The sequence below is a fragment of the Dasypus novemcinctus genome, chromosome 21 (genome assembly GCF_030445035.2).
Source record: "Dasypus novemcinctus isolate mDasNov1 chromosome 21, mDasNov1.1.hap2, whole genome shotgun sequence".
Classification (NCBI taxonomy): Eukaryota; Metazoa; Chordata; class Mammalia; order Cingulata; family Dasypodidae; genus Dasypus; species Dasypus novemcinctus.
Window position 1 is genome coordinate 59,793,285 of NC_080693.1, and position 132,630 is coordinate 59,925,914.

At 38.5% G+C, this 132,630-nt stretch overlaps 4 protein-coding genes, 1 long non-coding RNA gene and 1 pseudogene across 9 annotated transcripts; 1 reads left to right on the forward strand and 5 right to left on the reverse strand.

Moving 5' to 3' along the window:
- Window positions 1-3,439: 3,439 nt before the first annotated feature.
- SMARCE1 (SWI/SNF related BAF chromatin remodeling complex subunit E1) lies at window positions 3,440-23,749 on the reverse strand. Of its 5 annotated transcripts, XM_071210654.1 has the most exons (12): window positions 23,671-23,749; window positions 21,771-21,822; window positions 21,551-21,594; window positions 20,436-20,485; window positions 18,454-18,558; window positions 13,173-13,253; window positions 12,030-12,161; window positions 11,562-11,733; window positions 6,957-7,129; window positions 6,292-6,393; window positions 5,389-5,599; window positions 3,440-3,708 (listed from the first exon to the last, which is right to left on the reverse strand). In XM_071210654.1, coding segments are annotated over exons 3-12 (1,233 nt in total). In that variant the 5' UTR covers window positions 21,552-21,594; window positions 21,771-21,822; window positions 23,671-23,749; the 3' UTR covers window positions 3,440-3,502. The 5 variants fall into 5 exon arrangements, with proteins under 5 accessions (XP_071066755.1, XP_004450162.1, XP_058140213.1 ...); XM_004450105.4 differs by lacking the exon at window positions 20,436-20,485; XM_058284230.1 differs by lacking the exon at window positions 20,436-20,485 and having other exon boundaries at window positions 18,391-18,558.
- Window positions 23,750-23,838: 89 nt separating this feature from the next.
- Window positions 23,839-86,183, forward strand: LOC131275046 (uncharacterized). Its single transcript, XR_009182465.1, has 6 exons — window positions 23,839-24,018; window positions 66,557-66,606; window positions 75,367-75,586; window positions 77,555-77,673; window positions 78,557-78,678; window positions 79,994-86,183. It is a non-coding gene; the product is annotated as an uncharacterized lncRNA (long non-coding RNA).
- On the reverse strand, window positions 29,308-40,012 carry KRT222 (keratin 222). Its single transcript, XM_004450106.3, has 6 exons — window positions 39,845-40,012; window positions 34,661-34,789; window positions 33,690-33,910; window positions 32,068-32,144; window positions 31,758-31,893; window positions 29,308-31,357 (listed from the first exon to the last, which is right to left on the reverse strand). The coding sequence occupies exons 1-6, from the start codon at window positions 39,938-39,940 to the stop codon at window positions 31,129-31,131; spliced, it is 888 nt and encodes a 295-aa protein (XP_004450163.1). The 5' UTR covers window positions 39,941-40,012; the 3' UTR covers window positions 29,308-31,128.
- On the reverse strand, window positions 44,589-44,746 carry LOC139437272 (U4 spliceosomal RNA; annotated as a pseudogene).
- KRT24 (keratin 24) lies at window positions 76,212-80,509 on the reverse strand. The gene is made up of 8 exons (XM_012521576.4): window positions 79,880-80,509; window positions 79,021-79,103; window positions 78,494-78,650; window positions 77,845-78,006; window positions 77,631-77,756; window positions 77,089-77,306; window positions 76,743-76,864; window positions 76,212-76,543 (listed from the first exon to the last, which is right to left on the reverse strand). The coding sequence occupies exons 1-8, from the start codon at window positions 80,489-80,491 to the stop codon at window positions 76,440-76,442; spliced, it is 1,584 nt and encodes a 527-aa protein (XP_012377030.1). The 5' UTR covers window positions 80,492-80,509; the 3' UTR covers window positions 76,212-76,439.
- Window positions 86,184-119,146: 32,963 nt separating the features above from the next.
- Window positions 119,147-124,838, reverse strand: LOC101446143 (keratin, type I cytoskeletal 25). Its single transcript, XM_004450109.1, has 8 exons — window positions 124,410-124,838; window positions 124,030-124,112; window positions 123,492-123,648; window positions 120,706-120,867; window positions 120,496-120,621; window positions 119,939-120,156; window positions 119,508-119,575; window positions 119,147-119,256 (listed from the first exon to the last, which is right to left on the reverse strand). The coding sequence occupies exons 1-8, from the start codon at window positions 124,836-124,838 to the stop codon at window positions 119,147-119,149; spliced, it is 1,353 nt and encodes a 450-aa protein (XP_004450166.1).
- Between the last annotated feature and the right edge of the window lie 7,792 nt (window positions 124,839-132,630).

Consider the following 132,630-nt stretch of genomic DNA (forward strand, 5'->3'; position numbering starts at 1 on the left):
TGAACAAAGTGAAATGGCCATGTTGTCAATAAAAACCTATACTGGCAATTTCATATGCTTCAACCTACATCTACGACATAAACAGTTTTGTAACTACTAATATATTCATTTTCTCTACTAAAGCCAGCATTTTCCTTACCATACTGATCAAAGAAACATTATCAGAGTAAGCCAAATTATAATTCAGCATATTCTTCTAAAAAGTTGAGCTGTTTTTTGTTATTATACAGTGGGTTTTTTTAATTTGCAAAGATTTTAAGCCCTCTAATGTGCAAGTCATTAAGCCAACTGTTGTTGTTCCAGCAAGATTTGCCCAGCGGTAAAAAAAAAAACAAGATAAAACTCATACACTCGCTGAAACTAGTTGGGGAGACTGTGTGCGGTAGTGCTTAGGGGTGAAAGGGAACAATTCTGAAATGAGGATTTAACAAAGTATAATCCTAGCTTCATTGCCTGTTCACATGGGAAACCAAAGCTTCAATTTAACTGCAGGCAATAGGAGTTTCACACTGTCAGCACCAACTGTCTAAATCCAAAGAAGTTATCTAAATGTGAAGGATCAACACAAAAAATTTGGAGAGATTTAGTTAAAGTTCAATAGAGTAGATAGAAATGATCTCAGATTCTCTTTTCAAATATAGTAAATCAAAGTATGTATCTTTTCCATAGGACATTCAAAATAGTATGCTAATATGAGATAGCTCCTACTCTCTCTCCCAAAAGCTCTGCTTTCCAGATAATTATCATGCACTATAGGAGAGCCATTTCAAAGGATATGTTGGTTGAGACTGGGAAAGAATATTCAAAATTTTAAATTCCTGTGAGAAAACTGGGGGACTATGGAGAAGTCCCCTCTTTCCCCTTTGTTGTTTCAAATTAAAATTTAAGCCCTCAAACTTTGTGCACTCATATTCAAAATAATGTATAAATGCATAAATTCATAGCTAATTCTGGAGCAGGAAGGGCACTGAGATATTGAGTAGTTTGATCTATTTTATTGTTGAAATAGGCTCAGAGTTTATGACTTGCCCAAAACCTACCAGGATACGAAAAAAATAAGACCTCTACACTATTTCACAACCTCAAAGAAACCGAGGAAATAGCCTAAACATTGGTGGTGTCTACATACATCATCCTGACAAAGAGAAATTTTAACTCAACCCCCACCACCCCCCTGCCCCAGGGTTAAAAGCTCTCAGATCCCACCTGACCTAAGCTTTTACTCTTGGGCTAACTGTCCTAGCGCCTTAGGGGCAGGCTTGATCTAGGTATCTAGCTGTACTTGCTTTCCCACTGCCATCTCCCGCTCAGCAACTGGAACTATTTCCATCCTCTTAGAGATTTCCATTAAGTTGTAAATAACCTGACACCTTGCTGTTTTCCACCCATATTATACAACTTCTCTGCTCCATTCTGACTATGAGAGAGTACATCAAAGAGGCTGTCCAATTTGTCAGGGATGAGGTGGCTGATATCCCTAGCCCTACAATTTCTGACATCTAGAAACCTATTTGGTAAATTAATTCTTTGGTTCACAAGGAAAGAGGAGAAAGATTCCATAAATTATTTAGGAAAATAGTCAAGGTGGTTTCACCCCACTTCAATCTTCCTTTCTCTTCTCTCAGGAAGCTCAGCCCAGTGGAATCATGTATAGCCACTAACGTGCTGTGAGCTGAAGGAACGCTACTTAAATAGCAGGGAATTCACTAAAAATGAAGTCATACTGGCACAGAGATGTTATCTCCATGTAAGCACAAGGCTTACATTTATTTTTCAGTAATTTAAATTTGTTGCTTTCTTCCTATTTCTCATATGTAAATATAGAAACTTTTGAAGTCAAAGACCAACCTCTAGGAAGAGGATGTGGCTCAAGTTGTTGGGTGCCTGCCTACCACATGGGAGGCTCTAGGTCCGGTTGCCGGTGCCTATTAAAGATGAGGAAAACAGCCAGCTGACATGATGATCTGGCGTGGTGAATTGATGCAACAAGATGATGCAATGAGGAGGCACAAGCAGGGAGTGGAGGTGGCTCAAGCAAAAGGGAGTCTCCCTCCCACATGGGAGGTCCCAGGTTTGATTCCCAGTGCCTCCTAAAAAGAAGACAAGCAGACACAGGGAGTACACAATGAACAGACAGAGAGCAGACAACAAGTGCAAATGAGGGAGGGGGAGAAATGAATAAAATCATAAAAAAAAAAAAAAAGGACCAACCTCCATATGCACCATACCTATAATGCAAGGAAGCTGATATTCACAAGTGGCTTATACAACGATCTTACTACGAAGCAGTTTATAAAGATGTAGTTGGGTGGCCCTATCTGAGTTTGCAAATTTATAACAGCTGTGAGTGGCCACTCTCCACATTAATGTTATTGTTCTACAGTAACAAAATTGTTTTGCATATAATTATTTAGTGCATTAAAAACACAGAGACTTTTTTCCCCATTTTTTTTTATTACATTTGGATCTTTAAAAACATATACCATTAGATATACCACTTTTCAGTAAAAATCTATTCTAGTTTTTGTGAAGCTTACGTGTCACAAACTATCTTGCCTCTAGTTTCCAAGACTTTACTGAGTTTATCAAAAAGGTTGGCTCTGACCTGTGGGATCCTGAGCCTTGAGGTTTTGAATGTTTTGATTATTATAAAACAATTTTAAGTGGATAAACTTAATTCTCAGCTGTTTTTCTTCTGGAATGGACTAATCATTTCAAAGTTATTTATTCCATTACAAGAATATTCAATTCCTTAAGTTTTGTGGTTTATTCTGTCATTGGAAAACCTGGTAAAAAAGGAGTTTTCTTCAGTAAAATAAAGATGAATTTGCCAGAACATACCCTATATTAATTATAACAAAAAGCAGTATAGATAATGTACATGTGCAGTGTTCACTTTAATGACTATTTCATTAACTAGTAACTACTCTAACTATGGAGACAGCCACTATTTCTAGACCAGTCCAATCCAAGTGTAGCCAAGGGTTACGCTCAATTCCTTAACACAGCCCTTGATATCTGACATTGTGATTAAAAATAGAAAAGGGGAAGTGAACAAATACTCGTATATGATTACATTTTCAAGAAGCTACTCTTTGCAGAAATAAACAGGAGAGGGGACTTTCAGATGCTGTTGACGGGCACTGGAAAGGATTAAAGCTATGGCTTTGGTAAGCACCCAAGTGAGCTGTAGGAAGGCAATGTAAGTAGATTCTGCAGCATCAAAGGATAATTCTCTGAAAGAGGTGGGCATTTTCTCAATTAATCTAAATTTTAGCAGTTGAGGGCTAAAAATAAGATCCAAAGAAAAGAGCCCTTGTCACAACTGCTAAGGAAAGGTGATTGTGCCGTTAGGCCCATGATGCTGTATGGTCCGAAAGCCTTTGGTAGTGTGATATGGATAAGAAAAAAGTTAATACACAAACCACATAACACCATCAAAACTCCAAAAAACATTATTTCATTTAAAAAAGTATTTAGAACACATAAAACAAGGCAACATCTATTCTTTTTTCTCATCTTCTGGTATGGGATCTGTTGGTGGCTCCTCCACTGTTGCACTGTTGCTCTCTGAACCAGTGTTGCTATCACTGGTCCCTTCCTCGGCCATACTGTCAACCCCCTCCTGCCCACTCTCTTTATCCTCAGTAGATGTGCCTTCTTCACCATTCTGCTGGCTTTCTGTGGTTTCTTCAAGGTGTGTCTCCTCTGTAATGATATATTTGTCACTGTCAGTTCCAAGACAAAAATTTACTCTTCTAATTATGCAGATCCAGAGCTGTGCTGTTCAATATTACAGTTGCTATCTGCACACAGCTACTGAGCACCTGAATTGTGGCTAGTGTGACTGAGGAACTTTTAAGTATGTGCGGAACAATTTGGGGTATGCAAATCTACTTGTTAACTATAAATTTTATGAAGTCTAAATACAGACCAAGTATGCCTTCCAAATTGAGATGTGCTGTAAGTATAAAATATACACCAGATTTTGAAGATTTAGTATGAAAAAAGGAATGTAAAATATCTCATTAATAATTTTAAAAATGTTAATTACATGCGAAGACAGTATTTTGGATATAATGAGTTAAATAAAATATATTATTAAAATTAACTTCACTATTTCATTTTCCTTTTTCAAAATGTGGCTACTTGAAAATTTAAATTACACTTCTTACACTTTATTTGTACTAGATAGAGCTGTTCTAGAGTTCTTTGGATTAAACGAGTATAAAAGCAGGTGTGGAAGTAACATAAGGTTGATACTTTTAGATAGTTAAAAGCCAAACTGGGCTGTTTATTCTAAGAAATTAAGAGCATGAGGTTCTTTCTCAAACAATTTTCCAGTATGACCACTGTTCTTTCCATGTCTAGCAATTATGGTCCTGGGAGGCTTTGTGTTTTCCATGACTGCTTTTACCTTCGTTGTGTTTTCACAGTCATAATAGTGCCTGAAGTGAAGGTGACTTCAAAATTTCAAGAATATCAATTTAATCAGTACTTGATGTATGTTTTATATGTTTGTTTTTTTTTTCCCTGCCCTTTAAGGATGCTTTGGATCAGGAAAATTAGTACACCTGGAATTAAAAATTTTTCTAGCACAGGGATTGGCAAAGGTTTTCCTCTAAAGGGCTAAATTGTAAATATTTTAGGCTTTATGGATCATATGGTCTCTTTTGCAACCATTCAATATATTGTTGTAGTCCCAAAGCAGCCAGAGATAATGTGTAAACAAATGGCTGTGTTCTAATAAACTTTATTTACAAAAACAAGAGGCAGGAAGGATTTGATCTGTAGATTTTACTGCACTGAACCCTGTCCTCGGACACCAAAGATGATCTATCGTGAGCCCAATGACCACATTTTGTTTAAATAATAGCAATATATAAATTAAAATACTGAGTCAATACCATCAAACCCAGTACTAAATGCTTTATGTACATTTCTCACTTACCCTTTGGAATTGACTCTTGGCAGATACTAAATACTTACAAATGAAGAAACGGAGACTAAATAACACCCAAAATAGTACTAGCAAGGGGTGAAGCAGATTAGACCCGATCCTGTCTGACTCTAGAGGCAGGGCCCTTAACCATTACACCATAATTAAATTCTCAAGCCAGAAAATGACATGAATCACACTGAGTAACAAGACACAAAATAGGAAGACTAAAAACAACACGCCACTGCTGTTTTGTACTGATAACTAACATTTTAAGGCAATCTACTATACAGAGATTAAGATTTGGAAAGAATTTATAGTCATATAGAGAATTACCCAAGAGGCAAGATTAATAGTGATCTCCAAAAAACACTTAGAAAGAAAAAAAAAATTAAAGACATCTGTAAAAAACCTAGACATTCTCTTTGGTGTCAACTGAGATAGCTTACCTGTCTCCATTGGAATACTCTCATCTTCCTTCTTTTCTTCGAGTTTATTAGCTGCTTGCTCTTCCTCAGGAATAATACTGCTCTGACTGCGTTCAGCTTGTTCTACTGCCTCTTTCTCCCTTTCCTCCTGCCTTTTTCGTGCCTGTTCCTCTGCCTGTGCAATTTCAGCTGCAATTTTCTCCATATCCACTTCTACCTTTAAACCGCACAACTAGAAGTCAGAAAAATAAAACCCTCTTAATAATGTTCTGTTCTTATAATCTATGAACCAGAAAATTGTGTCAAAAACTGAGTTTTCTTGCATACAAATTATATACATAGATACAGGAGAAAAAAACAAACTTGGGGAAAAAAAAAAAAGAAAACAAACTTGGTTCTAGGTCTTCTCTGAATCTCCTGTGCCTATATAAATCTCAGTGTGAAAGAAAAGGAAAGTTCTTAATGGCCCCAGCAGCCATATGACATCAAATATTACAGAGAAGTTTGGTGATGCAATATTGAAAATACTGGATAATACACAAGGTTTGAATTTTATATGTCAGGCTACTAAACACTAGGTTTAATTGTTTTTATACAAAATGCAAACTAAAACTACTTCATGAAGACATCTGATGACTAAATCCCAATAAAATAAAAACAATTCATGATTTTGTAGGAGTTTAAATTAAAACAGGAGAGGGCCCTAGAGTTTTTAGGCCTAGTATATTATATGCTAGTTCAGATCTATTGCAATTTTGCCAGAAAAAAAATGGGAATACTTCTACAAAGCAAAGATCTGAACAGGCTGTAGCAAATGTTACTCTGTTTTAAAGTAACATTCAATCACAATGCTATTTTTTAAAAAAGAACAAGAATAATAAAGTAACATAGTAAAAAAAGCACACAACACATTAAAGTTGATACCCTTTTAAGTTCATTGTTAAATGAATCTGTGCTTTCCAGGAATTTCCTCTTCTTTTCCTGGTGTCGCTCCTCTATTTGAAGAAGTTCAGCTTCTAGTTTTCGCTGTAAAACATAAAATATATGAACAGGATTTATAATCATGGAATTACTTTCTCTAAAGCAAATGCCAAAGACAGAAAAGTATGTCATTTTTTGATAGTCCATACTTTCATTTGTGGCAAATACATGTTTAAGTTTTTAATTTAAATAATTTATTACACAATGTGTTCAGCTAAGATTTTAAAAATAGAAAATGGAGGATAAAGAAATGAGTATATAATGATTAATAAGTATATGTTATAGAGTACTGTTTCAAGCGTGAGCAATTTATGGGAAGAAAACATTAGTAAAGCAGTAAAGACTGATAAGATGCCTCAGCTCTTAGGTTAAGATATGCTTCTTAACTGATATAATTTCCATCATAAGCCTCTACATTACAATGTTAATGACAAACTTATTAAGTCCTTGGGAAAGGCCCACTCCCTTAAAACTCTTCCCTGAATCAGAACAGAGTAGACCGAACACAGAAATATTTAACATGCACATGCATGTATGGTACAGAATCAGGTCACCTGGGATCTGTGGCACAGTCCCTTTTTATTTTTACAGATGTTTTGTAACTTTACCTGATGAACCATTAAGGACTGGACCTGTCTTTTGAGGACCTGCATTCTAGCTGTTGTGACAACTGACCGAACGTCTGGCACCACACTCTCACTAAGGATTTCACTGATGAGGCGGTGGTTTCTCTGGAAACGGGCGGTGGCTGTATGCTTCATTGAAAAGCCATCATCATAATCTGCAATAAACAAAATGATTTGGAAATTAGGTCATCAGTAACCATAAACAAGAGAAGGTAATAATGTTAACAATTAATTACCAAGGTGCTGGCCTAAAAAGTGGGCCTGACAGGTACCATAGGAGCACTGGAGCAGTTGGTTGATAAAAAACATAGAAAGGCCACCTGATAAAACCATACACAGGACATAATGTGTTCACTGGTCAAAGTGCAGGTTTTTCTCATGATATCTTTAAGTGATGATGTGTGCCTGAGAAAGATTTGGGTGAAACACAAATGAGTTATAACTATGGGTCTTCTGGCCTGGGAATCAAAGTGAAGCCTGCATGTGATAGCAGTAAGTGAAATTCTGTTGAATGTTTCAGCCTCTTGGTAGTAATTTAAAGCATTTAACAACCTATGAATAAATATGAACTGAGTGGTGCCTTGTCACTGAGCACTTCAATATTAAAATAATGAAAATGAACATTTGTAAAACTGACTTATCACTGCAGAGGGATATTATCTCTAGCAATATTCAGTCTCCCAAACCATTTTCTGAGATTAAAAAAATTATTAAGGGCTAAAGTAGTATTATAGGGAAAAAATATTTGAGTCCAAATTTCCTTTCAATTTTTGTCGACTCATAGTACACAGTTGTCAGGGTGTAATGGTATTATGTTGTTTTCCTCCACGAAAGTTCATACACCTATCATATGGATCTGTATGAAGAACTATACAACTATCCTTAAGCTCAGCCTTTGCTTTATCATCTTCACAATTTATGACATACCTGCTAACGGCCTGTATTATCATTGACTTAATATTTTCCTTTAAATTGACTCATTTAAAAAAAAAAAAAGCTTCTTCTTAAGCAATACACATTAAAACAGAAGTTCCTCTAAGTACCACCTAATTATCTTAGTGTCCCCCAGAGGTGGGGGGCCCCACTTTAGGAAACCTTGATACAGTAGCCTGCACTGTGCTGCTATGTCATAGTTTAGTACCTCATGTACTATTTGGTATTTAAGCAGTTCCTAAATCTCTCATTATCATAAACACCAGAGCCTGTTGAAAAAATTACTTTTTGTTTCCTTTTGGGTAATTTCTTTAGGATATAATATTTCTAAAATGAAAATTACTGAGAAAGAGATAAAGGTTTTTTCTAAAAAAAGGAGACCTTTTTACTTTTTAAGGGTTTTTCACATTCATATTTGAGGTTATATATGGTACATTTGTGCTACCTCCATTGCTCTAAAGTATTTTTTTGTTGTTATTCTCTTTTATGACAAAGAATATTGATTTGTTATTTCTTCTTTCATTTCTGTGGCTCTAATGTTAACCATGGGTAGGGAAAGTCCTTTGCACTCCAGTTGTTTCAATATTTTTTCCTCTCTTCTTTAGTTATTATTTACTAATAACTTTAAGTATTATTCACCAGCTGTTCACTTTATCTTAATGAATATTCCAAAGTATCATTAAAAGAAAGCATTCACATCCCAGGATCCTCAGGATGAAGAAACAAAATATGGATTAGAGTGGACTTACTGGTATTCTACTGTAAGATTATTGTTGACTCTAGCAATGGAGATTATATCATTGATGTGGAAATAGTGGCCAAGGGAGCTGCTGAATGCAGGGAGAAAAGGTGTGATATGGGCGCATTTTTGGGACTTGGAGTTGTCCTGAACGATATTGTTGGGACAGATGCAGGACATTATATATCCTGCCATAACCCACTGAATGGACTGGGAAAGAAAGTAAACTACAATGTAAACTATAATCCATACTGTGTAGCAGTGCTCCAAAATGTATTCCTCAAATGCAATGAATGTACCACACTAAGAAGTTGTTGATGTGGGAAAAGTGTGGGGTGTGGGGAGTGGGGTATATGTGAACCTCCTATAATTTTTAATGTAACATTTTGTGTGATCTGTCTTTTAAAAATAAATAAAAAATATATTAAAAAAAAGAAAGCCTTTACTGTCTTGTGTGTGGATAACTGATATGCCTTGTAGATCTTCTAACAGTCTTTTTCTGTTAAAGAGGTTAGCAGCTATTGTATACTGGTAGAGATGCCACCTTTTCTTGGTTTTATGTATATTTCCACCTGCCAAATCTTCCTCTTTCCAATCAATTCTGAGGGATGAAGTCCAAGGTCTAAAGTCATTTCACCCTGGCATCTTAATTATTACCTGTTCTTTAGTACTAGTAGCTTTAAAAATCTACTTTAAACACATAATAGCAAGAAGTTTGAGAGACAGAGAAAAAGGATATTCTTTTGAAGACTTCCTGAGTGAATTTCTTCACCCCTTCTCAATGTTCAAACTGTTATCTTTCACTTAATATAAATTTTTAACTATTTTTCACTGTCGCCTCTATGTTGCTGGCTTTGTGACCTCTTGTACTGACCTCCATCCTCCCAACTGTTTAAAGACCATATCTTGGGAAGCGGATTTGGCTCAACTGATAAGAGCGTTTGCCTACCACATGGAGGTCCAGGGTTCAAACCCAGGGCCTCCTGACCCGTGTGGTGAGCTGGCCCACACCCAGTGCTGATGTGCACGAGTAGTGCTGTGCCATGCAGGGGTGTCCCCCATGTAGGGAAGCCCAAAGCACAAGGAGTGTGCCCCGTAAGGAAAGCTGCCCCGCATGAAAAAAGTGCAGCCTGCCCAGGAGTGGTGCCACACACACGGAGAGCTGGTGCAGCAAGATGACGCAACAAAAAGATAGATTCCTGATGCTGCTGACAAGAATACAAGTGGACACAGAAGAACACACAGGAAATGGACAGAGAGGAGACAACTGAGAGGGGTGAGGAAGGGGAGAGAAATAAATAAAAAATGTTAAAAAAAAAAAAAAGACCATATCTTCTTCTATGTTTTAGTTCTGTGTGTATATGTATATATATATATATATATATTTTAAAGATTTATTTATTGATTTCTCTCCCCTTTCCCCCCACCCTGGTCGTCTGTTCTCTGTATCTATTTGCTGCATCTTTGTCTGCTTCTGTTGTTGTCAGTAGCATGGGAATCTGTATTTCTTTTTGTTGCGTCATCTTGTGGTGTCAGCTCTCCGTGTGTGCGGCGCCATTCCTGGGCAGGCTGCACTTTCTTTTGCGCTGGGTGGCTCTCCTTATGGGGTGCACTCCTTGCGTGTGGGGCTCCCCTACGCGGGGACACCCCTGCAAGGCACGGCACTCCTTGCGCACATCAGCACTGTGCATGGGCCAGCTCCACATGGGTCAAGGAGGCCCGGGGTTTGAACCTCGGACCTCCCATGTGGTAGACAGATGCCCTAACCACTGGGCCAATTCCACCGCCTGTATATATTTTTGCATTCATCATCCCATTTGGGTAATTAGCGGTAATTTAGATTTGCTTTTGCTTTAGCACTGTTGATTTTAATATTGTTTTTGTCCCATATTCTATTCTCTATACTTACTATATTTTATTTTCTGTATTTATGAGAATATATGTCAATATCCCAGCCCATTCTTCCTAAATCAATTTCGTTATTCCCACCTTTTAAAAGTATATCAGTTTATTCATGTTTTTAGGTGATATTACTACTTCCTCTCCTCTCTCAACCCTACTATCTTTTAAGTTCTTACAAGCTGCTTTGTTACTGCTACTTTAATAAGGGATCTTAAATTATTTTCTTAATGTTTTTGCTGCTTTTCTACATCACAGAAGCACACAGAGGAAATATTAATGTTTGTACAGCATGCTAGATTTATGGATGAATGTCCTCATAGCTGGAGACAGCTGGTCCTGGGGCTCCTTGCAGTTCCATACCCTGCCAGCCTCTGGAGGACCAAGGGAGCAATCTGCACACCTGCAAACTATGTACAGAATATCCATTAAGAAGCTCTGCTGTTTATAGGGGTATTTTCTTTGTTTAAGAAATATGTATATATGTTTGTTGTGTGCATAAAATTTGTATGTGTGTGCCCTTACGAGGGATTATCATGAGCTATATTTATAAATTCTAGTTGGATTTCTGAATTAACTGGAATGGAAATTTCATAATGCTTCTACCCACTCATTAACTTTCTCCCTTAAGAGATTTTAATTCAGCAAATTTAGTGAACCAACAAGAAAATATGATATAACCTGAAGGCATTTAACTTTTTATAAGCAGTTAAGGCAAAATCCCAACTATGACTCAAAAATCTTTCAGGTGTTCTGAATACAAAGATCTTGAAAAACAATAAATGCGATTTGGTGTTTCCTGCACTAAAAAGTTATCTTTTTTTCTTGTGGGGAATCTATGTACAAATATCATTGAAAATACTTAATCATGATTTGAAATGGCATTTACATTATGTTTTTTCTGATTTGGAAGTTAAGACAGGAAATGAAAATTTATATTTAACCTAAGAGGTTTCTCATGTTTTAACCTTCAGAGAATGTACAAACAAACTGCTCCCCTCCCCTTTTCTTTTTACCATCTGGATCTTCAGCAGGCTGAATGCTCATGTAAGGTTCTCCTTTCTCCATGCGAGACTGTCTCTGTCGACTTTCTTCCTCTAAAGCAGCTTCTGCACGACTTTTTGCATTTATATAAGCAAGGTATGCAGGGGAATTATGATAGGCCTTCATAGATTCATTGTATTCTATCTGAAATTAAAATGTTTTTGGTTTTATAATTAATATTTTGCAAGTTGTACTGTATATACCCGTATTATTTCATTTGAATTCTAACAGATATTAAAATAAGTAGGGTACTGTGATAATTACCTCCTTTTTACAGATAAGAAATCTGAGGTCTAGAGATATTAAGTGACTTGACCAAGGCATACAGTGCCTCAATCCAGTGTTGGCTTTCTGATCAAATCTTACATTTCTTTTATAAAAATATGCAAATGTTTATGTACTTTACATTGTATCCATCTCACTGTAGTCCCTCATCCTACCTTTTCTGCTTCGTATTCGTTTAAATATTCTTGTTTCTCTTCATCAGTGAGATCTCGCCACATGCCACCAATAATCTTGCCAATCTCCCACAACTTTAGGTCAGGGTTAGAAGCCTTTACTTGATCCCAGACCTTAAAAAGGAAACAGGTGAAATTTCAATATCACTGATGGCTCAAAACACAGACCATTTATTTATTTATTGATTGACTGATTGTCTTAAAAAAAAAAAAGATAAATAGATCACACAAAAAAACACAGACCTTTAAAAATATTTTTTATTACGGAAATTTTCAAATAGAATAGTATAATGAATCTGCATTTACCTATCACCCTGCTTCAACAATTTCAACACTTGGATAATTTTGTTTCATCTATATCCCTGGTAGATTATTTTAAAGCAGATCTCAGATACCATGTCATTTCATTCATAAGTACTTCAACTTAATAGGCCAAGAATATTACCAATCACTGTAGACACTGAAGGTGAGTTTACTCAAAAAAATATAGTCTATGTCTTTCTAAAAGTTCATATGAATTTAGAAGTGATTAATCTGAATTATACAATACATTGTATCATCAAATATATACTATGATAAAAAAATTTAAAATTTTCTAAATAATGGTTAAATAATTGAAAAGCTGTTGTCTTTAATACAAATATTAGCTATACCTTTTAAGAGTAATCAACATTTAAAAAAGGAAAATTCAAGAAAATAGAAAGAAAATAAAAAATTACCATAATATCATTACTCAGAGACAATCATTGTCTTCCAGACTCCCCCCCCCCCGCAAACTAACATGTGATTGCTATTATTTTTATAAAAATAAGATATCAATGTATGTAGCCTTGTATCCCTTTTTTACACAGCATTTTCCCCATGTCACTAAATATTCTTCAAAAGACTACTCTAATGGCTACGTAGCCTGTCTTAAGGATTTTGACAGTTTATTTGATCATTTTCCTCTTGCTGGAATTTTGTTCTGAAAATTTGAAATCAGAACTAATCTCTTTAAAAATTGCAACTCTTTATCCTTTACCCCCTAAATATGCACTGAAATGCTGGCTAAGCCAATCTAAAATTTGATGTAAAAAAGAAGCAAAGACAACATTTCTAACTCCTTGCCAGCTCCTGGGTGCCTACCTTTCTGCTGTACCTCATGTAGGGCATCAGCGGCTTATCTGGTGGCTTTGGGGGTTTTGGAATCGTAATACCAGAGGATGCCTACAAAAGAGTTAAACACATTCATTATTCAATTGCAAGGAGTTCACCAGCAAACTGAAAAGAGAGTCCCTTAAAAAATTTTAATGCGTCTTTCTTCTACTCGTCCATGGGTACAAGATTCTTTTATTATCTCCACTGAAAATGGCTATCACTGAAAATTCAGAAATGTTCACATCAAAAGAAAAAAAAGACTGTAAGCACATAATTCAAAGAATGTTTTACATAGCAGTTTACTGCCACTGCTTTGACAACCTGGCTGTAGGACAATAAAACATTATATAATAATCCATACATTAAATATATATGGTTATATATCAAACAGCTCACATTTAGGACATTTCCTGGCACACTTTAATTTTATTTAATATACCACTAAACATACAGTCAACACTTGATTATCCGCACCAGAATCTGAGCCTCTTCAGCACTTACCACACTCACTGTCTACAGAGGACTTTGTATGTTTTTACTATTCTAGGAATGCACCCCCACATAAACAACCACAACACAAAAAATAACTCCCTGGTTCAAAAATGAAAACAACAAAAACAAAACTTTCTAATCCCCTTTATTATGACTAAATAACTACAGATTTTATTTCTCTTAGGTTCTATATCATATCTTGTGGTTTTCTTATAAGGGGATTAAGAAGTGCGATCTAAAGGTCATGGCCTTTCTTTGTCCTTAGTTCTAAGCACAGTGTAGGAGTGAACAAGTTTCCCAGGAATAGAGAAGTGGCATATATGTGGCCTGATGAAGTTAATTTTGAAGGATTGTATGGAGGATTAAGATGCTCCATCCCATAAAATTTTTCTTTTTATTTTCTGAAGAAAACATAAGAGAAAGTAAAGATGAGATGTACAAGAAAAGGAAGACAGAAGAAAAGGCAGGGGAGGTGAAACAAAAATATTTTTAAAAATCATAAAGAAAAAAGTGGGTGAGAACAAAAAAAAAGTAGGAAAAGAGAAAGATAAGAAATTGGTTCTTTCTATGAGCTAATATCTAGGCAAGAGATATCAGATATATTCTGGTAGATACCCCAGATAACACCAATCCAGAGGGTCTATTTCTGAACCTCTTAGTCTCATTTGAACATACACGACTGCATTTGATCAAGGACCCAGAACAAGAAATATCATAGCTGAATCATACTTATTTTCCCCAAATTTCCAGAGGGCTCCTGATAGTGACTGTCTCTGCCGGGCTGGCAGAGGGGCTGGCTTTATTTATCTAAAGACAGGGATTGGTCAAATTCTCATGAGAAAACTGAAGTGGTACTTTGTTCCCTTGCCCTTCTGTTGCAGCTGTGGCAAAATCCTAAGGACACTCCTCCATTCTGGGCTGAGACCCTAATCATAACTTTATTTTCCAACCAAGGGCTCAAGGATTAATCTGTGTGCACCCCTTTCTACTGTGGTACAGCAATGCATCTTTCCCTGCTAGGGTCTCCCATCTTCCCTATATACAGTACAAAACTCTGCTGCTTCATACAAGAAGTTATTAGAAAGCATTTAACCTCTGAAGCAATATTTTATCTTTCTATTCCTTCTATGCATCTTTACATCTCATCCTGGTGCCACTGCAGACAAATCCTGCTTTTTAGCTGCATGGGAGATGGAAACGGTGGTGTTATAACCAGCCAATAAAGGGAACTCTCTATTAGCATTCATAGGAATTCTTTTAAGGGAATGGGGAATTCGTACAAGGCAAACCTTATGTAATGAACCAGAGAAAAGAAAGAAGACAAAAGTCAACGATTCATGGGAAGCGGGTTTGCTCAACTGACAGAACGTCTGCCTACCATATGGGAGGTCCAGGGTTCAAACCCAGGGCCTCCTGACCCGTGTGGTGAGCTGCCTCATGTGCAGTGCTGATGTGCGCAAGGAGTACCGTGCCACGTAGGGGAGCTCCATGTGCAAGGAATGCACTCTGCAAGGAGATCCGCCCTGTATGAAAAAAGCGCAGCCTGCCCAGGAGTGGGGCCGCACACATGGAGAGCTGACAGATGCAGCAAGATGATGCAACAAAAAGAGATTCCTAGTGCCACTGACAAGAATACAAGTGGACAGAGAACACACAGTGAATGGACACAGAGAGCAGACAACGAGGGTGGGGGTGGGGTGGGGTGAGGGAATGGGGGGGGGGAGGGAAGGGAAGAGAAATAAATAAAAAATAAATCTTTAAAAAAAAAAAGTCAGTGATTCATATCCAACACGAACCTTCAGCATCCATGAAGTAGGTTACAAATAAATTTGTAATTGTGTCAATACTTGATGGTGGTAAACCATTCTTAAAAAGTAAAGAGAATTCTAAAATGCCTATGCTTTCAAGCTTTAAGTGATAACTAAAATATTTTAAAAACAAAATACAGTAATATTTGTTCTATTTTTCAAAGAACTGCATTTTGTAACTAATAGCTTTGCTTATTCCTTCTCCTTGCTCCCAGAGTAAGGTATACAAATCATCTGCATTTTGAAGCCATGTTTTCTTTAATTTACAAACAATACAAACAATCCAAAACACCCAGAACAATAACAAGTTAAATTCCAGCGGTTTTCAGTAAACTAAAGTCTTATACATTACTTTAAAAACAAAAACAAAAACAAAAACCCACAACAAACTGAATACACTTTAACCTTTTCTTGATAAGCAAGAGTCAATTAGAAACATCCAATATTTTAGGTGCTGTATGTAATCTTCTGGAATGAGTTATGAAAACTTTTGTCCTCTTTACAAGAGCATAACCACTTTTAGTCCAGTGATTATGCTTTCCTGTCCTAGTAGGTTCTTTCCTTGTTGGTGTTAATGATTCTTATTGTTATTAGGAAACCTGCCCCTAACAGCAATTCTCCCTTTTATCAATTTTCTGCTTCCCATTCGTAGTAAGTTAGAGGAAAAAAGTAATTATGCTTCTCAAAACTGTGCTTACATAAAAGTAAGGTCCTAGGGGTATAAAGTCCATGATTTTGCGAAATCTATCTTGGCTAGTCAGAGTTTTTTGTTGTTTTCTCAATTCTTGGTTGTTTGTCTGGTAGGGTCTTTATTTAAGGGTTTTATTTTGAGATGAAATTTTCACTAAAATAAAGTGTTTTTTAACATCTTGTCTCAATCTCTTTTCACACCTTGTACTTAAGAAAATGTTAATTACCTTGATAAAGAATTAATTAAGCATGAATTTCATCTCACAGCTACCATAACAACTCTAAAAGGTTTCAAAATGCTATATATAGAGTGTTTATTGTATGAAAACCATCCAAGTGTACTGGAGTCACCAAGGAAATTCCATATTTTGTGAAGCCTACAGAAAACTACTCGATAGGGCCTCGCAGAATCATCCTTTCAAATCACTGACTAAGACAATACTAAATAAGAGAAAAAAATAAAAATAATACTAACACATATTTGGGGTCATCTTAAAGTAAAACACTTTTATACAGGTCAAAATCTGATATAAAAACTGAATCCTAACATGACTAAAATTAGATTGCTAAAACTTTCCACATTTTTTTGGTCCTTGATGTTTTAAGTCTAAACAACAGTTTGATCGTACTTCAGTCTGAGAAGGAAATAATATAAAGAACAAGACTGTAAGGAATCAGAACAACAATTTTCCATGCCCAACAGCCTTCCTATATTAGTCTATTCTGAAGCTAGAGCCCATTCCAAGTGCTCTCACTTTCTGGGAATTCACTTTCTGAATGATCTCCATTTATTAACAAAATTCCCACAGATATGTCCAAGTTAAGAACATGATACTTACACAAAGCCAAAACCAAAACCAAATTATTCTCATTTTAACAGATACTACCATTTCTATTCCATTGACATAGATAATCAAGAGCTGACTGTATACAGCTATTAAATTTGATCATTCTCTTCTTTACTGTCCATGAATAATTTTCTGCATTAACATGAATGATCCAAAATAGATTCTGCTCCTTGTTTAAATTAAAATGTTCTTTTTTATTTAATAACTTGGCCACCCATTACACTTGAGAAATAATATATTTAGGCCAGGAAAAAACATGTACCAATGCACACAAAAAAGTATTCATTATGAAATGCATACATATACACATTGTCATAATTCTTTAGATACACCATGAAATATGCATGGCACATATGAAGTACAAATTATGCAGAAACAATGAAAAATTTACACAAACAAAACCTCTCAAGTTAAGCAATATGCTTACTAAGACGGACACACAGTTTGATAGTTACAAGTTTTCTGCTCTAGCCTGACTACAGGGTGAGAGGGCTTTTTTAAATTAATTGAAGGCACTTATTATCAAGAATTCAGCAAATAGAAACCTGGTACTAAGAAGTTACAGGCATTCTATAATAGGTTGCATAAATTCCCACCAATACCATACACGTATGTATGTAGGTATTTGGCTTCTGGATTTATTATTTAGTTTTGATAAATCATTTTTAGTTATAATCAAGGCTCTCTTGGGGTCTTTTGTTTCTTTAGTACTTAAACTTCCCTGAATGGAGATGAAAATGATTCTAAAAAAAATGTTTGATAGTGCATCATTCAATTTTGTTATGTTAGGATAATTATTTAAATGAAACACCTTAAGTATCAAGACATCGTGTCCCTTTATCCTACATATCAGAAATACACTTCTACTTGACTTGTATGTACTTAGTTGGTACTTCATTTTGCAATTCTTTGAAGTGACATAAAAGTCTTTTTAACAGGAGAGAAATGAATCTCAGTTACAAGGTCAACTATTAAATCCAAAAGACAAATAATTATGTACAGTAGTTCAAACAGAAGCTTCTGGTAGGCCAGTCAAAAACTCTCCAGCCCTGAAAAAGCCAGGTCTGTAAGCCAGCCTTTATTAAGGAACTGAGTTCTTTAGCCTAATGTTAGTTACTTTGGATAAATGAAAATGCTCTTCATCTCAAAAGAAATTCTAGCTTTATCTATATATAGTATAAGCAGTAAGTGCACAAGGCTTTATCTCTACTGACCACCAAACAGAATGGATTTTTCTTTATTTCAATGTACACATCCAAATCTTTTTTTTTTTTCAGTGTAAGATATACACAACCAATGTTTAAAATAGTAAAACAGCTGTTTAAATTTGTTTTTAATGGCTGTGCTTATGATTCAAAAGGACCTAACTCTGAAGCCATTTCTGATCAATTCCAGTTGTTTGCCGGATGCTGTAATAGTTGATTCTCCTACCGTGACCCGGCTGTTGGTGCCCGGGTTCCCTCCCAGCCTGTAGTTGTTGTAGGCGAGATGACTGTATGGATTGTATCCCACAAACCCTGGTGTGCTGGGCATTTGCTGATGGAAACAAATGAGACAAAAACACGAATGAGAAATGAGCTCAAACGAGGAAAACACAGAAATGAAAAATGATCTGCATATGGCATGCAAAAGCAACCCAAACTTAAACAAGCAATGATGTGTTGTAATTGTACTTTTTCTTTCATTGAGAAAATTATACTTTTTTACACTGAGAAACCTGTCTGCAAGTGTTTTTTTTTCTTTTTGCAGGGGTGAAGGACATTTGCATGAGTGTGAATGTGTGTGCTTGTTTTTTGAGATAAGCAATATACTAAAATGACTCAAACATTCAGGATTACTTTATGGTCAACAATATGAAAAAACAACTCAACAATATATGATACTTGAGATGGGAAGGCTTGAAGTATGATAACCTAGAAGTCTGTATACGCTACATGGAAAACAAAACAATTTATTTGACAGTTATATGGATGTCATCAATGTATTCATCTATTTAAAACAAATGAAAATAAGAAATGGATCTGTTTTCAAGACAATTATAAATTATTTTACATAATGTGAGAAGTGAGAAGAGATTTAAATCAAGAAGCCAGGAGTTGTCAATAGAAAAGAATATATGTCAGATTCAATGGATGTCACATACATAATTTCAAAACAACGACTTGTAAGAAGAAATGCATGGATTTCATTCTGGGATACTGTCTGATCTTTTTAACCCATTCTTTTATAGGCTTTTGACTTCCACTTCTTCCTTGATCCATCTTCCACACGTCAATCATGAACATTTTCTGCATTTTGTCATAATGTGAACTACTTTTCTAAATGACAGGCTTAAATTTTCTTTATCTATCTTGTTTCCTGATAGTGCTAGCAAAACACAAAACTGCTCATTGCAGGAAGAGCATTCTTGTTTTTTTTTGAGTAATGTGTTGATGCGAGCACAAATGGGCTCTTATACTGCAGTATCCTCATGGTTAATACAATGACATCTATGTTCATGAGAATCAAGACATAATGCTTAAAAAGAATGTAGCAGAGAGCCAAAAGTAGGATATTTCACCTAACTAAACGCAATCAAAATAAGGAACAGTAATTTCATTTTAACATGCAATTAACAATATCAGTCCTGAATTATATAATGTGAGATATACGTAACAATACATCCCAACTAAGCTGTAGCTTTACAAAATAAACACAATTTTCTAAAACATGCTATTACACATAAGCTTGGTGTCCAAAAGAAAGGCATTCAAGTAGATATTATAACAATTGATACTCTTTAGGAGAAAAGGGAACTGAACAAATTCTAGTCTATATAGTTACAGAAGACGCAAATTAAGTATTTAAGTAGGCAAAATACAGATGAAGTATCAAAGGCACAAACAAAGTGTATATTACTTGAAGTGGTACGTCTGGGTGGTGGTGGTGAAGGTGGTATTGGCGGAGGTGGTGGAGGTGGTAGTGATGGTGATGGAAATAATGGAAAAAAGGGAAAGAGAATAATTCATTTAATATCCATTCTGTTGGATGTCCTAATCCCTAGTCTTCTGTATTTTGTGTGTCAATGTAAAATTATAATGGTTGAGAAATGTGACTTAAGACAGGCCAAAAATACCTTTCTATATTTGATAAGTCATAAAGGGACAGTTTTTGAGCTATTCTAATCTCAAAAAATCAAGTTTGTCCTCAAGATATCATACACTGTCAAGAGGCAAAATTTACATTAAAATGACACTTTCAAAGGTAGCATAAACAATTAGAATAACTGTTCAACATTATTAGGCAATAATGTAAGAAAAATAAGTAAGGGAACTAAAAAAAATTGAAACTAAACCATTACAATTATACCATTTCCAAAACTGAAGTACATGGTTAGCACTTTGAGGTCGGGAATCTCAACTGTTCAACTCTACCTGTATAGCCACTAGCAGAGTGCCATGGAGGTGGTCATGAGAAATGGTCACTGATTTAAGAAAGAAAACAAACCAAATACCAGATTTTAAGATCAGAAGTAACTTTAGAGACTGTATATTATATAAACTGAACTGAAAACGTGATACAGTATCTCTTTTTAAAAGCATCTTACTGAGGGAAAACAAATTGTTGATAAACGTAACTAAAACATCTGAGGGCTAGTAAATAAAAGTAGTTATTTAGTGGAAAAACAAAATTACACAAGAGCCTACATAGTAATGAAAAGTAAACTAGCCTGAAATTTAGGTAATAAGGGGTATGGAAGGAGGGCTAACAGCTGTTAAAGAACTGGTTTTGTAGGATATGGTCAATGTAACAGTGCTTTGTTTTTGTTTATTTAAAAAAACAAAAAACAAAAAAAATTAAGGAATTCATTTCAGCAAGGCTTGAACAGTTACTATTATATCTGTATTGTGGATTGGACAATTATTTTACATGCTGACCAAGCTGGGCCAGAGCTTGCTGGGAGAAAAACTAGTTCACAACTATTATTTAGATACTTTGAAACCTATCAGTACCCAAACCAATAAAATATTATTTATAAAGTAGAATAAAATTCAATAGCAGGATCTGACCCACAGATAATAAAATCCTTACTTGAACAGCTTGAAAATAAAGATTTACTAAAGGCTTTATTGATTTAATATGAAAATTATATATAGATAAAAAAGGAGAAAAATGTAACCAGTTGAAGGTTAGGTTTAGAAAAACAAAAAGCCAGAATGAGCATTCACTCAATATCAACTTTAAAAACTCTTAATAATGAAGATTAATAAGAAAGAAGTGTTAAACTTGTCACTTATTTCCCATTAAAAAAAAACAACAAAAACAAACTGAGTATAGGAGATCAGAATTTCAGCAGTATGTTTCTTTAAATGTTTGGATTGGTTCAAGGTAAGATGCAGAGTTATTTTATTTAGTAGGAAGTGCTGTTTTTTAGTTGAATTTTTCATACTGTTGCTGTGATGATTGAGTGACTGTCACTGGAAGACATCTGGGTTTTTGTATCAAGGCCAGACTTGGCTATTACATTAACAAGAAAATTAAAACTTACTGTTGCAGGAGCTGGGGTGGGAGGTGGGGCATAAGATGGTCTTTCTGTTTGAAAGAAAATAAATAACTTCTTGTAAACAACTGAGATATAATACTATGCAACAAAACTACCAATGGTCCTGTTTTGAAGGGAAAAAAAATGAGAGTATTTTGGAATTCCCACTTGCTAGGGCATTAGTCTCTTATTAACATAGATTGATAAATATAAAAATGAAACTTACTTGACATTTTGGAAGATTAAGTTCTCAGTTCCTTAAGAATGAATATGAGACACTAAAATAAAAAAAAAGAAAAAAAGAAAAAAAAACAATCAAAACTCAGCAAGCATAAAGGAATGTTTTCCTAAAGAATAGGGTTGTTTAATTGGTATTTCTGAGTAAAAATTACTTTAAATTTATCGTCTAGTAATCAAGCCTTTTGCACATTTGACTAGTTCTTGTACACCATTTGGTTGATCAGAATTGTGACTAAAATAAATTATTGGGGACATTAAGAGTAATAGTAGACATATACTTTCAAGTTCTTATGCTACAGAGCCAGCTTTTATATGGAAAACATTTGCTGCTGCCATGTAAACATTTAAGCAGACTGATAAAAAGATAATGACAATAGAATGCGATGTATTATCAGGGCCTACTAGATACTGACAGTTCCCTGATCAGCCGGCTATACATGTGCTTTTAAAATAACTTCTATTAAAATAGTGCAGCATTTTATTCCTGGAGGCAGTGCAGAAGGTAACTGGTACAAAAATGAGGCTTAACATTCTCTTATAGTGGTAAATAGCTTCAGAACTGGGAGTTAATTTTGAGTCTACCTGAAAAACTCTTCACAACCTTCACAACCCATTTCAAAATTTATGTACTCATTGAGGTTTTCTTGATGAAAGACCTGGGCTGAATTAATTGCTCCCTTATCTGTATTCAACTTACAAAGATCTATCGATTGTTTGTTTATTATATCATATTTTTACCTGTCAATATGGATAGATTGTGTGCTGCTTGGGAACAGGGACCATCTAATTCATGTTACATGCCTAGTACTTGGCTTGATTCTTAAAAAATTTGGTCCTAGTATTACCAGCTCACATGACCATGCTCACATGAGCTTGTTCCTTACATCAACATACATCACAAATTGTGTAGTACAGAGACAAAAATTCATTTTTAGAAAAAAAAGGCATAGCAAATTCTATGACCACTTGGTATTTTCATCCAACATGTGAAACAAACATGATGATTGGTCTTATTTTTCATTTTAGGGGAATTTCCTGGAGTATAAGAAATAAGAGGCCTGGTGTAGACAGAAACACACATTGAATGGCCCAACCTGGTTCCCTTCCTTCTCCTCTTAAAAAAAGGCTGAACTTGCTGACTCGGGTGCAAACTTCCTTCCTGCTCTCATTCAGGGAGCTGTCAACACCCAGGAGGCCTTGTGAGAAGCCCTGAGAATAACTGCCACAAGCTCCCTGTATACAGTGTTTTTGGAATGGACGTCTTATATGGGGGCAGGCTTATTACCTATACTACCTCCTTCAACAGTCACAGCTATTCTGCAAGCTATGTACTGCTATGTCTATTTTACAGATGAAAAAAGGCTCGGCGAGTTTAGGTAACTTCTCTAAAGCTACCAAGCCAGGAAGGGTGAGTTGGTTTCAAACCAGGCCAAACTGTTTCCCAGCTTTCGCACTTCACTCCAAGTCACACCACGGTGAGTCCTGTCGCGCCCGAACCAAGCGGGGCCGCCTTCCTGGGGCTGAGGAACAAGGGCTTGACTTGCCCCCGAGGTCGTTCCCTTTCCGTCTGCCGGGAAGGATGCACTTTACCAGCTACTTAATTAAAGGCGGGGAAACAGCGGGGTGGGGCGGGTACGCATAGATGCTTGGATCAAGTTTGGGGAGTCAGTGGAAGGGGCAAATTTTATCGCCGAGGAGAAGCCCCGAACGGAACTCGCATCCTTGCTCCGGTAGGCCTTAAGGAGCCGACAATTGGCCCAGAGCGCCGGCCCCGCAGCCAAGCCTGAAAACCCAGCAACTCTCGAGAACTCAGAGTGGCAGCCAGGCGGAGAGACCGCGACTAAGTCACCCTCCCGACCCGGTCAGGCCCAGTTGGAAACACTCACCCGCAGGCAGAAAAAGCGCCCGCAGCTCCGGCGACGCTTCCCTTTGTCCCACGCATGCCCCGCCCCTCGCGTCCCGCGCTTCCGCACTAGCACTTTCGACATTATTCTTAATTTCTTTCCAGGCTTCCCCCGACTCTCCTTAGAAAAATAATCTGTCTGGTGAGGGCGCGGTGATGCTTAATACCATCAAAAATTTTTTCAGGCCCCGTGAAGTTCCTTAAAATTCCCGGATTTGGATATTTTCTCAGTCGGACACCGATTCGTCACGACGAAGAGGGAAGAGGCGGCACCACCGCGTGAGAGGGCCGGGTTTCACGGCCTGAGGAACAGAAGCGGCTACGGCGACAGGTGACGCGGTGGGACGTGCTAAGCTGTGCCGTGGGGAGGTGGGGAATGTGGCCCTGGTTTCCACGCTTCGAAGACGGCGGGAATCGCGCCAGAGCGTGAGGCCCAGGAAACACCTTGTAGGGAGTTTTTCAGTTATCCAAGAGCTTTCATGGTGTTACTGCCCCGGTTTCCTGAGGCAAGGCCCGGATGTTAAGCCGCGCAGCGCCGCGGGTGCGACTGGTGTCTGCCTCAACCTGTGTCTCCGCTGGTTAGGTTCCCCTCAGCCGAAACTACCGTCCCCTACTTTCAGCCTAAACTCATCCTCAAATGTCCGTTTGTGAGGCAGTCCTGGAACTTTCTTTCCAATAATCAATCCTTCCTCTGTATTCCCATGGCACTTTAATAATAATTTTATTATAATCCTGTACCCGACCTTTGTATCAGTTTGTATTTAATTCCAGTGCATTATGAGGGCCTTGAAAGCAAAGGTTCAGGCATCTGCACCAGCCTTCCTGTTGCTAGTGCCTGCTTTAGGCTTGACCTAGTGTTACAGATGACCACTAAACGTGTATTGAGGCTGCGCTCTGATCTAGTCCAGGGCTCTTTCCTCTTAATAATGAGTAAGTTGTTTTACCACGTGGAGTAGCCCCTTCCTTGGGTATTTAAACAGCTGGCCCATGTTGTGGCCACTGTGGAGGATGGGATTCCACCCTGATCTGTAATTACTTGAAAACAGTGTTGACATTTAGAGTGACTGAATTTTTGTGCTGCTCTTAGACTCTGAGCTGGTTGTGCCAGTAGGGACTGGGGCATCTCTAGAAGGCTGCAAAACCAGGCACACATGACTGTGCAGTTCTTTCACCTCTAATATTTTTATACTAGTGAATAAAGATAAATGAAATTTAAGAGATATGGAAGGGAAAGGTTAAAGGAGAGGTTGCCAAAAGGTAACAAGCAGCCTGAATGGTGCTTGAGATAATGTGAATGAAATTGCTTTTTTAAGGTAAAAGCATCAGAAACATGTAAAGAATTAATATAAGTCTTCAGCAGGGATCCCAGTACCTTCTTTTCTGGTTTTGTCCAGCAACTCCAGCCTGGTTACTTCACTGCCTTCGGGGTTGTAGTTAGGGGACTGGGCAAGTATGGTACTGGGGCAGATGTTCCATTGTATCATTTCTAGGCAGGCCTCTGAAGAAAAGCTGCAGATGCTGGATGTTAGGAACACAGCACACTGTAGTGGGAAAGTGGTGGCACAAAGATGGTGAAAAGGGAAAGGAGGGGAGCTGAGTGGAGCAGTGACATTGTGGGACACTTTCTCATCTCCTTCTGGTCTTTGCTCAAATGCCACCTCAGTAAGGTCTTTCCTGACCTATTTAAAATTGCAACTTGTTCCCCAGATCCCACTCCCTATTTACCATTTGTCCTTAATTTTTTTTCTACAACACTTATCACTGCCTAACTATTTAGTTAGGGTTCTCTTGGAAACAGAACTGACAGGAGATATCTATAATAGTAGGAAATTTTATAAAATTGTCTCATGCGACCTTGGGAATGCACAAGTTCAAATTCCATAAGGTGGGCTGGAAGCCAGGGACTCTGATGAAGGTCTTTTTTGATTTCCCAAGGAGATGCTGGCTGTCTGAAGTACAGATGCTACTTGCTAAAATCACTTCTCCTTTTAAGGCCTTCAGCTGATTGGATAAGACATCACGCATTGATGCAGTTTCTTTTCATTGGAATAAAAGCTTCTTGAAGACAAAGACTTTTGACTCATTTTGTTCATTGCTGATCTCTAATATCTGGAACAGTGTTTGGTGTATTTAGGTACTCAGTGTTTGTGAAATGAATGCATGAATGGCTATCCAGTTTCTCCTGCTTTAGTTCTCTCTCTCTTGAAGATTTGCAAAATTAAGAAAGGAAGAATACAGGCAACAAAAGATAATAGGAAAAAAATCTCTAATTCTGAAGAGATTAAGACTAAAGAGTGAGATATCCAGCGAGATAGATTGTACTTAACAATGACATTTTTCCAAAGCAAAATCATGACACATGATCTTGCATGTGCAGAGATTTTATGGGGACCACAGGGGAGACTTTTAGAATTGTGATTTTTCCTGGAAAATCTGGTTGCAGTGTTAATATGACTATATATGACTTTAAAGATTGGTGGGAGCCCTCATGTGGACCTTGTGGTAAACCCCAGGGATAGTCTTAAGCCCAGGGGGTTTATTTTTCATTCTGGCAGTTTGATCCAATGAGTTGGCTTGCTTTTCTCTCTCACACTACCTTTTTTTTTTTTGAGGGGGGGGCGGTTCCTCCCTCAGACATGGGAGCCAAAACTAGTAAGTGAGTAAGCTGGGATTCAAATCCATGTCTCTTTGATTTGTTTTTATAGTACCATAGAAAGAAGCTGTTGAGGGAGATGGAATTAGGAGTAGAAAGAGCACTGTTACTGGGAAGCAAGAAGGAAAAGGAGAGAGTGGGAGAGAACAAGGAAAAAGCTGCAGTCCTTTGATATCTAGGAGTGCATGGATAGGCTCTAGAAGGTCTATGAACACTTGAAAATTGTACACGATTTTTATGTGCATTTTTCCAGATAGAGGGTTGATAACTTCATCCGATTTTCAGAGGTCTGTGGCTCAAGAATGATTTTGAACCAACCATCAAACCATGCAGTTTGTCATATGTTCTAATGAGGTGGATGGGTTTTTTCCCCCTTAAAATAGAGAAAGGGAGGAAAGAGTTCTACCTGAGCCAAAAAGCCTATAAAAATCTGGTTATAGCCAAATAGTGAAATAGGCTCATTATCTCAGCTGTTTTTGTGAAAGCAGAAGGAGTTACAAATAATTCGTTTTCTATCACTAGAAGTAATTGTGAGGAAGCGGACGTGGCTCAACTGATAGAATGTCTACCATATGGAGGGTCCAGGGCCTCCTGACCCGTGTGGTAAGGTGGCCCACATGCAGTGCTGTCGCATGCAAGGAGTGCCATGCCATGCAGGGACACCCCTGCATAGGTGTGCCCCACGTGCAAGGAGTGTGCCCTGCAAGGAGAGCCACCCCACATGAAAAAAGCGCAGCCCACCCAGGGCTGTCACCGCACACATGGAGAGCTGATGCAGCAATTTGACACAACAAAAAAGAGATGCAGTTTCCCAGTTCTGCTGGATAATGTAAGCAGATGCAGAAGAATACACAGTGAATGAGCACAGAGAGTAGACAACGGGGGGAAGGGGAGAGAAATAAATAAAAATTAATCTTTAAAAAAAAAAAGAAAAAAGTAGTTGTGAAATATTGAAGTCCAGCAGTTTGAAGGACAGAGTGATTCACAGTGTTCTGTAGAATTTCACAAAGTATGGTGTGCTTTTAAAACCTTCTACCTTATCCCCAAAATTTCTTGATTTGGGACATGAGTTTTGATACATGGTTGGAAAAGTTGAAAATGTTTGATGGGAGGTCCAAGGTTCAAACCCAGGGCCTCCTGACCTGTGTGGTGAAGCTGGCCCATGCACAGTGCTGATGAGTGTAAGGAGTGCCCTGCCATACAGGAGTGTCCCCCACGTAGGGGAGCCCCACAAGCAGAAGTGCGCGTAAGGAGAGCCGCCCTATGCAAAAAAAGTGCAGCCTGCCCAGGAATGGTGCTGCACACACAGAGAGCTGATGCAGCCAAGATGATGCAACAAAAAGAGACGCAGATTCCTGGTGCCACTGACAAGAATACAAGTGGACACAGAAGAACGCACAGTGAATGGACACAGAGAGCAGGCAACTGGGGTGGAAGGGAAGGGGAGAGAAATAAATAAAAAAATAAATCTAAAAAAAAATGTTTGAAGACAGGGTAGGATGGTTCTGGTCCTAGTAAATCTGGGGTATGGGTCTGTTAGCCACAGATAATCTGCTGATCTTATTGAGAGTCCTGTACAAGTGTCAGCAAACTACATTTGCAGGCTAATTCAGGGTGCTTTCTGTTTGTGTACAAAACGTTTTGTTAGGACACAACCATGCCGATTCATTTCCATATTGTTTCTATGGCTCCTTTGGGCTACAAAGGCAGAGTTGCATAGTTCCTACAGGGACTGTATGGCTCACAAAGCCTTAACTGTTTACTTTCTATTCTTTCACAGAAATGGTTTGCTGACCAGTTGTCTACAGTCTAAGCGTGTGGGGACACTGGGAAGGGCTTGTTCTGATTTGCACATATGCCTCATTTCAAAATGTTTATGCCGTAAATATTGGAAATCTTTGTGAAACTGGTGGCCATAACTTAAAATAGAACCAAATTCTGCCCTGTGCACACACTTTCCTTTGATTTCATGTATTAATAATTTGATTAATATGTATATACATGTTATTTAACTATAATTTAATTTTGGTAAGTATCATACTGTATTTCCATTTGAAACTTTCAAATTAAGCTTCTTTTTTTTACTTTAGAGAACATTTTTGTATTTTAAAAAGTGTCATGGTAGAAGAGTTCAACTCTGGAAAAGAACACTTTTTCTGGCAGCAATTGAGGAATTAGAAATATTATCTTTACCTGTTGTGTTTTGAACTGTTACTGTATCATTGTCACTATAATTGTCCTCACAAATTCTTTACTCCCAAAGACAGTTTTCATCTAAATAGTACTGTGTATTTATAAAATATTTTCACATGTATGTTATTTCAGACAACTCTGTAAGGTAGTCAGGGTAAGAATTATTATCAGGCCTCACTTTTTTCTTTATTTTCGAGTTTAAAAAATTGGGGCCCAGGGAACTTAAAGTAATTCCCTCTTGGTTATATGGTTAATTAATAACAGAACCAGGGCTAGAATCCTACAGTGTTAGTAATTGGAATTAACTTCTATTGTTGTATTTTATTATGGAAGCATACATTTGAGAAATATTTCAGAGAGAATGAAGAATCTTAATTTCTCTTTCTCCTAATAAAACAAGAATAAAATTATGTACTTCACAGAACTGTTGTAAGGATCAGTTTATGTTGATCCAGCTGAGCATAGTGCCTAGAGCAGAGTAGGCACTTTACAAATGATGGCTACTGTTATTATATTCTCCAGGATTATGTGATTTTGTGATTACTTTGATTTTTTAAAAATTAGAATGAAATACCAATATACCATTCTTTTTTCTTTTTTTGGTAAAGAAGTGTAAAAACTGTAATCTATCTACTGTGACTGCAGTTTTCTTTTTTCCTCAAATGAGCTAACTATATTGAAGCAATTAATTCTTTGTTTTGCTTAGCCGGGTAGTGATGTCTTTGGATTAAAAGAACTGTGTATGAAACTCAAATACAATGCAGCTTTAGAGAGTTCATGTTTAATTTTTTTTTTATTGTAGTGGTATCATTTACTTTGGCAAATTTATATTCCAATTTAAAATGCCCCAGAGCAAATAAAACATTGTTATAAATTCAAGTATTTTTAAATGAACATGTTATGCACACAATAGCTGCATAGTGGAATTACTGTAATAAGCGGTTACACTCATTATGCCCAGTACTAAATTTTTAACACTGCATGTAGATTACACTAGACATATTGCTTTATTATGATTACTGTTGCTTAGTATGGTAACTTTAGAACAATAGATTTTATGATTGCATCTTTTAAAGCTTTAATAAAGTAGTAGCATTTAACTAATATTGAATAAAAACACTTGTATGTATAGAATGTATTTTAGGTCAGATGTTTATGCAAGAATAAGCACTTAACATGGTGTCATATCCTTGACAAAACAAAATCATCCCTTTTTACTCAAGAGAGTAAGTCAGGCTTAGTGGAATCTGAAGTAATTGAAAGAAAATTCATAATTTTTATATCCCTGTATTACATTAAGGGTTATTTAACATAATTTTCTTCTGGTTAAAACATACATTTTTCTGGTTGACATAAAAAGGAGAGAAAGAGACATATTGTAAAGGCCGTACTATAATGCTGACATAGCTGTAGCCCTTAGATGATAACTTTAGCTGAAAAAAAGTATGGCGAGTTGTACTCGACTATTTTTTTCTGCTAAAAAAAATCAATAGCCTATAAATTTCTAATGTTTTATTTAAGGTCTTGAAATAAAAATACCTGTATTAAACAAATTAGATGGTTTTAAAAACTTGGCAACAGTACTTCACTTATTCACAAATGTATTTTCTATCCATATTTATTTATGTTTTCAACAATTTAAAACAAATCCTTCAAATATTCTTAGTGTAGATAACAATACTGTTGTTTTCACGTAAATGATTGCAAGAAATATATAATACTTTATATATAGTATCTAAGGCTTGTAGCAACACTCAAATTAGTCACATTAATTTTACAGATAAAAAATTGGATAACCTTCTGTTTTAGCAATTTTAGTAACTATGTCTTCAATTTGTTTTTCATGTTTCATTTGTGTATCTTGCCACCTAATTTTTTAAAGGGGGTATACAACCTTTAAAGGTCTTGGAATAAAGTAATATTTCTGAAATCAGAGAGATAGCAATTACAAAAAACTTTCAGATGTAGATTAACAATATCATTTAATTCTCAGATTAGCCTTGGAGTGTGTTCTGCATCTTACTCAACTGCTCATGAAAAATAACTCTTTTGGGGGAGTTGTTTTCTAATGACTGTCTCAAAAGGAAACATCCTGATTAATTAGTGAGTCCCCTTAAAGAGTTTTTAAAATAATTTTTTTAAATAGAAAAAAACTTTATTTCTAATCATGGCATAATGATGAATAACTCAGTGTGACTCTTATAATAATTTCATATTCAAACAAACTATTCCTTTTCCTTATTTAGCCATTGACTGAAATTAGAAAGATTTAACTAAACCAGTTTACTGCTTCCAGTCTATGATAATATTTCAAGGGAAAAAGGAAAAGAATATTTGGAGGATTAATAAAAAGTAGAAACCACACTGAATTACTAATTTTACTTTTAAGTCTTCCCATAAAATACATCCATAAAGATTCAGAGAAACTTTGTCCCTTACTGATTTTTTTTTTTTTTTTCTGAAGAGGATCATTCCTTGATCATAACTTTTCCCATAAGTCCTTAATAACTTACATTTTGGGATGGAAGGGGTTCAGTATAGCCCACCTAGATCCATCCTAATTTCATTTGCAAAGCATGTCAAATACTGTCTGGATTAATTAGCTGCTGACGGAGGTTTGATAGAGGGAATACTGCATGATCTTCTCATGATAAGCCTGACTTCTATATCTGGTAGATTATCCTGCTTAGTCTGTAAACATCCTTCATCAGTGGCTGCTAAGTGAAGATCAAATCGAAGGGAAACAGACTTTTTCCTTAATCGAGGGTTATCTTTAAAGAAGGACCCTTCCCATTCTTTAATAACTTCATCCACTTTCTCTGTCCTGGAATGATAAAATAAACCTTTCTACATGAAGAAGTATGGGTGTATTTAAAAATATATAATATGTATTCCATGTCTATGAAAAATAAAATTATAGCTTAAGGAATTTATAAATTATATTCTTTAAATCATGAATATAATTTCTCTTTAATTTCTATGGAATTCTCATGTTTTGGTTGTATTTTTAGGAAAAAGGTGAATTAAGAATTGAGCACTCTTTCATTTGAGTTTTTGTTTATATATATTAAAAATAGGTTGTCATGTCAGATTAAAATTCACAATATTTTAAACTTTATGCTTGGAAACATTAAAACAAAGATTCATTACCAGGATAATGCAATTGAAATTAATTTCTTTGCATATGTTTATTATTATTTCTTCGTTAAAATTATTTTACTCACTGTATAGTGCCATGAGCTTCAGTGCTCTCCTTCACGATATTTCCATTTGATATTGCCTGTTTGGTCACTGTCTCCACTTTTTCATTCTCACACTTTTGTAGAACTTTTGTTTTAAAAGATATTTCATTTATGATGGCTGTGAAAATGTTATTTATTAAATGTTAAATTACAGTGTTCAAGTATTGTTTACCATCAATTTATATATTAAACTTTTAGTCAAATGTTATTTTTGCTACTTTAGAGTATTCAATTTCATTATAATCCTTTATACTTCACTTTTCAAGTTAGTTTATGTACAGCAGAAACTCACCTGAAGGTAAAACAAAACCAACTCTACTTGTGGTAGGCTTTTGATCTTTTTTCCCACCTTGGATAGAACCGTAATATCTGAAAACAGAAAGAATTATATTATAGGAGCAACACTATAATAAAGCAAATAATTGAAACAAAGTGTCCACCACCAGAAAAATGGATGAATTATAATATATTCATACAATGGAGATACTATTTAGCAATGAAAATAAATGAACTAAGCAGTGAAAATAAATATACTAAGTAAATAAATGTATCTTTTTGGATGAATCTCTCAAGCATAAGATTGCATGAAAAAGTAAGTTGTTGCTAATTTTATCAATGCTAGTATGCAAAACAATTCCATATTTTGTTTAGGGATAGATACTTCCATATTGGTAAAAGAAATATGTAAACATTAAGTTTAGAAGCCGGATTAGGAAGAGGGAGGAGGATGAAAGGGGACAGTTTAGGTCCCCGCCCCCGGGACTTCCACTATACTGAAATGCTTTGTTTAAACTTGAGGAAATAGGCTACATGGGTATTTGTTGTATTTTTCTTGAAACTTTCTTGTATATCTTAAATATAATAAAATTTTTAAGAGTTGTATTATAGGAGTTATCAAAGGACCAGTTCGTCAATATCTTGAATGATGAGGAATTAAATAATATTCACAACAATTTATTTTATTTAGCAAACACTTGTATAGTGTTTACTATGTGCCAGGTACTGTTTTCAGCACCTTACAAACATTAATTTACTTAATCCTCACAGCTACCCTTTGAGGTAGATAATATTATTATTCATATTTTACAGAGGAGAAAACTGAGGCACAGAGAGGCTAAATAACTTGCCTAAAGTCACTCAGCTAGTAAGTGTTATATATTAAATTACATTGATGGTTTTCAAAGATTTAGTAAATGTCAAGACTTACAGGCTAAAGTTGTTTCATCTGATCTTGTAGAGGATTCAGAATTCTGAAGCAAGCAAGGAAAAAGTTTCTTTTTAAGGGAGCATTAAGAATTGGAGGATTTACTGTGCTCAAAGCCATAAAACCTTATGTGTAATTGGAGATTATGATATTGTGTGAATTAGAAAAAAATTCTCTTTTGATACCTGTTCTTATTCAGGACATCTGGAAAGCTTTTAAATCATGTACTCCGAAAAATATTGCTTTCTACTCTTGTAATTGATGATGATGATGACGATGGCATTTGATATGTGGTTAGGGTGAGCCCGAGGAGAGGAACATGTGATAATATGTGAATTGTCCAAGCTTTCTTTGTGGGTGGTCCATAGAAGGCACAGACTAATCCCAAAAGAGATGAATGGCAAGGAAAGTGAGAAAGTTGAGAAAGGTCATTTTTGTGGTGATTGAGAATTGTTTTCATTTTGTTCTAGGCTTGATGTGCTTGCTCTTTGTTGTGGCTAATATCTCTGACTTAGGCTATTTCATTCATAACTTTGGAAAAAAGATCTTCCACATGTTCTTTGCTGTGTCTGCTCATCCTGTTTTACTCCTTTAGTGATTACACGATGGTGTTTTTTTTATTTTAAAAGATATAATTTCTCTGACTGCATCAACAATGACTTAAATGACTATTTCTGGTCACTTGTCATTAACCATATGGAATCATTTACCTGATTTCTTCCTTTTCTAGGAGGCGGCGATAAGTCGCTATTTCTTGTTCTAACTTCATCTTTGTGTTCAGAAGCATCTCATGCTCTTGGAGCTGCTTTTCAATACCACGCCTTACTTCCTGTAGCTCTTTTTCAAGTCCTTCAATCACAGCTTCTAGGTCTTGCAGCTGCATCTGGTAATGCTGCTCACTGGCGTGCAAGGAGTTTTCAAGGCCCCTTTCCTGTTTTATATGGAGATCCCCATCAATGAGTCAGTGAAACAAAACGTGTTTCTGAAATCTGATTTGCATTCTCTCCCTTCTGTTCTGTTTTCTTCTTTCTTAACGGTTTGCAATAATTGTATTTCCTATCACACTATACAAGAGATGTTTTCTTAAAGCTTTACATGGGATTCAAATTTTGAAAAAAGAAATTATATTTTTTTACATAGCTAGAGAGCTTAGTATTTCCAAGGAATACTGTGGTAATTCCTATGACCAAAAACAAGCAAACAAACAAACAACCAAAACAAATGAAACAAAAACAAAAACAAAAAACCTCTGCAGTCTGATTAACTCTTTATCACTCTGATTTATCTAATTTCTTAAATATTGAATATGTTTAATATTGAATATCGAGGCTGGAGTAGACTGCTTTATAAAAGGCATATCTTTCTATTAGCAGTCTCCAGTGGTATAGATAAAAGACTTCCTCCCCGCTGTTAAGACTGGATAATGGCAGAGGTCTATTTCCCCTACTTCAACAGAGACCCTTAGGGTGATAACCAAGTATTATCATTTTCACAGGCGGGAACTAAATCTTGAGTGGATTGTTAGCAGCCACTCTTGTGATGGAGGAAGGGGTAGTAGTGGAATTGGTACCAGAAATAGAATTCAGTTTTTTACTGTGAAGTAACTGACATCATTCATTTCCCCTTAATCAAATAACATCTGGGGATTCCATTGACCAGTTACTTTTGAGATTATTCTCACCACAGCATGGAGAGATTCAATTTCTACTTGCAGGTGATGCCACTGGCGTCGGGCTTCCTTGAGCTCTGCCTGAGCTGCCTTTAAAGCCTCTTCATCTTTGTCCATTTTTTTGCTTATATCTTCTTCTAGCTATAGGAAAGTCAACACAATAACAAAAGAAGACAAGCATTCTTAAAAATGAGATGTTTAAAAGCAGCTATAGAAAAATAGTATAGGAGTCAAATAATTTTTTCTTTAAATTGTTGGATTGCAAATATGTGTTTTAGTGCTTAGTTACAAATGAAATATGTCACAGATTCCCGGTGCCACTGACAAGAATAAAAGTGGACACAGAAGAATACACAGCAAATGGACACAGAGAGCAGACAACTGGGGAGGGGGGCAGTGAAGGGGAAGGGGAGAGAAATAAATAAAAAATAAAAATAAAATCTTAAAAAAATTTTAATGTGTGAGCAAGGCAATTGCACACTCATCCTCAGTTTTTGCAGATGTAAAATTTTCTCGAAAGTCCCTTCTGGGGGGAGGGGGTGGGGCATATGGGAATCCTCCTTATTTTCTATGTGACTTTTCTGTAACTTAGAGCTTCTTGGAAAATAAAGTGAAAAAAAAACACATACTATGGGAACATATAGAAGAAATTGTCAATATACATAAAGGATAACATCTTAGGTGACAAAAGGCAAAATGCAAAATTTAAATGCAATTTTAAAATTTTAAAATTTATTTTATTTTATTTTTTATTATTATTTGGCTTTACTTTTGGGGAGTTTTTAGATTGCAGTAGTGGCAGGGAAGGATTACTGGTGGGGGGATGTGTGGAGATGAGCGTACCAGGGGCATGCCTCTATGGTATATGAATGTATTCATGTAGTCATGGTGTGTTGTCTCAGTGGATAGAGACCCACAAAATAACTAATGGAATATTGAATTCCCATCATAGGGGGTCCTGCTGCATTCTTTAATAGAGTGGCAAGAATCTCTAGAGTACATGGACAGTGCCTAGCAAAGAACAGACCAATATGCCAGGCCCTGGATATAGATGCTTGTACTTATGAGCCTTGTTCTTGTGAAACTGAAACTTAACCTAGTAATATATACTACCTAAGAGTTACCTCCTGAAAGCCTCCTTGTTACTCAAATGTGGCCTCTCTTTAAACCAAACTCAGCATTTAAACTTACTACCTTTCCCCCAGCGTGGGACTTGACTTCCAGGGATGAGCATCCCTGGCACTGAGGGATTATTACCAAGCTGCAACCAGTGATGCATTTGGAAAAAGACCTAGACCAAAAGGGGGACATATTGAATACAAATTAGTTTTATGGCTATGAGATTTCAAAGTGAGTCAGGAGGTCATTCCAGTGGTTATGCTTATATATATCTAAGGATGATCTCACTGATTGCCACAATAAACATTATCTCAAGCAGGGGTGCTTCTGAGGGCTCTCAAGACATTTAGACATTATAGGCAGGGCAGACAACCCCAGGAAATCGGCACCCCATCAAATATATGATAAACTATCTCCCCAATGTATCAGAGTTTTACAAATTTATAATTTTCCTACACTTGGTTCTTCTTTGAACCTATGATTAGCACTATACCCATTAAATATATGTCCCAGAGACTTAAATCTTGACTGTTCATATGCTGCTTAAGCCCTGAATCTCAGCAGAGTTTCAGATCCAATTCATCTGACTCATCCAGGACTAATATGATGGTGATGGACAATGCCCATCCCCAAAAGCAGAGAGTATCTACAACTGTGAGCAAGACAGTTCCACCTTTGCTCATCCTGCCCCATGGGATCTAAGCCCTCTCTTAATTGGAAGCAGAGTGTGCACCGTCATCCTAAAATCCTCAGGATTGAGGAATGAACAATCATAAGGGGGAATGCGACTCTGGGCTAAAGTAGACTTTTTCTAGCAATGGAAAAACTTGTAACATTGATATAAACACAGTGATCACCAGAGGTTCCGAGGGGAGGGAGAGGGAACAGTAGGTGTAACATGGGGCATTTTAGGTCCTTGGAATTGTTCTGCATGATATTGCAATGATGGATACAGGCCATTTTACATTTAGTCAAAACCTATATAATTGTGTGGTGCAGAGTGTAACCATAATGTATTAATAAACTATAGACCATGGTTAGTAGCAATGCTTCGTGTTCATCAATTGTAACAATTGTACCACACTAATGAAAGATGTTGTTAATGAGTGAAAGTGGGGGGGAAGTGGGGATGGGGTATATGGGAATCCCCTATATTTTTGATGTAACATTTATGTAATCTAAAGTTTCTTTAAAAAATTTATTTTTATTAAAAAATCCCTTCTAACTATAAAAGCCTATGAAATATGGAAAGTGCATCTATTTTAATGACAAGAAACAGTTTGTAGGTCCTAAATGTGTCATCTTTCTATTATTTATGGCATCATTAAGGATGGAGGATTGAAAACCACCTACTATTTCCCCTTTACTGTCTTGTAAGCTTTATAGAAGCAGATAAACAGATATACATCCAAACTTGACCAATCCTGGGGAACAGGTATATGGAAAGGAGTAAATAATGCTGGAAAGGATGATGGGAATAATTTAGAGAAGTTATCATAGACAGTAGAGAGTCTAAAATAGACTTTATTAAGAGAAATCATTGATTTACCTTTTTCAAAAATAGTCTTTTAAAAGTCAAGTTAATTTTTGGGTAACTGGGGTAGTAACAAAAAGTTACATCTTTAAAAATTGTCCTCATATTAAATAACAAGAAAATATTTTATATTCAGTTTTAAGCATTTTTATGCTGATGCTGAAATTAAATGGAAATATCTTTTGACAGATCTCTCCACATTTGTACCCAACACCTCCAAAGTAGGAGCAATGTATGGAACTGATTGAAGCATTTTGAAGCAAAAATGACAATGTTTAAATGATTTTTATAATGCACTTTAAAATGAAACAGTTTAATTGGATATTGCCTGGTTGTTGTTTTTTTTAAAGGAGATAATGGGGTAAAAGTCTATAGGGCAATGGGTTAGAAAGCAAAGCCTGTGTGTTTCTTTTGGTTGGTTGTGCCACTTGTTCTTGGTTTAACTTGACCATGTCATGCAGCAACATATACCAGAGCAACTACTAAAGAGAATGTGAAGAATTTGGGAAATAACGAAAGCATAAAAATACTGATATTTAGTGGTACTTCTGGGTTTTTTGTATGGAACTGGCAACTGAGTTTGTGCAGTAGCTAAATTTCCACATATGACCTCCAGTGGACCATTCTTCCCGGTGTTCTTGTCCTTGTACATTTCACGTCCACATTCAATCTGGGCTGACCTGTGTCTTGCTTTACCAAGTAGAATGTGGTGGAAGTGGTGCTGTGTCTGTTCTAGGCCTCAGCCTTAAGAAGCCCTGACAGCTTCCATGTGTGTACTTTTGGGAGCCCTGGGCCAATATTTAAGAAGTCTGGATTCTCTGTTGGAGAAAGCATGTAGACAGGCCACATGGAGAGAGACCCTGAGACTACAGGGTGAGAAAGAAATAAAGAGGTCCCATTGTCCCAGCTGAGCCAGTCTTCCAGCAATCCCCTGCCAATGTCTCATGAGCGAGCACCTGCTCATTCCAGCCCAGTCTTGCCCTAAGATGATTGCAGTCCCAGCCAACACGTGTAGCAGAAGACTCACTGCGCTGAGCCTCATCAACCCACAAAATCATGATAGAGACTATAAGGGTGATTGTTCTAATTCGCTAAGTTTTGGGGATGGTTTATTAAGAGCATAGAAAACCGAAACAGCTTATATTTCTTTATTTCATAAAAATCAGAATTTCTTGAGTTTAATACAGCTGACTTTCTGAATTATTTAAAACATTATCCTCTAATGTAGTTTTTATGTTAAAAAAGACTTAAAACTTACGTAGTTTTGCTTTTTCATTTAAATTTTCTCATTTCAGCATTGTGACTTGTAAAATAAATAACTTGTATTTCTACTATTGCAAAAATAAAATGTTTATTTGGTTTATCACTTTTAGAAATTGTCATCTATTAATTTTTTCCCTCGTAAAAGATGAGTAAACTATTTCAACACTTAATACATATATTAAGTGACTTTTTAAAATATGTGCTTAATATTTGCTTAAAACAGGATACTGATCATACTTTATGAAGACTGAAAATGTTACCCAGAGGTGAAATTTATAATGTTACTTAAAATGAGTTGCTAATGAAATAAAGGCCTATGATTTCCTAGCAATATATCTTCCCACTTGACAATGTTAAATAAACTCTTTGCTGTATTTGGGTGCTTAGAAGAGAACTTAAACGCAGATTTGATAGGTCAAGTAAAAAAATAAAAATTTATAAGTCTTCGTTTCTAAAATATTTATTTGTAAATCTGGTTAAAGACTTGAGACCTTAATGTCTAAAGGTAATTATCACTTTAAAACTAAGTAAGTCTATTAAATTAGGAATAAGCCCTTGTTTAAGTTAGTTAGCTCTCTCCTTTTTTTCTTAATAGTTAAATATTGCATCTTCAGTGTTGGAAATAAACATTTATTGTCTCATAGTACAAAAGCAAAATTCTATAGTTTAAGAGAAGAATCATCATTATCGACGTGGGGAATTTTGGTTGTCATAATTTAGATCATTGTTTCTGAATGCCATGCTCACATACTGAGATGATTTCTATTTATAATAACCTATTATAAAACTGAACTCGTTAAAAAGATGTAAAGACCTTTTAGACATATTTTACTTAGTTTTGTCTCTAGGAAGTATGCTAACTAATAAATCTCACTGTAAAGTTTCATTTTAAAGATGCTGTTTAAATTATCTCTCTATATAACTCCATAATATCTTTGAAGGGTATTTGAAATGCTTCCTTTCTTGAAGGATGCCTAAAAGAGGTAGAGTGCACCATTTTATTGTATGTAGATTCCCCCCATGTTGTTAATGATTGTAACCCCATAATTTACATAAAAATCATATGCATCAACCAACATTCATTAAATGGTAATTTAACAGTATAATCATAGCATTCTGCCCTAAGTCTAGTCACATGGCAGTAAAACCTAAATTCCTTCCCCAGTATATTTGCTGCATTGAAAAGGAAATACTGTACCTCAGAGAGGCCGGGGCAGGAATTGGGTAGACATGGACTGTCTCTTTATCCCGGAAGGTGCCTGTCTGTATGAAATCATTACCTGGATCCTTGTTGAGAGCACGGTCTCTATCTGATTTCGGGTGAGGAGCTTTTCATAGTTTGCCCTGATCTCATTGAGTAGCTGGGACAGTTCCATTCTTTTCCCATCCTCCACCTTGGCTAACTGAACCTTACCGATAGGATGAGTCGCTGCGGCAGAGGCTCTGTTCTGCCTGCGTCTAGAGCCGAGACAGAGCCCTGTGGAGCCTTAAAGATGCAGAGCTCTTTTTTCAAGCAGCCGAGCAAATTCCTGTATTCTAATCAATTTTGCAAATATATGGTAAACCCTTTGCTACTTTGTTTGTATAGTGGAAGTCAGACCCTCCAGAACAGAAAAATGAAAACATCCTCAGTATTCCTGAACTGATTCTTCGTAAAATTGAGCACTTTAGGGAAAAAAAGTTAATTTATCTTGTGGAAAGGAAATGGGCATAACATAAAGAAAATTGTACATTGTTTTCCCAAGTTATTGCATGGAAATTAATCTGGGCCTAAAACATGACAGCTAAAATTTTCTTTTATTGTTTTTTCTTACCATTTGCATTTTTTTAAACAAATGCTGTGGTAGGTACTTAGAATATGTGTAAATCTTAAATACTTTGGCAGTTTTTGGAAAGAGCTGCCGTCAGATTAAGTTGACAGTCATTAGCTATAGGACTGATAGACTGTGTTTCTCTCAGATGCATACCGTTGTGGTTGCTAGATGTGCTGAAACATTCTTGAGAATGGATCTATTATTGTTATTTGTAGTGTGACTTGGCTGAAATGTTTCTACAGTGTAGCTCTGGGACTAATCAGTCCTTTGGCTCTAGCACTTTTAAGGGTCTTTGCATATGCATCATGCTCTTTCAGTTTCTGAATTAACTCACTGCCAGTCAGGGAATTGTGGTGGGTATTCCCACAGTCCTCTCCAAACAAAGCTGATCCACCTGCAACCTCTGCTGAGAGGAAAGGTTCCAGGTTGTCCTCTGTACTCTGTTCAACCTGACCTACCCTTACTCACCCTTTTTTCCCCGCCCTGCCAGCCACAATTGATTGGTCTAGGGGTGGACCAAAGGGTAGTCAGTCCATTGATTGGCCAGAGACTTAGGAGATAGCCTAATGTAAAAAGCTCCAACTAAGCATCCAACTATCTAGGCCAAAGTGATTCTCTTTCTTGGTAATCGGTACTGAGAAGTATGAAGGGAATCAGGTACTAGGTAGTAGGAGGAAAAACAAGAAAGCAAAGAACTAAATTAAACTCTTGTTACTTAATGTAACTCCTGCTGATCTCTGCCTAAAATACAGAAAGCTGAACAGATTCAACAGAGGGTAGGTCCTGGCTGTTTGCATTTTAAACAGGTCTCCCAGGTATTTCTTAGATCCTATAGGGCAATAGTCTCTAATGGAAATAAAATGTGAACCACAAAGGCAAACCACATGTGCAATTTAAACTTTCTAGTAGCTATATCAAAAAATGTAAACAGAAACAGGTGAGATTAATTTTCAATAACATATTTTATTTAACCTGATATATTCAAAATATAATTATTCCAACATGTAATCAATATAAAATATTAATGAAATATTTTACATTTTGTCATTGTTTTACTGCCTTTGAAATCCAAGGAGGGTTTTACAATTTCAATTTGGACTAGTCACATTTTAAGTGTTCAATAGCCATTTGGCTAGTGGCTACTGTATTGGACAGTGAAATTCTAATATTTGGGCCCCAGCGGCTCACACAAAGATGAGAGTTCCATGCCTGGATGCTCCACGAGCATATCAGCTTAAAGCAAATAAAGCCAGATTTTTTGGGGGTGGGGAGTAGCATTTATTAATAGAAAGATATTTTATAATATGTGAGTAAACTAGCTATTTCAAGATCTCAAAAATACCATTTTCAAGGAAAAAGATAAACATTGCTAATTTACTTTTTCTTCTAATTTACTTTTCAATTTACTTTTATTTTAAAAAAATCAGTTATAGTAGCTCATGAAAAGCATGGCAAACATAAAATTGCAGAGTACTTGCAATTCTTAGTATATTAGCTGTAGTTACACCCTGTTCTTTCATTCTTCAGAAATTCTAAAAGAATTCACCTTAGCAAGGGTGCCATTATTATAGGGATCATCTTGAATTCACACTAGTTACTAGAAAAATAAATTATTTGAAAATGTACTTTATTAATAGGAACAATTTAGTTATAAAACACCTCACAACTGCTATAGCATTGTGGTTGAGGACCCCTGCTTTAGGGCCATCCATGAAAGCAAACCTCCAGTTACTCGGGATTTAGAATTCAAGACCAAAGTTCATTCATTTGGTTACTGGATGGTTGCACAGAACTGTGCTGGGTGCAGATCAAGTGCTCAAGGAATAATGAAGAGGAGAAAGGCCCTCTTGGGGGCCTGCAGTGGGGAGAAAGGATGAGGAAGGCATTGTAAAGGAAACAGTAAAAAAAAGAAAAAAATGGGGACAACTCAGGGTCAGATCATGGAAAGACAGGCTATGAAGGTGGATTGTACGTAATGGAGAGTCATTACTTGTTTATGAAATGGAGAGTCACGTGCTTAGGTTAATTTGGGAATAGCGCAAAAGATTTTGGAGTAAGGAGACCAAGTTCCACGGAAAGAAAAATAAGGATATTTTAGAAGTTCAGGATGAGAGATCTGGGGAAAGTGAATTTGAATAATTTCGTGGGAATAGAGGTAGGGGGTACAGGTGTGAAATCGCTGAGTTTTAGCAAGTGGCTGGTTATGAAGAAGGGGTGAGAGGTCAAAGGTGACTCAGATTTTTCACTCTCTGTGATTAGTGACTAGAACATCGGTGGATCCATGACGATAAACAGGGAAGAGAGGATGATGATTAAACTAAATCCAGACACTTAGAGCAGCATGGTATAGTGGAAAAAGACCTGGGTTCAAGCCTCTACCCTGCCAATTATTAGCAAGGGGACAGTGGGTAAAGTACTGACACTCTCTGAACTTCAGTATCCTCAACTGCAAAATTAGATCAATAGTACACCCTTCATACTGCTACTAACAACATTGGTAGGCACTATTGTTATCATTCTGTAGATAAATATACTGAAGCACAAAGAGGTTAAATTCTTTGCAACATCACCCAAAGCCAGGCAGTCTGATTCCAGAGTCTACCCTTTAAAGCATAACTGCTATGTAGATTCTTAGGGTATGTATTAAATGAGAAGTAAAACACTTGTCCAAATAGGGGTCGTTAAATCCTTCATACTCATAGTGGGAGCTTGTTAGAATTGAAGACTCTCAGGCCCCCCACCCTAGACCTACTAGATCAGAACCTGCATTTTATCAAGAGCCCCAGATAATTTGTGTGTACATTAAAATTTGAGAAGCACCACTTAGAATCACTGTTTCACAAACTTGTCTGCACACTGAAATCACTTGGGGAACTTTAAAAAATAATGATGCTTGCATTCTCCTCCCAGAGAATCTGATTTAATTGGTCCAGGATGTGGCCTGGGCATTAGAGGTTCAAAAAATTCCCCAGGTGAGTTCAATATGCCACAAGTTTTGAGAACCGCTGTTATAATTGTGTTCCCTTCCACTCATTTTCCCCAAATTCTTTATCTAGAGGGAATGGGTTGTAAATATAATTGAAGTAAGAATTTTGCAGTAAAACGTTGGCAGGTGCCAGTATTCATGCTGTAGTTGCTACAGCCCTGAGTCTATAAACTAGGTGGATAAAACATATACATTGTTTTATTTTTCTGTAACAAATTAATTTTTATTTTGAGCTCCCATTCTGTAGAGGATGTGTGTTAAATCTCATCAGTTGGGTTTTCCACCTTTTCTCCAAAGCACTGCATCTAAGTTTTGGGGAGCTTGTGTAGTTGGAACTAGGGGACCCATATTGTCCTTGATGTCATCTCTTCAAGTCTGTGTTTACCAAGATGGTCATTATTCTTCCCAGCTGTCCCATTTGAGTCCAGCTGCTCTCTCTCATACTTCCATGCTGGAGGGCTTGGGAATTATTCTGATGCTTCATAATGCCAGTGGCATGGAAGTATCAGGCTGATTGTCTGCGACTCCATCTGCCTGGACAAACTGCAGCCATAACCTATTTGGCTTGTATCCCTTTCCTGGGACCACAGTTTAGGAAGCAGGGAATAGTGATCCTAAGCAGTCACATCCTCCAAACTTACCTCAAATTTTGCTTACTCAGAAACGGGGCCTGGGGCTCCTCTAAATGGGAACCCCCTATGCCCCTGTTTCGTCACTCCCCTTGTCTCCCCTCCCCCTTCAGTCTAGGGGAATGTCTTCTGTTCTTCAGGATGGGATGGAAAACCCACTCTTACTATGGGAATGTAACCTCCCAGTCCTGTCTTGTTCATTGCTGTATGGCTGTTTTCTAGCCCAGTGCCTGGCACAGAGAAGGCAGACAATAACTATGTCTAGAAAGAATGATATTTCTCCTGACATTTTGTGTGGGCCCTGAGTCCTCTTCATTCTAGGACCAGGACTGGAGTACCCCTTTGCTTTTGTTTCACCCTCCTCTGAGGCAGTGAGCATAGCGTAATCTATTTGCTTAAAGGAGTTGGGGGAAGTGAACTACCAGGAGAGAGAAGACAGTTAAGTAACTCGAAAAAATTATACTCCTCAAGTTTTTAGTGTTTGTAAATCCAAGCAAATCAGACACACATCCATCCTTCATCTTGGTGGATTTTTACTGAATGGCATGCTGGGACTTTGGCATTAAAATTTGAGGAAATATCATCTCTTCTAATTTACCATATTCTACTTATCAAATATGGTATACTTAAGAATTAGGTTTTTGCTGTAAGGAGGGAAAGAAAAGTAATGGATCTCTTTATTTATTTTTCAATTAGCAATAATTGCATCTCAGATAAACCTCATTAGCTATGGTACTGCCCCTGCAGAAAGGTTTATTTATTTATTTACTTTTTAAACTTATTATTGTTGTAATGGAAGAACTTGTAACAATGATATAAAGATTGTGGTTACCAGAGATTCTGTGGGGAGGGGGAGGAAAAAATAGGTGGAACATAGGGCAATGTTAAAGCATTGGAATTGTTCTGCATGATATTGTAATGATGAATACAGGACATTATACATTTTGTCAAATCCTATTAAAATGTGCAGTGAAAAGTGTTAACCATAATGTAAACTATAGACTTCGGTGAGTGGCAGTGCTTCAGTATTTGTTCATCAAGTGTAATAAATTTACCACAATGATATGTTATTAATAGGGAAATGTGGGAGGGGGAGTGGGGAGGTATATGGGAATCCCCTATACTTTTTTTCCGAAACCCTGAAGTTGATGTGCTTTATTTTGCAGGTTTTGCATACTGTTTAGGACTATGTCAGAGTGATTTACAGAGAGATGGCATTCTTTCTTAAGGAAAAGACATGTTCCTCCCTGTGCTGTAGTTAGTATGTTAAGTGCCCTGGGATTTATTTTTTTAACTTATTGAAGTTTATCACTCACACATAAACATACATAAACAATAAGTGTATAGTAATAGTTGTGAACTTATAAAACAAACATACATAACATCTTACAGGGCTCTCATACCTCACCTCACCCTACCACCAATACCTTGCATTGTTGTGAAACATTTTTTTTTTTTAATGTTCATAACAGCTTTATTCATAATAGTCAAAAGATAGGAAAAAGACAAATATCCATCAACAGATTAATGAATAAATAGAAAGTGGTATACTCATACAGTGGAATACTAATAAAAATGAACAAGTTAATGAAACATGTAGCAACATGAATGAATATAAAATAGAGTATATTAAGTTAAATAAGCCTCATTCGTTCTATAATTCCAGGTTTGTGAAGTTCTAGAACATGCAAACTGATGTTGTGAAACATTTTTAACTGATGATTAAAGAGCATCCTTAAAATATTGCTACTAAACAAAGGATTTTACATTTGGTGCATTTTCCCTCCAACTCAGTCTATTATTATTATTATTACTATATTATTTATATATGAACATACATAAACATTAAGTGTATAGTAAAAGTTGTGAACTTACAAAGCAAACATGTATAACATCATACAGGGATCCTATACATCAACCCACCACCAACACCTTACATTGTTGTGAGACATTTGTTACAAGTTATGAAAGAATATTATCAAAATCTCACTACTAACTATAATCCTTATCTTACATTTGATGTATTGCCCCCCAACCCACCCTATTATTATTTTTAAAATATATATTTACAACAGAAGTTGTAAACTTACAAAAGAATCACGTGCATGCACATAATTCCCAAAATGCACCCCTCTATCAACACACCACACCATGGTAGAACATTGTAAGATTATATCATCAGACTATTACCAGGTCCATAGTGTACATTTGGCACACTTTTTCCACACTCCCCCATTATCAACACAGTACATCTTTGGCATAGATATATAAATATTACGTTATTACTGTTAACCACTCCATAGGTCACTCGAGCTGTATTTTTACCATGCTTCTCCACATTCCCACCACCCTGCAGTAGCGATGTACATCTGCTCTAGCTCACAAAGGACACTCTTGATTTTGTACCATCAACCACAGTTCTCATCCACTGCTGGGTTTACTGTGTTAGTCAGTCCCCAGATTCTTCTCTAGCTTTCTTTCAAGTGGCATTTACATCCCTAGACTACTCTTTTCAGCCACATTCTCATTTATAAACTAGCTATTACTCACTATAATGTGTTACCATCAACTCTATATGTTTCCACACTTTTACAGTAAAGTTAATCAAAACTTCTACATATATTAAACATGAGTAGTCCCTCTCAGTCCTCTTATCTCCTTTGAGAATCCCACCTACCATCAGGTCTTGAAGATATTTTCCTACATTATTTTCTAGAAGCCTTATCATTCTTGCTTTTATATTTAGTTTTTCAAAATCCATTTTGAGTTAATTTTTGTATAAGGTATGAGATAGAGGTTCTTTTTTTCTTCTTTTGGTTGTGGATATTAGTTCTCTCAGCACCATCTGTTCAATCAAAGCAATGGACTGTTCTGCCCAAGCTCGGTGGGTTTGACAGGCTTGTCAAAAATTACTTGACCATAGATGTGAGGGTCTGTTTCTGAACCATCAATTCAGTTCCATTGATCGGTGTGTCAGTCTTTATGCCAGTGCCATGCTGTTTTTTTACCACTGTAGCTAGGTAATATGATTTTATTTTTAGATTTATTTTTCCTCTCCCTTCCACCCTCACCCCCACCCTGCTGTTTTTATACTGTCTGTGTCCATTTGCTGTGTGATCTTCGGTATCTATTTCTCTTTTTTTCTCTTCTCATCTTTCTCCTCTAGAAGTCAGAGGGATTAAATCCTGGGGTCCTCTGATGTGGAGAGAGGTTCCCTGTCAATTGCACCACCTCAGTTCCTGGTCTCTGGTGCACTTCACTTTGACTTTCTCCTTTGTTTCTCTTTTTGTTGCATCATCATCTTGCTGTGTGACTCACTTGTGCAGGCACTGGCTCACCATGTGGGCATTCATATGGGCACTTGGCTCACCATGCAGGCACTCAGCTCACCTCACAGGCACGCTTTCTCTTCTTCTTTTTCACAAGGAAGTCCCAGGGATCGAACTTGGGTCCTCTCATATGGTAGGTGGAGGCCTTATCACTTGAGCCACATCTGCTTCCCAGGTAATATGATTTGAAGTCCAGAAGTGAGAGTCCTCTAACTTTGCTTTTCCTTTTTAACATGTTTCTGGCTATTCAGGACCCCTTACTCTTCCAAGTAAATTTGATAGTCATGTTTTCCATTTATTTAAAAAAAGCTGGTGGAATTTTTATTGGGATTGCATTGAATCTGTAGACTAGAATTGACATCTTAATGATATTTAGTCTTCCAATCTGTAAGCATGGAATGTTCTTCCAATTATTTTGGTCTTTTTTGATTTCTTTCAACAATGAGTTGTAGTTTTCTGAATAAAATGCTTTACATCATTTGTTAAGTTTATTCCAAAACATTTGGGTTTTATCTATCATATTTTATTTTCACCACTCTTTTGACACTTTTAGTTACTTTTACTGATATAATCTTCATTTCTAGACTCTATTCCAAGCCTCTCTCTCCTGTCTTTTCTTTTCAGACTGTAGGACACCCTTTAGCATTTCCTGAAAAGCTGGTCTCTTGGTTACAAACTCTCTCAGTTTCTGTTTATCTGTGAATATTCTAAACTCACCCTCATTTTTGAAAGACAATCTTGCTGGATATAAGATTCTTGGCTGGAAGTTTTTCTCTTGCAGTATCTTAATATATCACACCACTGTCTTCTTGCCTCCATGGTTTCTGATGAGAAATTGGCACTTAATCTTATTGGGTATTCCTTATATGTGATGCATTGCTTTTCTCTTGCTGCTTTCAGAATTCTCTCTTTGCCTTTGGCATTTGACATTCTAATTAGTATGTGTCTCAGAATTGGTCTATTCAGATTTATTCAGATGGGAGTACGTTGTGCTTCTCAGACATGGATATGTATGCCCTTCTATAGGATTGGGGAATTTTTACCATTATTTCTTCAAATATTCCTTCTGCCCCTTTTCTCTTCTCCTTCTGGAACACCCATGACACATATGTTTGCATGTCTCTTGCTGTCATTTTCTTCCCTGAGAACTTGCTCAATTTTTCCCATTCTTTTTTTCATCTCTTTTGTATATTCGCTTTCAGAGGCCATTTCTTCAAGCTCATCAATCCTTTCTTCTACCTCTTCAAATTTGCTGTCATATGATCCCAGTGTATTTTTAATTTCATTTAATGCACCTTTCATTCCCATAAGAGCTGTTATTTTTCTAGGTATGCTTTCAAATTCTTCTTTGTGCAATTCCAGTGTCTTCTTAATATCCTTAATCTCTTTAGCCACCTCAATGAATATATTAAGGAGATTTGTGTGAATATCTATGACTAGTTGTTGCAACTCCTTTATGTCATTTGGAGGTTTATCTTGTTCCTTTAACTGGGCCACCATATCTTCCTGTTTCTTGGTGTGGATTGTGATTTTTTGTTGGTGTCCTGACATTTGGCTTACTAGATGTATTTTTTCAGGGTACAGTTTCTATCTTTAATTTAGGGCTTTCTTGCCCTTTTTCTCTTGCTGTTTGTGTAATAGGAGCCAAGGATGTAGTTGGTGCTGTAGCTGTGAAAGCTCAAGCTGCCCTTTCCCCCAGAGACCAATGAAGCTTCTCCTAACTTTCTGCTTTGCCAGAGGTAGGGACAGAGCCACAGCTCTGTTAATAATTGAAGTTGTGCAGGCCTAGACTGTAGTTGTCCAGAGAGACTGATGAAGCTTCACGTCCCTTTCTCCCCTACCGGGGGTGGGGATGGAGCTGCAGGTGTGGGCAGCAATCTATGCTGTGTGGGTCCAAAATGACCACAGTTGCCCTGGTAGACTTCCAACTATTCAGTCTGTGCTAACCATGCAGATACCCAGAGAGCTGGTGCAGGGCTCACAAGCTTCTTCCCTGCTAAAGGTGGGACTGAAGCCTAGGCTAGGGCTGCATTCCAATCTGGGAGGAAAAAACTCATCTCTACCATCACTGTGATTTTCAGTCAGCCTGGCTTCCCCTCATGCTGGGGTCAGAGTCAAAATGGCAGCTACCAGCCTCTATCCAACTTGGACAGGTCTAAACTTTAGCTGTTCTTCGGGTTATACTTTAGCCAGCTGAATTTACTAATCAATAGCTGAAGTCAGTGGCTGACAGTTTCTCTCTCCCCTGTTTTTAGGAAATGGAGCTTCCAATTCCAGCCACAGAACAGTTCCTGGGGCAGCTTGCGCCATCAGAGTAGGATGATCACTGGCCTATATTTTCCTGGAGAAGCTGGTGCTGGTCCCCCCATCCTTCTCCCTGCCAGATGTGGGGCTGGGGCTTATGCTAGACCTGCAATCTGATCTGGATGGAAAGAAGCTAGTCCCTACCAGCACCATGATTTTCAGTCTGCCCTGCTTCTCCCAGTGCCAGGTGTGGAGTTAAGATGTCTGCTACCAGCTTCTTTCTGTCTTGGACAGTTTCAAATTTTAGCTATTCTTAGGTTTATACTTTAGCTTGCCAAATTTACAAATCAGTAGCTGAAGTTGGTGCCCAACTGTCTTTTTCTCCTCCATTTTTGGGAAGTGGAGCTTCCAATTCCAGCTGTGGAATAGCTTTCAAGGCAGCTTGTACCGCCAATGGAGGATGGGCAACAGCCTAGTGCTCTACTTAAGAATCTTCTCTGCATATGGGCAGTCTTCTCCTTCCATTCCTTCAAGGATGTTGCAGGAGGCTCTTCTGGTCTCCTGGAGCCCCTTAACAGGTGCTTTAGATAGCTCCAGAGAGCTCTGAGTGTTTACTAACTGCCCTACAGCAGGAGCTGACTCTAGGAGCTCCTTACTCTGCCACCATCTTGCTGGTTGTTCAGCTTGATGTATTTTTATGCAATGCATTTGGGCAGGTATCTTTCACCTTTTTTTTTTTTCCCCTGAAGTTGAGCTCACTCACTTTATTTATTTATTTTTAAAGATTTATTTATTTATTTAACTCCCCCCCCCCCCCCCCCCCGTTGTCTGTTCTCTGTGTCTGTTTGCTGCGTCTTGTTTCTTTGTCCGCTTCTGTTGTCGTCAGCCGCACAGGAAGTGTGGGCGGCGCCATTCCTGGGCAGGCTGCACTTTCTTTCACGCTGGGTGGGCTCTCCTTACGGGCGCACTCCTTGCACGTGGGGCTCCCCTACGCGGGGGACACACCTGCGTGGCACGGCACTCCTTGTGCGCATCAGCACTGCGCATGGGCCAGCTCCACACGGGTCAAGGAGGCCCGGGGTTTGAACCACAGACCTCCCGTGTGGTAGACGGACGCCCTAACTACTGGGCCAAGTCCATTTCCCTCTTTCACCTTTTAAAGTACCTAGTCTTGTATACAAGGACCACAAATCTTAATCCATTTAATATTTTGCCTATTCTACACATAGTTATTGTGATCAGTTTTTATTCTATAAAGCATACTAGATAGAATCTATGGTAATACAAGTTTATGTTAAGCAAATGCTTTCTCCAGACTGTTGTAAATATGACACTTTTTTCTTTTTTTATAAAAGATTGATTTTTTAATTTATTTCTCTCCCCTTCCCCCCCCCCCCCAGTTGTCAGCTCTCTGTGTCCATTTGCCGCGTGTTCTTCTGTGTCCACCTTTATTCTGGTCAGTGGCACCCAGAATCCATGTCTCTTTTTGTTGCGTCATCTTGCTGTGTCAGCTCTCCATGTGTGCAGTGCCATTCTTGGGCAGGCTGTACTTTTTCCGCTCTCCTTATGGGGTGCTCCCCTACGCGGGGGACACCTCTGTGTGGCACGGCACTTCTTGCATGCATCAGCACTGCGCATGGGCCAGCTCATCACACGGGTCAGGAGGCCCTGGGTTTGAACCTTGGACCTCCCATGTGGTAGGCGGACGCCCTATCCTTTGAGCCAATTCTGCTTCCCTGAATCTCTTTTCTTTAGACAGATCAGTACAACTGACCTTTTAAATTTAGGGGATAATCCCATAGAGCTTGGAAATAATTTTGTTTATGAAGTATATTTCTTTAGCAACTTGAGATTGTGTGCTTCCCTCCTTTTAATCAAGCACACAGTTTAAAAGGATTTTAGGGGGAGCAAATGTGGCTCAAGTAGTTGAGTGCCTGCTTCCCACATGGGAGGTCCGGGGTTTGGCTCCTGGTGCATCCTAAAAAAACTCCAAAAACAAACAAGCAAAACAAACAAAAAGACCAACTCAGAGGAGCCAATGTGGCTCAGTGGTTGAGCATTGGCTTCCCACATACAAGGTTCTGGGTTCAATCTCTAGGACCCAGAACCTAAAAAAAAAAAAAAAAGAAGGATTTAGGTAACAAATATAGATGGATTTTTGTGTGTGTGTTTTAAAAAATTGCTATCTGACAGGTCTTTATTTGTTTGCCCTCTTTTGTTATATTGTTAACTTTTCTACTCATAGGAACATGCCTCTACAAGATATGGTTTAATCTTATGTTTCATACATAAGTTAAGAATATAATTAGGTAAAGAGTTTTGTGTTGTAACATGTCATTTTCAGCATGTTTTCACAGTGCATGAGAAGTGCTTGCATGCATTTCTGTATGTCTTGTACGTATATTTCATGTGGTATGATTAAGCAGGCTATAGTACACATGCAGCATTGTTATCGGCAGATACAGAATTCATTCTTGGTGCTGTAACTCAAGGGTAAAAAGCAAGGAAATTTCTCCAATCAAGGACTTTGCCTTTGGATCCTGTTTTCGGTGGCATATTCCATGGTGTTTCCCTCTCCAACTTGTTGACTGCAGCACAGTGCACAAGATATTTTATGCTTAAAAATAAGCCTTACTAGAGATTGAGCCTATTTTAGAAACCAATTATATACAGGTTTTAAAAATACAATTCCTGTTATAGTGTTAGCTTTGCAGACTTATGACATTGGCATATGACATTATGACATGGCTTTCTTTTATTAAGTGTTCTAGATACTCAAGTTTTGGTCATTCCCCCTTCCCCCCAATTTTGGTTTCTTCTAGACAATATGCTCATTTGTCCTAGCATTTATCCTTTCTTATATTTTCTCCCTGCTGTCTTCTTTTCCCCTCTTTTTAAAAATTTCTATTTTATTAAAGTTTTTCATTGAGTTATATCATTCCAACAGAATTTCTGCCCTCTGCACCAGTTTTTAACATTCTGACAGGTATGTTTCATGATTTCTTAAAGGTAACTCTTAATACTGCCCACCTTGTCCTCTGAACACAGCTGTGAATTTTATTCTCTTGAGCCTGGACCATATTTCTCTTTGCAATATTCATATTTAATGTTTGTTAATATGTATGTGAATATTCATTTAAAATTTGTTTAAACTTTTTGTTTTGAGGTAATTGTCGATTGTCTTGTAAGAAATAATACAGAGAAATCCCATGTATCCTTTACCCAGTTTCTTCCAGTAGGAACATCTTGTAAAACTATAGGACAATACCACAAGCAGATCTTGGCATTGATACAGTCAAGATGCAGCATATTTCCCCTCGTGTTGTGAGGGCCTTTTCTGAGTGTTTGCTCTGGGCAGTAGCCTGGACACCGTGGAGGTTACAGAGAGGAACCAGTACCTGTCCCTGCCAAAATGGTTTCAGCTCAAGATAGAAAGCAGGAAGTCCCTCAGGAAGGGCACCTTGGAGGTGGAGTGATTGCTTTTTGCTGAGGGGTTCATAGAAAACTTCCCAAAGGAGGTAGATGCATATTACAGACCTTGGCCATGAAGGATGGTACAAACTTAGATACCTGTGATAGGCAATCTATTTAAAAATATGGACTATTTTTCATTTGTAGTTTAACGTACATGTAGGACCCTATCTTAGACAGGTGGTGGAGGCTATGACTTGAAATTTATGAAAATATTTTCTGAGGAAACATTTTATGGGATGGCATTATATGTTAGGTTTTGAACCCTAATCATGAGGAACAGTTTCTGATAAGCAGAAGTAGTAAAGAGGAAGAGATGGGAAGTAGAAAAATCAAGGGGTGGCTGATGATGGAGGGAGCAAGAGTTTACAGAAATTCCTTTGCTTGGCTTTCAGCATCTACCCTTCCTAACCAAGCCTGTGTCTCGTATGGATCCTTTCTGACAATAGGGCTGGTCTCTTCTCCATTCTAGAAATAAATACTGTAACTATCATAGTAGTAGTAGTCTACTCCTTGGAACCAAACATTTGGTTTCACTTTATGTTTCAAATGCCTTGAATACAGGACCCACTTTTGGTTTTTCTCTGCAGCAGCCTCCTGTCTTAGTTTCCAAGGGCTGTCATAATGACGTACCACAAGCTAGGTGGTTTAAAACAAAAGAAACTTCTTATCTCATGGTTCCCAAGGTAGAAGTCCAAAATCAAGGTGTCAGCAGGGCCATGCTCCCTCTGAAACCAGCAAAGGAGGCTCCTTCCTTGCCTCTTCCTAACTTCTGGTGGTTTGTCGGCAGTCCTTGGCGTTCCCTGGCTTGCAGCTGCGGTACTTCAATCTCTGCCTCCGTTGTCACCTGGTGTTCTCCCCTATGTCTATGTGTTTCTCTGTGTCCAAATGTCCCTCTTCTTAAATACCATTCATGTTAAATTAGGATCCACCCTTATCCAGTTTGACCTCACCTTAACTAGTCACATCTTCAAAGAACCTTGTTTCCAAATAGAGTCACAATCACGGGACCAGGGATTCGGAGATGAACATAACTCCTTGAGGGACCCAACTCAACCCATAACACCTCCCCAAGCTGGATTGTGTGGGCAGTGTGAGAAAACCTGTGTGGATTACATTCAAAGGCTCAGTGTAGTCTTAAGTGTAACCAAAGTTCATGTATTCATCATGGTTTTTGGTTGTCTTCACATAATGGCATGAAGTTTTGAATTCTATTTTTAGGCTTCAGTGGCCTCCCTCTGCCAACACTGTCCAAATCAGTGTGCTATTCCAGAGCAAACTCTCCACTTCCAGAGCCCTTTCTGCCTTCTCCATCCTCCCCTATGCTCCCCATTGCCTTCTTGGTTTTCTGCTGACAGTAAAGAGCCCTTCAGCTTTCCCTGAGCCCGACTCTGTTCCCATTCAGCTGCCTTCAACACCTGTTTTCTGCTGCTCTTTCCCCAGTCTTCTTTTCTTATGATTTCAGCACTTTCTAGCTGCTCAGTGTTTTGTGTAGCTTTGATACACAGTTGGTAGTGTACTTGTTCTTGTATATACATGTGGTCCCATTCCTAAGCCAGCTTGACATATAAAAACTGGAGTTTTAGGCCAATACATTTGGGCTTTTTTATGAAGAGAAATTTTTAAATTTACAAAATAAATTTCATCTGTACCAAAAATTAAATAACATTTGAAATATATAGCCTTAAAAAAATTTCATTTGTCCACAACTTTTAAGTAGGGTATATATTGCTTAGCAATTGCTCTTTTTCTGACTAGATTGCAGACTTCTCAAGGGCAAAGAGTGTGTGTCATGTTTCTTTTGAACCTGCCCCATCCTGTTTTCCCACCAGCCCCTTTGACTGCACTTAGTTAATGCTTTTGATCAAAGGAATAAATGTAGAGTAGCCAATCTTTTATTGAGTTTACATCCAGTCTTAAAGAGGAATTGGCTATTTTATTGTTAAACTTCTTTAGAAAACATGTTTTGAATTCTGGAAATGTTTACCGCAAGGTTCAAGTTTGACTTTCTAATTGTATAACCAGGGGAGGCGTTGCTCATTTGGGGATTACTGTTATATTACTATAATTAGGAAACATGATAATCTTTTCCCCTTGGGTGTGGGGCTATGTTCAGATTAAAGATTAAATAACCAGCAATTATTCAGTTTAATTCAATTTAATTATATCCATAGCTCATATAATTTTGCATGAGCATAGTATTTTTACTTCTGTAAATAATTTTGAGCATTTGCAGCAAATATAGGGTATGCAGTTTTTACCTTCAAAAACCATTATCTTGAAAACCTCTGCAAGTAGCCCTAAAACTAATGACTCCTGCCTTGAAAGAGATAGTCATTGAGGTTAGTAATGTTTCAAAATTAAGGAAGCATTTTTTAGTTCTCTTTGATAAATTCTAAGTGATAATCTTAAGAATTTAGTAAAACAGAATCTATCCTTCTCTCAAATGTATGATTTTATGTGATATTTTTTGGACTTTCAATTTGACTACTGTTTCTCTTTGACTCTTTGACTTCTTATATCACAGGCCCATTTAGAAGAAAGAAAGTTATAAATTTTAAGATGTCTTTTGGCTTAAATTGCAAACACTTATATTTTGAAATTAATAAACTTCCTCAAATTCTCAAATTTAGTCCAGCTTATGGGAAAAAGAAAACTGTTAAACGGGCAAGAATAGTTGCCCTGTAGTGAGTTCATTCTGCCACACCTTTTATAAATATTTTTCACACCGTTGCCTTCAGAAAAATTTATTATACTAATCCATCAAGCTTCAATTCCTTCTTAATTGCTTTTTTCAGAATGCCTCATTTCCCTGCAGCTCAGTGTCATTTTTCATTGCTAACGTCAGAACTGAAATTTGGTAATATGTTGACATACAGGTACCACAAGTTTGGTTACCCTAAAAAATCATTGTCTTTGAAGCTTCTGCAAGTAGCCACAAAACTAGTGAGTCATACCTTGAGAGAGGTGGTCATTGAAGTCATCACTATTTAAGAATTAGGAAAACATTTTCAGTTCTCTGATAAATCTTGTGTTAATCTCAAGAATTTAGTAAAAGAGAACTTATCCTTTTTTCAACTCAATGATTTTATATGATAACTTTGATTGTTTATCTGTCTTTACCTTATTACTGTTCCTAGCATATTGTAAGCAATCAATGATTGTGTTTTGAAGTGAGTTGTTTATCTACAAGGCAGGCTTATCTGCATGATTTCTTTCTGAATACGGCATGATTTTTTGGGGGTATGACTCACTTCTGGAAAAGACCTCTCTGTTGTGGTTCTTGGGTTGAGATAATTCACATCCTTAAATATCATGTTTAGTTCTGAATTTCTAGAGTTTGGTATGTTGCAAAGTAATTTTAGAAAGGTAGTCTAAAATTCAAAAGTTTATCAGTTGGTTAAGACTTTTGTTATGCATAATACATTTTTATAGAATAAAAGACTGTATTTTGATCACTGTATATATATCTTAGTGAAATTTGTAAGCAATTGTTCATTTGTGTTTTTAGTTTTCTATTGGATATTTCTAGTCAGATATTCCATTTTTATATCAAACTCAATATATCTACAACTTGCTATGTTGGTTTTTCTTCTAATTCTGCTTTCCTCCCAAACTTGCCAATTTTTATGCCACTTTAAAATTTTAGAATTTTTGTTTACCCAGTCTTAGCCCTTTAAAACTTAATGACTGGGTGGACTGGGAGAGAGTGTAAAGTATAATGTGAACTATTGACCATGTGGTGCAACGATGCTCAGAGATGTACTTACCAAGTGCAATGAATGTCCCATGATGATGCAGGAGGCTGTTGTTATGGGAGAAGTGGGGTGAGGGGGGTGGGAGTATATGGGGGCCTCATATTTTTTTAATATAACATTAAAAAATAATAATAAATAAAGACAAAAAAAAAATAAAACCTAATGATTACAAAATCCTACCTCAGATTTTCCACTTCTCCAGGATTATCTCAGTCAAAAAATTTTCAGTTTATTCTTAAGTTGCTGCAGCGACTGCCTAACTTTATCTCCAGTCTCCACCCCTACAAACCCAGTCCATCTTGCATACAGGGGTCATATACATATTCTTATGCCCCTTGATCAGATTACTGCTTGACCTAAAGCCTTCAAGAATTCCCTGTGGTCCTTAAAATAGTCTGTACTCAGAGAGACTTGGAAGATGCTCCATAATTTGACTCTATGTGTATATCTAGTCTTATTTATCCCTGTTATTCTCTAAGGTGACCTCGTCACTCTGCTAGATTTAACTTCATGTTTCCATGAATATCATGATCAAGCCTATCACTTTTCCTTTCATATTGGCTCTTTTTTTTTTAAGGAGGTACCAGGGATCAATACATGTGAAGCGGGCGCTCAGACACTGAGCTTCACCTGCCCCCCATAGTGAGTTTTTCCCTGCCTTTTCAGATCCTTCCTTCAAAACTCAAGCTCTGTCACCTTATTTAATTTAAAAGCGTGATTAAGAAGATACAAAAGAATATTTATAATATACATATTAGAATATATAAGAATAATACATGTTCAGAAGAACAATACCACAAAAAGCCATGAACCACTACCCAGTTTAAGAAGTAAAACATTGTAATTACCAGTACCATTGAGTCTCCTGTGTGCCACCCGCCACACTCCCTCTTCTTCCTGGACACGTAAGAGGTAACCACAATCTTGAATTTTGTGTTTATATTTCACTTGCTTTTCTTTTTTAGTTTTATTTTATGTTGTTAGCATCACTGAGCTCTATTTTATAGTGGTACATGTTTTTGAACTGTTATATATAATATGTACCACTATAAATATAATAGAATTTAGTATAGAGTAATATTGTATATATTCTTCTGCAACTCCCTTTATGTTCACGAAATTCATCCTTGTCATTATATATATTCTAGTTTATTACTTTTCTCTGGTGTGTTGAATTGTATTTTCATAAAGGAATTCATAGTTTATCCATTCTGCTGTTGCTGGATATTTCGGTTATTTTCCATCAATACTGCTATGAATATATTTCTTGGGGCACATGTATACAGGTTTCACTAGGCAGGCCTAGAGTGGTACTTAGTTCTTAGAACAGTGTACGTCAAATAGTATATGCTCAATGAATATTTGTTGAAGGAATAAATGAATGAGAGGAATTGCTGGATCATAGGATATTGTCTTTAACTGTAATAAATAATGCCAACTGTTTTCCAAAGTGGTTGTATCAATTTATACAGCCATCAGCAGTTGATGAGAGTTCCAGTTGCTTTGTATCCTTGCCAACACTTGTTAATGCCTTTTTAATTTTTGCTTTGCTATTTTACTGTAGCTTTACAGTTTCATGAGTTTTTCACTGGCTTCTCTGGCCCATATTGATCTTTTGTCTGTGAATTTCCATGACACTTATTATCTGTACCACTAATTTTGGTACCATGTGATATTCTAATGCCATTGCACGATTTCATGAGTATGTCTTACATCTCCATCAGAATTTTAGTTTCTAGAAGATAGTACTTGTCTCTTGTGTGCTATTCAGAATGCTTAGCCCAGCACTGGAAACGGATCATATCAGAACTGAAACCTCAAGGCTAAACCTCCTGAATTAGGAAGTTATTTTGGTTTGTTAAAGGCTGCCAATGCAAAACACCAGAAATGGGTTGGCTTTTATAATGGGAATTTATTAGGGTAAAATCTAACAGTTCCAAGGCTGTGAAAATGTCCAAATCAAGGTATCATCAGCGATGCTGTCTTACCAAAGGTCAGCTGCTGGCAGATCCTGGACTCCTTCCACGGGCAAGGCAAAATGGTAGCTGGGCTCTGCCTTCTCCTCCAGGCTCACTTTCTCCCTGAACTCAGCTGTGGGTGATCAGGCATGTGGCTTTTCTCTCTTTTGGCTACATTTCTTCGGCTCTGGGCTGCTCCACAGATTCCAGCCTTTGGCCTCTCTCAGCTCTCAGGGTTTCTCTGTCTTTCTGCGGCTGTGGGTGAGCCTGGAGTCCTCTTTCAATGTGTGTCTCTGCTTTCAGTCCTCAGTTTATATAAGACTCTAATGAGAGGATTTGGGACCCTCCCTGGGCCCTGCAATCTAACCAAAGGCCCTTAACTGAAGTAATCTAATCAAAAGATCCCTTAATTGAATCTCTCAAAAAGGTCCTACACACAATAGGATTATACATATAGGATTGGGTTAGCTTAAAAACATAATTTTCTGCAGTTTGCAAAAGACTCAAAACAGCACAGAAGTGTACCAGTTATTTTATTTATCCGCCCTCCCCCGCCCAAGATGGCTCTCTTATCAGTTTGCTCATTGTTTTTGTTCATTTTCTGCTCATTGTTTTTTGCTTATTGTCTGTTTGTTTTTTCTTTAGGAGGCACCGGGAACTGAACCAGGGACCTCCCATGTGGGAGGCAGGCACCCAATTGCTTGAGCCATATGCACTCCTTGCTTGTTTTTTTTTTTTTTTTTTGCTCATTGTCTCGTTGTCTGCTCGTTGTTTTTCTCATTGTCTGCTCATTGTTTTTGCTTGATGTCTGCTTGTTGTTTGTTTGTCTTCTTTCGGAGGCACTGTGAACTGAACCTAGGACTTCTCATAATGAAGTGGACACCCAACCACTTGGGCCACATCTGTTCCCAAAGTGTACTCGTTTTTTGGTAAATTTACAAAGATTGAAAAAACCCCAAAATGCAGATGGGTATGTTCATATGACTTTATTGTACATAAGCAAAGAATTCCCTGAATGCTCTCGTGGCTTTTATTTTTCCCATTGTTAAAAGGTCAGTATTGTTTAAATATGTTCCTTTGTCTTTATGGCTTTTTAAAAGTTTGACTTTTGCATGACTTATCCTACAAATGTGACCACAATTAAATTGCTCTTGGTGCCCTATTTGTCTTAGGTTTTGTGTTTGATTTGAGCAATGGTTTCTTAAGTTGGTCTTTGTTGAACATCTTTTGTTTGTGGTGAGACAACAATGCCATCAACCAGTTCTTTAACAATTGTCTCACACCGGAACATTTTTCTTGGTTCTGCAAAAAGAAAATGAATTTCAATTATATGTTGATAGAAACCAGACAAACCAGTAAGACATTCTACTTTAACGAAAAGGAAAATGCTGTCTAGTTGGGCATTTATTAACTTCTCTGCCTACTGGATAATCAGAAAGTTAAGCACATAAATTTCATTTGTTTTAATCTTTACTTTAGTAAAGCTTCACTAATTTGGAATGATTTTGACAGACTAGTCAGAACTGCAGTTAGAACTTTATGTTATTTATATATTTATACATTTTTTTCTTCTTTCTAGACTGCGCATTCATCCAGAGTGACAGTATCTTTGTCCTTCCAGCATTGAACATAGATTTTATTAAAGGCAGAACATGATCTATAACAGATGAATCTCACAAACAGCATGCTGAAGGAAGCAATGCAGACACGAAAGAGAATATACTGTGTGATTCCATCTATATAAAGTTAAAAACAGGCAAAACTGTATTTATGGTGTTAGGAATTTAGAGAGTAGTAACCCTTGGAGGTATTAGCGGCAGGAGGGTGACTTTGGGTTGCTGATAATGTTTTGTTTCTTGAACTGGAGGTTGGTTACAGAAATATATTCTATTTTTAAAAAATTTATTATGGCTACTGTTTGTTTTTTAGATATAGATAAAATTTACCCCTCTCCCCTGCTGTTTTGCTGTCTATGTCCATTTGCTGTGTGAACTTCTGTGTCTTTTTTTTCCCAGGATTTATTTTTTGTTTCTCTCCCCTTACCTCCCCCCCACCCCCCAGTTGTCTGCTCTCTGTGTCCATTCGCTGATTCTTGTCAACAGCACCAGGAATCTGTGTCTCTTTTCATTGCATCATCTTGCTGCGTCAGCTCTCCATGTGTGCGGCGCCACTCCTTGGCAGGCTGCACTTTTTTCATGCTGGGTGGCTCTCTTTATGGGGTGCACTCCTTGTGTGTGGGCCTCCCCTATGTGGGGTACACTCCTGTGTGGCATGGCACTCCTTGTGTACATCAGCACTGTGCATGGGCCAGCTTCATATGGGTCAGGAGGCCCTGGGTTTGAACCCTGGACCTCCCATGTGGTAGACGGATGCTCTATCCATTGATCCAAATCTGCTTCCCTTCTGTGTCTTTTTGTCTTTTCTTCTAGGCTTCTTTTCTCCTCTAGGCTTTACTGGGATTTGATCCCGGGGAACTTTGATGTGGGAGAGAGGTTCCCTGTTGCTTGTGCCACCTCAGTTCCTGGTTTCTATCACATCTTGCCTTGACTCTCCTCTGTGTCATCATCTTGCTGTGTTGCTTGCTGCATGGGCTTGGCTCATCTTTACCAGGAGGTTCTGGGGATTGAACCCAGGTCCTCCCATATGGTAGACCAAAGCCCAGTCGCTTGAGCCACATCTACTTCCCAGAAATATTAATATATCCCATTTGTTAAAATTAATTGAGCTCTTCATCTATGCAGTCTTGGTATGTATATTATATTCTAATAAAGCATTAAAGAAAGAATAAAAACAGTATAGCATGTGGGCAAGAGCACAAAAACTGAAGCCAGACTGTGGGTAATTTATAATTTCCTTTCTGTAAACTGTAAAACCATACCATGTTTGAGGAAGATACAATTGTTAAAAGCACCATAAAGGGAGCATATTCCTTCGTTTGGTTAGACACTAGTTGCCAAGTGCTACTCTGGCTTAATAGTCAAAGTCCCATCTCACACAACTTTATATTCTAGTGAAGAGCGGCAGACAACAAACATATGATAAGTGCTATAAAGAAAAGCAAAGCTGTGTGGGCCAGGACCGCATAGAGAAGCGGTGCCTCTGGGATATGGTGTGACAAGGAGCCTTGTGCTTGTCTGAGGGAGGCCACGCCAAGCAACAGAACTGGCAAGAATAAAGACACTCTAAACTGAAAATAGCACAGATTAAGAGAACCTCAAAAGGAAATTTGGTTGCAGAGGATTCCTTTATCAAATTACCAAGTAACAGCCAGCTGTCTTGGACAAATTATTTAATTGCTCCATGCTTCAGTTTCCCCGTGTGTGATTTGGGAATAGTAATAGTGTATCTCACAGAGTTCAGTTGAGTGTTGAATTAGTTGGTACATGTAAGTGCTTAGAGCAGCGCCCCGCACACAGTTAATGCTCCACAGTATGTATGTTACATGTAGAGGTGAAAGAGCTCGGTGAGTTTAGGGACGGTGAGAAGTTCAGTATGGCTGGAGTTGAGGGCATGTGTGCAGGGCAGTGCCTGGGGTGGTTGGTTGAAAAGAGGAATGGTGTTAAGTAGGCTGAAGCTAGATGATGAAGGGTGTCCTGGCATCAGTAGGAAAAGTGGACTGATGGAGAGATAGAGACAGACTGCAAGAAAAACAGGAGCTTTCCTACATTTTTCACTGCAACCCACTCTGAGAAATAAATAAGTTTTACATCATGACTTCAGGACCCAATATACACATATTTATAACTGAAACAACAGTTTTATAAAATAATATTTACCATTCTCGGATGAGATATATTTTGACATCTCTGTTCCCTTTTATTCCATTTAAAATGCTGATTATGATTTAATATTTTTAAAGATCTATTAATGGGTCACAACCTGCAGTTTGAAAAACACTATCTTACCCTAATCTACAAGTTTAAGCCTTCTAGTTTAATCATCAATCACCTTTTTGCCCTCAAATATCCTATTTTCTTTTTTCAGTCTTTTCCTTCTTTACTTCCTTTAAACTTTCAAAGTAAATGAACATGAAAATGCCTCCCCACATTTTGAACTGAACAATGTTGAAAGGAAATATATAGTAATAGCTTCTTCTAAGACATTTATCATTGTTTTTATAGGTGTAAATTTGAAAGAAAACAAATTATAGTATTATTTTGACAAAGATCTCAGTGAAACTATTCCACCATCAGAACCTTGATTTCATATAACTTCACTGCTTAATACAAGTGATGAATTCATATAAAAATACATGTCATCTAGACATGGAATATACTGTTCTGAAGAAAATGAAATAAAATAATGGAAAAAGTTTCTTATGGAACTTACCCTGGATTTTACTACCTCTTTTTGATCCAGTTTCAAACTCAAAACTGGAAAGAAAAATAAAGCTTCTTATACTCTATGTATTTTGATTACTTTATGTATTCATAAAAATTGTAATATTCAGAACTGTTTTTAAAAACTCTAAATTGGAAGTCATTGAATTTTAGCTTTTTTTATTTTTTATCCATTCTGTTTTTCAACTAAGTCATCCAAATGACTACTAAGCAGAGAAGGGAAGGCAGAGCAAGGTCACTGCCCTAAATTTCAACTCGGGCAAACTTTTACTGCACTCCTTCTGTACAGTGATAGAGTGGGGCTGGGGTGTGGTTCATAATTCATACTTAATGGATTGATCCTGTGGAAGTTTGTTCAGCCCATTTAGTTAATAAGAGCAACCGGATGCCTATCCTTACCCCGAGGTTCCTTCTCTTCTTTGCCAAACACACAGCTTCTCTCATACCATCGTTGCCCCTCTAGCAGGCAGTGCTAGGTCTCAGGTTCATTCTCCAGGCACATCTTGATGTGCAGGAGTTGCTTGTAGCCTGCACTCTCTGTGAACTTGAAGGAGCTGGGTCTCAAGGGCACTGATCTGAACCTGGGTCTGTGAAAGCTGAGCCTGGTATTGGCCTCTGATTCTATCAGGCTGATATCCAGGGATTTTTTTCTGAGGATATGGTGAAGTTTGCCCAAGAGAAAAGATGAAATAAAGAGTTCTTTAGGTAGATTGATATCAGATCATGTTCCTTTTTACTTTGCAACAATACATATTGTACAGATGTTTTTCCCTCTTCCATTCTCACTTCTTCTCTTTCATGTAAAACAGCTAAAACCCTTTCCTGACCCCCACCTTTTAAGGTGGTAAGAGTTTGTGGTTTCAGGGAAAGGAGGGTAACTTGGGCGCTGAGTTTCTTTATGTAACTAGCTGCATCAATGGTGAACACTTGATTTTGTGGAGTAGGAAAACTCTGCTTTCATACCTTAGCATAATGGTTCTCAACTAGGGGCAGTTTTGTTCCCCAAGGGACATTTAGCAATTGTCTAGAGACATTTTTGGTTGTCACAACTCCGTGGGAGGTGCTACCAGCATCTAGTGGGTAGAGGCCAGGGACGCTGTTAAACATCTTATGATGCAGAGGACATACACCTCCCCCTCAACACAAAAAAAGGCTTATCCCCAAATTTCAATAGTACCAGGCTGAGAAGCCCTGCCTTAGAACATGACAGTTGGGTGTTCTGTATTAAAAAGTTTCAGGAAACCCCTTGAACAAGAGTGAATCTGATCTCATTTTAATTCACTGAAATTTAGTTCTGTCCCAGTGATACTTTACTGACTGTTTTTTAAATTTGGTTGCATGGAGACATAGAGCTAGAACTGGAAGTTACTTTAGGGATCTTCAACTCTCATTCTATAGAACGAGATACTCTTTAAGAAGACCAGCTCATCCAAGGTTACACAATGGATTTAGACTGCCTGGGACGGGCTCAGGTCCACCAACTCAATGCAAAATAAAACAACTTGCCAAGGCATTATTAGTTTGATAAAAAGTTTCTCTATGGTTAAAATGTACTTCCCAGAAGATAGAGATGATGGCATTATCCAGGGTCCCACCTCACTGCTCCTAAAACATTGCATACCACAAATGCTTATTGTGAAGAGTCTTGTTTTTTAGAGTATTAGTGAAAATTGATATGAAAAGTGAAGCGTTGTTATTCAAGTTTGAATGTATTAAATTTTCTTAGTTAAAACTGAGCATATACAGTCCTTGATAATTAATCAAGTTCCAGCTTACCTACATGTAGGCATTTTATCTAGATTAATTTTCTTAAGCTTTCAGGCAGGGACCCTGCCTTACAACCCACCTGGAGATAGAAACTGCAGTCTCACTCTGAATACTAGTCAATGTTTCCCTAACAGTGATCACATGTTGATATTTGCAATGTCTCAGATAGTTCTGTGGCTATAGTATTTGCAAAATGTGGGCTATGTGCAGTTAATAATTTTGCTTCCAGATGTTTCATTTTCATACATTAAATGGAAACTTTCTTGTCTGAATTAGGACCTGAAGAAACTCAAGATCTTGGATTTCTCTTAACTGCCTTTCAGGGTAAACTTTATTAGGGAAAATAATATTTCAGAAACATATTGTTGAGGTGAAATCATAAAAGTTTGGTTTATTGAGTATTAACCCAAGGGGAGATTTTTATATACCAGGGCTACTGCAATCTGTAGGTCAATCTCCAGGGCCTGAAAAGTCTGCTTTAGTTCATTTATCTTCTTCTTAGTGGAACTGGATGCATTAGCAATGGCAGAAATCTGCTGTTGTAGCTCTCGTCTCTGAAATGCCACCACAAAACAGTTATTTATCAGTGAAGTGAAGTCATTCTAGATTTCCTGACCTCAGCTGTGTTTTTAGTTTATCTTGTTGTTGAACCAGATTTCAGTATCTTGGAGATTCTGCTTGGTGGTGGTTCCAAATTGAATTTTCATGACATTGAGGAGCTTGCTTAGATCAACTCCAGGTGCAGCGTACATTTCCACACTCACGTTGGAGCTGGCAACCGCTGGCAGGCCTTTAATTTCCTGTATTGGAAACAACCATCAAGGAGTTCATCCCTAATAGCAGTAGGATTCGCTCCATGTGTCAGAGCTTTCCTTACCCTCATTAGATTGGAATTGAAGACAAGAATTAAGGAAGAAAGAGGCAAGTTATGCTTTGGTGTTTTGGGCACATACATCTTCATGGGTTTTCTTGAGATAAACGAATTCCTCTGCCAGAGCTTCAATCTGTATTTCCAGATCAGTCTTGGACAAATCCAGGTCATCCAAGATGCAGCACAGTCTACTGATGTCAGCCTTGACACTCTGGGGCAGGTCCAGTTCATTCTCAAATCTGGAAAAAGTTTAAAACATTTCCAATGTGCAATAAATTTGTGTTATTATGCTCTCTTTAAAACAATCACTTTAGAGCTGTGCCAGAAATGCCAACCTTTATTTCAATATAATTTGATGTTAACATTCCATATTTTTTTGGTACGGTGGCATATAATATACCAAAAAACTTTGTGGAAGAACCCTCTCAGCATTTTTATTTTTTAGGATATACTTGCTACACCTCATTTCCCTCTTGTTTGAGGGCCCTGTTCACATATCCTATGTAGAGATTTAATTAAAGAATTCTTAGGAACACATAATGGCATTTTCCAGGAACCTTACTTTTTAATACACAAAAAATTCTTATTTGTGAAGCATAAATTAGGAGGTGATTCTTTGTTTGAACATAGGATGACCATAGCATTTTTACAAATAGTAAACTTCTATAATGTAGTCAGCTAAAATATTTTTCCATTTTTAGGATTTCACTTATTTGTAAAAAGAAAAATCCTCTTTAAATATAGACATGACTTAACATGTTTACCTCCATAGCATGTTTTCTACTGTGCCGTTGAGAGTAACCAACATCTCATTTTTGTCTCAAGTCTACAGCTGCTAGTTGCATCTGAAATCTGGAAAAGCAGGACACAAAAAAGTAAGTTTCTTTTACCCATCATTCTGAACCTCTGTACTACTGGTGCTTAGCAACATCAGTTTCAGGCATTTCAAAGAAATTTTATATGTATATGGTCCTTTAATGACAAATGCATTGAATAATTGTTTAAATATTTGTTGATGGCGTTTATCGCTACTTTTTTTTTTAATGAGGCACTGGGGATTGAACCCAGGACCTCATATATGGAAATCAGGGCTCAACCACTGAGCTACATCCGCTCCCCTATCTCTACTTTTTTTTAGATTTTATTTTATTTTTATTTATTTCTCTTCCCTTCCCCCCCCACCTTGTCTGTTCTCTGTGTCTATTTGCTGTGTCTTCTTTGTCCACTTCTGTTGTCATTGGCACAGGAATCTGTGTTTCTTTTTGTTGCGTCATCTTGTTGTGTCAGCTCTCTGTGTGTGTGGCGCCGTTCCTGGGCAGGCTACACTTTCTCTTGCGCTGGGTGGCTCTCCTTACAGGGCGCACTCCTTGCGTGTGGGGTTCCCCTACATGCCCCTGCATGGCATGGCACTCCTTGAGTGCATCAGCACTGCACATGGGCCAGCTCCACACGGGTCAAGGAGGCCGGGGGTTTGAACTGCGGACCTCCCATGTGGTAGACGGATGCCCTAACCACTGGGCCAAGTCTGCCGCCCCTATCTTACTTTTGATAACAACAAAACTGCAAACAATTTACTTAGCTAATTTTACTTAAGGATTTTGGAAACATTTCTATAATTCCTTCCATAAAATGAACTATGTAAAAGTAAACAAACTAGAAAAAGTAATCGAGTTAAGAGGTATATTCTGTTGCTTGTTATATCCCTTAAAGTGGTTAAATTGAGAAAAGTAAGGCATACGTGTAAGATGTTCCAGATCATTTACATTTTGCTTTTTTAGTGTAGTTTCTTTTGTTCAGCTACAGTAAAATTTCTTACCTTGTTTATCATTTTTCTCAATTATCTGGAAATACTTCTTGTAGTCCTGGATTTCTTCTTGGCCATTAGCCCCAAGCCCAATTTTTTAATACCATTTTTTGATTTTATATTCAAGTATGCCATTTACCTGCTCCAGTGCTTGCACCTTGTCCAGTTATATTGTGACATGGTCATTTAGGTTTTGCATAGTGTCCTTCTTATTACCAGAGAAAACCCATTCTTACCTCCTCCCAAATTGGTAACCCTAAATTTGTTGGAAAAACCTCCACCTGAGGAGCTACTTAAGCCACAAATTTTCTCTACCCTTTTTCCTATGTCATAACTAGACTCTAATTGCCATAGACTTGACTTTTGGCTAGAGAATGACATGATGACAGGTTTCCTACCTGGCAAAACACAAAACCTCCAGGGGAGTGTTAAGAGAGTTATCAATTATCAAGTCCTTTTATAGCTGAAAAAGTGGGTGTTTCATCTTTGATATAATTGCTTTAAGAATATTTAATGGCATCTGTAATACTGTTATTTTCAAGGTAATTATTTGTTAAACTTTATAGAGTATGTTATTTGTTAAAAGGCTCAGATGATGCCTTCAGGTATTTATTATCTCACATTGGAAGAATGAGGCATCAATATTTATATGATAGCCTAGTTAAACTTGTATTTTTCTTCATGGAATTTCTGCTCTCAAATATTTTCAACTGTTTTCAGGTGTGCTTATAACAATTTATTTTCCTTTGGAATTATGTGATAAATATGCCATTTTAATGCAGATGAAACTATTTGAAACCAACTTTAGCGATTTCTTGTGAAGAAAAGGGGCAGATCTTTAGCTTATGGAGCCTGGATCTTAAAATTTAGGAATAAAATATAAGAAGAGAAATTGATCTTATTTATTTTATTATTCTTATGTTATTTTGAATTTTGCCAGGTAAAAGAAAACAAAATTTAAAATTTTTCTTGAAGTCCGCATTGGACTTTTGAAGTGATTAATCATATTCTAATATATGTTTTTCTTATTTTATGAAAGTGTAGCACCCCAGGAAAAGTAAAGAGAAACAGAACTGATTCAATATAGTTGTTTTAGGTTGATTTATAGCAAATAGCAAACTTGTAAATTTCTCCATGTTCTTGTAAACATCTGTAGTAGAGGTCCCTTGCTCCTTTTGAAGTTAAATAATATAAGCAGGGAAGCAGATTTGGCCCAATGGATAGGGTGTCTGCCTACCACATGGGAGGTCCATGGTTCAAACCTAGGGCCTCCTTGACCCGTGTGGAGCTGGCGCATGCTCAGTGCTGATGCGCACAAGGAGTGCTGTGCCACGCCAAGTGTCCCCTGTGTAGGGGAGCCTCACACGCAAGGAGTGCGCCCTGTAAGGAGAGCCACCCAGGAAGTGGCACCACACAGAGAGCTGACACAGCAAGATGATGCAATAAAAAGAGACACAGATTCCTGGTGCCACTGGCAAGGATAGAAGCAGTCATGGAAGAGCACACAGTGAATGGACACAGAGAGCAGACAACTGGGGCTGGGGGAAGGGGAGAGAAATAAATAAAAATAAATCTTAAAAAAAAAAAATCAACATAAGCAGATCCTGAATTGTAGCAGAAAATTTTAAGGTTGGAGAGAAAGACCATAGCATACTGCCGCTCCTCTCCCTAAATTCCTTATTACCGTGGGGGGAAAGCCCTATAATTTCCATATTATAAAATTATTTTTTTTCTTAATAATATTTGTTGTTAGAGGCAGTGAAATAAATCTACAAGTTTGATGGAAGTGTCTGTCTGTGTCTTTATTTAATTTTATGCTGCAAGCACCACACCGGAGAGAGAATATTTTTGGTAAATAAATTTGGTGTCAGCTGATGTTCTCTTTTGGCAAGGCCTTCGCTTCATTTTACCTTAAGGGGTAATCTGAATCTGTTCCCATGTCTTCAAACTTCTTACTCATTAAATATTTCTTAAGACTTCTATTTAAATTGAAACAATTTAACATCCATTCTTAGAATGAAATATTCAAATGGCATATTCAGGAAAAACATATGCCAAGCTGATATTTGTTATCAGTGAGCTTGGAGCTTTTGGTATGATAATATTTGTATTTTAGTTTTTGCTGTTGCCTTTTTTAAAAAAATGACATAAAATATATTTAATACATTGAATGAGAGAAGTGCAAATATGCTAAAAAGAACATTCAGTGTTAATCAATGACAAAAAGAAAAACTTTTAAAAAGTAAGTAGGAGAAAAAAAATGAAATTCTATGAGTTAAAAAAAAATATCTGGTAAAGGATACAATTTCTCTGCAAAAGTTCCAGCTCAATAGCGTTTTGAGTGTGATGTGACTGGTGAAGTTAGGCTATGGTAAAGATTTACCAAGTTCAGAGGTCATCTTCTTACTGCTCTTGATCCTTGTGCTCAATTCTGGGTTCTATATTTTAGGGGGGATATTTAATTGTAAACCACAGTACGTCCATTATACCCAAAAGATACGGTCCAGATAATAAAGGGTATGGAAATAATTCAGATAAGACATGGCTAAAGAAATTAGGGTTTTAGGTAGAAAAAAAAAGACATAAGGGCTGTTTAAAACTAGTTCCAAAGACCTGAAGTGGGATCAGAGAGTTGGAAGTTACCCAGGGAGACAGATTTGGCCCAGCAGAAGGGAAACGTTTCTAACATTAAACCCGTTCTTAAATCAAATGGGCTGTTTTACAGAGCCCTAAGCTTTTCCACGTTCTGGAACCTTCCATCAGAGACAGATGGCCTAGAATCATCTTTCAGGAAGAATCCTTGTTCTGGGTGGGAAGTTGAAATAAAAGTCACCCCCAACTCTTTAAACTTCTGTGATGTTTAAAGAATCACATTCTGTGATGTTTAAAGAAATCACAAGCACTAATGCTGCATCTTCAAGGAAACTTTTGGGTGTGTAATTCCCAGTGGGGAAAACAAAATTGCCCCACCTTGAAACAGTACAGTGAAGCCCTTGTTTGCACAAAAACCGTCATGGGATTTAAAAGTCTGGCTTCTTTGTTTTAGGCTGACTAATAAAAATCATTTGAAGTAGTTTATTTCACAGATAGCTGCAAGCATGAGTAAAGCTAAAAGCAGTGTGTTCTTCTAAAGATTAGGGTGTCGGAATTAACTGACAGAGTTTGTAATAGTTATGAAAAAAACTCTCCACCCATTCAGTGAATTCTAGACATTAATAATCTCAGCTATGATTGCACCAAAAGAGATTTCTCAAGGAAGAGAAATATATGTTTGGAAAATATAGAATTCTCAAAAATAGATGTACCAGTTTTTAACAGAACCCTTTCCAGAAGACCTCTTCACAACCTTATTGAAATAAATAGTTTAGAATGGCTCTTTCTTAGATTGCATGTCATATGTACTCTTTGTACATCAAAAGTTAGTTTTCAATGAAATAATTTGCCTCCTCTGTCCACTCCCCCCACTCTTGCTGCCAGTTTGAAATTATGAAGTCTATTTCAAATTGCACCACTTGACTTTGTCAAGATCCAGCTCTTGTCCTACCTAGAAAGCTTGTCTTTCCCTGATTTTGTCTTCAACTTGGAATCCGGGTTCAGTTTTAGGGGCCAAGGGCATTTGGTATTCTGTTTTCTATTCTGAACTCAGGCCAAGGGCATCTTTGCTAGCTCTTCTGGTCTCCAACCTTTCTCTTCTTTACGTAGATAGAAAACTGTTCTGGAAGTTTTGAAGCCTGCCCTGATTACTTTTTAGGTAGGGGAGAAGCAGTTTTAGAAAAACTGAAATTTAAAGGGGAAGGTCACTTTTTAGTTCAGTATATAAAACTATAGAACTTCATTTATGCTGGTAGAGTGGGAATAACAAAGCTTTTGGAATTAGGAAGACTGAGCTTTAACTTCTTATTCTTTTACTAGCTGTGTGATTTTGAATAAATAATTTGACCTCTACAAGCTTCATTTTCTTCAGCTGTAAAATGGGGGTTGAAGATTAAGTGAAATAAAATATAGAGATACATAGTATTTACATAGATACATACTTTATTTAATAAAATTCACTTTATGAAATGTAAATTCCCTTTCTTCTCCTAATCCTTCTCATCTCCCTCTTCCTTTGGTTTGCTTAAAAAATTATCATATTGGACATCACTTACTATAAAAGTGTCTATTTAGACTAATTATAAACTTATTAATTTATTGTAATGTTTTTATATCACAAGTGGAACAACACATAGCTACACTGTTTCTAATTTGTTTTTAAATACAAAAGCAATACCTACTGGATAGACCAAGTCAGGCAATTAACAGATGTATTAAGAAAAGGTGGGGAAGTGGATGTGGCTCAAGTGATAGGGCTTCCACCTACCATATGGGAGGACCTGGCTTCTATCCCTGGGGCCTCCTGGTGAAGAAGAAGAAGAGAAAGCGTGCTCATGCGGCAAGCCAGTGCCTGTGAGAGTCCCCGTGTGGTGAGCCAGTGCCCACACTAGTGCCCATGCAAACACACACACAGCAAGATGATGACGCAACAAAAAGAGAGACAAAGGGGAGAGTCAAGGTGAAGGGCAGCAGAGACCAGGAACTGAGGTGGCACAATTGACAGGGAACCTCTCTCCACATCAGACGACTCCAGGTGAATCCTAGAGGAAAGAAAATGAGAAGAAAAGACAACACAGCAAAAACAACAGGGCGGGAGGAGGGGAAGGGGGGGTGGTGGCGATAAATAAATAAATAAATCTTAAAAAAAAAAAGAGAAAGTGAAGTCTCCCTCCCCTGGCCACCAGTACATCACCAGGCCCCAGCAAACATATTTCTATGCTCATACAGTGTTTTAAAATATGTATTGGTTTTTCCTCTTTCCTTTAGTATTTTTGTTTACACAAATATATAATATGCATTTTTCTACATGTCACTTTTTTCACTTAACAAAATATTGTAGACATATTACTAGATTAATACACAAAGATTTAATGCTTTCTTTTTTATAGCTATATTATTTTCCAGAATATGTAAGCTTATGGTTTATTCAATAATTTCTCCCCCACCCCACCCACGAGATGGCTCTCATCCGTTTGCTTGTTGCTTTAAATCATTGTTTGCACTTATTGTCTGCTCGTTGTCTTTTTTGCACATTGTCTGCTCGTTGTCTTTTTGTTTTTTCCTTAGGAGGCACTGGGAACTGAACCTGGGACCTCCCATTGCTGGAGGTGGGTGCTCAACTGCTTGAGCCACATTTCCTCCCTGCTTGTTTTTTTGCTAGTTGTCTGCTCATTGTCTTGCTTGTTGTTTTTTCTCATGGTCTGCTCATTGTTTTTGCTTGATGTCTGCTCATTGTCTTCTTTAGGAGGCAAGGGGAACTGAACCCTTGTGCTTGCTCCACATCCACTTTCCTTAACCATTTCTTTATTGATGGCTATTCAGTTTGGTCTATGTTTTCACTCTTCTAGAAAACATCACAATAAATGCCCTTGAACATATACCAGATTTTTGGGTCAGAGGGTATTAAGGAATCTAACAGGTTTTAGTTGTTAAATTATAAAAATTGGTCGGACACTGAGATAATTCCTTTCCCCATAACTGTGACAACTTATTTACCAGCTTTCCAAACTGAGTGGCATTGCTCTCTTAATTTCTTAGAATACTCAATTTTCTATATTATAACATATTATAGTGTATTTTCTTTGGTTACTGTAGTTTCTTAAAATCAGTTTCTAGAAATTTGGACAAGTTTTATGGTGGATAGGTTGAAATGTCTAATTGTCCCTCCCAGCTGATGGTCAGCCAGTATTTCCAGACTGAGTTTGTGGTCTTTCCCTCTCTCCCATCTCTGGGTGATTTCTGGAATATATTCCTGCATCTGTTTTGAGAAGGATAATGAAACTGTCTAAAAAGTTGTAAATGATTTCCTTAAAAATTTATGGGGAAGTTAATATAAATTATTCAGTTGTATTTTATAGGCATATGTTTAAAAGACATTAACAATAATTTTTGGTAATTCTTCCTTTTCCTTTTGTGACTCTCATAAATTTTATGCCTATTATTTGCTTTGCTACTCTGATCTTTCGGACATTGTATAACTCTGTGGTGGTGTTAACAAGCAAGCTTGAACTGTGTGATGTACATCCCATTGCAGATTTGTTCTGAGCTCAGATATGCTTTAATGTTCCCTGTGTTCAGTCAGCAAAACAAACACTCCCTCCCCATTTCTAGGAGTCATGCGTTTCGCTAATGACAGCTCTGTCATGCACTCTCAGCTTGTCCTTTCTTTGTTAGTCAAGTGTGAATGTTGAAAGCAAACACAAAAAACTGGCTGAGGCGTTATCTCAATGTTTTCTTCTTTCCACCTTATTGTTTCATATAGAAAACAATATTACAAATGAATATACTACTTTTATAGGGGCTTGACCAAGTTTTTTCTGTTCCAGTGTTGTATTTGAATTGCTGATCTTTTTTTAGTGATTACTTGCAGCGTTTTGTTGCTTGAGGAGGTTGTTTGGATACGTTACTTGAGCTGCATTCTGGGTGATTTTTCTTTGTCACTCGTCTGTCTCTCTGTAGGTCTTTTGAGCACTGTTCAATTCCATGAAGTCATTGAGCAGGTTTAGGCCACTTAGAGCCTCAAATCCTTTAGCTGCTCCCTTTTCTCTACCTGTTATAAACCTTGTTTCTTGTTTCCAGTCTCTGAGGATGGATGTCACTTCCTGTATCCTTGCCATTTTTGTTCATTGTCCTTTGAAGTCAGAAACACAGGAACAACCCCATGAGTCTCTGGATCAAAAGTCAGAAGCTGAAAATCCATATGCGAGTATGGACTGGCTCTCTCTTTCATGGAAAAGTCCACTCAGAAGAAAGAAACCCTTTTTTCTCATCTAAAAGTTGACTAGAGAGCTGAACTTTAGAGTTTCGAAATAAACATATACCTGTTGTATGGACTTAAAATAATTTCTAGGGCAGGTAAGAATGTATGAACATCTTGCTCTTAACATTTTATTCAGGACTCTAAATAAATTTCATGATACCGAAATGGTTCAACAGTTTCAGTTTTAAACGTTGAGTATGCTCTTAACAACACTCTCTGCTGTGTCTCAGGATCTTGGCACCTACATTGCGTTCTGATTTTTTCTAGTACAAATGCAGGATCGTAACCTATGCTGAGGAAATACAGTGTGAGGATTTTCACCTCAAGATGATTTTCGGAGTAACCACATACTTTTGCCTTGACAGGAGGATAGCACTACCATAAATGTAGGTCTCAAAAGCAGCAAGGTCTACAGCTAGAAGACTAGATCTGGGCAGACCCAGGAAGAGAGGCTTCCCTGCTGTGGTTGTGATGGCCTGAGAGACCAGAGGCCATGCACAGCAGGTGCCCATTTCTGGTCTTCCATCATTCATCCGGGCCACACTGGCCTGTTCGCATTTCTTGAATTTTTAGTGGAGGAGGAACATCCAGGATTTTATTTACTTTAGTGATTTGATGGGAAACATGTTTGATCTCAGACAACTCAACACTGCTCTTTTTCTTTGAGTATTGATTAGCTTAGCTATTAGCTTAATTCTGTGGTTAATTATCTAAGCAGAAGTCACAATGTGCTTAGAGATTGGTTTTAATGCTTTAGTAGAAGAGGATGAAAAAAATGCACTTTTGGTTGTTTTGATTATTATGGTTTGATAGTTTCAGTCTCATACAACTCTTAATGATTTTATATTTGAAGGTTTTTTGTTTTTGTTTTTGCTTTTATGCTAAGTCCCATGTTATTTTTTTAAGAACTGGCTTGCAGAGTTGATTCTCTTAATCTGTGATCAGGTCATACTTTAATTCATTTCTTACCTCACCTAGGAAGGATCCTTGCCAGCCTGGCATTGCCCTGTGTCTGCTTTTCTTGCTACTGTCCCTGCACCACCTCATCCCAAGCAAGACAGATTGTGACTTCAGGAACACCATAGAGGTGAAAGAATGAGGCTGTAATCACCTCTGGGTGCTGAGACTTCAGTGGGGAAAGGAAACACCGTCCTGGCCAAGTGACAACAACTTTTGGTTAGAAGTGAAACTAGATCAGGTAAGGGAACAAATAGTTGAACACCAACTCTATTTGGAGCTTTCGAATTTTTAAGAAATCTGGCTCCATATCACATACCCAATCTTATTTTCCAAGACTCTATTTTGGCTCATCTCCCAAATGTCCTGGCAGCATGCAATATCTGATTCCTGTGGTTAACCTCTGGTGAATAATGTGGAATCAAGCCCTTCACCACGCATACCCTTTTATCGTTTGCCATCTTGTTCATGTTTAGCTCTCCTCCCCATCTAAAGCCTAAGCTTTGTGAAGTAGGAAGCATTTCTAATGCTTCTTTTTATCTTATAAAATATCCAGTTCTGTGATAGACATAAGTATAGGTTGATTATTCAATTAATCTCATCCTTCTTTGTTGGCTAAACTGTTGGCTATAGTTTTAGGGACACAGAGGTCTATTTTCAGCAATCATGTCCCTTGCTCTTTTGTGTGTTGTTAAAAATACCCACATATATAATGGCTATAATCTTGATTTTATGAAGAGGTAGGTAGTACGCAAATAAATATCAGTAACATAAATAATAAGAAATTAGATTATACTTGACAGTTTCATTCCTAGGCAAAATGTTGACTCTCTTAAAAAAAGTCAGGAATAATTTGGTTAACTTGCAAAGGTAATTTTATTGGAGCAGAGAAACAATTAGAACAAAGTTGTCATTTCAACTTTTTCAAGAGTAGTCTAATAAGAAAAGAAGAAGATGCAGAAAAATTGGCTAGCCATCTATTTCTGGACTGAAAAATTTCCCCGAAGCGATCCAGGACGATGACTAGACTGAGGCCATTTCTTCATTGGTGTCCTCGATTTTCTGTTTAAAAGACACTCTTGATCAGAAATTGCTTATTTAACTTTCACCTCAGAAACATTGCTGACTTGAGATGAGACAACTTTGCCATCCACCATCTCCTCTACAATGGTCTTAGTCACTCTGGTCTTGTTAGAATCTGAAAATCATGAAATCGCAATGTCATTCTGAAAACTATCTTAAAAACACAGATCCAGAGAAATTTAATTATATTCATTAATTATGTTCTCTCTGGGTAAGATTAAGTAAACAATAGTATACACTTTTAATATGACAAGCAAGGCATATTTACTCTACCCTTAAACTATAAAATTATCAACATTAAAAAAAAAATCTACCTCTTCCTTGACCAGAATAGCTTCCAGATCTTGAGTCACCAGAGCCCAAATCCCTGGATCCCATATTTCGGGAACTTGTATTTCTGGATCCTGAGTGTCTAGAATCAAATCCTCCAGAACTACTAGAGGAAAAAAAAGAGAATTATTTACGTTTTCCTTTGCAGTTTGCCAAAGCAGGGGAAAACTACCATGCAGGGGTTTCTCCATGATGAGCTTTAGATACCTTTTGATTGGATTGTGTCACTGTTTATCTGTAAATACAAGTCCAACCCCCTGAGCCCCGTTCTGGTTTTATAAAAGAAATTCACCAGGTTATACATTTTAGCAGTTCATGACTTTCATTTACCCTCCCTCTCCATCGAGGAGGCGGCGGTAGGTCTCGATCTCCTGCTCCAGGCGGGTCTTGATGTCCAGCAGTTGCTCATATTCTGCATTCTGGCATTCAGTCTCACCCCGGATCTGGCAGATCTGCTCCTCCAGGCTGCTGATGTGCATCTGCATTTCTGACAGCTGAGCCATGTAGCGAGATTCTGTGTCCGCCAATGTCCCTTCAAGGGAGCTTTTCTAAGAGAAAAGGCAAATAAAAAATTCATGATGAAAATAGGTTATGTGGTGATTTTAAAAGATATAATTTTATAAGGTACTAGGAGAAGCATTTTCAAACATCTTCACCAATTTACAACCAGTACTATTGTATCATTGCTTCCTTAACTTTTTGTTGGCATTGCTTTTTTTTTTTTTAACTGGAATGTTTTATGCTTTCTACAACCATAATACAGCTCCCCTTAGTACTGCTTTTATTTTGTGCCCAGTGGAACATATTGGCAAAGAAAGAAAACTATTTTCTTAACTTCCTGTTGGAGATCTTGAAAAGCTATTTGCACGTACCATGGCCAGTTGGGACTGAAGCTCAATTTCCAGGGCTTGCAAGGTACGTTTCAGTTCTGTTATCTCACTCTTAGCGGAACTGGTTGCCCCAGCGTCAGTAGATATCTGTGCTTGCAGTGATGCACTCTAAATGAAAATAAAATGTAGTCACTGTGGGCTGATAGGGAAGAGGCCTGCCTGTGGTGGTAAGCTTAGATGCTCATTGACAATTTACCTGCTTGTTGAATTGCTCCTCGGCCTCCCGGCGGTTTTGCTCAGCCAGTTCCTCATACTGTGCCCTCATGTCATTCAGTAATTTGGTCAGATCGGTTCCTGGGGCAGCGTTCATCTCTACAGTCACCTCACCTCCAGAGGTTCCTTGCATACTCTTCATTTCCTAGCGTGAAGAAAAAGAGACCATAGTCACAAAAATAGAAATGCATCGTCTTCCTAACATGTGCATAGCCAACAAAAAATGTGAAAGTAGGACTTTCAAGAAAAAGAAAACAAAATTTCAGATGTATTACTCATTATTACTTTTTTCCCTGGTCATAGGAGGTTGGAAATCCACTCAGCTATAATTTATTTTATTTTATTTTCTGAGGTACTGAGGGCCAGGGACTGAACCTGGGACCTTGTATGTGGGAAGCCAGCGCTCAACTGCTGAGCCACTTGAGCTCTGCTGAGTTGGTTTTTTTCATTTGTTTTGCTTGTTTTTTTTTTTTTTTAGGAGGCACTGGGGATCGAAGCTGGGGCCTCCCATATGTGGGAAGCAGGCGCTCAACTCCTTGAGCCACATCCGCTCCCTATTTTATTTTTCTATGAAGGATGTGGTGGAAAATATCTGTGTCAGAGTAGTTTAATTATGGGAAGCATGCTCCTACCTCCTCGTGGTTCTTCTTCAGGTAGGCCAGCTCCTCAGTGAGGCTCTCAATCTGCATCTCCAGGTCAGATCGAGTCATGGTCATTTCATCAAGGACCCTGCGCAGACCATTGATGTCGGCCTCCACACTCTGCCGGAGATACAGCTCGTTCTCATACCTGGAAGGGACAGCAGTAGGACATCATGGTGAGCTGTGGTAACCACACTTACAAGAGTGTCTTCCATTCTTAGGTACTGAAGAAAGAGTTTTCTCCTCTGAGCATTTTGCAAATGAAGGTTATTAAGTTTTCTTCCCAGGAGAAAAATATGAGTTTAATGTTAATTCTAATCATGTCCAATAATTTATATAACAAACTTGTCATCTTTTGTTGAATGGAATGATGGTTTTTAAAGTTTACCTTTGGGAAGTTTGTGAATTTAGGTCATGATTCCTGAAGAACTTTTTTTTTTTTAGTTTGGACTACATTAAGCAAACATTTAATTTAAAATTTCCTACAACATTTGTTTTCAGGTTTTCACTTTTCTTACTTCAGTCTGAAGTCATCAGCGGCCAATCTGGCATTATCACTCTGCAAAAGGATCCCAGCATTTTCAATAGTGGCTTTAATGATCTAGAAAAGACAAAAATAGTGAATGAATCAGGGATGCTTTCTCCCTTGTGTTTGATGCATGCCTACCTGGGAGGGTAGATGTACCCTGTGTCATTGTTTGACACTTGTGTCGATAATCACGGTATATTTAGGACTGTATCTTTCTGTAAAATGGCATCAATTTGCAATTTACTGGAATAGGCACAGAATATCATTTTACAGAACACAGCCTTCAGCATGTTTCTGCTGCTTTGGAAGATTAGTTATTCCACTAGTTCTTTCAGAAAATAGTGCAAAAATAGAATTTCACTTAAAAAAGTCTTTAAAAATACATTTTCCAGGTAGCAGCGACTAAACATTTTAGATACCACTGCATCTATACAATTTGCACTAGATTATCTAGGAAGGAAAAAAATAGAGCTAAAGTCTATATAAACCTATCAAGATGCTAAAATATGTCAACCTGCCAGAATTAATAATGAAATAATTAGATTAAGCTAATGTTGACTCATTGCCATCATTCTCACACAAACATGTTTATTAGATGCTTGGCACTATTTAAATTTTATTCTTAAGTGGAAATATTCAAGTGAGATGCAGCTAGAACATTAATGTAATAGGATGTTGTATGCAATGCTCTTATAGTTAAAACACACCAGGTCCCATTTTACATATTCAACAAGCAGTTATGTTTTTAAATAATTCCTTGATTTAAAGTTTTCATTACAGTATAAGTGATCTGAATAAAAGTGAAAGATATAAAAGTAATAGAAACTCAGCAATGTATACACTCTTACCTGATTCTTCAGATCTTCTATTACTGGATAGTATTTGCTATAGTCTCTTCCAGGTTTACCATCTCTAGACCCAGGTCCAAATTTTTCATACCACTCCTTGATTTTGTTTTCCAGATCAGTGTTGGCCTCCTCCAGGGCTCTGACCTTGTCCAGGTAACTGGCCAGGCGGTCATTGAGGTTCTGCATGGTTTGCTTTTCACCTCCAGAGAAAAGCCCCCCATCGCCCATACCACCACCAACACCACCACCCATTCCACCACCATAGCCGTAGAAGCCTCCGCTAGCACCTCCGCCAAATCCAGAAGATCCCCCACCAAATCCATACCCTCCACCATATCCAGAACTGCCACCAAAGCCAGCCCCAGAGCTTGAGATTCCGCCAAAACCTCCCCCTACTGAGCAGCTACTCATGCCCCCTCCAAAGCTGCCTCCAAAGCCACCGCCAGATCCCCCACCCAGGCCACAGCTGCTGGCTCCTCCTCGGAAGCTCCGGGCAGAGCCTCCCCCCAGGCCACATCTGCTTCCACTGCTGAAGCTGCTTCCACCAGCAGACATTTTGAAAGAGCTGCTGCCTCCAGCCCTGGAGGAGGAGACGCGAGATGAGCAAGCCATGATACTCCTGCAAAGGTGTAGCTTGTCCAGGTGAATAGAAGAGGTGAAGTGAAGAGTGTGCTCACAGGTTGCTTTTGTGGCCCTTATATACACACTTTTAGGGTGTTCCTTTCTCTGTGTCACTTCTTAATCCCTCTTAGTTTTGCTAATCCGTAATTGGATAATTTCGTTTTTGTGAACCCACTTTACTGGCTCCTTTTCTGAAGCTGGCTCGGAGCCCTGGGGCATTTACTATATCAAGAAAAAGACTTAGGTGGAGCAAATAAAAATTTTTTTCAAAATTACAGTTTTAATCTTTCAGAGGTTTTGATGACTGGTCATTCTTTTCTGAGAGAGTAATTCTCTTAAATTTGCTTCATGATTTCCCAATTGCAGGGAACAGCCCCAGATTAACAAATGTAATTAAGGTACTTAATATGACGAGAATGAAAATTTCCCCTCAAACGTGTAACTTTTTGTTCATATTGTCAAAAGTTGAAATTATCTTTAGCATCAGCATTAATTTCACATTTAATTAAGAGTCCTTCCTCCTTTCAATTAGCAAATTTTTAAGGTTGCTGAAGTTTGAGTTTTGGTTATTGGTGTCTTTGTAGTTTGAGACCATATTAGATGTTTTAAAATAAAGAAAATCTTCCATCTAAGTATTATTAGAGCTTGGCAACATGTTATTCAAGCAGGTTATGTGTAAAAAGTTTTATAGGACTATTGCTTTAGCATCAGATTCGAGTTAGGTTATAACTGGTATTGTGCTACAGATAGGCTTTTTCTTTCTGATTATATTCTTATTTGATACGGTGATAGCAACTTCCTTCTTTGGAATCAGATCTTTAGAAATTAAGAGATGGCGTTGATCTCTCCTGTCTTTGTTTAAAGGTATCTGGAGAAGAGGATCTAAATCTACTTCTGAAAAGCCGTGTTATACCTGAAGTGGTTTTATAGCTACTGAAATCTGGAGTCTTTTCCCAGTCCACTCTCTTCTCATTTTCTCCCTTGTTTTTGTTTTAAAGATATTTAGAAAAAAGGATCTGTACCCACTTTTGAGAATGAATGTTATGATTGGAGTCATTTTATAGATACCAAAATCTGGAGTCCTTTCCAGTCCACTTTCTGCTTCATGAAGTTTTTCTGTCCCTTTGTATTTTGGATTATTTCTATTCTCTGGTTTAAAAGTATCTTTTTTAAAAACATAGATGCTTCAAAATATATTCCTTGGCCTTCTCTGCCTTATTCTTAAGCAGCTGACTTTATTTGAAACTTTCTTCCAGTCTTGGCAGTCTCTGTTAAACTATAAGTATGCTTTACTATTTATATTTTGACTTATTTGTTATCCATAATTTTACTTTCTTTTAATTTTCCTTAGAAATAAGTGTTTTTCATTGTCACATTCCTAAATAAGTGATAATCTCTTTTACTGTGGAGCTTGTACAGTTGTTAGTTTTTATGCTTTACCTGTACTATTTTCACCAGCTACTGATCTTCATATATTGGGTGCCAATTCTCCAAGGGGCATAAGGTATTTTTACAAACTTTAACTTGTCAAGCTGGAAGTAATTCTCATTACATCTTTCTGAGGTAGGAAAAAAATGCACCAAACATTGTATTTGTCATCTTACCCTACCCCTCCCCAAAGCTATGAAGCCAAAGAAATCCAAGCACTAATGAGTAAATGGCATGCAAATATTGGCGATGGGAGGAACAGTCATTGGGTTTTTGCCCCATCTCATTTTTAAATTGTGAAAAACAATTGTCTCATGTTCTTAAAGTCTGGCATCTAAAGGGAAAGGAACAAGAGCTAAGCGAAAGACATTTGAAGAAACTTAGAAATTAAGAGACTGTGGAAAGACTTTTATGTGAAGAGAATGACAAGAGATGTGAATTAGCAGTATCTTTTGCCTCTAACTCTTGGGATTTGTGGAGGTTTTCTTTTGTTGTCATCTGAGTTGTAGCATTTTCATTTTGACAGTTTTATTTACCTTTTGCTTTGAGATTCTGGACATTTGGGTCTCAAGCTCGGGAAGTTGGTGATGACTGAGGTATTCTATCTTGTTTCTTATTTTTTAAGCTTTCTTCATGATATAAATTTAAATTCTAACATCCATCTCCTTTTTTCTTTTTTAATTCAGCTTCAAAATTGAGTTAATCTGAGATGCCTCTCTGACACTATACTTCAGAGATGACTGCTGGGAGGTCATTTAGCAAATAAAGCAGTCATAACTGCCTCAAATTCTTTGCTTAATGAGGTAGCATATAAATAAATGTATAGGCAAACCAGCAAGATATTCTTGTTTGTTAGTATTTCCTTAAACGCATTTTCCTCCTTTCTGTCTGTATATCCATGTAACTTTTCTTTTAAATGGAGAATCTATCAGATGAATCTTGATTCTGTGACTTGCAAACTGTCTAGAATGCTGGTATTTACTGGACTAAAGGATTTTAATCATATATAAAAAATACAATTCTGTTCTTGCCTGAAGAGTTAGAATTCTTCAGTAAATATGAGTCCCTATTGTTTTGAGATCCCTCCAAATTTAATTCTCTTTCTTTTATTTTTAAATAATGACTTGTCTAAGATAACAAATTAGTTTTTGGTATTTCTTTCATCTGTAAAATAAAAGCCTCCAGAATCTGGTGAGGCTCCAGTGCAGTGTTACGTTTAGAAGTACAACTTCAATGCCTGGCATCCAGTCGTCATTCATTTATGAGAGTTTAAAAGAAATGGACTGAGTCCCGATGTCGAGCATCGGGATACGTTTTCTGAATATTCTCTTATTAGCAGTTTATTTTTACATGTAAAATATCATATAAACTATCCTTCATTACCAAATATGATTTTTGTAATAAGTTCAGAATAATTTGCAACTAGTAACCAACAATATATTTTTTTGTGAGATGGACTACTAGTTTTAATTTTTAAATTTCAGGTTAATATATTACATAGTTTTAGATTAGGAGGGAAAGCAAATACTGCCCCTGATGAATCTTTGCAGAGCTGAGAATAATTCAGGGCTTCTATTTTCTGTTCACTCCAGAGAATATTCTGTTTTACAAATAAAGGTATTTGATCAGAATTTTTAAAAGAAGTAATTGGGCATAGAGTATTTGTTGAATATTGACAGAACTTTTTGTGGCAGACAGTATAGAAAAAGGAAATGCTCAGATCTGATGTGTGAACATCTTTTCATATTGCCTGGCATATTATAGACATACGATAAATATTCCTTGAATGAATAAAAACCAATATGTCTTAACTTGCTTCATGAACAACTTGGCTCACTGATCACTTTTGTCCTTTACTAAATGTTTTGTATTCTAAATCATTATGTTCTATTTTCTGGGTTTGTGATTTTCTGTGTGTGTGTGTGTATGTGTGTGTGTGTGTCAATGGGAGGCAGTAAGAAGAGGCATTGCCTGGAGAGGGGCAGGGAAAGCTGTGCCAGAATCTCCTGGAGACCTCCCTGTAGAGAATCACTACAGGGAGTGGCCACTGTGAGTCCCACCAGATTCAACTACTGAAAGGAGAAAAAAAAGATTTTGCAGTAATAGTACCCTGAGAGGTTATTCCTCATCAATTGATTTCAGTGCTGTACTCTTGTCAGAGGTCAAAGAAGTTACAAAAATAGAGCAGAAATCTGCCATTCTGTGCCTGTTTCTCTTCCTTCACTCCTTCCTCTAACTTCCTTCCTTCTTTCTCCCATCACTCTTTTCCATTCTTTCTCTTAGTAGTTTCAATTGGACATATTTTTTTCAAAGGCTTCTTCTCTACCAGCATTTGTTTGATCATACCACTTTGCAAATTTGGTTTTGGAGAAAATGACTTTAGTATTATACTTGCTGTGTTTGAATGTTCTAAAATCTCATAAAACACCTCAAACTTTCCTGAAGATCAATTAGTTCTTTTATAGAAGGTTAAGAGAATGGGCAAGTGTCTTTGTAGGGGTTGAGGCAGCACCGTCCTCCAGAGTCTAGAGTCAATACAAACTCAAGTAAGCACAGATGCTACTAGTTGTCTTTGCTTGAAGGGTCCTTTTGGACCTTCTCCGTATCAGTAAGACAATAGCCTCCCATTCAGAGAATCACACACATATGTAAGCCAGATCGTCATATGAGCACAGCTTTTGTAGTAGCAGGCTGGGGTCCTCAGTGCCCTCCCATGTTTCTTGCTGCTGCTAAGTCAGTTCATTGGCAGTCTCTCCTTGGTCTTCTGAGTTTGATACCTCAGCTTCCTTAGGTCTTCTGATCTGAGAGGCTGCAAATATTTGACTAAATAATTCCAGTTGTTGAATAATTCCCAGGAAAGGAATGGAGTAGTATTTTATCTGATAGGATTGCATTTCCTAGGCTCAGGGGAAACCTTCATCTGTTCCACATCTTCTGTCCTCTGCCCACCAAGACTATAACACATGTTTATAAAAACATTTCTAAAATTCCAATACATCTGATGTCATTAGATCAGGCCACAGTTTCCTGAGCTAAAAACTTAGGATATTGGGTTATGCAATTTTTAAGGTCCTTTCCAGCTCTAATGGTTAGGAATTTGGTTATTAAGTGCATTACTTCTCAGTCAGATTAAGATTTGGGGAAATGTTTTATATTACAGTTAGGAAGGGTTTTCTTTACTAGTGCACAAGTTGCAAAAATATAGTGCTTGTACCTGAGAATTGGGTAGCGAGTACTGCTTACCTGGTAGATTATGCTGTTACAGGTTCTTCTTAACTGGCCTCTACCTGTCTACCCTGGGGGAAGGCCTGATAAAGGTAGCTGAATGAGGTAAGAGGATGCTTGCCTAGGAATTCTTTCAAGGCAGTGCTCTCTGATCAGACTTACAATTCAAATTGAATAAAAAAGATGACCAGAAAAACCTTAATTTGTAAATTAAGATACATTCTCCTCAATAACCCTTGGGCCAAATAGGAAATCGAAACTGATATATGAACGACCTAGAAAGCAATGAAAAGAAGAGCACTTCATACCTGGACTTTTGGGCTAAAATTGTATTCTGAGGAAAATTTCTAGCCTCTAATGGTTACATTATTAAAGAGGAAATACTAAATATAAGAAACTTAGTACATAAAAACATTTATAAAAAGATCAACAAAGTAAAATATAGGAAAAATAAATGATAAAGATAAAAACTGCGGTCACCCCTCAGGCTGAAGTGTGGTTTGCTGGCCTGGCGGGGGAGCAGCTGCGGCAGGCCAAGCCGCTGCCCCCATAATAGGGTGGCTGGTCGGACTCACCGCCACCCCTGAAGGGAGCTCGGCATGGGCGCAGAGTGCCCTCGGGTCTCCCCTTCTCAGCAGCCATGCTTCCGCGGCCGCCCCTCCTCCCGGGTGGCGCCACACGATGCCTGTGGGGCAGTACCCTTCTTCTTCTTTCTCCCTGCGCAGGCGCAGGGCGGAAAATTCCAGTCTGCCCTTTTTCCCTCCCCCGACAGCAGCAACAGCCAGGCGTGGGTGGGAAACTCAAGTCTGCCCTCCACCCCAGCAACAGCAGCCACCAATCCCTAAACCCTGCCCCTTCCCCCAGCAACAGCGACAGCCAATCCCTAACCACCACCCCTCCCCCGTCCAGTACCGCCCACTGACCTTTTGCCGGCAACCAATCAGAATAGGGCGTGGCTTCAACCAATCAGCCTTCCCCAGCCCCTATAAAACTGTTGCCTCTCCCTCAATAAAGTGGACTTGCGTGTTTACCTTGTCTCCGCGGTAGTTCTTCTGCCGTGCGCCCTCCAGTCCTGAGAGCCCCCGACAAGGGCCTGCTTCTCCGGGCGACCCCTTCGTTGCCTGCTTCTCCGGGCGACCCCTTCGTTGCCTGCTTCTCCGGGCGACCCCTTCGTCGCCGGCTTCGCCGGGCGACCCCGTCAGCCGAACCGCGCAACCCCTTGTGAGACCGATCCCTCGTCTGCTGCCGGACCGACCCCTCGTCCCAAGTGGGACCGACCCCTCGTCCCAAGCGGGACCGACCCCTCGTCCAGAGCTGGACCGACCCCTCGTCCGCAGCCAGACCCCACCTCTACCGACCGAGCAAGCCACCGCAGCTGGCACCCAACGTGGGGCAAGGCAACTCCACCACAGCCTCACTCCATAACCTGGCGCCCCCCCCCCTTCTCACCGTGGGACTTCTCTCGTGCAACATTGCTGCTACCTGAGCCTTGGCTACCTCATATGATCCACGGCGGTCTAGGAGAATCGCTGGATGGCTTTCTCCTTCCATGTCGGGGGCTTATACCGACCCGCTATGATTAAGAGGAGCCTTGGATTTCTCAGGAGCGCATGATTGCACGTCTGAAGTAACCCTACCACAGCCCTACACCCTCCTCTCTTCTCACCCCTATCTTTTCGCTCTGCATTGCTGCTCCTGAACCTTGGCGACCTCATACGATCCACGGCGGTCTGGGAGAATCGCTGGATGGCTTTCTCCTTCCATGTCGGGGGCTTATACCGACCCGCTATGATTAAGTGGCGCCAATAAAAAACTCAGGAGCGCGTGCCTGAGCACCTCCACCCCTGCCTTCACCTCTGCCTCCTCCCCTCCACGCTTGCTCCCCTTTGCCTTGCTCCACTGCTCGTCGTTCCACCCTCCCCTCGTCGGGGCCTTCTTTTGGCCCGCGACCACCATCGGAGCCTCACCGGCTCCGACCCCTCGTCTCACCGCGCACCTCGGCTCCCATCGCCACACTCTCAAGATTGGGCCGCCCAGGTCGGCCCACCCTGTCAACATCGGCCTCTCTCGTGCCCATGAAGACTTTGGCCTTCTTGTTGTCCTCGCCTACGTCTCCACCACGCCCGACGCTGCTGCCACCACCGCTGCTGGTGCCCTGACGCGACTTGTCCTCACAGCTGCGATCCTCCAGACCATCACACAGTCTGCCTCTACCGCTCTTCGCCGCCAAGAAGAGATCAACTACCTGTAATGCGCTGTCACCCTGGACTTTTAACAGCAGATGGATCTTATAGCCGCCGAGATCAATGAGAATTGGACATTGGCCACCCTTGCTTGCAACGGCAAGATACCGCCCCCCAAATTGTACATTTATATCCCTGGCATACTCACCTCCCTCTTCAGCCCCGCTTCCCTCATTGCTTGCTGCCTCTTGGGCCTCGGCTACTTGCTACTGCTGCCATCCTGGCCTTTATTTGAAAAGAAGGGGAAATGCGGTCACCCCTCGGGCTGAAGTGTGGTTTGCTGGCCTGGCGGGGGAGCAGCCGCGGCAGGCCAAGCCGCTGCCCCCATAATAGGGTGGCTGGTCGGACTCACCGCCACCCCCGAAGGGAGCTCGGCATGGGCGCAGAGTGCCCTCGGGTCTCCCCTTCTCAGCAGCCATGCTTCCGCGGCCGCCCCTCCTCCCGGGTGGCGCCACACGATGCCTGTGGGGCGGCACCCTTCTTCTTCTTTCTCCCTGCGCAGGCGCAGGGCGGAAAATTCCAGTCTGCCCTTTTCCCCTCCCCCGACAGCAGCAACAGCCAGGCGTGGGCGGAAAAATCCAGTCTGCCCTTTTCCCCTCCCCCGACAGCAGCAACAGCCAGGCGTGGGCAGGAAACTCAAGTCTGCCCTCCACCCCAGCAACAGCAGCCACCAATCCCTAAACCCTGCCCCTTCCCCCAGCAACAGCGACAGCCAATCCCTAACCACCACCCCTCCCCCATCCAGTACCGCCCACTGACCTTTCGCTGGCAACCAATCAGAACAGGGCGTGGCTTCGACCAATCAGCCTTCCCCAGCCCCTATAAAACTGTTGCCTCTCCCTTAGTAAAGTGGACTTGCGTGTTTACCTTGTCTCCGCGGTAGTTTTTCTGCCGTGCGCCCTCCAGTCCTGAGAGCCCCCGACAAGGGCCTGGCCTCCCTTGTCCCCAGTTCGTCACCGGCTTCTCCGGGCGACCCCTTCGTCGCCGGCTTCACCGGGCGACCCCCGTCAGCCGAACCGCGCAACCCCTTGTGAGACCGATCCCTCGTCTGCTGCCGGACCGACCCCTCGTCCCAAGTGGGACCGACCCCTCGTCCCAAGCGGGACCGACCCCTCATCCGCAGCCAGACCCCACCTCTACCGACCGAGCAAGCCGCCGCAAAAAACTGAAATTATTGTAAGAGAAAATAACAAATACATGAAAATTGGTTCTTTAAAAAGGCCAGTGAAATAGATAACTTCTTCATGAGCCTGAATAAGAAAAAAAAAGAACCAAATTGTATAAGATTAGCAGTGGGAAAGGAGAGATAACTGTGGGTATGGAAAAGATTAAGATAATTGCAAGAGAATCAATGGTAACACACTTAGAAACCTTTCTGGTATTTAGTCAAATTACTCTCATTTCCCTGTAGGCATTCTTTGCTCTGTCAGACCAGTCCTGTGAGGCTCACTCCAGGGACGGGGCAGGAGCAGGCTGAGGTGCACCAGCTACCCGCACTGGCCCTGGGGCATGCTGGATGAGAAGGGGCTCAGGGCTTTCCTAGGGGGGCAGGACTATCCAGAAAATGTGGCAGAGTCAGGCCTCAGATTAGAAGGGCTGACTGGACAAGATGAGTCTGAACAGAGAGGCCGCAGACCTGGGCCGGGCTAGGGAAGTCTGGCTGATGTTAGGGCGCAGGGTTTTCCTGGTATGGTTTCCAGGAGGGAAACAGCCTGACTAGATCAAGTGAGGAACAGGACCCAGCAAGCAATTGTTCTCCTCTGGTGCCTGTGCCCAGGAGGGAGACAGAGAAAGAGGGGCCCAGGCAACTTAGGTGGGAAGGTACCAGGGAAACCTGGGTCCTCCCCACAGTGGCTTTCAAGAGCAAGGAGCTGGCCTTGCAAGCCCCTTCTGGGTGCAGAGTGGACACAAGGTTTTCTAAATAGGACAGATGGATGCTCTTTAAGTCCTGCCTGAGACCCACTCGCTGTAGGTGACTGGGTGTTTCTAGAAGCACTTTTAAAAATTGAAGTTAATAGATCACAAAGGACATTACATTAAAAAAACATTAAAAAACATAAAAAACATAAGAGGTTCCCATATACCCACTTCCGCGCCCCCACCCCGTCATTTTTTTACATTGTATTTTTTTGAAGATATATATATCACACACAAAAAGTTACATTAAAAAATGTAAGAGGTTCCGGTCTACCCCCAGCCCCACACCCCACTCCTCCCACACCAACGACCTCCCCCTTCACCGTGGCGCACTTCGCCCTCGGTGAACACAGTTGGGAGCTCTGCGGCACCACATGGGTCACAGCTTACCTTGTAGCTCACACTCTCCCCGGGACACCTTTGACGAGATCAGTCCTGAAGCCAGGCCTGAAACCAAGCCCTGTCTTCTTCTTTCCGTACACACAAATGTCACTTCCTTTCAAGGCCTGCCTCTTCCAGGATGCTCCCCCTCCCCCCAACACACAATTTACCAGCAAGATTTCTTATCTTCTGGGGGTGGGGGGGGAGATGGGCTGGCAAAGGGGGTGGAGGAGCGAGGCATTGGGGAGGGGGAGCGGAGACTAGGCAGGCTGAGGACGAATCAGGCGGATACACAAGCTGCCCTTCCCTGAAGTCCGCAGGCCCCAGAATCCACTCTTTTTTTAAAAATAATTTTTAAAAATTTTCTTTTAATGTTACATTAGAAAAATATGAGGTTCCCATATACCCCTCCACCCCTCCCCCATCAACAAACTCTTCCATCCTCGTGGCACCTCCGCTGCACCCGGCGAATACGTTCTGGAGCACCGCTGCAGCTCATGGACAGTGGGCCACATGGTAGTCCACACTCTCCCCCAGTCCACCCAGTGGGCCACGACAGGACACACAACGTCCAGCATTTGTCCCTGCAGCACCACCCAGGACAACTCCAAATCCTGACAATGCCCCCACGCCGCATCTCCTCTTCTGTCTGGCAAGCTTTCACTCCTGATTTTAGAGGGAGGACAGCTGCCAGCAGGTGGTGCCAAACCGCAGACAGGACGAGGTGATTTAGACCGCGCAGCCTGAATCTGGACCCTGGCAGTTTCTTTCCCCTTGGTTTGGTGTTGAGGATTTTTAAAAAACCATATTTTATTAAAGTGAAAATCGTTTCTTTTAATTTGTTTTTTGCTTCTCATTGTATATTTCTTCTTTGATACAGATCTTCCTTTTCCTTGATGATTTCTGCCTTTGGTTTTTAGAAATTTATTTATTAAAGCCTCTGCCATTCTTCAAATATGTAAATATTATTTAAAAAATTTGAAGTCTTTGAAGGTTTAATTTCTTATATTTCTGTAATCTCTGTGGGATTTATTTTGGTGTATGAATGAATGAGGCAAGCATTCCAGCAGCCTTTATTGAGCAATGGACTCTTTCACACTAATTGGGAAATATCATCCTATGTGTAGGTGGGTTTGCTTCTGAGGTATTGATTCTAATGTGACACATTGTTTTAAATGTTGTAACTTTATACTGTTTTCTTAAATCTTGTTCCATTGAAAACAAACTCCGAAAAGGTTTATCTGGGAGTTAACCCTCTTGAGAGTCACACTTGTAAGGAAATGGGGATGGAACCACTGAGCAGAGGAAGGCGCCAATTGTAATGCTGGTTTTTTTTTTCCACTTTGTTTTCTTATTTATTTTTTTAAAGATTTATTTCTTTCTCCATTCCCCCCCCCCCCCCCCGCCCCCCAATTGTTTGCATTCACTGTCTGCTCTCTATGTCTGTTCACTGTATGTTCTCTGCCTCGGCTTGCCTTCTTTTTTTAGGAGGCACTGGGAACCCAACCTGGGACCTCCCAGGTGAAAGGGAGTTCCCAGTCGCTTGAGCCACATTCTCTCCCTGTTTGTTGTGTCTCTCTTTGTGTTTCCTCGTTGTGTCTTCTCATTGCATCATCTTGTTGTGCAGGCCTGTTGTGTCAGCTCACTGTCTTGCTTGTCTTCTTTAGGAGGCACTAGAAACTGAATCAAGGACCTCCCATGCAGTAGGTGGGTGCCCAACTGCTTGAGCCACATCTGCTTTCCACACATATGCATTTTGACACCATGTGGAAGTTGGAAAATTGCAGCTTTGTTAGATTTTTCATCATTCTTTTGAGATTTTTTTGGGCTGATTAAAATAAAATAATATGATTTCAAAAGTCAGTGTGGACCCACAAAGAGATACCACTTCACAGTCGCTAGGATGGGAAAAAAAGATAATAGCAAGTGTATGTGATACTTCTACACTTCTACAGAACTGGTTGAAATCTAAAATGGTGCAGCCACTTTGGAAAACAGGTTGACAATTCCTTAAAAGTAAAAGCTTAGAGTTACCTTATGACCCAGTAATTCCACATCTAGGTGTATATTCAAAATAAGTGAAAGCATATGTTTGTACGAAAACTTGTACATAATTTTCAGGCAGCACTACTCATAATAGCCAAAAATGGAATCAACTCAAATATCCATCACCTGATATATAGATAAAATAAAATATAGCATAGGCATACAATGTAATATTGCCGTTGAAAAGAAATCAAGTACATGCTAAACATGGGTGGACCATGAAAATGTGGTGAGTGATAGAACTCGGTCACAAAAGACCACATATTACATGATTCCATTTATGTGAAAAAGTCTGGAATAGACAATCTATAGAGATGGGAAAGTAGATGGGCAGTTGCCTAGGGCTGGGGAGGGGGCTCAGAGGGAAATGGGGAATTACTGCTTATGTACTTGGGATTTCTCTTGGGATAATGGAAACGTTTTAAAATTGTTTGTGGTGATGGTTGTACAACTCTGTGAATACACTAAAAACCATCGAATTGTACACTTTAAAGAGGTGAATTGTATGGTATGTGAATTTATAAAGCTGTTATAAAAAAGTCAGTGTGGAACAAAATAACACAGACTGATGTAACAGATTTGCATAGGTGGAAAGTTTAGTAATGAAGAGTGATTAAGAAGTAAAGCAGATTTTACATTTTTAAGACAAAACCAAACCAGTGAAGACAAAAGAATACCAGAAACTATTACAGCAGTAGCTGAAGCTCTGTCTCCTCAGGTTCATTGGATTGTTCTACTTATTTATTAGATTCATCTTTTACTTCTTGGGGATAGAGCACAGATGAGTGCATCTTCTTGTTATTTGAATTTTACATCAGAAACATTGTTGACTTGAGATGAAATCAGTTGACCATTATCTGCCATTGTCCTGGTTCCTCTGCTTTTATTTGAAACTAAAAAAGAAATATGGAACAGTTTAGAATTAGAAATACAACTGTTGTTTCACAAGTTATGTTTTAGAGTGACTTTAGCCCAGACATTTTTTCGATGGGGTAAGAAAAGTGCACCTTTACTAATGATGGATGCTCATTAAGTAAGCAGAAAATACTTTGCAGAAGCAACTCTGCCTCTTGATTGATCTGTGCTGGGTCTTCCTCTTGAGTTCACAGAGAGTGATCGTCTCCCTACAGTTCTTTTGCTCTACCGAGAGATGGAGCAAAAGAAATTATTTTCCTTATGCACTTCTCTTTGGTCAAAGAATTATAAAGAAACAGACATATTTTCATTCCAAATAGACTTAATTTGAAACTTCCAGATACTTTAGTTGCTGAGTGAAAAACAATGTCTTCATTTTCTGGCAAATGTGCATGGAGGTATTGACAACTTACCCTGCCTCTCCATTGTGCTGGGGGCGGTAGGTCTCCATCTCCCTCTCCAGCGGGGCTTGATGTCCAGCAGCTGCTCATGTTCTGTGTTCTGACACTCGTCTGGCCTGGGATCTGGCAGATCTGCTCCTCCAGGCGGCGGATCTGCATCTGTTTTTCTGACAACCGAGCCACATAGCCAGCTTCTACGTCGGCCAGGGTCCCTTCAAGGGAGCTTTACTTACAAATGCACATGAAATGAAATGAAATTGAAATGAAGACATTGTCAGAATAAAACTGCTCCATATTTAGAATATGAGTATTGAAACATATTCTATGATGAAAATGTCTTCAAGTGAACTATGTAATAGTTCCCTTCTTTAAAAATTTTTATTTTTTTGCTTGTACACTCTATACCTACCACCATATCTACCAAACATATTTACCTTTGATAATTCCAATAATAGTATTAATAAGGAAAATTAATTAATCACATAGTGCTTATGTATACGGATATAACACTCACTAGGTGCTAGGCACTGTTCTAAGTATTTTACAAATATTAACCCATTCAATTCTCAATACAACCTTTTGGGATCATTATTAATCCCATTTTACTGATGCCAAATTTTCACCACATGCTTCAAAATAGAGTCTGCAAAGGAATTTTTTAAAGTTTTCAAAATATGAACTGTGCCCTTTTCCCAGCCACCATAACCAGGATCGATTGCAGTTCAATCTGCAGGGCCTGGAGGACTCATTTCAGTTCAGTCATTTCTCTCTTGGCTGAGCTAGTCATTCCTGCATCCATGAGATCTGCACCTGCAGAGATACACTTTGCAAGAACATAATAAACCAACTACAATGGAATCAAAGAAGCTCCAAATACTTTGCACTTTGCCAGTCACAAGCCACCTGCTTGTTGAGCTGCTCTTTGGCCCCCCGAGGTTTTGCTCAGCCAGCTCCCTCACACCATTCAGCAGCTTGGGTACATCTGTCTCTGGTGCCATGATCATTTCTGCAGATATGTCTCACCTTCAATTTTGGAATCTCTTAAACTATACATTAAAATTGTTTAGCCTTTTCTGGCAGTGTAGATATTTTGTTTTAATGTAATCTCTAATGGAGTGTTAGAGGATCATTATGTATGCATACTACTCTCAAATGTTTAGAAAATATATTGACAGACAAATAGAATGGTACAACAAATGTGGCAAAATGCTAAAATCTGGCTATCTGGATGGGAGAGTAGGTTGGAGTTCTATGTATTATTTTTGCAATTTCCTATAAATTTGAAGTTATTTCAAAATTAAATATTAAAAAATATGATAGAATAAACTAGAATCACATTTTCCTGCTATACCATGCTGATTTTAAACATTAGAGATGGAAATGTTGATAGCTTCTGAATAATTTATTATGGGCAAGGATAAATTTCATGCATGCATCTTTATTGCTCATATTGTATAATTTTAATATAAAAGGGTAATATAGTATTTCAAATTCATCATGCTGTTTATGAAGAATATTTCTTCATTCACTTACTATTTAACTATTACTCTATTTACTTACAACTCTATTATTTATTTTTATTTAATTTATCAATTACTTAATAACTTATTTATTTAGAATTTTACTTCTATAATTTATCATTCTATTATTCATCTTATTATTTGGTTATTTAGTTACTATTTTGCACATCAGTATTAAATAAACTTTTTGTTGAGCATCTTACAAAGAACACTGCTTGATCTTGGGAATAAAATTGATAAGACACCGTCTCTGATCTTGAAACAAAGTTTTGTTGTATTCCATATAATCACAGCAAATCTCTCTTTTAGTTTTCACAACATTGAGAAATGGCCAGAAAAAATTTTCTACTAAACAATAGAGAGGTATTATTTACTATCTAGTGGTTGACCTAGATATAGACTCCAGGTTGCAGATGGCTAATTTATTGTCTTCCCTTGCTTACAAACAGCTGCCCTAGTTAGAGCTCCAGTTTTCACATAGGTTGCCTCCAGAAGCTCACCTTGCCACTGCCTCCTTCTGTGCCACCTTCTGTCACAGACTTGCAACCATATCCTGCCACCCAGAAATAGAAAGCCAGATTCTTTCCCAGTTTTGGCTGCTGAAGTTATGTGCAGTTGCTCCGCTGTTAAAACAGATCATGTCAGTCATCTGGGGCCAAAGACGTGAGCTACCTCCATAAGGCCCAATTGCCAAAATCCTTTCCAACCACCAAGCTGCTGGGGCCGTTGTAGGAGGTGCTGGAGAGAATAAAATCTATGTTCCTGATGTTGCCTGCTCCAGGTTTCTCTAAAGTGCTAATGTCTTAAATGAGGCATTAATATAACATTTAAGTATGTTTTATATTAAATTCAAAAACATGTATTGAACATTTACTCTGTGCCAGATACTGAGTTGGGAGCCAGGGATAGCCCTTTGATAGATCTATAGAATTTCAGCTCAGCTACATATGATTTAAATAAGGTATGGTGAGAGTTTATAATTGGTTATAAACACTGTTTTGGTGGGAAAATATATTCAAGTTTCAAAAGGCCAGTATGGTGTGGTGCTTAAAGAACCCCAGAGTCATATTTTTACATATCCAGCTCCCCAGTTACTAGCTGGCTATTTGCTAGCTGTGTGACTTTGAGAAAGTTACTTAACATCTCTGTGCTTGGTGTCTTCATCTGTAAAAGGAAGATACTATTTCCTACATCATAAGGTTATCGCAAGGATTAAATGAGCAATATTTTTAAAGGATGAGGAGCAGTGCCTGGCATAAAGCAAGTGTGAAATAGCTTAGTTAAGTAAATAAAATGTATAAACAACTCCAGGAATACAACCTTTCTTTGAACTGGGGACCGCTTAGGTTTTTAAATACAAATTGATAAAATCAGTAACTATTCTGTCCTTGGCCATTTAAAATTAGTTTGGGATTTTAATCACTAATAAGAGTTACTTCAAAAATAGAAAGCAAGATAGCAAGATTAAGTGTATGTGGTAACGTACTATTATTATTTATTTTTTTGTTTAAGTTAATAGATCACAAAGAACGCTACATTAAAAAACACAAAGAACATAAGAGATTCCCTTATACCCCACTCCCCAACCCCATCCCCATCATTTTTGTAAATTGTATTTTTTTGAAGATATATACATCATACAAAAATGTTACATTAAAAAACATAAGAGGTTCTTGTATACCACGCCCCCCCCCCAACACCAACAACCTCCCCCCATCTTTGTGGCACACTCATCACACTCGGTGAACACATTTTGGAGCACTGCTGCACCACATGGATAATAGTTTGCCCTGTTATTTTTAGTTTCCAGTAAGTAGCAAATCCAGGATTCAACATCTACAGCCTGATTCCATAGCCTAGGCTCTTGTCTAAATATTCTGCTTTAGTCTGGCAGAATAAATTTTAAGAGGTCAGAAAGATGAAGCAAAAGCCATTTGGAAGGATCAGGGGACATATAAGCTGAGGGTTAAAACCTAATAAGATGTAGGCAAAAAGGAAAGGAGGGCAGAAGGAAGGGCACGGACAAAGGTTTGGAGGCTTTAGCGTGATTTACATGGCAGGGTTTAGGAGGAGGGGAAAGAGGGTTAAAGAGGGGTTAGAGAGGAAATGAACAACCAGGCATGATTTTATGTCTGCTAAAGAGTTTAGACTTTATGTCAATGGTATTGGAGAGGCAAGGGAATGTTTTAAGCAGGAGGGGAGCATAATTAGATTTTGTCTCAGCTATATCTCTCTGGTGGACAAAGGAAAATGTATTGATTGCTGATCATGTGGATGATTTAAGAGACTGTTGGTGAAATGATTAAAACTCTGGTTTTGGATTTGGACTTCCCAGGTTTGACCCCTGGCTCTAGCATTGAATAGCTGGGTAAATTTAGACTGGTTACTTAACATCTCTGTGCCTCAGCTCCTAATTTGTACTCTCTTGGGATATTATCTGTTCATACCTCGCGGGGTTATTAAGAGGATTAAAAGAGGAAATATGTGCAAAGAGCTTGGAATAGTGTCTGGCACAGAACAGTTAACTATACACAGTCCAAGAAAATATTAGACTAGTTATTGTGGATACATAAACATTTTAATGCATTCTCTTTTATATTAAAAACCCCACAAGACTATTATTTACAAGAAAGGTTGAGGCATACAGGTTTCTTGCTTGACTCATCAGTTCTTCAATTATTGGATATATTTGCAGTAATCTTTGACTGCATCAAACTCTATTGATTTTGATTTTTGAATCAGCAGCTCATTTATATTGTGTTTTGGGAAAAGCCCACCAGAGTAGAACCCAACCCTCACATCATGCCACTATTTTAGCTGTAATTGGGCTTTTCATTAGCATGGAAACCTACACCTACACCACTATCCCTAATCCATCACAAGCATCATTTTTGAACATTTTGTTGTAATCATTTCAAATTCAAAACATTTTGCTCCTTTAAGTAAGACATCATTTTCATGTCTAACCTCTTCTTCTCTGAATGTTCGCCCTTCTCTGTTACTTTTGCAGTTTATGACCACGTTGACCACCATCATCGCAACTGAATACTCATTACGGTTGTGAGAGGCAGTCAGGGCACTTTACAGAGAAGGAAACGGAAGTTTTCTTTTATGGAATACAACAAATAAAAGTAATTCCTTTATGAGAGGGGTGGCGTGGGTGGCGTGGGGTATATGGGGCCTCAGATTTTTTGAATGTAAAATTTAAAAGAAAATGAAGAAGAAGAAGAAGAAGAAGAAGAAGAAGAAGAAGAAGAAAAAGAAGAGGAGGGGGAGGGAGAGGGGGAAGGGGAGGGGAACGGGGAAGGGGAGGGGGAGGGGAACGGGGAAGGGGAGGGGGAGGGGGAGGAGGAGGAGGGGAGGAGGAGGAGGAGGAGGAGAAAAGTAATTCCTTTATCTCCTTCACGCAGTTTTCTTTGGGTAGTGCAAGAATCAGGGTTAGAACCCAGGTCACTTGAATCCCACCCCACACTCATTTCACTGTGTCACGCAGCCTCAGAGTCCATGCTGACACACTCCTCACGCATAGTCTCTGAAAGGGCGTCTCTGACCACCCAACTACCTTGAAGAAATCCTGACTGGAAGGTTTCACACGTGAATAGATGAAGTTTGTGGGTAAAGAACGTAAATCTTCAAGGTTTTAGGATCCCTTACATGGTGAAATTCTGTCCCTCCTTTCATTCTGTCACATTGTAGCTGTCTAAAATTATCATTAGGTATATTTTTATTTTGTAGCATTTCATTACTTTGGGAAAGAATGTGTATATTTTAACTGTGACACAGACAGATATAGAAAAAGAGGTTTTTAAAAATTAATTTTTAAAGCTTTTTATTTCTTATTTATCCATCCCCCCCGCCCCTTGTCTGCTCTCTGTGTCCCTTCGCTGTGTGTTTTTCTGTGTCTGCTTGCATTATCCGGTGGCACTGGGAAGCTGCGTCTCTTTTTTGTTGCATTATCTTGCTGCATCTGCTCTCCATGTGTGCAACGCCACTCCTGGGTGGGCTGCGCTTTTTTCTCACTGGGTAGCTCTCCTTGCAGGGCACACTCCGTGCCTGTGGGGCTCCCCTACGTGGCATGGCACTCCTTGTGTGCGGCAGAACTGCGCATGGGCCAGCTTACCATGCAGGTCAGGAGGCCCTGGGGATTGAACCCTGGACCCTCCATATGGTAGACAGATGCTCTATCAGTTGAGCCACCTCTGCTTCCCTAAATTCTTTTTCAAGAGTAATATATTTTTATCTTTTACTTTAATTCCACCAGCTTTGCTTTCAGATGGTCAATGTGAGACAAGTTTAGTGAAAGTTATAAATTAAGCAAAACTCCCAATGAAATCTACCAATTTCTTTTTTTTTTTTTTTTTTTTTTTTTTCCTTTTAAAAATTTGTATTGACTGGCTCCAAAATAATAAGGAATTATCTTTTTAAAAAACCTCTTAATTTAAAATAATCTTTTAGTTAAATTGTCTCAGGCTCATTTGACTTCAATACTTATGGAACCATGAATCTATCAGAAACTTATCATGCATCTGAGTTTTGATGTTTTTTTTTTTTTTTTTTAATTTTTTAATTTTTTATTGACTTTGTAATAATATTACATTAAAAATATATATGTGAGGTCCCATTCAACCCCACCCCCCCACCCCCCCTCTCCCCCCCCCCCCAACAACACTCGTTCCCATCATCATGACACATCCATTGGATTTGGTAAGTACATCTTTGGGCACCTCTGCACCTCATATACATTGGTTCACATCATGGCCCATACTCTCCTCTATTCCATCATGTAGGCCCTGTGAGGATTTACAATGTCCGGTGATTACCTCTGAAGCACCATCCAGGGCAGCTCCATTCTACCAATTTCTTATGACTCTGACAATCACACTTGTTTTCATTAACCTAGAAGCATTAGGTCTCTATCTTGGTGAATTCTTCTTAAACAAGTGAATGTTACAGCCACTGTGGAGGACTATTTGATAGTTCCTAAAGAAGCTGAATATAGACTTGCCACATGACCTTGCAATACCACTACTGGGTATACACCCAGAAGAACTGAGAGCCGTGACATGAATGGACATCGTTACACTGATGTTCATAGCGGTGTTATTCACAAGTGCCAAAGTTGGAAACAACCCAGGTGTCCATCAATTGATGAATGGATGAACAAACTGTGTTGTGTTCACATGATGGAATATTATGCAGCTGTAAGAAGAAATGAAGTTGTAAAGCACATGACAACACAGATGAACCTGGAGGACATTATGTTAAGTGAAGCAAGCTAGACACAAAAGGACAAATACTGTGTGATTGCATTTTTATGAATTAAATATACTGTATAACATATTATACAATTATATTTATATAAAATATAAATATAAATCAATTTATAAAGATGTAATTAGATCAGTTGTTATGTAGGGCTGGGAAAGCATGTTAAGGGTGTGGAGTTTTTCTTTTTGGAATAATGAAATGGTTCTAAAATTTTTTGTGGTGATGAATGCACAACATTGTGATTATACTAAAAACCATTGATTATAAACTATGCAGATATATCTCAGTAAAACTGCTGACTAAATAAATACTTGTGCAAGAATAGCCAGGTATAGTAGCTATTTATGGCAGGGGAAGCATAGAGAGATTGAGAGGTGAAGAATTCTCTTGTTTTCTTGTTTGTCTGTTTTAGGTCTATTATTATTGAAATAATGAAAGTGCTCTAATAATGGTTGAGTGATGAATGCACAACTATGTGGTTATCCCAAATACCATTCATTGTACACTTTGGATGAACCCTATGCTTTATTAATATGTACCAATAAAATTGATTTATTTTTGAAAAAAGTGAGTAGTCTGTGATGAAAATCAGAGCCACTGAGTGCACACTTGAAAAAAATTTCTTATTTTTACTTTTTTCATTTAAAGAAATTTATTGAAGTATATCACTCATACATAAACATGCATAACAATAAGCATATAGTAATAGTTGTGAACTTACAAAACAAACATACGTAACATAATATGGGGCTCTCATTCCTCACCCTACCACCAATATCTCGCATCGTTGTGAAACATTTTTAACTAATGATTAAAGAGCATCCTCAAAATATTACTACCAACCAAAGTGTCTTACATTTGGTGCATTTCTCCCCCAACCCACCCTATTACTATTATTTTTATATCATTTATACATGGACATACATAAACAATAAGTGTATAGTAAAAGTTGTGGACTTACAAAGCAAACATGCATAACATCACATAGGGATCCTATACATCAACTTACCACCAACATTTTGCATTGTTGTGAGACATTTGTTACAAATTATGAAAGGGGAAGTGGATGTGGCTCAACTGATAAGGGCTCTGCCCCCCATATGGGAGGACACTAGTTCGATCCCTGGGGCCTCTTGGTGAAAAAGAAGAAGAGAAAGGGTGCCTGCATGGCGAGCCAGTGCCTGTGTGGTGAGCCAGGTGCCCATGTGGCAAGCCAGTGCCTGTGCAGTGAGCTGAGAGCCCGCATGAGTGCTCACATGGAGAGCCGAGTGCCCCCGTGAGTGCCCACATGGTGAGCCAGTGCCTGCACGGTGAGCTGAGTGCCCAAGCAGTGAGCTAGTGCCTGCACAAGTGAGTCACACAGCAAGATGACGCAACAAAAAAGAGTCAAGGTGAAGTGCAGCAGAGACCAGGAATGAGGTGGTACAATTGACAGGGAACCTATCTCTACATAAGAGGTCCCCAGGATTGAATCCTGGTGAATCCTAGAGAGAAAGATGAGAAGAAAAGACAAAAAGAGAAATAGATACAGAAGATCACACAGCAAATGGACACAGACAGCAAAACAGCAGGGTGGGGGAGGGGAAGGAGAGGAAATCAATCAATCAATCAATTAATCAAACAAATTATGAAAGAATATAGTCAAAATCTTACTACTAACCATAGTACTTATCTTTCATTTGGTGTATTTTTTCCCCAAACCACCCTATTTTTATTTTCTAAATATATTTTTATGGCATAAATTGTAAACTTACAAAACAATCATGCACATGTGCAGAATTCTTGTACAATACCCCTCGATCAACACAGCACACTGTGGTGAAAGATTTGCTACAGATTATGAAATAATATCATCAGATTGTTACCAGGTCTATAGCATACATTTGGCACACTTTTTCCATGTTCCTCCATTATCAACACAATACATATTTGGCATAGATGCATGAATATTACATTATTACCGTTAAGCACAGTCCATAGGCTACTCCAATTATATTTTTTTCATGCTTCTCCACATTCCCACCACCCAGCAATAGTGATATACATCTGCTCTAGCTTTCAAAGGACACTCTTGCATCTGTACCATAAACCACAATTCTCATTCACCTCTGGGTTTACTGTGTTATTCAGTCCCTATATTATTTTCTAGCTTTCTTTCAGTTGACATTTATATCCCTAGACTATGCTTTTTAGCCACATTCCCATTTACAAACCAGCTGTTAGTCAGTATAATGTTTTACCCTCAACTCTATTCATTTCCACACTTTTACAGTAAAGTCAATTAAAACTTCTACATACATTAAGTATCAGTAGTCCTTCTCTTATCTCCTTTAAGAATCCACCACCTATCACCTGGTCTTGAAGATATTTTCCCACATTTTCTTCTAGAAATTTTATGGTCTTGCTTTTATATTTAGGTTTTGTATTCATTTTGAGTAAATTTTTATATAAGGTGTGAGATAGGGGTCCTCTTTCCTTCTCTTGACTATGGATATCCTGTTCTCTCAGCACCACTTGTTGAATAGACTGCTCTGCCCAAGCTGGGTGGGTTTGACAGACTAGTCAAAAATCACTTGGCCATAGATGTGAGGGTCTGTTCCTGAACCATCACTTCTGTTCCATTGGTCTATATGTCTGTCTTTATGCCAATACTGTGCTCCTTTTACCACTGTAGCTAGGTAATAGGACTTAAAGTCCAGAAGTGAGAGTCCTCCAATTTCACTTTTCCTTTTTAAGATGTTTCTGGCTATTCAGGACCCCCTTACCCTTCCAAATAAATTTGATAATCACGTTTTCCATTTATTAAAAAAATACTGGTGGAATTTTTATCAGGATTGCATTGAATCTGTAGATCCATTTGAGTAGAATTGACATCTTAATGATATGTAGTCTTCCAATCCGTGAGCATGGAATGCTCTTCCAGTTATTTAAGTCTTTTAAAATTTCTTTTAACAGTGAGTTGTAGTTTTCTGAATACAAGTACTTTACGTCATTGGTTAAGTTTATTCCTAAATATTTCAGTTTTATCTGTCATATTTTATTTTCACCACTCTTTTGACACTTTTAGTCACTTACTGATATATTTTTTTTCTGGCAATATCTAATTTTCTCTCTTTTTTTAAAAATTTTATTTTATTTATTCATTTTTAAAAAAATATTACATTAAAAAAATATGAGGCCCCCATTCACCCCCACCGCCCCCACCCCACCACTCCCCCCACAGTAACACTCTCCCCCATCATTATGACATATCCATTGAATCTGGTGAGTAACTGATATATTAATAATCTTCATTTCTAGACTCTCTTCTAAGCTTTTCTCTCCTGTCTATTCTTTTCAGGCTGTAGCACACCCTTTAATATTTCTTGCAAAGTCAATTTCTTGGTTGCAAACTCTTGCAGTTTCTGTTTATCTGTGGATATTCTAAACTTGCCCTCATTTTTGAAAGACAATATTGCCAGATATAAGATTCTTGGCTGGACATTTTCTCTTGCAGTAGTTTAAATATATCACACTACTGTCTTCATGCATCCATTGTTTCTGATGAGAAATTGGCACTTAATCTTATTGAGTATCCCTTATGTGTTATGCATTGCTTTTCTCTTGCTGCTCTCAGAATTCTCTCTTTGCCTTTGGCATTTGACATTCTGAATAGTTTGTGTCTTGGAGTTGGTCTATTTGGATTTATTTGGATGGGAGTACATTGTGCTTCTTGGACATGGAAATCTATGTCCTTCAATAGGGTTGGGAAATTTTCTACCATTATTTGTTCAAATATTCCTTCTGCCCCTTTTCCCTTCTCTTCTCCTTCTGAGACACCCATAACACATATGTTTGCACATCTCTTGCTGTCATTTAGTTCCCTGAGACCCTGTTCAATTTTTTCCATTCTTTACTTCATCTGTTCTTTTGTACGTTTGCTTTCAGAGGCCATTTCTTCAAGTTCACCCATCTTTTCTTCTGCTGCCTCAAATCTGCTATTATATGATTCCAGTGTATTTTAAACTTTTTCATTCCCATAAGGCCTTCTATTTTTCTCTGTCTACTGTCAAATTCTTCTTTGTGCTCACGCAATGTCTTCTTAATATCCTTAATCTCTTCAGCCATTTCATTGAATTTATTAAGGAGATTTTTCTGAACATCTATGATTAGTTGTCTCTACTCCTTTATGTCATCTGGAGGCTTGTCTTGTTCCTTTAACTGGGCCATATTTTCCTGTTTCTTGGTGTGGATTGTAATTTTTTTGTTGGTGTCTTGGCATATCGTTTACTACATGTATTTATTCTGGGTGCTGTTTCTCTCTTTAGTTTAGGGCTTTCTTGCCCTTTCTTCCTTGCTGGTTGTGCAGTAGGAGTTAAGGATGTAGTTGGTACTCTAAGCTGTGGAGGCTCAGGCTGTCCTCATTGCCCCAGGGACCAATGAAGCTTCTCCCAACTTTTTCCTTTGCTAGGGATAGGGAGAGAGTCACAGCCATGTGTAATAATCCAGGTAGTGCAGGCCTAGATTGTAATTTAGTTGCCCAGAGAGACTGATGAAGCTTCATACCCCTTTCTCCCCTGTCTGGGGCGGGGACAGAGCTGCAGGTATGGGCAGCAGTCTATGCCATGCACGTCCAAAATGACTGTAGTTGCCCTGGTAAACTTCTGACTATTCAGTCTGTGTCAGCTGAATGTACCTGCAGTTACCCAGAAGGCTTGTGCAGGGCTGCCAGCTTCTTCCTTGCTAGAGGTGGGGCTGAAACCTAGGCTAGGACTGCAGGCCAATCTGGGTAAAAGAAGCTGATCCTTACCGTTGCTGTGACTTTAAGTCAGCCTGGCTTTCCCTCATGCTGGGGGTGGAATCAAAATGGTGGTAACTGACCTCTTTCCAATTTGGACAGGTTCAAACTTTAGCTGTTTTTAGGGTTATACTTTAGTCAGCTGAATTTACTAATCAGTAGCTGAACTTGGTGGCTAACCATCTCTTCCTCCCCTGCTTTTAGGAAATGGAACTTTTAATTCCAGCCACAGCACAGCTCCCGAGGCGGCTTGTGCTGCCAGAGTAGAATGATCACCAGCCTCTATGGTGTGGCCTGTATTTTCCCACAGAGCCTGGTGCAGGTCCCCCCAGCTTCCTCCTTGCTAGAGGTGGGGCTGGGCTTTATGCTACAGCTGTAATATGATCTGGTTGGAAAAAAGCCAGTCCCTACCAGCACTGTGATTTTCAGTCAGGCCTGCTTCCCCTCATGCCAGGGCAGAGTTGAAATGGTGGTTACTGGCCTCTTTCTGACTCGGACAGGTTCAAACTTCAGCTGTTCTCAGGATTATACTTTAGCCTGAGGAATTTATTAATCAGTAGCTGAAGTTGGTGCCCAGCCGTCTCTTCCTGCCCTGTTTTTGGGAAGTGAAGTTTCCAACACCACACGTGAAACAGCTCCTGAGGCAGCTTGTGCCACCAGTGGAGGATGGGCACAGGCTTCTGGGGCGTGGAGTGCTCTACTTACGAAACTTCTCTGCAAATGGGCAGTTTCCTCCTTCCACTCTTTCAAGGATGTTGCAGGATGCTCTTCTGGTCTCCTGGAGCCCCTAAACAGGTGCTTTAGATAGTTATGGGTGTTTAGTAAGTGCCCTGTAGCACGAGGTGATTCTAGGAGCTCCTTATTCTGCCACCGTCTTGCTGGCTGTGAATGTACACTTTTAAAGAATTGTACAAAGCATGGGACTGTACAACACAGGGAATCCTGTGGTGGAAGATGGACTGTAGTTAACAGAACAAATATGAGAACGTTCTTTCATGAATTGTAACAAATATATATACTGATACAGGGTGTTAATAATTGGGTGGGTTGGGGAAAAATACACCAAATGGAAGATATGGACTATAGTTAGTAGTGATATTTTGACAAGGCTCTTTCATAGTTTGCAACAAATGTTTCACAATAATGTAAGTTGGTGGTGGTGGGGTGATGTATGGGAGCCCTGTATGATGATGATGTGCATATTTGTTTTGTAAGTTCACAACCTTTAAAAAAAATTTTTTTCCCTCCCCCTCACCCCTGCCCTGCTGTTTTTGCTGTCTGTGTCCATTTGCTGTGTGATCTTCTGTATCTATTTCTCCTTTTGTCTTTCTCTTCTCATTTTTCTCCTTTAGGATTCAACGGATTTGATCCTGGGGACCTCTGACGTGGAGAGAGGTTCCCTGTTACTTGAGCCACCTCAGTTCCTGGTTTCTGTTGAGCCTCACCTTGACTCTCCCCTTTGTCTCTCTCTTGTTGTTTCGTCATCTTGCTGCGTGACTCACTTGCGCGGGCACTGGCTTGCCACCCAGGCATGGCTCACCATGTGGGCACTCGCATAGGCCCTTGGCTCACTGTGTGGACACACCTTTTTTTTTTTTTTCCACTAGGAGGCCCCAGGGATCAAACCCAGGTCCTCCCATGTGGTAGGTGGAAGCCCAATCACTTGAGACACATCCACTTCCCAAGTTCACAACTTCTACTATACACTTATTGTTTATGTATGTTCATGTATGAATGATATATTTCAATAAAATTTTTGTTAATGAAAAAAAGAGAAGTGAATATTATTTACTTTCCATTCATTTGATGTTGATCAGTGACATAAAATTTAAACATTTTAACATTTTAGGTCCACTTTGAAGAAAAATAGTCACATCCAGTAGTTTTTAATGCCTGCTCATTATTTTATTTTATTTTTTAAAAGATTTATTTATTTATTTATTTATCTCCCCCTCCCCCACCCCAGTTGACTGTTCTGTGTGTCTATTTGCTGCGTGTTCTTTGTCTGCTTCTGTTGTTGTCAGCAGCACAGGAATCTGTGTTTCTTTTCTGTTGGGTCATCTTGTTGTGTCAGCTCTCCATGTGTGCGGCGCCATTCCTGGGCAGGCTGAACTTTCTTTCATGCTGGGTGGCTCTCCTTACGGGCCTCACTCCTTGCACGTGGGGCTCCCCTATGCAGGGGTCACCCCTACATGGCAGGGCACTCCTTGTGTGCATCAGTGCCGCACATGGGCCAGCTGCACATGGGTCAAGGAGGCCTGGGGTTTGAACCGAGGACCTCCCATGTGGTAGACGGATGCCCTAACCACTGGGCCAAGTCTGCTTCCCCTCATTTATTTTTAAGAATTTTATATAAAATAACTTTTTTTTTGTGGAATGTTTCAAATGATTGAGTTTTTGAAATCCTTGTCAAATTTTTAAGGTAGTGTGTTGGGTGAGAAGATCATTGGACTGGCAGTTTGGAGACTCTAGGTTCAAGTCCTGTACTCTCACTTAATTGCTTTTGACAGGACAAGATAGGTAACAGCTCTGAGTCTGGATCTTGATCTGTATTTGGGTCTTGCCTTATAAGGCTTTGTAAAGATCGAATTTATATTATATATCTGTATATTAAAATTCTGAAGTGCTATATAAACTTCAAGTTTAATCACCATTTAATTAATTGTGATGTCAGTATTATTTTCTTGAGCTCTTCAGATTTTATTGAAGGTGGGGAAGAAGGGGATTGTCATCCTCTGGAAATTAAGTTTTTGAGTGAGTACCCATTTGTATTTTCTTTCTTTCTGTGTTTCTAGGACTAGAAATTTAATTGAGGCAAGTTGAAAAATACTTTCTTCTTTAAATGTTTGAAACAGCCTATTGGCTGGATTTCCCACTTTTGCTTTATTTAACTAGAAAATGATTTCAATGAATGTAAATTTTTCTTAGGCTCACCTTGATTCAATTATTCTTCACAATAATAAAATAATACAACACCCTTATCTGGGGATTTGTTCCATTTTCTGCTTTACGTAGGGGCCGAGCACGCTTTTGTGAAAGCTTCGCCAGCCTTCTCTGTGATTGGGCTTTGAGTACATGCACGTGCAGAGAACTGGCAGGGGCCTGACAGAGGTTAAATATTTAGAAGACCTCTAAGAGAGGATTCATTGAAGGAAAGAGGGAGTTCACCATGAGCCATGTTTAGCTACAGAGCCTGGATATATCCAAGGGGCATGGCAGTTTGGGTGTGGAGTGCTCACTCATCCTGGCATGGGGGTGGTGGTGGTACACGAGTTCTAGAAGCTTGCGCTGAAGCCGAATTTTGTAACCGCCTTGGGGCCCTGCTGTGAGACTCCTCTATAGGACAGAGTCAGAGGAGAGAGGGGAGGGTGTGTCCTTTCTTTCAGACGACAACTTCCAAGTGGCGATTACATCTTGAGACTTGAGGCTATCAATGGCCCAGAGCAGAGCATTAAGTTTTAGTGGAAAAGGCTAGTAGCCGGAAGTTCTGAATGTACTTTCACAGAGGAGGATTGAAGAACTAGAAAATTTAAGTTATTGTATTAATGTTAAGAAGACTTCACTGACACCTATAAGCTGATGGGGACTGAGTACTTTGGCTTTATTTCAAAGTTACTAAGTCCTCTAGATAATAAAAAAGTAGAGCCATATTCCCTCAATACTGCATAAAAATATTCCCCTTTTCATGTCAAACAGTTAGCAGGCCCTCGTGAACCAAGGCAGTTGGTTCCTTTTCCTTTTCTGGAAAGCTTTTGGCTACTTCCTCCTTAGTCACCAGCTCAAGCACGTTACCCACCTTGTCAGGTGGGTCCACCCACGTGAGCCGGGGCAGCATCTGGGCCATGCTGGGCACCGAGTTCCCGCAGGCGTCAGCATCACAAAGGATAGGATTAGGAGCAGTGCTTGCTCTGTTTTCTTTGTGGACTTGCCATTTTGGCAATCATTCGTTATAATTAGGTAATTTTCTCTTGAATATTTTGGTTTTAGTTGGCTGATTTATTCAATCTACTGCCAGAACCTTATGGTAAAGTTGGGAGAATTATCATATGATAAGAATGTATGTCCCATTTGGAGTACCAGAGATGACTGAATAAGTCACTTCATCCCTCCTGGGTAACTTGACAGGGTCTAGACAATCTCTAAGATCTCCCATATCTTTAAAGTTCCCTGAAAACATGGAATTAATAATAAAAAAATTATGTCCTCATTATAACAGCTCATTTATGAAGAGCTTAACATGCCAGCTACTTAAAAAAATTTTTTTTGTTAATTTTTTAAATGTCTTTTAAAAATATTTATTTTATTTATTTATTGCCCCCTCTTGCCACTTGCGCTCGTTGTGTCCATTTGCTGCACGTTCTTCTATGTCTGCTTGTCTTCCTTCGTTTCATCATCTTGCTGTACCCATTCTCTGTGGCATGGACTGCCAGCTTGCCTTCACCAGGAGGCCCCAGAAATCAAACCCAGGGTCTCCCATATGGTAAATGGGAGCCCAATTGCTTGAGCCACATCTGATTCCTGTTTTTTTTTTTTTTTTTAAGATTTATTTATTTTTCCCCTCTCCCCTCTCTCCCCCGCCCCACCTGCTGTTTTTGCTGTGCCCATTCGCTGTGTGATCTTCTGTATCGGTATCTCTTTTTGTCTTCTTGTCTTTCTACTCTAGGATTCACCAGGATTCGATCCTGGGGAACTCTGATGTGGAAAGATGTTTCCTGTCAATTGTGCCACCTCTGTTCCTTGTTAATTTTTTAAAATTTATTTTTATTTTTTTTCTTTCTTTTTGTTTTTTCTTTTGTATTTTTTCAGCTACTTTTTGAAGGGCATTGATTACCTATCTAGTCCTCACAATAACCCTCTGAAGTAGATGTTATCGTTACTATCCTCATTTCACAGGTGAGGAAAATAGAGGCACAGAGCAGTTAAATAACTAACCCAAGAGCACACAACTAGAAAGGGGGTAGAAGTGGTTTTGAATCCAGACACTCCAGGGACTGTTCCCTTCACCACTCTTCAATGCTGCCTTCTGTAACAAGTAAGTTAGAGAACTGATTTCTCTGTGGTTTGATACATTAGTGTGACTCACCAGTGAGGCGAATTAGGAGACCCGCTAAGCCATGTGCCCTGACCTGCAGCTGAGCCAGTACTGCTGCACTCTGGTCTGAATCGTCTCAGGTCTCCAGCTCCTCATCACTTTCTCACACCCTGAAAGTTGATCAGGTGGAACTGTGGAACACAGATAGCTCCATGTACAAGAGCCAGATCATGCCCTAGGCTCCTTAAGCCTTTTCTAAGGACATGGCAAGAAGAAACAAAGGAAAATAGGTGAAAACCGGGGATCATATTGAAGCTATCTACCACCTGTATGGTATGGGCACTGACCAATGAGAATGGGCACCTGAACTTGGAAGTCTGGAGTGGGGTCCTGGAGACCCCCTGCTGTGCCTGGCCTTGTTTAGTGACTGGGTGGTGCAGAGCAGGTCATGGGAAAGGGTCCAAGTCTGGGGCCATCGTTGAGGGCCCTGGGGGGGTGCGGCCCTCTGGGCAGTGGCTGTTTATCAGTCCTATGAAGTATTTTGGTATATTAATGACTTGTACCAGCACTACTGTAGCCCTTCACTGTAATTTTAAACAAATTAAGAAAAGTTTCCTTCTCTTCCAGATACTCAGCTTGAGAAGTGAAGTATGGGCTGGGCACCCTTGTACAGAGTAGAAGCTGCCAACAACTATACCAACAAATTTCTGTAATAACCATTCTTAGTTAGGGGTGGAGAGGGAAGGGAATATCAGAGTTTCTGGTGGGGGTGGCGTGTATTTTCATGTTTATCACAAAGGGAACATACAATGGAGAGAATTCAGGATAACTGCCTTATTATATTACCAAGGTATTCATCATTCTTTGCAGTCTGGCTGTGTTACCATAGAAGGGCTTCTTGTTACACTATGGATTATGGTCAGTATTTTTGTGTAAATTATCCTAGGAAAACTAGTAAGTAACTTTTTCCGCTCCAAACTGATGATCTGATTCTCTTGTATTCATTTTATTAGATACCTTTTGGGATTTATTATGCTAAGTATGGTACAGGATGGAGTGACCAGAATTTATTTTGGCACTTAAAAATTTCCATGACTAAATATTTAATTCCTTTTAGGCCTTAGGTGCTAGGTTTAATTGTTTTGGTACAAGCTTGAATCACACCATTCGTTCATTCAGCTCTGAATATGGTACTGAGCTAGGCACTAAGGATGCAGAGATGATAGAACCAGCCCCAGCCCTCAAGGAGCTTACAGTCAGCCAAGTCACAGGACAAATGGGCAAATAGGCAATGACAGGGAAGTGGATGTGGCTCAAGTGATGGGGCTTCCACCTACCATATGGGAGGACCTGGGTCCGATCCCTGGTCCTCCTGGTGAAAAAGAAGAGAAAGTGTCCCTGTGTGGCAAGCCAGTGCCTGGTGGTGAGCCAAGTGCCCACATGATGATCTGAGTGCCCACGTGTGTGCCCATGTGGTGAGCTGAGTGCCCGCATGGCAAGCTGAGTGCCCGCGCAGTGAGCCAGTGCCTGTGCAAGTGAGTCACACAGCAAGATGATGACGCAACAAAAGAGAGTCGAAGGGGAAAGAGTTAAGGTGAAGCGCAGCAGAAACCAGGAACTGAGATGGCACAGCTGACAGGGAACCTCTCTCGACATCAGAGTTCCCCAGGATTGAATTCTGGTGAATCCTAAAGGAGAAAAACGAGGAGAAGACAAAAAGAGAAATAAATACTGAAGCTCACACAGCAAATGGACACAGACAAAAAAACAGCAGGGTGGGGGAGGGGATGGGGAGAGGGGAGGGGGAAAATAAATAAATAAATCTTAAAAAAACAGGCAATGAAAACACAATATGAAGATATTAACCACAGATGTCATGGAGTGGTGGTCTGGGAATGAGTGGGAGTCTTCACGGCCAGGCCAAGTCTCCATCATCTCTTAGGTAGATCACTGCAGGAACCTCCCTGCTTCCTCTCCTGCCTTCCTACAACCATTTATCCACACAGAATGCAGAGTGATTTTTCCATAATCAATGTGCTCTCTGGTCTAATCTCCCCGTGGCTTCCTACTGAACTTTGAATAAAAACCATCTTCTTCCATGGTCTCATTTGAAACTCCCTCCTCTTTGTTTGCTCTGCTACAACCTCACTGGCCTTGTTTCTGTGTCTGGGACATGCCATTTTTTTCCCTGCCAGAGGCCCTCTGTGCTAGCAACATGCCAGACTCCTCATGATCGGCTCCTTCTCATCATTTGGGTCTCAGCTCAAATGTCACCACCTCTGAAAGTCTTCAGTGACCACCCTATCTAATAGAGCCACCTACACCCAAACCATCACTCTGTTGTCTGTGCACTGCCCTATGTCTTCTTATTTGTTTACCTGTTGCAGCAGTTGATAAATTCCAAAGGAAAACATTGGATTATGTTTGTAAACTAATCTTTTCCTCTGGGCATATTAGATTATACTGGATTTATAGCTTTACTTGATTAAGTAATTATGTAAACCTCTTGTGCTGTAGGGTGTTGAGTCCCCAACTTTTGGTGGGTGGGGGCTCACAGATAAAAGGCATAGCAAAGGGCAGAGTTAAGGGTTTTTGATGTTGGAGTTATGATGTGGGAGTCTGATGCTGAAGCCTTAAGCTGGAGTCCCGGGAAGTAAACTCACAGAGGAAAGAGAAGCCAGCCCCAGAAAGAGAGGACCCTGAGCCCAGAAAGAAGGAGGCCCTGGGAAGGAAGGAACCTTGAACCCAGAGAGAAGCAAGACCATGTCAGGGAGGAACCCAGGAAGCCTGAATGCTCATATCCGTTGGCAGCCATCTTGCTCCAATACGTGAAAATAGACTTTGGTGAGGGAAGTAACTTATACTTTATGGCCTGGTATCTATAAGCTCCTACCCCAAATAAATACCCTTCATTAAAAACCTACCAATTTCTGGTATTTTGCATCAGCTCCCCTTTGGTTGACTAATACACCTGTCTATGGCCTGTCTCCCTCCATTAGAATGTACGCTTCATGAAAGCAGGAAATGACTTTGTCTTGATTTCCTTGGATCTCCAGGCCCTAGAATAGTACCTGGACCATAGTGGATACTTAATTGCTGTGTTTTAACGAAATCAATGAACAATAGACACCAGGATTGCCTTTGCTCAGACTGGCCAATCTACATTCCTCTATAAAGATTTGAAGATAAATGGAATGGAGTTGGAATTATTCCACACAGAATATCTGAAAGTACCAGTTATAAATTTTCAGTTAATATTTATGAGCATTCTCCAAGTAGCATGGTAATAAGTGTTTAAAAAGACCTCATCAGATTAAGACTATTAAACATCAATTTCAATTCCCTCGCTCTCCTTCCTCTTAGATTAATCCATAACAGAATATATATCAACCATTTTTGCAAATTTTATAGCCAGTGTATGTCTGTGCAGATATAAACTTAAAGACAGATACAATTTTAAAAGATTTGACTTCTCCAAGAAATAAGACCTAATCTGTTAAGACAGTAATACAGATACCTGAAAATTCTTATAATTGCTGTGTATAAACCCTATAGAGAACTGAGAATGAGGCAGTTGGCAGCAACAGTGACAGAAGGAAGATAATAGAACTTCACAAGGGAGCAGTGCTGACCTATATTAGTGGAAGCTCTGAAAACACCTCTGGAAAGTTGTCTTCTTTCTAATACATAGCTATAGTAAATTTCAAAAATGCTTTTCAAATTAATTAGTATTATTACTGAGCAGGGATCTTATTACTGACAGAATTCTTGATGGTTATTAAAGGAATGTTAACAATGTTGTGGACACCAAGTGGCAGGTAATATATTTTACGCACTCATTTATCGAGTCTGCATTTCATTTGTTCTGGGAATTCATCATACTCTTTCATGACTTCCTTGACTCTGCACCATCCCAGTTTCCTCTGTCCCTCTTTTCTAATTCTTCTCTAGTTGCATCCTTTTCTACTGCTCAGCACATTTCTCAGAACTCTGCCTTTCTCCCTCTGAAGAGTTCTTCATTCTTGTTTACTTGCAGGGCCTCAGTGGTTGCCTCTTTGCTATGGAAATCCAAAACCTCGCCCTCTGCTCTGGTTCTTTCTTTCCCTCTTGGCAAATAGTTCACTTGTCCTCACCTCAATGCCTGTGTTCCAAACTAAATTCACCACCTTTCCCTTCCATTGACATCCCTTTTCATGTTTGCTTCTCTTAATAGCATCATTATTGTCTAGTTATCTTTACTTAAAATATTGACATCATTTCTGTTTTTTGAAATTTTATTTGTAAAATAACTTGCAAAATATTTTTAAAAATCAGTGCCATTTACATATTAATAATAAACACTTGTGTATTTACCCCCCAGCTTAATAAATAAACCTGTATCTGTATCTTAGAGCCCCTATTGTTTCCAAAGACATCTCCCCTCTCTGCCATTACTATCCTGTTTTCTTTATTACTTGTCTTTTTTTTTTTTATAACACTTTTACTATTTATATATGTATCCCTAAATAGCATATTGTTTAGTTTTGTCCATTTTGAACCGAATACAAATGGAATCATACTGTTTAAACTCTTCTGTGACTGTTTCCTTCACTTAATTTTATGTTGGAGATAAGAAGTCCTTCACTGAAAAGAGATCTGGGTAGCATATCACAGTGTCTACCACAGGGTTTATAAGTCATTAATTTCCTCTGTTGTATAATATTTCATTGTATGTGTAAGCCACACTTTATCCACCTTGTTGTTGATGGATATTTGTGTTGTTTCTAATCTTCAGCTGTTCTGAGCAATGCTGCTATGAACCTTCTTGGACCTGTCTCCTGGGTACGAGTGCAAGGGTCATGTGAAGTTCTATACCAAAGAGTGAAATTTCAGGGTTATAGAATATGTACATATTCTCTAACATTTTAGGTCAAATCAAACAATTTTTTCAAAGTGACTGTATTTATAATCCCACAAGATTATTCATGTTTCTCTACAATCGTCATCTATGCTTGGTACAGTTAGACTGGCCAACTTGGAGGAAATGGAATTTCATTGTCATTTTTTTTTTCTTTTATACAGGTAAAGTTATAAAGCAGAAAGACTAGAGTCTGGAAGATCAATTAGAAATGTGTTGCAATATTAATTGAGGTGAGAGGTGAGGAGGGCCTAAATCAGCGGTGGGCAGCTATGACCTGCAGGCCAAGTCTGGCTTTTTTTTTTTTCAATTATTTTAACTTTATTTTTTATTTCCCTGATTACTAATGAGATAGAACATATTTTTTAATAGAATGTATGTATTTTTTCTTCAATGAGGACCTTGTTCAAATTTTAAGCCATTTTTCTATTGTGTTATCATGACTTTGTTGATTATAGGTGATGGAAATATTTCCTCCAAGTTTGTGGCCTGTGTTTTCATATCTTGATGGTATCTTTCAATGAACAGAAATGTTGTAATTTTAATGTAGTGAAATTTATCAGTTCTTTCCTTTATGGTTTGTACTTTTTGCATCTTATTTTCAAAAAAACTTATAGATTGTCTTTCATATATATATATATTTTTAGGAGGTACCGGAGATTGAATCTGAGACCTTGTGCATGGGAGGTAGGCACTCAACCACTGAGCTACATCACATTTAGATTTTCAGTCTTCCTGAAATAGACTGGTTGAGGAGGAAGATTAATTTTCTTTTTTCCCTCCATGTATGTAACCACCTTTCCCAGAGCCATCTTCTTTTGTGCTTTATGTTTATCCATATTTCATATTTATTATCATTTCCTTTCTTGCCTTCTTTTGGGTTGACAGGGAAAATGTTTGCCTTCCATTTATTTTCCTTTACTAGTTTTAAAATTATACATTTAAGGTAGTTGAACCATGTAGCTATTCGACCATTTTTTACTTCCCCAAACAGTAGTTTTTAAATACTAATATTTCTATCATTTTAGTTTACTCTAGAAATTTTAAAATGTACAATTTTTCAAAACTTAAATTTAACCAATATCTTTATCCCTCTCTTAAAAAATATAAGGAATTTTGAAAATTTAACTCCATTCTTCTTTCCCTGACTTATTTGCCTTTGTCATATATTCCAATTCTGTTTTTTAAAGCCACCCAAGACATTATTATTATTCTCTTATGTGCTCAATGTTTGCTTAGACTTTCGTACATGTTTATCATCTAACTTGCCCCTTTTTCCTTGTATTTCAAAACTTCTATCCAGGATCAATTTTTTTTTTTCTATTTGAGGTACATCCTTCAGAATTTTCTGAGAGTTTGCTAGTGGTAAATTCTTGGTTTCTTTTATCTGTGAAATAGCTTTAGAAAAAACCAAACACAAACAAGAAAACAAAGCAACGACAGAACACTGCTCTTGAAAGCTCCTCTTTCTGGGTTTAAATTTCTGTGTTGATAGTTACAGTTACAGCATACTGGCAGTATCATTCCACTGACTCCTGCCTTTGTGACTGGCTCGTGCAGTCACTAACAAGGGTACAGATGGGCCTCATAGGCCCACAATGGATGCATGTGGTCCTCAAGTCTCTCAGCATCCCAAGGACAGGCACACTGAACAGTGTGTGGTAGGGAGATCCTATGATCCCACTGCTCTCCTTTCTCACAGAGCCCTCACAGGTGCTGCCTGAATTTGGGAACCATGTGTTTTGGGAAGTTGTATATGAATGCTAGAAATGCTTGCTGCCCGTTGCTAATACTATCTCAAGACATTATAGGAAGTTGAGGCTAGGTGTAGCCCCTCCCACTGGAGGAGCACTCAATTCCAGTTAAATTTCCAGGCAACCAGGATGCATCCAGTGGTCATCCTTTTTGGCTCTCCACAGGCTTCAATTGTTGCTGTTGAAAACTCAGTCCTCTAATTGTAACTTTTGAAAGAATGAGTGATCTGTTTTTTTCTCTTGATTATTTTCTTATCTTCCCTTTGTTTTGGGTGTTTTTACTTTAATTTTGATATGTATTGGTATAAATTTTCTTTTATTTATCCTGTTTGGGATTTATGGTGCTTCTTGAATATATGGATTGGTATCTTTCATCAGTCTGAAAAATTCTTAGTCATTATCTCTTCAAATATAATTCCTACTCTCCCTTGCTTTTGTGTCTTATAATGAATTTGTGTTAGATTTTCTTACTTTATCTTCCATATCTCTTAATCTTTTCATATGTATTTATTCTCATATATTTTAAAAATCTTTTTCTCTCTTTGCTGAAGTCTGAATAATTTCCTCATTCCACTTTACAGTTTACTAACTTTTTCTCCCATTTTTCTTATCCACTACTGAATATAAACATTGAGATATTAAATTTTGTTTTTATCCTTTTTACATCTAGAAGTTCACTTTGGGTCTTTTCCAAATTTCCTTAGTTATTCTTTATAGTTTTTGATCACTGCTCATATTTTCAGAGTTGTCTTTTGTTTCATTAAATATGTTCACCATATTTTTTTAGTACTCTATGTTTTCTAATCCCAATAGCTTTATTTGCAGATCTGTTTTTGACATTTGATTATTTCTATTGGGTCTTGCTTACGCTGCCTTGTTTCCCTGTGTTTTTAGTGATTTTCGATTATGATAACTAATTCTCCTTAGAATTTTATCTCTGAGAATTCTTTGATATTAGGGATAATTGCAGGATTATCAAGATAGGACTTGCATTTGTTTCTGCTAGGTCACCTAAGGGTACCAGTGATTAAGGATCCTTTTAAACTAAATTCTCAGCTTGAAGTTATTTTGGACAAAACAAGTAGTATGAATCTGGGCTCTAAACATGTCTGACGTTTGGTTTATAACTCTATATTCTGAACATTGATTCTTCCTTCTTCCATTCTATGCCAACAGCTGAGATAGGGCACTTTCCCTTAGAGTGGAGTGAGCTATTTCTAGGCCATGCTTACTCTGAATGTGCGGCCCTTTGGGGCTTACACCTGTAGGGAGTCTTTGTTTATCCACACCTCCTTAGGCAGGTGCTACACTTTATCTCTTGTCCTCTATAGTCCGTGGAGATAAAAAAACTGAAGTTTACTGTTTCAGCAAATGCCTCAAAGTGTAACTGTATTTTCCCAACTGTATTTTCTCTTTGGGTTTACTCCTTCACAGAGTAGGATCTAAATTTTTCTGATTTTCTTTCGGCTCATTAATGCATTTAAAATTTCTTATTAGGTTTTTTTTTTTAAGATTTATTTATTTATTGGCCTTCTCCTAGTTTCCAGACCATGAGCCAATAAGTTCTTATTGTTTAAGCCAACCCATTGCATGGTATTTGCTTTAGAAGCCAGGAAACTAAAATAGACCCTATCATCTTTCTGCTTAATATTATTTGATAGAGACTGATAACAAATTTTCATGGATAAATTACAATATGGATAAATACTCCACTGAGAATGCTGGATCAACTAAGTAAAATGTCTAGGGGTAATATCTGACCTGAGAAAATGATGCTTTCTGCTTATCTAATTTGTTTCCCTTTAGGCGGGATGAATCTATTGGTAAAGAGAGTTACAAACATCAGCTGCTACTGTGTAATCCAAGCGGATGACTCCAGCCATATAACTTGAAGCCTAAACCTTTTTATAATTTAAACTCCTTTACATTCAGAATATTGCTTAAATATACATCCCAAAGGGAAATGAGATTTGAAAATTAACCATTATAAACACTGAGTATTGATAAAAACTAACATCTATTGAATGCTTACTTAGTAAAAGTGCTTTATAAGAATTTATTTAATTTTTACAACCACCATTGAGATAAGTATTATTGTTCATAGATGAGGAAACTGAAGTGTACACATTTTAACTATTATGAAAGGGAATAAGCTTTATTATGTCAAAGTATGGTAGGTTGGGGATTTGAGTGGAAGTTTTTTTTTTTTTTTGAGGTAACAGGGCTGGGGATTGAACCTGGGATTTTGTGTGTGGGAAGCCAGCGTTCAACCACTGAGCTACACTGGCTTCCATGAGTTGGTTTTATTGTCTGTTTTGTTTGTTGTTTGTTTTTGTTTTTTCAGAAGACATCAGAACCAAACCCAGGACCTCCCATGTGGGAGGCGGGTGCTCAACTGCTTGAGCCACACCCACTCCCCAGTGTTTTATTCCTTCTGAATTTGTCTCATTTTAAATTGTGGGAAAGCTTTATGATAATCTTAGGAGAAAACCTGTTAATTATTTTTTGAAGTTTTAAGGGTTTATATATGTGCTACAGACATCAACACTTTAAAGATAAGACAGCACCACTTGTGATAACTTGCTAAAGGAGGAAAGTTTATTGAATATAAAGAATTGACAACAGATTTCTGTAGGGTAATCATATGAGTTATCATATTTTACGTGATGCTTTTCCAGATGACTAGGAAGATACTGTTATCAATTGCCCAGATAGAGATTATATTTCAGTAGAGGAAAGACAACAGGATAGACTTTTTTTCTTATACTTGCTTCTTTAGACAGATTTATAAGGCCTTCTTTTCTGTGAGGGCATTTGGTGTATGCCCTCTGTATATCTCAGATTAATTGCTTGGAGATTTCTCTTCCAGGGAGTGGAGCCTGGTGGTAAGTATTTTACTGCGTTGGTCTACCTCCTCAAGAACTTTCTTAACCACTATTGCTTTGGCCGAATCTAAAAATTAAAATTTAAAAGGAGACTTTAGAGGGTTGGAGATAGATGAATAAGAAATTATATCAATTAAAGGAATAATAGGTTTTTAGATAAGACTGACTATGCAGTAAGCACAAATATTTAGTCAATATTGGTGTTGCTTTGTTTAAAATTAGCACATATCTTTAATGTTAGACATCTAGCACACTGATATTTACTAGATATATACTGAGAAGTAGTAGAGAATAATAATGAAATTTGATTCTAATTACCTTTGACTTGATTTCCCACATTTCCAGATCCATAATCTTTAGATTTATAACCTTCAGACTTGCAAGCCCTGTGAGCATATATTGTTGAAAACATCATAAAAAAGAAGGATTTAGAAATAACTCCATCAACCCTAGATTTGCTATTTCTTTTTCTCTAGCCTTTTGGTGAGAATACATTCAGTGGGTTGCACAGTTGAAACTACTCTGCTTTAGCATCAAGAAGTGATATTTTAGATTTTCGTATGATTAATACTGGTGTGTCTCATTTTGTTATTATAAGATGTTCCTAAGTTGTATCTTTACAGTAGAGTATTACATTTAATATTTAGCATTCATGAATGCAATCTCATTAGTTTTCATTCCCCTTCAAGGGATCTAAGTTTCAAGCAGATTTCAGCATAACACATCTCCCTGTAAATTATTTTACCTACCCGACATCTCCACCTATTAAGAGACAGTAGGTCTTGATCTCCTTCTCCAGGTGGACCTTGATGTCGAGGAGCTGCTCGTACTCGAGTTTCTGGCCCTCGGTGTCAGTTCTGACCTGGTGCAGCTGCTCTTCCAGGGCCCCGATCTGAGCCTGGATCTGTGTGAGCTGCTCACAGTAGTTGCCTTCGGTCTCCGTCAAGGAGCACTCCAGGGAGTGTTTCTGTTAGGAAACAAAAAAGAACCTGAGCTAGATATACAGATGAGCAGAAACTTGCATTGATAAACGCTGTTATCCTCTTTTTAACTTTGCCTATAATTGTTTTAGATTTTACACTGACACAGAGTTAAAATGACTTTATGAAACTGCTTAAAAATGAGTAAATTTGGTAGAACAGACAAAGATGTCGACGTTCCTGTTTTAGTTGCTCTCTTTCCTAATGCTTTAATTTCATAAACGTATATATGGACATATTTTTTTAAAGCTTTAAGGGCTTTGAAACCACGGATGCATGTTTAAACCAATAACCGAGGAGATGATAAGAAATCATCCTTTTTATACCATGGCTAGGAGAGACTGAAGTTCAATCTCCAATGTTTGAAGAGTGCGCTTCATTTCAGTCAGCTCATTCCTGGCCGAGGTTGTGGCCCCAACGTCCTCAGAGATTTGCTGTTGCAGCGAAGCACTCTGAAATGGGATAAATTAGGCAGCAAGTCAGTTTGCTGAACTTCCCTAAAACGGCAGAGGGATTGTTTTCTTGACTAGATTTACCTTCTCGTTGAACCAGGCCTCCACGTTCCTGCGGTTCTGCTCGGCCAGGTCTTCGTACTCGGCTCTCATGTTGTTGAGCAGAACCGTGAGGTCCACCCCCGGGGCTGCGTTCACCTCCACGTTCACGTTGCCCCCAGCAGCACACTGCAAAACTTGCATTTCCTAGATGCAGAAATGTGTTCATTTCAGCGATGCAGGAATCCCATACAAAGTTTAGAAGCTTAGCATTGGAAGGATTCTTAAAGTTCATCTTGTTCTGCAGTGACCCCCTCTACATTATATATTCCTTGGCCGATCGATGTAACTTTCAATGACGATGGACTCACTACTGCATAAAGTAGCCTGTTTTACTTTTGAAAAAAAAATCTTGTAATTAAAAAAATATATATTATTTTATTTAATCCCCCCCCTTGTTGTTTTGCGCTCACTGTCTGCTCTGTGTGTCTGCTTGTTGTGTGCTCACTGTCTTGCTTGTCCTCTTTAGGAGGCACTGGGACCTGAACCTGGGCCCTCGCATGTGGTAGGTGGGCACCCAACTGCTTGGGCCACATCCACGTCCCCTGTTTCACTTCTGAAGATTTTTGTAAAGAACTTTTCCTATGGCGAGCAAAATTCTTACTCCGTAACTCCTATTCATTGGTTTAGTTTTGCTATCCAGAAAAATTAAGTCCTTTTCCAAATGAAAGTCCTTAAAATATTTAGAATTTATTGTCTTCCAGCTTCTCATTCTATTAATTTGTAGTCTAAAAGCCTGTACTTTTGTGGACTGGTTTTCATTCTACTTAGAGACTGGATTTGGTGTGTTCTCAGCTCAGCTATATCCCGAACACAGAACAACATGAACATTATTTAAGGGTTGAATTAGAATAATTCCTTTTTTAAAAAAATGTTTTTTAAGCGATACTTGGGGTTGAACCTGGGACTTTGTACATGGGAAACAAATGCTCAACCACATACCTATATCAGCTCCCCTAGAATAATTCTTAACAATTGAAATGGCTACACATATATATACATGCACAACCCTCCCCAACCCCTAGGAAAGAACATTACCCTCTAAAGAATTTCCATTGTCAATCAGGCTTATACAAGGCCACCATAGGGCCATGACAGACTTTAGAGTCAGCCAGATCTTTGTGTGAAATCTAATTCTGACCTGTAGTGGCTCTGTGAACTTGGAAAAGTTGCTTAACCTCTTTGTCTCTATTTTTTTTTCTTTTCATTTGGCCATGATTTTCAAGTATTTTCAATAATGACCAGATTTATTGTCTCCTACAACATTGCATAGGCTTTTTAAAAAAAAGTCTCTCTTTTCTTCTCTGAAAATTGAGGATAATCAAAGTCCCTTCTCTGAACTGTAGAAAGAATTAAAATAACTACTAATAATAAGACTTAGCAATATTGCCTGGCAAATAAATTCTAACTAAATGCTATTTGTTATGGTTACTATTATCATAAAAGCTAGAATCAATTTTGTAGTCAAAATCTATACATTTTTCTGCCAGATGCTGTTGGGTTGCAGTGAAAACTGAAATGACACAGGCCAGCTTAGGTCTCTGCTGCAGAAATCTTCCTCCCACACTCCAGGTCCTGGACTGATCCTAATGTAAGTAACAGAGCTCCTCTCTTTCCTCCAAAGCTTCCAGGCACCAAACCTTCCAGGTGATTCTAGCATTCCTTCCTCCCAAGTGGTTGGTATACCTTCATTATCTCTGGATGTGTTTTTTTTTAATTTTTAATTTTTTTTTTATTTTTTAGGAGGAACCGGGGATTGAACCCGGAAACTCATACATGCAAAGCAAGGACTCAACCACTGAGCTACTCCTCCTCCACATCAGATATTTTTTACTTCTGAGGATTTAATGTATTCTTCCCCAGTTCAGGCAGAGAAAGAAAGAGGAGATAAAAACGATGCATATAGGGTTGCCTGTGAGGCATTAAAAAAATCAATTGCCTTCAACTCATCAAAAACTCCTGTGGGCTAGAACCATATTTGATCCTGTTACATTAATATATATGATGTAGTTCATTTGCAAGGCAATCTCATGACTAACCAAATAGCACTCTAAACTTGATCTCCTGCGTTAAGCATTTGGCTTGACCATGGAAATCTTTTGTCTTAAAAATATCAAATTGACTTTCAAAGCATAAAGATGTTTGCCCCTTCAGAAAACAGTGGTTCTGAAAGCAATCCCAAAGATGTGTTTGGAGCAGTGGGTGCATAATCTGATTCTGAATCTAGCTTCCAAAGCTGACCATTTTGAAAGCATACTATTTATTTAGAAGTTTAAATTCTGGTATAACAGTTTAATTTCAGTCTCATTATTTTTATAGCCACATCTATTAAGAATATTAATATTAAACATATATACTTAATATATGTGTTAAGTAAGTAACTTTTAGTGTTTTAAACTTGTGATTGTTATATAGAATCCTCATCTAGTTTTCTTAGGATGTCCTTTAAGTATATTTATTTATCTGATTAGATGTAATCTCCTAAGTGGGCCATTTTAATTTAGCTGTAATTACATAGATCAAAACTGCTCTTATTATCCTGATTATTCTGGAAAACATGATTCCTTTTTGTTCCCATGGGAAACTTGATGAGAGAGCAAGGGTGGATCTGTACAGATACTTTCCCATTTCTAAAGACAACTTAATCTTCATTCCAGTCTGACAATGGGTCTTTAGAACCAGTTTCCTATGTAAGAGGTCAAATACATTATCTCCTGTCAGGTGGACAGTGTCTGTAGAGGGGTAGAAAAATGTAGGCAGTCAGCACTTACCTCTTTATGGTTCTTCTTGAGGTAGGTTATCTCCTCACTCAAGGTTTCATACTGAATCTCCAGGTCTGTTCTGCACAGGGTTATTTCATCCAGAACTCTGCGTAATCCATTGACATCAGCCTCTACACTCTGGTGAAGAGCCAGCTCGTTTTCATACCTTAAAGAGTATTAATGATGTCCCAGTTTGTCACATGGTTGGAGAAACAGGCACACACACACAAAACAATGATCAAATGTCATAATGCAGAAAGAGACATTTTCAAAGTCTATTGTATAATTATTATTTCTGTTTTATTTTGAAGTAATTCTTTGACAGAAGAAAGAACTAGAGTACATGGTAATATTTTATAGCAGTTCACATCTTTTATTTAATAGCCAATGTATAAAAAAGTAAATAACATTGTATTTATTTTAGATCCAAGTTTTTACAGTTTTGGAATAAGAGTTGGTAATATTTAATGGAAAGGATAAAAATTCATTCAATTTGCTGCTTTACATTGATCACCATGAGTTCTTTTTACTCTGTGAATCTACTTACTTGAGTCTGAAATCATCAGCTGTCAGCCTGGCGTTATCAATCTGTAGAACAGCATTAGCATTGCTGGTTGTGGAAGCAACGATCTAGAAATGAAAAATTCAACTTTTTAAAGGCAATTTATCACAACTAATAAAAAGCACAAACTGATTTTTCTAGATTAGAAAATGGAAATAATAAAAATTAATACAGTTACTAGGTAGTCATTGACATTTTTACCGTGATGTTAACCAACCAAGTCAACTTAATGCTTATTTCCAATGCTAAATTGAAATTTCCTTTAAGAATTTGTGATGAAAAATGCTTTTAGAATTCAGTGAAGAAAGGAAAAATAATTTGAGAAATAAAACACATAAAAATGATTGCCAAGTATACATTCTTACCTGAATTTTAAGGTCATCGATTATGGGGAAATATTTACTATAGTCACGATCAAGCCCTCGGCAAGAACCAGGCCCAAATTTCTCATACCACCCCTTGATCTTCTGCTCTAGGTCTGCATTGGCCTCCTCCAGAGCTCGCACGTTCTCCAGGTAGGATGCCAGGCGGTCATTGAGATTCTGCATAGTCACCTTCTCATTGCCAGAAAGGAGGCCCCCTTCATTCACTGTAAAGCCAGCACAGGAATTGCTTCCCACTGCATTTCCTCCTGATGAGGTGCCACTGAATGCACAGGAGAAGCCATTTCCAATTCCAGGTATGCCGCAAGCATTTCCAGCCCCAAAGCTGGCCCCCCCACTAGAGAGCCTGAGCGATCCTGTGGTGGGACGGGGGCAGGGTCTCCTGTGTCCACTGGAAAGTCGCAGAGACATGGTATGAGGGCAACTGCGTTGTAGAGCTGAACTTGTGGAAGTCAGGCGGGTTGGCTTCTTTCAACTCTTTTGTTTCCCTTTTTATAGACAATTCCTATGGGTGTTCTGATTGAAATTCTGCCTACATAAAGTGAAACATGGCTTGCCAGCCTCAGCAAGTTAGCTTAATTGGGTGATTTTTCCTAATTAGTAACCAACTTTGCTGGGTTTATTTTTGTAGGAGGGTAGTTGCCCTCAGGTTGGTGGTTATCTGAGAAATGGGTCTGGGTGGAGCAATGGAAGGTTCATTATTATATTTTAAAATTGTGAGTCATTCTTCACTTCCATCCTTAGAAGATAAAGCTCATCAGTCTACTACCAAATACAAATTTGACATCATAGTTCTGGGTTAATATGTCAAGGCAGACTTGATGTTTCTGAGACATTTCCTGCTTTTATTTTCACAATGCTTTCCACATAGGTAGAGAAGGGATCTGTAATCATTCTTTTCCCAATCTGGTCCTTCAATCACTAGTGTTTTTTTTCTTTATTCTTGCCACTGTTTCCAATGAGATGTTAACTGCCATTTGGACTGACATGTGCATCATATTTTGTTGACATTTAAGTCTAGGGAGAGCTGCCTTCTCATCCACTTTGGTAATTAGGTTCACACCCCTAATTGTTGTTTTGTGGGGATTAGAAAGAACATTAACTTATTCCTGGCCCTGCAAAATTTGAAGCAAACTTGGAAGGGACTATTTCATCTTTCTTTGCTTCATTGTGGTTTAGCTCAGGTGAAAGTCAATAGTAAATTAACTACTTACTGGGTATGGATTCACACATATTTATTGAAATCCCTAAACATTATGGAAAGTTTTGAAAAACCTGGAAATTGTGATTGGGCCAAAATTTACATACATATGTTGTGAACATACTGATTCTTTCATTCAACAAATATTTAATACCTACTATGTGGTAGTCATTGTTCCAGGCACTCGGAATACAGCAATGGAGCAAAGCCCTTGCCCATGACAAGACACTGAATTCTAGAGCCAACTGCCATGACCGCAGAACCTGTGTGTCTCTGTAGTCTTCAGGAGCACCAGAACCCAAGGTTGTATCTACTCTGGCTATCTCTGGGATCTTGCTGAAGCATGTGTAAGCGTGACCCCTCTGATGACCTCCCGACTCTTTTTGGAAGACTCTTAGCCATATAAACTCATTTGTCTTTACCATTTCACTCTTTTATTCAAGGTGTTTTTCTAGTTGCATCACCAGTTAGTGATTGATAGTAATCCCTCAGTGCCAGGGAGGCTCATCCCCAGGAGTCATGTCCCACACTGTGGGGGAAGGTAATGCATTTACATGCTGAGTTTGGCTTGGAGAACGGCCACATTTGAGCAACATGGAGGTTCTCAGGAGGTAACTCTTAGGCACTCATTGAGCTTACACTGTAGTGGATTCATTTGGTCAACTCATACTATATACTAGATACTGAGCACTTGGGTTAAAATGATGATTAAGACATGATCTTTTCTCTTCCTTTTTAACTTTATCTTCTCCCCTTTCCTTCCAGACTATTCAGTCCAAAAACTATTAAAGGGGCTAAGTAAGGTAGATGTTCATGCTGGGTAGAGGGGCATGGAGCTTTCATATCCCTGCATGGTTTTGAAGCACATGTAGAATGAGAAAGGCATCCTTCTCATGTGTTGGTGAGTGTTGGAGAGGGTGTTTGTATTGGGAGTAGGTGGCACTGGAGATCAGTTATATATAAGGGGATTGAGCAAGAGTAACTATATTAAAGATAGTGGGAGCCAGATTTTTCACTGTCAGAGAACAGAGCTACAGATATGAAAGGAAAAAACTAGAATGAACCCTGTGGTACTGGATAGGAATTAGATTATTGGTATGAAGTTATGGTATATATATATACACACACTTCTATATATGATACAGATATAAATATAAACATAGATTTAAATGTGTGGCCCTATGTATCCTTTCATATATTTATATATCAATGAATTTAAATGTATGAAGAGCTATCTGTTCTATTTATTCTATCCTATCTCTTCATCCATTAACCTACCTCTCATCTGTCTAATCTATCATCTACCTATTTAATCTTCCCTTATATCCTTATGTCCTTAACTGCCCAATGTGAATGCCTGGAAACAGCAATAGCCCAATAGCCATAGGCACATCTAGAACCCAGTTCTTGGTTTCTAAGTATGATTCTCCACTAAAAGAAACCAGAGCTCCTTGGAAAAAATGACTGATGCAGAGAAAGTATAAAATAAGCCTAGAATGATCCTGAAGTGCTTGAGGAATGACGGAAACATGTCAAAAGGACACAGAAGCCAGATTGAAGGGGCTCCCACTAGCTAAATCTGGGATAATTTAAGTATCAAAATATAGGTTGTATGGGTTATAGTCCTTTTAATAAAATAGGAATTCAATGACTCCATAGTGATAATAAAGAAATGAAAATAGGTTGATGAAGAATGAACATTTGCAAAGTCTCAAAGTGCTTCCAAAGATATATTTATTAATTATAAAGGGCAAAGGACTTCCTGGAGGTTGGAGGATTAGAGAGGAGAAGGGATCACTTCTCAGAAAAAATAGCTAGAGGACAGGTGAAAACTATCTGGAGGACTTCTCTGGGCCTCAGGACACCAGGAGAAGGCAAGGCCACCCAGAAGAGAGAGGGGCAAAGGAAAGTCTTCTCAGCTGGCTGAAAAATCCCATGAGTAGAGCTACAACAGCAGCAGTGGTTCCCCTTTTCCCCACCTATTGAGCAAATAGTCTGCATACTGCAGTGACTGTGGGTTAAGTGGGTTGCAGGGGTCCTCTTCCCCAAGAAAGGGGGAGAGAGGGACACAACCTACAGCAAATTCAGATTTTGACCCGCAAACTTGGTCCATTGCATCAGAGGGGGCACACACTTCCAGGCCAGGTGGGGCCATGACATTGCTTACACTGAGAGCCAGCAGGCAGCTAAAGATAATTTGCCTTCTCAAATACCCTTCCTACTGCTCCAAGTTGGTTGCTCAGGAAACAGAGGGAGGGAGGGTGTGGCTGGCCAAGGGTAGAGAACAATTTCTGAGAAAGTTTGTGAGGCTTGGCTAGCCCTGAAGACATTGCTTCTGCACTGCCCACCCATCCAAGTAGTTACACTGAATGAACGAGCTGAGATGTCTGCCAAAGAGTGCCATCTGTTGGCCAGACCAGAAAATTGCATGAAAAGGGAAAAATAATAAATAAAAGAGACATCAGATGTCTTTATTACCACCTTCTCCAAGGCCCTTGGAAACTGGCCTGCACCCCATTACTGGGTCCTTAGCCCTGGTTTGAGCAATTAAATAAGTGCAATCCCAAATACCTAGAACAAGTTGAACCAAGAGTTAAAGAAGAGTGGTAGCACACAGCTGCTTAACAGTAAATCTCTAGGCAAAAGAGAGAAACTGAACATCAGAGTAAACTCAGCATCAGAATCAGATGCCTAGACATCTGCAAAAAATTACAAGCCATAAAAATAAAATTGAAGATATGACTCAGGCAAAGAAACAAATCAAAGCTCCAGATAAGACACAGGACTTAAAAAAAAAAAAAAAGACACGGGACTTGGAACAGTTAATCAATGAGGTTCATACAAATCTAAATCAAATCATGGAGTTGAAGGACAACCTGGCTAAGGAAATGAAAGTCATTAAGAAGACACTGGGTGGGAGCACCCACATGGGAGGTCCCAAGTTTAGTTCCTGGTGCCTCCTGAAAAAACAAAAAATGAACAAGCAAAACAAATGAAAAAAACCAATTCAGGGAAGTCAGTGTGGCTCAGTGACTGAGCACCAGCTTCCCACATACAAGGTCCTGGTTCAATCCCCAGTCCCTGGTACTTAAAAAAAAAAAAAAAAAAAAAAAAAAAAAAAAAAAGACTCTGAGTGTGCACACAAAAAATTTGAAATCTTGGATAGAGAAATAACAGAGCTTATGGGAATGGAAAACAAAATAAATGAGATTAAAAATATAATAGAAGCATACAATAGCAGATTTGAAATCATGGAAGAAAGAATCAGTGATGCAAAAGAAAGAACAACTGAAATTGAAGAGAGAAAAGAATGGAAAAAATAGAGCAGAGGCTTGGGGAGTTGAATGATAACATGAAGTGCACCAACATATGCGCTATGGGAGTTCCAGAAGGAGATGAGAAGGGAAAGGGGAAGAAAGAGTATTTGAGGAAATAATGGCCAAAAATTTCCCAACTCTCAGGAAAGACATGAATGTATGTGTCCAGGAAGCATAGCACACTCCAATTAGAATAAATCCAAAATGATCTACCTCAAGACACATAATATTCAGAAGGCAAATGCCAAAGAGAAAATTGTGAAAGCAACAAGGAAAAAGTGAAACATCATATACAAAGATTGTCTGATAAGACTTACTGTGGCTTTCTCTAAAGAAACCAGGGAAGTGAGAAGGCAGTGGTATGATTTAATTAAGGTGCTGAAAGAGAAAAACTGCCAGCCAAGAATTCTTTATCTGGCAAACTCTCCTTCAAATATGATGGTGAGTTTAAAATATTCACAGATAAACAGAAACTCAAAAAGTTCATAAACAAGAATCCAGCTCTGCAGGAAACACTAAAGGGAATCCTGCAACTGGAAAAGAAAAGAGAAGAGAGAGAGGCTTGGAGGAGAGTGTAGAAGTGAAGACTATCAGAAACGTAGCCCAAAAGGTAAAAAGATGGACAAAAATAAGAAATGACGTATGAAAACCAAAGGGTAAAATGGTAAGTTAGTAATGTCTTTACAGTAATAACATTGAATGTTAATGGATTAAACTCCCCAATCAAAAGACATAGGTTGACACATGGATAAGAAAACATGAGCCATCCATATGCTGTCTGAATGAGACTCACCTTAGACTCAAGGATGCAAATAGACTGAAAAAGATATTTCATGTAAATAGCAAATCAAAGAGTACAGGGGTAGGATACTGGTGCTAGACAAAACAGACTTTAAATGCAAAAAAGTGGTAAGAGATGCAGAAGGCTATTATATATTAATAAAAGGGACAATACACCAGGAAAGAGTAACAGTCATAAATATCTATTCACCTAACCAGAGTGCCCCAAAATACATAAGGCAAACTCTGGCAAAACTGAAAGGAGAAATAGATGTCTCTATAATAATAGTTGGAGACTTCAACATGCCAGTCACATCAATAGATGAACAACTAGACAGAAGATCAACAAGGAAACAGAACTTGAACAACATGATGAATGAGCTGGACCTGACAAATATATACAGAACATTTCTCCCCAAATCAGCAGGTTATACATTCTTCTCAAGTGCTCATGGATTTTTCTCCAGGGTAGATCTCTTGTTGGGCCCCAACACAGCTCTCTATAAATTTAAATGTTTTCCTGTGTATAAGTCCTTTACATTCTTGGTTAAATTTATTCTTTTAGGTGCTATTGTAAATGGAATTTTTTCTTGATTTACTTGTCAAATTGTTCATTACTAGTATATAGAAAAACTACTGATTTCTGCATGTTGATCTTTTACCCCATCGCTTTGCTGAATTAGATTATTAACTCTAGTAGCTTTGCTGTGGATTTTTTCAGCATTTTCTATGTGTAGAATAATGTCATCTGCAAATAGAGTACGTTTTACTTCTTCCTTTCCTATGTGGATGCTTGCATTTCATTTTCTTGTCCATTGCTCTGGCTTCAACTTCTAGTACAGTGTTGAATAACAGTGGTGAAAGACATCTTTATTTTGTTTTTGATCTTAGAGGGAAAGATCAGCCTTTCACCATTGAATATGATGTTAGCTGTGGGTGTTTTATATAGTTTCTTTACCATGTTGAAGAAGTTTCCTTTTATTCCTTGTTTTCTAAGTGTTTTTATCAAGAAGGGGAGCTAGATTTTGCCAGATGTCTTTTCTGCATCACTTACGATGTCATGTGGTTTTTCCCTTTGTTCTATTAATGTGGTACCTTACACTAGTTGATTTTCTTATGTTGAGCCAACTTGCATACCTGGTTAAATTCCTCTTGATCATGGTGTGTAATTCTTTTAATGTGCTGTTGGATTCAGTTTGCTGTATTGTGTTGAGGATTTTTGCATCTATGTTCATAAGGAATATTGGTCTGTAGTTTTCTTTTCTTGTGGTATTTTTATCTGGCTTTGATATTGGGTGATGTTGGCCCCATAGAATGAGTTAAGAAGTGTTCCCTTCTATTTAGTTTTTTGGAAGAGTTTCAGCAAGATTAGTATTAATTTTTTCTTGGATTGTTTGGTAAAATTTATCAATGAAGCATCTGGTCATGGACTTTCCTTTGTTGAGAGGTTTTTGATTACTGACTCAATCTCTTTATTTGTTATTAATCTGTTGAGATCCTCTATTTCTTCTTAAGTCAGTGTAGGTAGTTTGGGTGTTTCTAGGAATTTGTCCATTTCACCTAGGCTACTTTGTTGGTGTGCAGTTGCTTATAGTATCCTCTTATACTTCTTTTTATTTCTGTATGGTTTGTAGTATTGTCCCCCCTTTCATTTCTTTCTTTTTAATTTTTGTTTTATTTTATTTCTCTCCTCCCCCCCACCCCGCCCCCCAGTTGTCTGCTCTCTGTGTCCATTCGCTGTGTGTTCTCCTGCGTCCCGCTTGTATTCTTGTCAGCAGTACCCAGAATCTGTGTCTCTTTTTGTTGCTTCATCTTGTGTCAACTCTCCGTGTGTGCGGCTCCATTCCTGGGCAGGCTGCACTTTTTTTGCGCTGGGCGGCTCTCCTTATGGGGCGCACTCCTTGCATGTGGGGCTCCCCTATGCAGGGGCACCCCTACATGGCACAGAACTCCTTGCGCACATCAGCACTGCGCGTGGGCCAGCTCATCACACAGGTCAGGAGGCCCAGGGTTTGAACCTTGGACCTCCCACGTGGTAGGTGGATGCCCTATCCATTGGGCCAAATCTGCTTCCCCCTTTCACTTCTGATTTCAGCTGTGTCCTCTCTCTCTTCTTCTTTGTCAGTCTAGCTAAAATTTTGTCAATTTTTGATCTTTTTTAAAAAAAAACAACTTTGGAATTTGTTGATTCTATTTTTTTCTTTATTTATCTCTATTGGTAAATTGTGTCTTCTTGGAAACCCTTAGGGTTTTTTCTCTTTTACCTTTGGTTCTGAAATTTCAGCATGATGTATCAAGATGCAAATTAAAAAAAAAAAGAACTTTCTTGGCACTTGGCAATCTCTTTCAAATTGTCTCTGTCTTCAGCTTTGGACATTTTAAAATGTTATTTATTACATAGATTTTTTCCACTTTATTTTTCTGTTATTTAATTCTGGAATTCATATTAAACAGATGTTGGTGATGTTAATTCTATACTCCACGACTCTTAACATTATTCTCCTATCTCTTTGTCTTTCTATGATTAACCTTGGGAGAATGCCAATATTAAGAGTTGTTAAGGTGACAGCATTACTCTCATGCACTCGTGGTGGGACTGTAAATTGATTTAACAACTTTGAAGCCAGTTTGGCTTAATTAGTATATTTGCTAATGCCCATATTATATGACTCAGTAATTGCATTTCTAGGTGTATGCCCTATAACAGAAGGCCTGTTTTTGTATGGTCTTCAAATAAGAAAGGTTTTTATATTTTCAAAGGGTTGTAAAAAAATTTTTAAAAAGAATATGCAACAGGACCATATATGACCCAAAAGCCTAAAATAAACACCCCCCCCCCCAGCTATTTGTACATATTGCTAGGGCCCCTCGTGTACTAATGAGGTAAGCTGAAGTACACACTTCA

Bases quoted from the DNA above. Each gene is read 5' to 3' on its own strand.
- SMARCE1 (XM_058284230.1), bottom strand. The intron at 11,734-12,029 runs GTAGGATGAGGG...TTTTAATTTCAG, and splicing joins ACGAATACGAAGCAGAAAAG to ATAGAATACAATGAATCTAT. The intron at 5,600-6,291 runs GTATCAACTTTA...TCTGACTTCTAG, and splicing joins TTAACAATGAACTTAAAAGG to TTGTGCGGTTTAAAGGTAGA.
- KRT222 (XM_004450106.3), bottom strand. From the start codon at position 39,940: ATGGAACTGTCCCAGCTACTCAATGAGATCAGGGCAAACTATGAAAAG. The intron at 32,145-33,689 runs GTAAATGATTCC...TTCTGTTTTCAG, and splicing joins CTAGAAAAGGAAGAAATCAG to ATATTACGGTTCTATCCAAG. The intron at 31,894-32,067 runs GTGAGTTTCTGC...ACATTTTCACAG, and splicing joins TGGTTTTGTTTTACCTTCAG to CCATCATAAATGAAATATCT.
- KRT24 (XM_012521576.4), bottom strand. From the start codon at position 80,491: ATGGCTTGCTCATCTCGCGTCTCCTCCTCCAGGGCTGGAGGCAGCAGC. The intron at 76,865-77,088 runs GTAAATGAAAGT...TTTTTCCTCTAG, and splicing joins CTCCTCGATGGAGAGGGAGG to TAGTTCTGGAGGATTTGATT. The intron at 76,544-76,742 runs GTAGATTTTTTT...CATGATTTTCAG, and splicing joins CTATTCTGGTCAAGGAAGAG to ATTCTAACAAGACCAGAGTG.
- LOC101446143 (XM_004450109.1), bottom strand. From the start codon at position 124,838: ATGTCTCTGCGACTTTCCAGTGGACACAGGAGACCCTGCCCCCGTCCC. The intron at 120,868-123,491 runs GTAAGTGCTGAC...TTCTGCATCTAG, and splicing joins TCAAGAAGAACCATAAAGAG to GAAATGCAAGTTTTGCAGTG. The intron at 120,157-120,495 runs GTATAAAAAGGA...GTTTCCTAACAG, and splicing joins TTCAGTCTCTCCTAGCCATG to AAACACTCCCTGGAGTGCTC.